Genomic DNA, 143,347 nt, shown 5'->3' with positions numbered 1-143,347 from the left:
CGTCGTCTGATTCAATTTTTGTAGTAGTGCCATAATTGCATGGGAAAGCATTGATTGGCTGGTGGCCCACATTAATTGCATATATCTCTTCGCGAGGACTCCGTAGGTCGGGCATGCATATATATATATATATATATATATATATATATATATATATATTGGTAGCGAAGGCTGATGGCCTTCCTTAATTGAACCATGCATGAGCCATGCATGTATATGTCTTCTGTTGAATGCATTTAAAGGATAATTACATCCCTGCTCCATCTGCTCTTGATTGCAATATATGTAGGGCCCATTGATAATTCACTTGCATGTATCTACGTACTGAAGGATGAGCTTTCCTTGTCAAACACAATTAAAGGTGGTTGACTCCTTCATATATTGTATGTGACTCTAATTGCTCTCTTGCAGATGTATTTGCTATACCCTCGCGAACATTTTAGTTGTATGGGAATCTTCACTATTCGCAGGGCTCACGTTATTGCACACTACTTGGTAATCATTAATTATCAAATATTTGATAATTACTAGTAAATTAAGGAATATCATGATTCGTCCCAAGATTGCTTGGTCTCCAAATAGGTTTTATTTAGCCTCTAAACAATATATTCCGAACTTGTCAAAAATATATGGTCATCGATATTGGCCCGGTTTCTTCAAGTCCCCCTCGTCGGAAAAAAATATTATTTTGGGTTCAAACATTGCCCCCCAGACCTCGAAGTCAAAGTTCCCCGTCTTGACTGAAGAGGTCTTGAGTCAGCACTAGTCTTGTAACAACGTTGCTTTAAAGCCACTTGCATTGGTTCAACTGATAACTTGAAATCACTTGACTGATCCAATTAGGCCCCTTAAATAGGCCATGAAGCTTGAATGCTATAAAGTCATCTTGACGAACAGTGAGGAAATTGATTATCGTAGTGGCATATTGATTAACTAATAATCATATAATAAGCATGACCTGAGCCTTGTGATGTGCTCATATTTTCCTATATTTCTTTGCCTCTTAATCTTAGTATTTATACTTAGTCCTCCTTATTTCGAGTCATTTATGTTTTTATAGTGTTTTTGTAGGTTTGTCTCATAAACAGAAGAAAAGAAGCTAAATTGAGCTAACTAGGATTGAAAGACGCCCAGGTCCCAGAATCTGTCTGTGCAAAACACCCAACTTCACCGAATTACTAGGAGTTACTCAGATCGAATCAGATAATGAGCCTTACATGCATGGAAAGCTACGGATGTCTACTTTCTGTAGAATTTTACGGATCTCAATTTCAATACTTCTGGAGAAAGTTATGATTATTTGAGTGAAGATAGGTCAGACAGGAAATCTGCTCGTGAATTTACAACCATTCGTGGAGAACTCAAGTTCCGTGACACAAGATCATCAATCCTAATGTTTCAAGGAAGTTAATTTAGATGAGGATTAAATGATGGACTTATTCCTACTTCTACAAGAGATATTTCAATGTTTTCCCATTCCAAATGAAGGAATGAATCTAAACCCAAGTTTTATAAGGAAACATGAAGCCAAAGATGAGCAGAAATCTTCCCTATATAAGGGAGCACGAATTTTACATGAGGAGAGGGTCTCGAGAGCACAATGTCGATGCCTATGGAGCAGAGATGACTCATCCATCTTTCCCTTTATTTCTCCTTTCCATTCTTTTTATGTTTTTCCTACGTTTTACTTGATTATCTTTTGTTAAACCTTTTCTAGGGTTAGGATGATGTCCTATCATGATTGTTTATGTACTTTGATGTTTTATTGATGGATTTATAGTTTCTTATGATGAATGCTTAATCACTATTTGAATTTATGCTTTATGTTTAAGTTCTTTGATTGATCACCTTAGGGCTTTGCATATAGTAATTGGAAGACAAATTTGAAGCAGAGATATATGCAGTATAATTTGATTAGTTTCTTATGATTAAATGTGGTAAATTACATTATTACTTGAGAAAAACTAATGGTTTGCTTGATTCCCTTGTTTTTAAAGCGTAATGAGTCTTGCATGTTAAATTTATACCTAAGAATGATAAACTGCATAGTTAGGATATAAGATCTTTACCCGAGAGGGAGAGCATCATACACTTAAGGAAAACTATGGTCTAAAGTACCTAAGAATGACTTATATACGGGAATTATCATCTAACGAAACAAAAGAATCTGTGAATTGCATTGAAACATAAATAAGATTGTTAGTGGTTTATTCCGAAACCCTAGGTTTTATCATCTTTGCTTTTCTACTTATCAACTTACATTTTTCTTTCCTTAATTTTCACATTATTTCTTTATTTGAAAATCTTAAAAACAATATCTTCTTTCTCTTAATTGTTCATTATGTTTCTGTGATTTTGTGTTTGGATTAATTGAGTTAGGGTTTAAATTAATTATCAATCCTCAGTTGGAAGGATCTCGTACTTGCATACTATACTAACGACGATTCGTGCGCTTGCGAGTTTTAATTAAAATTTCACAACACCTTGAGTCACATATGCCTTGCATGAATTATCCCCACTCTTCTTTTACTTGATAATCTGAGGTAGGTTGGCCGCGAGTAACCGCGAGTTTGACCAAGAAAAAAAGCTAGAGGCAGGTTCTCCTTTTTTTTTCATGTAGAAATACATTCATGCACATGACACCACAGTTTGTAGCTAATAGTGGGCCATAACTCTTAATAATTGGCAATAGGTAATTGCTCCTCTAACACATACCATGCATGACTTGAAGAAAGCATGCTGGGAGGGTAAGCTATGGCCACGTGAGTTTGGCCATCAAAGAATGGTGATCATGACTCCATCACATATGCTCATATTTCTAGCAAACATCAATATTATATTGTTTGCACCAATCACATGAATTACCTGCCCTACATGCTGCTCCCCATTTTTGATATCCAACACGCACCATGTTGAATCAAAGGTTGAGGAAATTTGAAAAAGGTGATAGCGGAGATCACAACTCTTTGAAAAAGGTGTAGGGACCCCAGCCTTTAACGTGCTCCCACTCATGCGAAGGACTAAAAAGAAGCTGGAGCTATTGATCGCGACCGAACAGCCTTCGTGGCCCTTAGAAGCTAGCTCTTCAATGTCATCATGTGCTTTCGCATTGCTTGAGTGGTGAAGTATTGATAATTATGCCAAGTATCCTCGCAAATTGCGAGTAATCTGCAGCCTATGTATATAACATGCATAGTGATACATGCATGCATGAATGAATTATAGCTCCAAGCAAGAATAACAATGCATGGCCACTTTTAATGCTGATTGTTGAAACGTGCTCTCCTTCTTAATTATATATCTATGTGAGCAGTGAATGATTAATCACCAGTCTTCGCGAGACCATGTAATAAAAGCCACTTCGCTAGCTCTAAGAGCAGCCCTCTATTTTCGCCACAATTATTGGCAAAAATATTGATTTAACTTTTTTCATTGCTGATACCAAACTAGGCATATTAAATGCCTCTTGTATATGTAGTCAGACCAAAACCAATGGCCTCTAAATACATCAGAAAGTTCAAGCCACTGTTAGGCAAGAACATAATTTTTGCATCATCTGCGATGCACCAACTTGAAACTCTTTTTGTATTTTTATTTTTATATTTTTATTTTATTTTATTTTTTTACTAACTAAAAGAAAGATGCAAACTGAAAATTGACAGAAATTAAAAGCAAAGAAAGAAAGAAGCTAGCAGCGACTAATTTGGCTAACCTCTAGAAGGTCACGGGGGAGGCCACCTATGCTTCACTCCAAGCTCCGATGCATCAAAATTTATGGCACGAAAATTCCTCTTGCGGGAGCTTGTAAGAAAATAACAAAGATACTTCGTGTTGAAAACTTGGAATAAATTTGGCTCGTAGAAGGAGTAATATTGGCCCCCAAGTATCTTTGTTGGTTGGCGAAACATGATCTTCAATTGCAATTTTAGAGATGATGGTGTCCCAAGATCGGCTTTATCGCCAACTACCATGTCATAGAACATGGTGTCTTCAGAATAAGCCACGAATTGGCTTTTGTATTTGACCACTTGTTGGTTTGAATTCTCCATACCAAGAGCTTCAAAGGACTCGAACCCCTCCATATGATTTTTGGAACCAATAATTAAATTGTAATTGTCATCATCGTATTCATCATATATTGGCTCTGCTTCGAGATCATATTTAGAGTTACCAAAATCTGATGAATCGATCTCTTCTTCAAAAATAGGCATATCAAATATTTGTTTGCCTCTATTTTCTTTCCAGGCTTCATTCTGAGACACCTCTATGGACTGTATAGTATCATAAACAAATTCCTTTTGCAAGAAATTTGAATAACTGTAAACAAGAGTTAACTCATATTGATGATACTCGAATTTACAGTCGCAAAGAACAAATTGGCCACTAGAATAATTATTCTGGCCATTCATGCAAGGTGGGTTACAAATGTGTCTCCCACATATATCAAAGCCACCGCTTGGCCTTGAAGCATACATGAAGAACTTCAAGTTGAATTGATTAATAAAGCCACAGATTGGCTTCTCTAGACCACAACTTAATTGATAATTAAATTGGCTATGATTGTGGCCACCTTCACCATGACGTCCAATAGCATGACCAAGGCTAGATTGATGATAGAAAGGTGGGCCATGCCTTAATTGATAATTAAGTGGATAATGCTCTTGTCCCTTTGCATGGTCATGACATCCAGTAGTAGAGTCATAATTAAACTGATCATGAACTTGCTTCTTTTGATTAAAAGGATGATCATGGGCCATATCTTGCCCCCCATGCATCTGATCACTAGCCTCGTATTTGGCTTGATCAGTGGAGAAATCAAGTATTTGTTCAGAGACAATTTTCTTGACAGAAGAACAATCTTGTTGATGGCCTTCTCCATGCACAGCCTCTATGTAAGGCTGTGATTCACCAGTGAGGTCCTTAGATTGATCGCCACCTATAGGCAATTCAGTCTCAGAAACAACCTCTTTGCGAGCGGCTTCTTGATGTTCCAATTCGCCTTGATGCGAACTGACTTGAGTAGCCAAGCTGGAACCTTCCTCGCGCAAGGTCGTGAACTCTGATGAGGTCTGCTTGTGCTGAGTCGCAACGACACTCACCGACTGTTGGTGGTTTTCTTGGGTTGGTTGGGCCATGCCAGCCAACTGCTCCCAGGTCTGCTGCGACTCTTGCCAAAGCTCCCAGGTCTTTTGCTGGGCCTCTATCCTCTTTTGCTGTTCCGTAAGGACCTTGTCAAACTTCGCATAGAATGAAGCAGTGTTCTACTGAAAGATAGCAATTCGCTCCTCCATGCTCGCATTCTCTGGGACAGGAATGCGCACATAGCCTTCTATTGTCACCTCGTCATCTGCAGCAGCAGCATCACCATCAGTTTCATGCGGCTCGTAACTGGAGGCCTTACGCTTTGAGAAGTTTAGGAATTTGCACTTCTTCTTCTTGAGAAAAACAGGCATGACTTCAGGAATTATTTTGGTAAAGATTTTCCTTTGGCATCCCAATGATGGTTGATACAAAAAGAATCTAGTGCAGTCCCACTGGGCGTGCCAAAATGTTTGGCTCCAAAACCAGTATGGGTGCAAACTGTCTCTTTTGAGCGTGTGTGCAGGCGTGCCAGCACCGTGGGGTGCAGTAGCGGAGAATCCCTTGACCTAACTTCTTGATCAAACGATGTGGACGAGGAGAGCACCAACCTCGTCACAAGGTTCTTTTCTCTACCTTCCGGAAAAAGACTTCTTTCCTTATGGGTAAGGGCTTTGGTTGTGATCTCTTCGCATCACCGAATCGATACTCAACGTTATAGGTTGAACAGAGCAATCACTGGGAAGTTTGGAGAAAGCACGGGTTTGCTAAAGCATATCTTTAGCTTCGCTGGGTTGCGAGGGCATTACCCTTGCTTCGCTGGGTTGCAACTAGGTTGCGGGTAGGTTTGCTCCGGAGAGGCTTTGATAATCTGTATGATTAGTTGATTGAAGAGTTGTCCTTTGTTGTATCGCTTTAGCCTCTATATATAGGATGCTCGTAAATTCTCCTTCTTAATAGGAATGAAATACTATATTTTAGGCCACAGTTATTGGCCTTGAATCAAATCAAAACTCTTAATAGTTTTGATATTATCATAGGCAATAATTAATAATTATCCGCCTCAGTCGTAGCTAGAATATAGGCAAGGATTAATTGCGCGCCTCTTGGAAAACAACTTCTAGGCATGCACGTTTTCCGTATATATTAATATATCTTTGCAAGGATTTCAAACTGCTCGCGTGCATGAACCCTTAATTGCATGGGAAAGCATTGATTGGCTGGTGGCCCACCTTAATTGCATATATCTCTTCGCGAGGACCTCGTAGGTCGCGGCATGCATATATATATATATATATTGCTTGCGAAGGCTGATGGCCTTCCTTAATTGAACCATGCATGAGCCATGCATGTATATGTCTTCTGTTGAATGCATTTAAAGGATAATTACATCCCTGCTCCATCTGCTCTTGATTGCAATATATGTGGGGCCCCTTGATAATTCACTTGCATGTATCTACGTACTGAATGATGAGCTTTCCTTGTCAAACACTATTAAAAGTGGTTGACTCCTTCATATATTGCATGTGACTCTAATTGCTCTCTTGCAGATGTATTTGCTATACCCTCACGAACATTTTAGTTGTATGGGAATCTCTACTATTCGCAGGGCTCACGTTATTGCATACTACTTGGTAATCATTAATTATCAAATATTTGATAATTACTAGTAAATCAAGGAATATCATGATTCGTCCCAAGATTGCTTGGTCTCAAAGTAGGCTTTATTTAGCCTCTAAACAATATATTCCGAACTTGTCAAAAATATATAGCTTGGACCACCGATATTGGCCCGGTTTCTTCAAGTCCCCCTCATCGGGAAAAAATGTTATTTTGGGTTCAAACACTAATTACACAATATCACAAAATAAATACCGTAACTCCTATACTAACTACATAAAATTACAGAAGATACACCAAAACCTAATAACTCCCAAGATGCATATCAGGTACGTAATAGTTTGACTCAGAATGAACTTAATTACTATATTCTCTATGGTATAGAAACTCCTAAGATATATATTAGGTAATAGTATGACTCCGAATGAATTTATTACATCAGATTATCTTCTCTTTGGTATAAACCTAATCAAGAAAGGAGAAAGAAAAACCATTGTAAGTGGCCTAGTTGGGTGTGCTCCCCAACCTAGGTTCGAACCCCAAAACTGTCAAAGTGGCCTGGCACTGTGCTGCAATGCACAGTTGGAGCATTTCACATGCACCGAAGTGGTTTATCTTGGGCCTAGGAAGCCTTTGGGCCGCCTACTCTTCTAGCAAAGAAAATCATCCTATGTCTCATGCACCAAGACAAGTGCGTACGAGCCGCCTACTCTTAATTGCAGCAAAACGTGTTATCCTCTGCTGCATGCTTTGAACGTGTTGAAAATTTCGATGCCTCTGTTACAATTAAGTATATCCAAATTTCAGTGGCTAATCAAGTCAAGGTGTGCTTGAATCTTCTACTCGATCGATCGGCATCCTAATCTCTATATAAACACTTGGACTAAACTACTAGCTCCTATCTCAATCTTAATTGAGAGATGATGGTTTGGAATTGGGCAGTAATAATTGCATTGCTTGCTGTTGTTTATATTCTGGAACCATGGAGAAGCAAGAAGAAGAGGTTACCTCCTGGTCCAAGAGGGTTTCCTATTTTCGGAAGCCTCAACTTGTTAAAGGAGTTTCCTCACAAAGACCTACACAGACTGGCTCAAAAGTATGGCGACATCATGCACATGCGATTAGGTCTCGTGTCTGCCATCGTCGTCTCCTCTCCTCAAGCAGCCGAGCTCTTCCTCAAGACCCACGACCTTGTTTTCGCAAGCAGGCCACCTCACGAAGGCGCAAAGCACATCTCTTTCGGGCAGAGGAACTTATCCTTTTCCGAGTATGGCTCTTATTGGCGAGACATGCGCAAGATGTGCACCCTCGAGTTGCTCAGCAACCACAAAATCAATTCTTTCAAGGAAATGAGGAGAGAAGAGGTTATCCTTTTCATAGAGGCCATTAAAGAGGCAGCTGCAACCAGCCACGAACCAGTCGATCTCAGCGCTAAGGTGTCATCTCTTAGTGCAGATATGAGCTGCAGGATGGTGTTTGGAAAGAGGTACGCGGATAAAGAATTTGACGACAAGGGTTTCAAGTCTGTGATTCAACAAGCCATACAATTAGCAGCTGCGCCTAACTTGGGCGATTACATCCCTTGTATTGCTCCACTTGACCTCCAAGGGTTCACTAAGCGCATGAAGGCTATTAACAAGGTGTTTGATGACTTTTTCGAGAAGATTATTGATGAACATCTTCAATCGAGGGATGAGGGAAAGACGAAGGACTTTGTTGATGTAATGCTCAGCTTTATGGGGACTCAAGAATCTGAATACCTAATTGAACGCTCCAATATCAAAGCAATCATTTTTGTAAGTAACTAGCTAGGCATAGACTTGCTTGATGTCCAAGCAGTCATTTTGTTAAATTATTACTTGCGCATAGACTCGCTTTTTCATACTCCACAGAATTTTCACTTTTGCTCCACAGTACCATAGAAATTCTTTGCAGTATTTGACTATTTTCACTCTAGCCATGCCTTTATAATTTTTTGGCAAATCCTATAGTATTTCAGAGTAGGATATACTCTTAATTTTGTCCTTTCAAGATATATTATACTTCGAAATACAATAGAATCCGATTTAACAATGACTAATTATGGGCAGGACATGCTTGTGGGGTCAATGGACACATCAGCAACAACAATTGAGTGGGCCCTCTCTGAACTCATAAAACATCCACAACTAATGAAGAATGTCCGAAAAGAGCTAGAAAATGTGGTGGGAATGGGGAGAATGGTCGAGGAATCAGACTTGGACAAGTTGGAGTACCTGGACATGGTAGTGAAAGAAACCTTGAGGCTACATCCAGTGGGACCTTTGTTGCTTCCCCATGCATCCACTGAAGATTGCACTGTTAACGGCTTCCACATACCCAAAAAATCACGCATTATCATAAACGTGTGGGCAATTGGACGAGACCCCAATGCTTGGACCAATGCAGACGAGTTCATACCCGAAAGGTTTGCAGGGAGCAATATAGACCTGAGGGGAAATCACTTTCAGCTTATTCCATTTGGTTCGGGTCGTAGACGTTGCCCTGGAATTCAATTGGGGCTAGTTGTGGTCAAGCTAGTATTGGCACAACTTCTGCACTGTTTCGATTGGGAGCTTCTGGATGGTTTGTTGCCAACAGAGTTGGACATGACGGAGGAATTTGGTCTAACCGTTTCACGAGCCAAGCATCTGCTGGTTGTTCCTTCTTATCGCCTTCACAAATAAGAACATATCATCGATCATCATAATCATATCAGAATGTTTATGTACTGTTTAATTTCACGTTTCAATAGTTTTTGGACAATTACAAGTTTGATGTTACTATAGCTAATAACTTGTAGGAAGCCTGTGATGGTCAGATTGAATAGATATTACCAATTACTAAAAGCAAAATCTTTGGTACAATACGTTATTTTCAGCATCTACCCAACTTTTAATTACAACATTCCAGATCAAAAAGAAAAAATTACAACATTAGATTTTCAGGAACAAAATTTAGAAATGAAGAGAAGCAAATGAAAGGCTTTCATAAAAATTCTCGTAGAATCGAGAATGAAGTTTTCATTCTGTACATGCCAGATCATGAATTAGTAACTGCATCCAATCTCCAAAAAATCCCAATTGTTTCGAACTTTCTCTTTTTGGAATGGAATTTTTACAGAATCCCCATGAATAGGATCAAACCCTATTCCATGGTATTTACATTGGATTCCTCTTTCTTATTCTTAAATTACCAAGTATACCTAAGTGAGTATATACCTAAATAAGGAGTATATAAGTATATGTTTTAATAATTTTTTTTTTTTTTACTAAATACCTATAAAAAAATTAATAAATTGGGTTTGTGAGAGTTTGTAAAATACATAGGCTTGTGAAAAGTGGGATACCGATAGAAAAAAAGTAGGCACTCAGAACAAGTACATGCTCGAGCATCATTGACTAACTCCTTATCAATTTTGATTCATTTCAATATGAACTGAACAACAATTCAACAGATTCAATTGACTAGAATATAAAGTCGGGAATAAAGGAATATATTGTATTAGTAATAGATTAAATAAAAATTGTATTAGTAATAGATTAAATAAAAGAATTTTTATTTTGAGTTTTAGACATAACCAATTTTAAAATGGAAGATAAAAAATGTAATAACACAGAACAGAGTTGAATTTTGATTGCGAAAGCCTGACGGAGCAATGCCGCGTGGAGGTAGAAGGCCTACGGGTCGTGAACTTCTTTTCCTGGAGAAGATAAGCAATAACGGTTTCATGTTCTATTTCACTCCCCGATGGGGGTTTTTTCACCCTTCCCTCACGGTACTACTTCACTATCGGTCTAATAAATAATAGTGGAATCACTGGCGCAAAGTCAAAAATTCTGACCTAACATCGTTGATGAAACAATCCAAATAAATCCAACTCTAACTTATAAGGGGTCTTATAAGATTTCTAGTATAATCAAAAAAGATTAAGCTCCCAAGCAATGGGAGGAGCATTGGGCTCTGAACGCGTGCTTGTTGAAGAATGAGCAGGCGGCTCATAAGCAGTGGCTTGGTTAAGGGAACCCACCGGAGCCGTAGCGAAAGCGAGTTTTCATACGGCAATTGTCACTACAAAATTCTTGATCAATGGAGGAACAATATCACCGTTTTTGTTCAATAAGATTAAGATACCAAAGTGGGTGATTGACTCATTCCATACTAGAAATAATCATAGGAAATCTTTTGATAACATGGATTCCTATTTCTCAATAATATCCCACGATCAAGACAATTAACTGAATCCCGTGAAACCATTTCATAGAAGTTCATTGATATCTTCTTTTTATAAAGCAAATCGACTTCGATTCTTGAATAATCCACATCACTTATGCTTCTATTGTAACAAAGGATTCCCTTTTTTTGTGGTTCAAAATCAATTGTTCTTTATTATATCTCTAGCTAGCTATTCTCTAAATTACATTCCCCTCATCATAAAAGGCGTATGGAAAAATTGTCTAAAATATTACTAAGAACAATAAGATCTACTATGCCAAATAGAATAGATTGAAGTTGATAAAATCAAAAATACAAACAAAAGGGGTTGGGTCTCTGCTTTCTAGTTTTGTCATGTTCCATTCTTACATGTAATAAAATACATCGAAAGATTTAAAAACTCAATCCCTCTCCTGCTTAATAAAAAAAAAATGTAATAAATTTTCTTTTTCTATTATATTAATTAAATTGGTCAAGTTCGAAGAAAGGAATTTTCATTTTCAAACTCGAATGAGCCTAAGCCTAGTAGTTAATTGATTATAAGGGGTACAACTAGCCTTCTTCTGACAGGTTGAATCTTAAAAGACTACGACATGACAAAGCAAACAAAAAGATAGAAAGGATCCTCCAAAAATGATAGAGAAGAGAAGAAATAGGCTCAGACGCATCCCATGCCTCCATACGACACAATAGCTTCAGCAAAGAGTAGAAGAGCTATCATACTTTGAATCTCAGTGTAGGCAGGTTGCCTTGCTGTTTCTTTGTCTTGAGGCAACGAAGTAGCTGAAACGAGGGGTAGTTTACTTGCCTGGCTCCAATAGTTCTACTAAGCTATCAATAGAAGGTTCTGAAAAAGAGGGTTGTGTAACGAGTGGAACGGGTCTGTCTTACTAGCGTCTTAGCCTTGTCTGCTGTGTGGCAAAGCAAATAATAGATCTTGCCCGATCTTTCATAACCGATATTCAACCTGCGCATAAGAGGCACAAATGCATCCTTATCCAGAGAGAATCCTTGAGGCAAAACTTCCGACGCCAACAAAGAAGACAAATACCTCTACTTAAAGCAAACAGGATACTCCCTCGGTACCATACTTCTAGTGACCTCGACACCTTTCTTCTATCGACTCTGTCATTACCAACCCTTGCCATTTAAAGTAATATGATTTCAACTGCCAAAAGGAAAACAAGAACGCGCTGCACGCGACCTGTGAGCGACTAAGGGTTTCTGTTCTGATCTGGGGCCGCCGTCAAGGTGGTTTCTGTCTGGTTTTCTGGTATTTTCAGGAACAAAATTTAGAAATGAACAACACTAAAGTTTGTTTGAGTTTTGAACAAAAACCATCTTCTTGGATAACCTTTTTTTTTTTTTTTTGAAGGAGGGCCAGAGCAGCTGCTCTAAAACCTTAATTAATAAAACCATAGAATTTTTTTTTTTTTTTTGTGTGTTGGGGGGGGGGGGGACCTAAAGCATGAACCTCATATTACAATAAGTAATATATCCTAACATGCACCAATTAGCAAAGAGTACACGACTATGTACTTTATTTGATTTAACAAAGCGGTGACATAATGGAATTTCAAACACTACTATTATGTTGAGGAACTACTAATAGCGTAGCTTTCCTAGTATGTTGCCACACAAGAATATACCTGATGAAACATCGTTTTATCCTGCCAATAGGAGGTTGCATCCATTAGGAAGAACGAAACACATGTTCTTTGATAACTTCTTTAACTACTAAGAAAAATTACTATCAAGATAAAAATAACTAATACTCATATGCTATATATGTTCTGTTATTAGGAAACCACTACAAATAATTTTTTTTCTTTGAAAAGAAGGTTTTTTAATTCTTTTAATAGAGAACTAGACGATATTATTCTTAGTAGCGATCTTCGTGCGAGATGCCAACTTTCTCCCAATAGAAAGAGGACCACTACACTCGGAATCGCACCATTCGTCCCTCCATTCTTTTATTTATTGAAAATAAAAAGAGAAATACAAGTCGGGAGAGGGAGACAATGATCAAAACCCCTCCTAAAAAAGTGAAACAAAAAGCAACAACTCTAAAGTAAGAAAAAAAAACTAATAAATAAAACACTTACACCTTCAATGAGCAATAATTGCTGTTACATTTTCATATTTTATTATTGAAATTAAATTTGGGTGAATTTATTTTGTGTTTAATTTCAGAATTTATTTATGTGTTTAAATTCAAAATTTATTTTGAATTTTATTTTGTAACTCATGGTGTTTTATTTTGATTTATTTTGGGTTTTAATTCTTGTAATCTATGGCTTTTGGTTACTACCCTATTAATTGTAGGGAGTGTCCTAAGAGCCTATAAATAGCACCATTTGTTGCATGCTCAAACAGATCATTGCTTTTACGTAATACTATTATGAAATACTACCATTCACCCATCAACTTTCTCTCCAAAATCCCCCAAAGTGTCTTGTATGTTTTTTGGCCAAAGAAAGGTGTTTTTATTGTGGAGCTTTGTGTTCCTCCAATTTGTGCAGATTGGTGTGAGCCACACAACTTGTTGTTGGGCTGTTGTATCATGGAGGGGACAAGTCAAGAGATTTATGGTGCATCGGCATTGTTCCGCAGAGGACTTGAATCTCCTTAAAGAGAGCGAGATACCCGCACCTCAGCCTTTTGTCAACGAGTTTCTTATATAGAAATTATAATTGTATTGTAATTTCACCAACAATTTTAAGGAGATTGAGAACGAGGATGGAGAGTGCACAAGAGAAACCGTTTGACAATATGGGAAATCTCTACTTGAGAAAGATGAGTATAATTATTCTTTTTTATCTCTTGACTTATTTCTCATATAATGTCTATGATTATAATGAACTACTCACTATTATTCAAAGAAATATTGAGAAGTTTTGTAGATTAACTTGGAGAGAGTTCCAAAAATCCATGCGTCATAAACAAAAGGAGATGTCCTTGGAGGCCTTGATCACTCGCATCTGCGTTGAGGAGGAAGGAAGATGTCAAGATGTTCTTATGCAATATACAAACAATGACACCTCTAAGGTAAATTTAGTATCCTCCAATAATAATATGTCCAATGGTCATTTTCATAAAAATTCTCTTATGCAGCCAAAGAAGAAAAATATGAAAAAAGTTGGTAAACCTCACCAACAGAATAAAGGTAAATCAAGCTATGTGAATAAGAACCAATATCCTCCTTCAGAAAATAAGCAACAATATACTTGTTGTTATGTTTGTGGCAAAAATGGGCATATTGCTCGAAATTGCAATTATCGAAAACGTGACGCTGTTCCTCAAGCTCACGTCACTGAAGAACCATATGTGGCAATGATAACTAATGTAAATATGGTTCAAAGTGTTGAAGGATGGTGGACATATTGTGGTGCTAATAGGCATATCTGCTATGATAAAGATTGGTACAAGAAATACACTCCTTTTAAGGAGCCCAAAACAGTTATGCTTGGAGATTCACATACTACTCATGTGCTTGGAATTGGTGAGGTGGAACTCAAATTTACTTCTGGTAGGGTGCTAACTTTGAAAGAAGTGTTGCATACACCCTCCATGAGGAAAAATTTGATGTCTAGTTATCTTTTTAATAAGGCTGGTTTTAAACAAACAATGGAATCTGACCAATATGTGATCACCAAAAAAGGTGTATTTGTGGGCAAAGGTTATGCTTGTGATGACATGTTCAAATTGAATGTTGAGAATAATAATAAAACACCTACTTTAGTTTATATGCTCTCTTCTTTGAATTTTTGGCATGCACGTTTATGTCATATAAATAGTAGATATGTAGGAATCATGAGTAGCTTGGGCTTAATTCCTTCAGTGAAAAAGATTTTAAAAAATGTGAGACTTGCAGTAAAGCAAAAATTACTAGAAGGCCTCACAAAAATGTTGAAAGGCATACCGAGCTATTTGAATTAATTCATACAGACTTGTATGTATTTGTGGGAATTTTAACTCGTGGAGGTAACAGGTATTTTATCACTTTTATTGATGATTGTTCTAAATATGCTTATGTCTATTTGTTGAAAAATAAAAGTGATGTTTTTGCCAAATTTAAAGAGTTCCTCCTTGAGGTTGAAAATCAATTTGGTAGAAAAATTAAAAGGCTTCGAAGTGATAGAGGGAGAGAATATGATTCTTCTGAATTCGATTCTTTTGTTCAATCTTTAGGAGTGATTCATGAAGTTACTCCACCTTATTCACCTTCATCTACTGGTGTGGCAGAAAGAAAAAATAGAACTTTGATTGAGTTAACAAATGCCATGTTGATTGATTCAGGTGCTCCCTCTAATATTTGGGGTGAAACAGTTTTAACTGCTTGTTATGTGTTGAATAGAGTGCCACATAAAAATACAAAAATTACACCTTTTGAGGTGTGGAAGGGGCATAAACCAAATTTGGGTTATCTTAGAGTTTGGGGTTGTCTAGCCTTTGTGAGGTTAACTGACCCTAAAAGACCAAAATTGGGTACTAGAGCTACTACTTGTGTTTTCGTTGGATATGCTTTAAATAGTACAGCCTATAGATTTCTTGATGTTGAAAATCATGTTGTGATTGAATCTGGTGATGCAATTTTTCATGAAGAAAAATTTCCTTTTAAATCAAAAAATAGTGGGGGCCAAGAATCTAGAGAAAATATTTTTACCCAACCTAGTTCTTCTTCTTCTAATTTACATATACAAGAAACTTATGAAAATGAACCTAGAAGAAGTAAAAGAGCTAGAGTTGAAAAAGATTTTGGCCCTAACTATTATGTTTATAATGTTGAGGAAAATCCTATTTCTTTGCATGAAGCTTTATCATCACCAGATGTAATTTTCTGGAAAGAGGCTGTGAATGATGAAATGGAGTCTCTAATTTCTAATAATACTTGGAAATTAGTTGATTTACCAACAGAGTTTAAAACCATTGGGTGTAAATGGATCCTTAGAAAAAAACTCAAACCGGATGGAAGGGTAGACAAATATAAAGCTAGACTTGTTGCTAAAGGCTCTAAGCAAAAATCTGATCTAGACTTTTTTGATGCTTTTTCTCCGGTTACAAGGATTACATCCATTAGATTATTGATTGCTATTGCTGCAATTCATGATTTGATTATTCATCAAATTGATGTGAAAACAGCTTTTCTAAATAGTGATTTAGATGAAGAGATCTATATGGACCAACCAGAAGGTTTTATAGAACCTGGACAAGAGCACAAGGTATGTAAGTTATCTAAATCCCTTTATGGTTTAAAGCAGGCTCCTAAACAGTGGCATGAACAATTTGATTCCTACATGATTGAAAATGGTTATAAATCAAATGAGTGTGACAAGTGCATATATTATAAATCTTGGAAAAATTCACATGTTATTATTAGCCTCTATGTGTATGATCTCTTAATTTTTGGCTCAAATTTGCATGTAATTGATGAGACAAAATCTATGCTTAAAAGCAATTTTGATATGAAAGATCTTGGTGAGGCTAATGTTATTTTGGGCATGAAAATAACAAAAACATGTGATGGTATTTTTCTTGATCAGTCACATTATATTGAGAAAATTTTGAAGAAATATGATTATGTTGGCCACAAGCATGTGTCTACTCCTTTTGATTCTAGTGTTCACTTATTTCTTGTTAAAAGTGAAAATGATGTGATTAATCAAAAGGAATATGCTAGCATAATTGGCAGTTTGCGTTATGCAGCTGACTGCAGTAGACCTGATGTTGCATATGCAGTTGGAGTGCTTAGCAGGTTCACAAGTAAACCAGGTAAAGAACATTGGCATGCAATTGATCGTGTTATGAAATATTTGCTTGGTACTGAAAATTATGGATTATTTTATAAAAAAAAATATCCTGCTGTACTTGAAGGCTTTTGTGATCCCGATTGGAATACTTTGTCAGGTGATTCTCTCTCTACCACTGGTTATATTTTTACATTAGGTGGATGTGCTATTTGTAGGAAATCAAAGAAGCAAACAATAATCTCTAATTCAACCATGGAAGCTGAACTTATTGTTGTAGCTTCAACAAGTGAAGAAGCAAATTGGTTGAGAGATTTATTGCATGAAATTCCCTTGTGGGAAAAACCTATACCACCTATATTGATTCATTGTGATAGCACTGCAGCTATTGGTAGAGTAAATAATCGTTATTATAACGGTAAATCCAGACCTATAAGAAGAAAGCACAGTACTGTAAGATCATATTTGAGTGATGGAATTATTAATGTGAATTATGTTAAATCATGTGATAATCTTGCAGATCCTTTAACTAAGGGCTTGGCAAGAGATAAGGTCTGGAGTACATCGAGGGGGATGGGATTGAAGCCCATATCGTCATGAATCATATATGAGGACACCCAACCCGGTGATTAGAGGTCCTAAAAACTGGGTTCAATGGGAAAAACGAATCATAAGGTGGCCGTAAGAAAAATGCACTATATTTTCTTACTCATCCCTATGATGTAAGTGCATTAATCTTGTAATGTATATGAATGTTGAGTTCACTTAAAACTCTTAATAAAATCTGTAGCTCATATGAGTGGGATGTCATAGTTACAAGAGCATCCTTAACGGATTTTACCTATATGAGTGTGAAAGTGGGGCCGCTCTCTATGAGAATTAGGTTTATTCTTGAAATGCACTCATGAAAACTGGGATAAGCACAAGGTCGTAAGGTGCTGGCTAATAAACACTATGCCAAAAAGTTAATCAGACGACAGATAATATCTGTCGTCTGATTGCATGATTTTCTGTCTTCTGAGGCGCTGCCGTCTCTTGTGCAATCAGACGACGTAGAAACTCTGTCGTCTGAGTGCAATCAAACGACAGACATGTTTTTGGTCTTCTGTTGTCTGATTGATTCCTCACATATACATGTGTGTGTTATGAAGATTTCAGACGACATAAATGTGTTGGCAAACGTGAAGACTAACAACAGAGTTCTTTAACTTTTGTAGTTTAATTCCCATTTCAATGACAGTGCTAAGAATTATGTGTTGTTTGTATTGGTTCTCAACTACAGTTTATTGTTATTGTAAACAAATTTCAATTACAATCATCTTTTGTTTTAACTCATAACAAAAGACAGTTATTTGTGGTTAAACTTGCGTTTAAGATACAATTTTATGTTGTCTGAATGTATATAGAACAATAGATTTGTTTTTCTATTCTTTTGTTTTTCTGTTGCTCAAACAACATATTGTTTTTCAAGTTAGTTGTTGCCTTGTATTTCATATGACACATAAGTTTGTTCCTGCCATTCATTGATGTTCTCATTCATTCTGAAAACCCCAAAAGTCATTTCACTCATTAAAAATACATATATTCTGTTATTACAGCCACCAAAATACATTTACAATAGTCATTAATTGTTCCATGAAATCTAACTATTGAAGCTGGATAGCAAATAATTTCAATGTACTCTAGCACTTGGACATTTGTTTTTCCTCCTGTGGCGTGGCCTCCTTAGTCTGCTAGAATGCTAAACTTTTGCTGCTTACCAGTTCTCTCTCTTTATGTATATTTCTGCCTTTTGCCCAATATAGAACACAGCACTTCTGCTGCATTACCAGTTCTCTTATATTCAGCAGGTCTCAAGTGAGGAATCTGCAGATAGCAGAAAGAATAAGACAAAAGGCAGGTATGCCAAATCATAGGGAATACAACTTTGTGTAGAGTTTCTTATGACATGATATTGCTAGACCAAGACATAAATGGTACAACAGCCACAAAATGAAGATCCACCATTGCAGAAATATACATAAAGAGATCTTATAATTAGTAAGTGCTGCATATAATCTTAAATAAGCACAAAGCGAAGCAAATGGAACACAAACTTTGGCCATAAGAGGCTGCGACAAAATGTATCTTAATCTATCAGTGAAGCCCAAGAGCTAGCAGGCACTTTAAGAAGATAACTAGAAGCCAAGAGTCCAGTCAAGATAGAAAGATAAAACTACTGGAGCTAAGAATAGATAGCTACCACTTACTAGGATCATTTGTCAATTGGCTGAGCACTCCAAATTCCAAACTCAAAGTCCCACCACCACCAGCTTTTTACAATCACTTCAATTACTACTTTGCCTTGTGATTACAAAAAGCACTATGCCAAAATGTTAATCTCATACAAGCAAATGCATCTTAAGCACTATGCCTTGCACTTTCATCAATCTGATTGTATGGAGTTAACCTGCAACCCGTACTTTCCAAAACATCCTACAGAAAATGAGTTCGAACAGGGTATGTAAGACCCTAATTTGGAGGGGGGAAAAAGAAAGAAAAACACACTTAGAGAGCAGCAAAAATGAAAGACCAAAAGGGACATTATTACAGTAAATAAAAGAATGGAACATATTAGTATATCATATATCTAAATCTTCTGCTATTCATAAATGGCCGGAAAAATGCTATGAAAGTTTTAACTTACTGGAACATGAATTATCTGTGCCCTGCCAGAAAAGCTCAAAATCTAGGGTTGCACTCATCAGAATCAACCTCAGTTCTAGCCGAAGGAAGGAGGTCCTTGAGAACAAGAAGCAGAAAATCTAGCATCAAATGATTATAGTGAGAAATCACACTTCATCATCCAGAACTAAAGCCTCGATCTAGATCTAGCTAGCACTTAATTACCTTCATTCATTCTGCGTTCATGAATCTCATCCACAATGACATGAGTTATACCTTTCAAATTTCCATCAACTAGCAATCTTCTCAACAAAAATGCTAGTGGTGCAGAAGAGAAGGGATGTATCTCTTCCTTTCATGCCTTCTAAGTCTCTAACCGAACCTTATATCCAACCTAAGAAGGAAACAAAAAGAAAGGAATTGTAAAAAGAAAAGAAAAGCAAGACTTGTAGTTTTATCACAAAGTTGAGGAAAACTCACTGAATCACCCAACTTCTCCCCTCTCTCTGAAGCAAGAGAACACGTTATTGTCTGGAGAACTTCATAAATACTTGTTTTTCTGCCCACAAAGGCCAAGAGTACATGAAACACATACATGAGACATGACATAAATGAAACTCAAGTCTCAACAATTGGTGATTTTTTTTTTTTTTTGGATGAATCAACAATTGGTGACTTATATTTACTATAAGCATTACTTATTTAGAAGAACAGCATTCCAATTATTTCTAACAAATTCCAATGGCCATTGATTTATGTTTAGCTGGCCTCTTGACTACAGAGGATCACTATGCAGAGACAATTATAACACTATTAAGTGATGAAATGCTATTCTAAAATAAGGATTACTCTGTAAGAGCAAAGCATTAATGCACAAAAGATTATTCCTCTTTGGTGTGAACAAAGCAAAGCAGATAGTGGATATCATATATTCCACTCTAAAGGAGAAAGATGAAAAAAGAACAGAAGAAGAAGAAGTGTAAAATGTGAACTATCTAAACTTGAGACCTGTCTTTGACTGTTAATTTCTGGCCAATAAGATAATGGTTTAAGGCGCACAATAAGCACACACACGTGTATATATAATAAATCAAAAAGTAAATTGAGATAACATAAATTGCAAGTAGCAGAGTTAATGAAGCAAATTAAGGTGATAAGTAAAAGGAAACTTCAGTACTCACCTTTGTTTCAAAGATCTACAACTGATTCCAATTTCCAGCTATTAGCTCGACCGCTCCTGATTGATCAACTTCAACATAGAGGAACATAAGTCGTCAGTCAAATGGAGTCAATAAATCTACAATTTTTCGATTAATTTTACATTGTAACTACTAAATTTAATTCCTTGATTTCCTTCATACAGTTCAAACACCAAAAATAGAAGCAAGTACTGGAACAAATTAGTGTCAACTTAGGAACTAGACATAAATACTGCTTGTTCAAATTACTTCTTCCTAACATCCCCCTTATACATATAAAGCCCTCTGTACCCATCACTAGAGAGCCAAATCCCGTAAGGATTCTACAATCCAAAATTGCATGTCCACAGTCTACAATCAAATGAAGTAAATATCTCATTTGCTACTTCCATGAATGAGAAAATACTTAGCGAAGCATACAATACTAAGAGAAGACCTAAATGCATAACCCTGTTCCAGAATTTAAAAAAAAAAAAAGTAAATGGATTTAAGGCTCCCTCAGGATAGTGAGATTTCCAACCAATCTGTCATCCATTAATCTAGATGTCAATATCACAAACAACATGCGAAGACTATCTAAACCAGCTATTCAATCTTAGTTTGCAATCCATTCCAAATAGAAAACCCCAGGTCAAATTTATACAAAAATCCTTCAGTAACTCGAATCTAAATGAAATATAACCTAGAAAATTAAAAACTTTAAAGATTATACCTGATAAAGGTGAGAAAGAGAGTGCCGGTGGTATTTTGGGCAACCAAACAAAAACCTGTAAACACAAATGTCCCAAAACCTAAATCAAAGTGAAACCCAAAAAAAAAAAAAAAAAAAAATTGAACCAAAATCAACATTCAGCCGAATTGTTTATCAAGAAATGAAGAAGTTGAAGAGTAAGAAAACAACAGAATCAAAGGAAACTTTGGATAATCTTACTTGTCTTACTTGAATTACACGAGAAAGAAGATATTTCTATATCAATGCTGACTTTCATCAGTCGCAGAAACACAAAGGAAGACAGATAAAGAGCACTAGAACAAAGCGAACAGTCTGAAAACACTAGCTAAAATTAAATTTGCAGAAACTAATAACTAAGTCACAAAGCTAGGCAGGCTTCCAAACAAACATGAAAATTGAAAAACCCAATAAGGAGTGACAGATGAAAGAGTACTTACGCGTCAATCAACTTCGATGAAGACTTCAAGCCCTCCAAAAATTAATCCCCCAAATTTCTTCTTCTTCTTCAAATTAATCCCCCAAATTTTCGACCTAGGATCTGGTGGACCTTCCTCTAGATCAACTCGTACCTCTACTTCCTTCAACGGGTCCTTCTCAGACGATTGTTAGATGGGCTATCAGGATTTTCTTCAAATGCACCGCCGCTGCTGAAATTAGGGTTTTGTTCAAATGCACCTCCGTTGATGAATCTGAGATTAGGGTTCCGGTAGGGCCGCGGGTGCTCTGTGGTCGATGGCTGGGGGTTCGCTACAGACTTGAGAGATGCCCAGTTTGAGATCAGTTGAGCTGAGAGACTTGAGAGAAAAAGGCACAGAGTTTAAAATCGGGCTTAGACAAAAGGCAAAGGCAATTTGCCTTGGACAAAAACAAAAACAAAAACAAAAATCAAATGAGTGGACTCGCCATATAATCAAACAACACAATTAGTTAAATTAGTGGTCTGATGCTTATCACTTTTTGACTCCACTAGGGTTTTGACCAATTTTTAGAGGGAAATGCCTTAATCGATTGGTGGGAGATTTCTAAAATTTCAATCTAACTCATTCAGACAACAGAATTTTCTTATCACTGTTGTTTGAATAAGTCAAGCTTTTAGGCTTCAGAGGAATGAAATTCTCTATCTTGAGCCAACAACATAAAAATGTTGTTTCAATAAGAGCCTTCAGAGGATTGAAATTATAGGTACATCTCTATCTTCAAGTAACAACATTAAAATGTTGTCTGAATGAGTCAACATGAAAAAACTGTGTTTCAGTGGGCATTCAGACAACAGAAAAACCCATTCAGACAACAGAGTTAGGTTTTTCTGTTGTCTGAAAATTTGAGACGACAGAAAATTGGCTTTCTGTCGTATGATTGACTTATTGGCATAGTGAAAGCTCATATTAACACTTGAATTATTATGTGTGAGCAGTAGTTCTTATTTCCCCTTAAGCAGTTGTAGTTGAAGCTATCTGAGACCACTATCAACTCTGGAGTAAGGATTGCTGTTTCACTAAGTGAAGGTTCAATGCAAAGCACACCTTCATGAAGCATAATGGTTCGTCTTTGGCTAGTAACTTTGGTTTATATTTGTTTTTAAAATATTAAAATGAGTGGGGGAATGTTGTTACATTTTAATATTTTATTATTGAAATTAAATTTGGGTGAATTTATTTTGTGTTTAATTTCTGAATTCATTTATGTGTTTAAATTCAGAATTTATTTTGAATTTTATTTTGTAACTCATGGTGTTTTATTTTGATTTATTTTGGGTTTTAATTCTTGTAACCTATGGCTTTTGGTTACTACCCTATTAATTGTAGGGAGTGTCCTAATAGCCTATAAATAGCATCATTTGTTGCATGCTCAAACAGATCATTGCTTTAATGTAATACTATTACGAAATACTACCATTCACCCATCAACTTTCTCTCCAAAATCCCCTTTCTCTCCAAAATCCCCCAAAGTGTCTTGTGTGTTTTTTGGCCAAAGAAAGGTGTTTTTTTTTTTTTTTTGTGGAGCTTTGGGTTCCTCCAATTTGTGCAGATTGGTGTGAGCCACACAACTTGTTGTTGGGCTGTTGTATCCTGGAGGGGACAAAGTCAAGAGATTTCTGGTGCACCGGCATTGTTCCGTAGAGGGCTTGAATCTCCTTAAAGAGAGCAAGATACTTGCACCTTAGTCTTTTGTCAACGAGTTTCTTATATAGAAATTATAATTTTATTGTAATTTCACCAACAATAATTAACAAAGGTTCTCTCTCTCTCCATGAGAAAACCCTAAAGACCAGCGTTTAGATCTGAGAAATCATCTCATCCAGCGGCGTCGGGACGTATGGGCTGGCCTTTGGCCTCGCCGTCGTCATAGGGTCTGCTGCTGGATGGGTATTGATGGTTATTGCTCTTGTTCCATTAAATAGGGTTTACTCGGGGCTTATGAGAGGCGGTGGTCGTGCTAACAGGTCCCGTGATCGAACCCTGATGACAACGCCACTGATATGACTCGATGGCAGTGTAAGGTGAGAGGGCCTGGATCGGGGTTGGTCTTCTCAGTGGTGGTGTGGGTTAAGGCGGTGTGGCCGGTGAGGTTTGGGTCGTAGGCGATGAGTGCTAGTGGCGGCGCAGGTGGTGGCGACGCGGATTGAAGCGAGGGCAGGTAATGGCGACGCTTGGCGAACGAAGCGAGATGGCTATTACATATGACGGGGACGTGGGCGTAGGAGGACTGGACGGGCACAAGCTGATGGGCCTTGGGTTGACCTTTGTTTTGGTGGGCTTTGAGTTTCTGGGCTGGGGTTCTACCCTAGTCTAATAGCTTCTAATTTTGCGCTAGGGTTTAGGCTCTAGGACCAAACCTGTGTTTTTAGCTTTTTGTCTAATTACAATAAGTTTCTTGTATTAGGAATCTAATGAGTGTAGTTTGGCTTGTCTATTTGCTATGTTTTTTCATAGCTTGTAGGCTCGCTTTTAAGTGAGCGATAAACTCAAATATAGTTGGTCTATCCTATGTACCACTGTGACTCCTCCACGATTCCTTGTTCTGACCGTTGTTATGTGTCAGCAGGTGGGTATGTAATGGCTTTCTTGGCATGCACTATTATCAATGGAATTACCACTCTTTCAAAAAAAAAAATTGTCTAAATGATTAAAATTTAGAAATGGCTATAGTTTTTTACTAAAGGGGGTTGGAGATATTTCTTCTAAAAAAAGTAGTTGAAGCATAAGAGCGTCCTTCTCTAAAACCTAGAGAGAGAAAATAGATATGGAAAAAAAAATAAAAAATAAAAAACAATCCCCTCCCCCTTCTCTCTTGCCCAGATCTTGATCCCTCCGGATCTAGATCGAAGGCTTGAGAGTTGGGGGCGCCCTCTCTCGTTTGGCCGTTCTTTTTCTCAGTTCCCCTGCTCTTAATCTCTTCTCCTTGCTTCTCTCACACCCCCTGTGGTGATTTACACCCATTTTGTGGTGATTTTGCTGGCTTATGTTCAGTTCTAGAGGACCTCATTCCTCCTTTCTTTGCCGATCATCCCAAAACAAGTTTAGATCCAAAAAACTCCATGATTATTTCACCTCACCCATTACCTCACACCAACTCCCCTCCATCTACCAAAGACCTGCTCCATGAAGGATTTCGTGGCTACCTCTTAAAAGTGATTCGAGGAGTATGGATGCTCACGCATGAGTGTTTCAAACACCCTCCCCCCCTAACAAATTCACCATTGGATTTTTTCTTTGTTATTGGCTTCTGTCTCATTTCGGTGGCTTTGTTTCCTTCTCAGTTTAAGTCTCTCTGGTGGAGAAGAGAAAGTTAGTGTATGGTATTGGTTGATTGGATCTGCTTTTTGGGATTTTATTGGCAATGGTTATTCGGTACTCACCCCTTCGATTTGGCACTTCTCGCATCCTCTTGGCTTCTTGCGGTGGTGGCGGCGATTGTGAGGGAGAGCGTGAGCGGCGGCGGCTGTGTTAGTATTGTAGGAGTTGATATTTTATCTAATTTTTGTGGTTACACTCTTTTGCCCTATCCATGTGGATTATGGTTGACCTGTAATTTTTCTTATTTGGTTTATTTGTATTTGGCCACTTTCCATTGACCCATTGGTAATTATTAATGAAGTTTCATTAATCTCCAAAGAAAAAAAAACAAAAAATTGAAAATGCAAAACATGAATGAATAGTCATGACACTAGAGGTGTTAAATTCTGTAAATTTTTGACTAAAGGGTTAGAGATGCCTTAGACCATCTCCAATGGATGTGTCAAATCCACGTGGAGGCTTTTACTGGTAACAAAAGATATATGGAAGCACTCCAACCCATAGGTCTTTTCTAGGGCTGTCACTTGGTTTGGTAGTTACCAAACCGACCGAATACCAACCGATGTTTTGTGTTTGGTAAACTGACTTTTTAGTAATTGAGACCGATAAAACCGAAATCGAAAATTACCGAAAAAATTGATTTGATTTTGGTAAATACCGAATTTACCGATTATCTAAATATTAGCTTTATATACTATAATTTTCAATACACATACATGTATATTAAGAAATAAACATAAAAACTTTCGTAATAATATGAACATTTCTACATATACTACATTAATAATATATACACTTTAAGTAATCTCGTCAAAGATTGTTAAATAATCTAGTTTTATTGAAAATTGTTCAAACTTGATGTCATATGTACAAAATAAAGCTCTAATAAGTAGATGAATACAAAGTTTATAACTATAAAATTGAAAAACCTATTATTGTTTATTCTAATTTATATTACAAAGAATTAGTTGTTTTAAAGTTGGTAATACCGAAAACCGAAATATCGAATTTGGTAAACATGATTAAAAACCGAAACTTTTGGTTGGTAATTGGTAGCTCAATTTTGAAACCGAAAGCTTTGGTTTTGAATTTGGTAATACCTATAACCGATTCGAACCGACCGAGTGACAGCCCTAGTCTTTTCCTACGTGTAAATGACATATGGACTTGGGCTGTCAAATTTGACAGAGTTCTCTTAATCTGTCTTTGTTTTTTAATCATTATTTCTCTCTCTTCCTTCTCTCTCATCTCTTTCTCTCGCTTCTTTACCCACAGAACTCCTTTCTCTTTCCTTCTCCAGTTCTGCATCTTCTCAGGCAATTGACCCACAATAACATCGGCAGGTGTCGACTTGGACGTAGTCCTTCAACGGGATTTTGATTCCAAGCTTTGCGAAGGAGAGACCTACCTCGGAAGGGTGGCCGTTGCCGCCCAATTCCAGATCCACAACAGATGAAGAAACAAAGAGGAGGCTTCGGCTATGGCATCGAGCGTCGTCGACTTTTAACCCTGAAGTTTGGGATTGGACCCAGAAGCAAGAAGGAGACTAAACCTCGAAGAAGGAGAGTGAATGGTTTTCCAATTGTGAATGGTTTTCCAATTATGAATGGGTAGATGGGTGAGACTCGATCTTATTTAGGTGCTTTGGGTAGATGGAATAAGATTTGTTTGGGTGCTTTGGGATTGAAAAGTTATCTCTTGCAATTGTTAGCTTGTTGCCTATCAAAGAAGAAAAAAGGAAACATAATGAAGAAGAAGAAAGAAGATCAGATCGAAGAAGAAAGAAACATAAAGAAGAAGAAGAAAGAAGATCAGATCGAAGAGATAATGAAGAAAAGATAAAAAAAAATAGTTTTCTTTTTGTTATAAAAAATTTCATAAAATAATAAAATAATATTTAAATATAACTAATCCATTGGACTAAAATTTTGTCAAAAATGACCACGACACGTCATCCTTCAAATTTGAATTTGACATAAGATTTTTGACTAACCCGTTAGAGATGCTCTTAGTTGGCAGATGCAAGTGGCGGGATGCTTTGCTTCCTAGAAAAAGGAAATGAATGAATTTGGAACTAAAATCTCTGTATATCTTTTATTTGCTATATGATATATCTACCTTCTGGTCGGTCAAGTTTGGTTTCTGCTTTAATTTGCTTCTTGTTTAGCACCCCAGTTTGCTTCTTGAGGATCAGCCTAGATTGATCAAGTCTTCCCTTGCTCAAATGGGCTTATGGAGATGTGTCCAATAGTCCAAGTTCCACTCCCAGGAACAAAACTTCGCAGGGTCTGTAACAGTGGAAGCCAATGAAGCTCAATTCCTTGGAGGTTAGTAATTTTCTTGAATTTTTGCAGTATCTCATTCTCATGATCGATTTGTATCCTCCAATATTGCATCCATTTTCGTTGGTTTGAATTCCTGTTTTGTTTTTATGTGTTTGCATAAAAGAGAAAGGAGGGGCTGAACAATTCAAAGATGCCATGGGATTTGAATTAATACAGTGATTGTTGCTTTCTTTTTTGAGAAAAATTAATAGGTAAGTCATATTTGCATTGATCTGACTTTGTAGAAATTATTGTTTACCCCCCTCTCAAGTCTCAAATGCACAATTTATAGATTTCTATGCAAATTATTGGCTGATATTACTTTGCTTATGCTGTTAGCGCAGCCAGTTTAAGGTCTTCCCTTGGATATGTTCACTCCCAATTACCATAACTACATATAGTTTACATAGCCATAATAATGAAAATGTTGGGCTAAAAAGCCAGGCTCAGATGGAACGTACCTTCATGTATTTTGATTTTCAATGACTAATATACTATTGGTTGGCTGAGAAATTTGAAGAGGCTAATTTGTTAAGAATCTGACTGCAAGAGTCTCTCTCTGACTGACTAATTTGTTTTCCTTAATTCTAAGAACCTCTATCTCTTTGTGGTGATCTGCTCCTACAAACTCTCTCTCTTTAGTTTGGTTTCTGCGATCTTCTTATTCTTCCTTTCTCGCCTGTTTTCCATAGGTTGTTTTTCTTTTGGTGGAATTCAATGGGGCAAACTGCCTCTGCATCTCTTCCCTCATCAACTAGATCATCCTCAGTTGCCTCTGTATCTCTTCCTCCATCAGGTCCTCAGTGGAAGTATGATGTGTTTTTGAGTTTCAGGGGTGAAGACACTCGTAAGGGTTTTCTATCCCATTTATACCATGAATTGCAATACACAAGGATCAATACATTCAAGGATGACAAAGAGCTTGAAGTAGGAGCGCCTATTTCTCCAAGTCTCCTAAAGGCAATCGAAGAATCAAGGCTCGCTATTGTTGTTCTCTCGCCAAACTATGCTTCTTCTAGTTGGTGTTTGGAGGAACTTAGAAAGATTGCTCAATGCATGATAGACAATAACAGAATTCTTCCACTTTTTTATCATATGGATACCTCTGATGTCCGCAAGCAAAAGGGGAGTTTTGAAGAAGCTTTCATTAAGCATGAAAACTCTTTGCGACACAAAAACAATGTGCAGTATTGGAGAGATGCTTTAGTAAAAGTGGCTAGTTTTTCTGGGTGGCATACACAGAATTATAGGTAAGCATGACCATGAGACTATATGTCTTAGTTACCGAGGGCTATACTTGTGCTTCTCGGTATATTACAAATATACATTATGCTTATTAATTTCAATAATTTGTCCCTTAATTCTTCATTGTAGGACTGAAAGACAACTTGTCGAAGATATTGTGGAATATGTGTGCAATAAAGTCCAACCAATTGAAATTGAGTTTGCAACTTCCACAGTAGAATTTGAAGCATTTGAAGCAACAAGAGAAGCCATGGATAATGAAGACGCTTAGAGATGACAATGTCACTGGCGTTGGGGTCTATGGAATGGGTGGAGTTGGAAAAACAACTTTGGTTGAACATGTCGGTACACAAGCCAAAAAAATGTAGGCTATTTGATCAAGTGATTACGACTGTTGCATCCCAAACCTCTGACACAAGGAAAATTCAAGGCACATTTGCAGATCTACTGGGCTTGAAACTGGAGGAGGAGACGGAATTTGGAAGAGCCTGTAGGTTGAAGGAGAAGATAATGAGAGGAATCAGGATACTCATAATCTTGGATGACGCATGGAAGAGAATTGACTTTTCAAGCATCAGAATTCCGAGCCACAATGAACTTCAAATATGCAATTCCAAAGTCCTACTGACCACCAGAAGATTGGGTGTTTGCTATTCCATGTAGAGCCATGCAAACATTCATCTCAATATCTTATAAGAAGAAGATTCTTGGCGCTTATTTGTGAAGGAAGCAAGGAAGTCTTTTGAAAAGTCAACTGATTTCTGTAACGTAGCAAGTAAGGTCGCTAGAGAATGTGCTGGGTTGCCAGTTTCTTTGATAGCAGTTGCGAGGGCCCTTCGTGATGCAAATTTGGATGAATGGAAAGAAGTTGTTCAATGACTAAAGGCATCTCAACCTTCTGATCCAGAAGATGAGGGGGATGTGTTCAAATGCATAAAGTTCAGTTATGATTACTTGAAATCAGATGATTCCAAATCATGTTTCTTGCTATGTTGCCTATTCCCAGAAGATTATGCTATCCCAATTGAAAACTTGCTGATGTACGAAATTGGAAAAGGACTGTTTCAAGATTCCAATATGCAAGAAGCCAGAGTCACAACACATTTAGTGGTCAAGGCCTTCAAAGATTCTAGCTTGCTATTGGATGCTGATGATGATGGATGTGTAAGGATGCATGATGTCGTTCGGGATGTGGCAATACTAATTTCTTTATCTAAAGACGGCCAACGGTTTTTGGTAAAATCAGGATGTGAATTAAAGAGTTGGCCAATGATTGCTACACACAATGACTATTCTGCAGTCTCACTAATGAAGAATGAAATTGTATGTCCAAACCTTCAAATTTTATTACTACAACAGAATTCTGATTTAAATGAGATTCCATAAACATTTTTCCAAAGTCCAAATGAATTAAAGGTCTTAGATCTTAGCCACACTAGAATATCGTTCGTACCCCAGTCATTTAGTCTCCTAACTAACCTCGAGACTTTGTATTTAGATTGTTACTGGAAAGTAATGTGAAAGCTAAGCATGAAGAAAATGAAAAGAGAGAGAGAAAATATCTGTAACTAATTTCTGGAAAAATCGTTTTGGACTGTATATGATGTTACAACTGGACTAGAGCTATTTATAGCAATAGAAACCTAATCCAATGCACAGACTTATGACACTTGTCACTTATGAATTCTTCTAACAACCCTTCTAACTAACTTTTGCTTAGCTACGTTTTACACTAACAGCCCCCCTCAGCTGGATGGAGGAGAAACCACCATCAAGATATTACAAAGATATACATACTGAGGAGAACACAGGCCTTTGGTAAACAAATCAGCAAGTTGTTCAAGTGTGGAGACAAACTGCAGAGTAATGGAGCCATCTTTGACCTTATCTCTGGTGAAATGAACGTCAACTTCTACATGCTTGAGCTTGGAATGATGCACAGGATTTGAAGCTAAGGCTAAAGCAGAAATATTGTCACAGTGAAGAGTTGGCACACGAGAAAGTGGAAGCTGCAGATCAGTTAGCAAATGCTTAAGCCATTGAAGTTCTAAAGTAGTATCTGCCATACTTCGATATTCTGCCTCTGTAGATGATCGAGAAACAGCATTTTGTTTCTTACTACACCATGAAACAGGAGACTGATTCAATAAAATAATAAAACCAGTTGTAGATCTTCGATCGTTAGGATCTCCGGCCCAATCAGCATCACAGTAGGCTTGCAAACACAATGGTTCATTGTGAGATTGTCGTTTGAAGAGAACTCCATGACTCGATGTACCTTTGACATATCTTAATATCCTTTTAGCATCATTGAAGTGAGCATCAGTGGGAGCATGAAGAAATTGACAGACAATGTTAACACTAAAGGCAATATCTGGTCTAGTAAATGTTAGGTATTGTAGACAACCAACTAGGCTTCGAAAATGAGGAATGTCACAAGAAGAAAGTGGAATGCCACTATCCTTGAGAAGTTTGAGTCCTGATTGCCAAGGTGTGAGATGAGAGTGACATTGATCCATACCAGCTTTATGCAATAAATCTTGGGCATATTTCTGTTAGATAGAAAAATACCATTTGTGCCATACTTAATTTCTAGACCAAGAAAGAAATGCAAATCCCCCAAATCTTTCATGTCAAACTCATGCTGTAAAGCCTTCTTAACCTCAGTAATCATAAGCTCATCATTGCCAGTTAATATAATATCATCAACATACAGTAGAAGGTAAATTTTGGAGGCACCTGAATGTTTAATAAACAAGGATGGATCTGCATGAGAACACTTGAAACCAATGGATGGAAGAAATGAAGTGAATCTGTCATTCCATGCTCGAGGTGCTTGTTTTAGACCATACATGGATTTTTGTAGTTTACAGACATGAGATGGATAAGAGGCATCCTCAAAACCTCCAGGTTGAGACATGTAAACCTCCTCATGTAGCTTACCATGCAAGAAAGCATTCTTAACATCCATCTGATGTAGTTTCCATCCATAGTGTGCAGCTAAACCAAGAATGAGTCTGACAGTTATGTGTCTCACCACAGGAGAGAAGGTTTCTTCATAGTCAACACCATACTCTTGACTAAATCCTCTGGCCACTAAACGTGCTTTATGTCTAGCAATGGTGCCATCAGCATTTCTTTTAATTTTGAAGATCCATTTGCATGACACAAGATTTTTGTCAGGAGGTAGAGGTACTAGTGTCCATGTTTGTTGTTGCATAAGGGCATCATACTCTTCTTGCATAGCTTGTTGCCACTGAGGAATCTTGAGAGCAAGTTTATAACTGACAGGCTTAGTTTGACTTGGATTAGTGGAATATGTAGAGGAAGAAGATACTGCATAAAGAAAGCATTTTTTCTTGGAAATACCTCTTTTCCCCCTTGTGAGCATAGTATGATCATTGTGAACTGCATTGTGTAATCCTTCAATAGGATGAAGAATATTGGCCTCTGAGATCTGAGTTCTAGATCTTGAAGGGCTGTAGTCAAATATGAGAGAGATATTGCCAGCACCAAGTTGAGCATTAACATTTAAGGTGCCATTGTCTTTACCAAAATGAATTACAGTGTGTGTGTTGGGATCAAAGGGAGTAACAACAGGAGATGATGGAGTTGGTGAAGCATTGAATCTGGCAGATGTGCTTGTGAATACTGGAGTCAAAGAATGAGAATCCTGTGGACTTGGAAGAACCCTGTTTGAATTTGTAGGAGATGTTAAGTGTGAAGAGTGATTAGAGAGAGACTGACCTGAATTTGATGGTGTGAGATGACTAGGTGTGGGAGCAGGATACTGTGTTGTGGACTGAGTATGAGTAAAGCAAGGCAAGGGAAGGGAACTGTCACTTGATGTAGACATCCTAGTCTTGTGATGTGAGTTTTTCATAGTTGCAGAATAGGGAAATTGTTCTTCATCAAACATGACATGCCTGGAGATAATATATTTTTTAGTTTGCATGTTGTAACATATGTAGCCCTTATATCATGTAGCAAAACCAAGGAAAACGCACTTTGCAGTCTTAGGTTGAAGCTTATCTGTTTTGTGAGCTAGTAAAGGATAACAGGCACAACCAAAAACTCTGAGAATATCCAAAGATGGCTGAGACTTGTATAGCTTCTCAAACGGTGATCGCATCTTAAGGACTTGTGTTGGCATTCTGTTGATAAGATAGGTACTAAGAGCACAAGCATGGTACCAAAAAGGATTTGGAAGAGAAGCAGTCTGAAGTAAAGTTACTGCAATTTCCCTTATGTGTCTGTTTTTCCTTTCAGAAACACCATTCTGTTCAGGTGTATAAGGACAAGAAATCTGATTAGCAATTCCTTTGCTACTAAGAAAACTCTTGAAAACATTGTTAACATATTCCCCACCACCATCTGTCCTCAAAGTTTTGATAACACTTGAAAATTGAGTTTGAACAAAATTATACAAAGCCTGGAAGCAAGCAAATACTTCATTTTTATTCTTCATTAGAAATATCCAAGTGTACTTAGTACAATCATCAATAAAGAGTACAAAATATCTAAAACCATCAATTGAAGCACAGGGTGAAGGTCCCCATACATCTGAGTGGACAATCTCAAAAGGAACATCACTCTTAGTCTGTGAATATGAAAATGGTAACTTGTGGAATTTGCCTAGAAGACAACTTTCACAGATGGATGATCCTAATTCAGTCTTGAATGAAATATTACATTTATTCAACATACTACTAACTATCTCACTAGATGGATGCCCAAACCTTTGATGCCAAAGAGACTGCTTTATACATTTTCCTAAGAAGGCTGAAGCACAAGAAGCATCAGTTACAGCTGTAGAACTTGTAGAAGTCTTTAGAGATGGCAAATCAAATGGAATGGGATATAGACCTTGTTTACTCAGTCCTTTGTACAGTATCTTGCCCAACACCTTGTCCTGTATCACACACATAAATTCATCAAACCACACAGAGCAGTTATTATCCTTGCACAGTTGATAAATTGATAACAAATGAGCTGCTAATTCAGGTATTAAAAGCACATTCTGCAATTTTAAGAACCCCAGCATAGCTTTACCAATATGTGTTATATTAAGTTTTTTACCATTACCAACTTGAACTGCATCTGCATGAGGATAAGGAGCAACATTGTTGAGCAGTTGAACTTCATTGGTCATGTGATTGGTGGCACCTGTGTCTGCCAGCCAGTACTGAGGAGCAGCTTGGGTTGCAGCAGCCCACATTGCATTTCCAGTCATTATGCCATTTGCTTGAGGTGCCACTGCCTGATTTGCCTGATTTTGAGTTTGATTTTGTTGGTTTGGAAAGCCTATGATGTAGTAGCATCTTTCTGCAGTATGATTGATCCTGCCACAAACTTGACAGCCTCCCAAGTTCTGATTGAAAGTTCCTTGTTGTTGATTCAGGATGTTGGGTAGAGACCTGCAGGTTCTAGCTCCATGACCATTTCTTCCACATATCTGGCATGTGATGGGATTTCTGAAGCCTACATTGTTATTGTGGAAGCCTATATTGTTGTTGTTGAAGCTTGCATTGCCTCTGCCAAGATTATTGAAACCATTATTGCCATTGTGAGCATAGTTGTTCCTGCCACCATTAAATCTTAGAGCTCCCCTTCCAGCAAGAAAGCCAATCATAGGCATATTTGGATCAAACGCAGTGAAGGATGGAAAGCCATATGGCATAGCAGGAATTGGGATGTACTGAGTCTGTGATGAAATTGGTGTGAAGCCAGGAGGAACTGTGGAAACAGATGTGGTCTGCTGAACAGGAGCAGCTGAGGTAGATGCCATATTCTGAACAGGAGCACTTGATGTGCTAGCTGCTGATGTAGAAGCAGGAGCATGTTGAGCAACCATTGCCGACAATGGAACATTTAGACCTGCTTGAACTTCATTCTCTATGTCTATCTCAGCAGCTTTTAGCAAAGTCTTTAACTCTGGCACAGAGCAACTGACAAATTGAGCTCTTATCATTGTTTTAATAGCAGCATACTCAGATGGAAGACCTCTTAGAACTGTGACAACAATATCTTCATCATCAAGAAACACTCCAACAGTCTCTAATGCATCCCTTGCAGCCTTAATTTTGTCAAGATATGCCTCAATGTTATCACTTCCCTTCCTTAGGTTTTGTAGATTGGACTTTAATTGCAGGATATTCTGCCTATTAGGAGCTGCAAACTTATTCCTCAGGTTAATCCATAACTCTTGAGCAGATTTACTGCCAACAGCACATGACATAGCAATAGGACTTAAAGTTTGACCAATCATATTGACAATGCTTTGATCCTGTGTTTTCCAAGCTACATATTTACTTGAGACAGATCTAGTAGAACCATCAGCAGATGTAATATACTGAGCAGGACAGGGTGTGGAGCCATCAACAAATCCATATAGATTTTGACCTCTTAGGAATGATTCAAGTCTAAACAACCAGGTAGGGTAATTGGACTCATCAAGAAGAATATTTGGTAGGTAGACTGTAGTCTGAGTAACAGTAGTGGAAGCCATGAGTAGATCTAGAGATCTAGAGAATATGAGTCTTAATACTTGTAAGAGAAGTAACACAGAATTCTAAGTTGAGCAATCGTCAAGAACCTGAATCTTGTAGTAACAGTAGCTAGAATTTTACCTAGTTCTTCAACTTCTTCAAATTTTTCTCAAAATCTAGAGTTTCTGAGTATGAATCAACAAGTTTTCCAGAAAATATTGCTCTATATGTAAATCCAAGTCTTTGATGATAGTATTAACAACAAAAGCTTAACTATTCGTACTGTTAGATCTGAAAGATTTGATGAACAACTTCACTTATCTTGAAAAATTTGCAGAAACGAAGTGTGAATCAACACTGGAGAAGCATCACAAGGAAGGAACAAAGCTGATGAAGATGAACGAGCTTAAGGTCACCGATCGACCTGAGCTATACTGATACCATGAAAGCTAAGCATGAAGAAGACAAAAAGAGAGAGAGAAAATATCTATAACTAATTTTTGGAAAAATCGTTTTGGACAATATATGATGTTACAGCTGGACTAGAGCTATTTATAGCAACAGAAACCTAATCCAATGCACAGAATTGTGACACTTGTCACTTATCTGGACAACATGATGAATTCTTCTAACAACCCTTCTAACTAACTTTTGCTTAGCTACATTTTACACTAACATAATGGACGTTTCTATTTTCAAAAACCTTAAAAAGCTAGAGATTCTTAGTATGAGATGTTATCCCCTTGAGGAATTGTCGAGAGATATAGGACAATTGACCAATCTAAGGATGCTAGATGTCAGTGCTAGTAGATTTTCGGTTGGACATTTTGTTAGAATTCCATCAAAAGTGATATCAAAGTTGCATAGATTAGAAGAACTGTACATACAATGTAGATTTTTGTACTGGGGGAGTCAAATTGAGGGAGAAGGAGAAGAAACCAATGTTGGCTTTGATGAGGTGACTGGGTTATCATATTTAAACATTTTGAAGGTTTGCATATCTGATGCAAAATGCATCCCTGAAAGTGTTGAGTTCGAACCGAGTTGGGCTCACTTTGATATATGTATCCGCAGACGAAAAGAGCCGGAAGTTTCTGGAAATGCTCCTAATTATTCAAGATCCTTGATTCTTGACACAACCATCAGTACCTTACCAGATTGGTTTATCAATGTAGTGACAAAGCAAACAGAAAAGCTACAATATGAACTTCGCAAGGGGTTTAATGGGTTTAATAACATTCTCGTGGAATATGACTGTGGGAGATTACATGGACTGAAGGTTCTCTCTGTGATTGGTCCCAATGAGAACTTGAAAGAGTTGATGAACTCAATAACATGGGTTCCAAAAGAACCTGTGTTCAAGAACTTGGAAGAGTTGCATCTGGAATACCTGTATGGCTTGAAGGAGCTATCTGTTGATGAATTACCACCCGGATCTCTATTCAATCTGAAGAAACTGAGGATCCGTAATTGTCATAACTTGAAGGTACTGTTGCCTTTGAAACTGTTACAGAGAGTACTGAATCTGGAAGTTCTAGTTTGTGATGGGATGCGTAAAATGGAGTATGTGTTTGGATGTGAAGGGATTGAGACAAAACGATTAAAATTGAGAGTGATGAAATTGTGTAGTGTACTTTCAGTAAGAAGCATATGTAATACCATTTGTTGGAAGCGGTGAACAACAACAAGAAAACTGTTCTTCCGAGATTGAAGAACTTGGTTTTGAGAGATCTACCAAGGTTGTACTGTGGAAATGCTACTGCTGATATTGAGTGTCCTTCATTGGAACGCTTGTACGTGAATGACTGCCCCCATTTGTTATTTTCAACCTCCACTTCCGACTATTTCCAGAGCAGGAACCAAGTCCAACTGACTTCATATTCCGACATGTTTCTTATTACTAGGTATGGTCGCATTGTCTTGAATGAAATTATCGTTGCCTTTTTTATTTTCATTGTCATACGTGATTCCCTTTCTCCTTTTTAAATTTTTTTTTTTCAGTCCGTTTGTAAAATTGTTCACAGGTTTTATATAGACTCCATTTTCTTTTTTTAAAGATGTTTTGGTACGTATAAAGAGCTTCATTTGTGATTCATTTTGCTTTCCCAATCTTTCAGTGCAAATCAGTTTCCCACATTGATCTAGGCCTCATCAAAAAGCCCGCGGATCAAGTGGGCCGATGGAGGCCCGCCGGCCCTGAGGGCTAAAAGCCCGGCCCGGCCCGGCCCGTTAAAAAACCCGCAAAAGCCCGCCTCGGTGGGTAGTGGGCCGGTCCGCAAAAAGTCCCCAAAAACCCGGCCCGTAGGCCTGACCCGCCAAAGGCCCGCTAGGCCCGGCCGGTAAAAGCCCGTAAAATATTTTATATATATATATGTGTGTGTGTGTGTGTGTTTATATATATATGTAGATATGTGTGTGTGTTTATAAATATATATATATAAATATAGACACATATAGATATATATTTGTGTGTGTGTTTATATATATGTGTGTGTGTTATATATATATGTGTGTGTGTGTGTGTGTGTGTGTGTGTGTGTGTGTGTGTGTCGGTGTGTGTTTATAAACATATATATGGAAGGTTGTAGAATCAGTGAGAAAAAATGGCTAGTTGGGTCTTCTGTTACTATTTTCTTCTCCTTGAGCTTGCTATTCTTTTTTGCAATATGTAAAGCTTCCAAATGTATATATACAGAAAAGATATATATGCATTACCGCATAATAAATATATATATATATATATATAGATATGTGTGTGTGTGTTTATATATATATATATATATATATATATATATATCAATGTGTGTGTGTGTGTGTGTGTGTGGAAGTTCTTATACTTCTATATAAAATATGTGCTAATGTGCATATATATATTCTACATATCGGTTGACCAATCCGATTGGATTCGAAAATATGGTGAAATTGGCTAAATTTTTGACCACACTCATAATTTATTGTAATAAATTCATCCAACGGTCGGTTTTTCCATTTTCTTTGAATTGATAGGGGTTGCTCTTTGGAGTGTATGATATATAAATATAGGTTTATAAGAGTAACTACGTTTGACCTAATTGATCGAATTTGAAACGAGAACCAAATTGGCTTGATTTTCTACAACCACCATAAAACATTACAATCTCTCCATCGAGTGGTTGGTTTCTCCGAATTCATTTTCTACTTCATGGTTGCTTTAGAATGAACCTAAACAATTTAAATGCAATGTATAAGTCATACAACTTTAGGAATAAAATTGGTATAGACCAATGTGTTTGTAATTAAAATTAATTTTTTTTATCTTATGTCCACGCACATCCATTGATGGAATATATAAAAATGTGATGTGAAAAAATAAGTACGTTTCGCGGTTGTCACGGCATCGGTTAACCAATGAAACATATAAGTGACTACGGTTGACCAATCCGATCGGATTCGAAAATATGGTGAAATTGGCTAAATTTTTTACCACACTCATAATTTATTGTAATAAACTCATCAAACGGTCGGTTTTTCCATTTTCTTTGAATTGATAGGGGTTGCTCTTTGGAGTGTATGATATATAAATATAGGTTTATAAGAGTAACTACGTTTGATCTAGTTGATCGAATTCGAAACGAGAACCAAATTGACTGGATTTTCTACAACCACCATAAAACATTACAATCTCTCCATCGAGCGGTTGGTTTCTCCGAATTCATTTTCTACTTCATGGTTGCTTTAGAATGAACCTAAACAATTTAAATGCAATGTATAAGTCATACAACTTTAGGAATAAAATTAGTATAGACCAATGTGTTTGTAATTAAAATTAATTTTTTTATCTTATGTCCACACACATCTATTGATGGAATATATACAAACGTGATGTGAAAAAATAAGCACGTTTCGCGGTTGTCACGGCATCGGTCAACCAATAAAACATATAAGTGACTACAGTTGACCAATACAATCGGATTCGAAAATATGGTGAAATTGGCTAAATTTTTTACCGCACTCATAATTTATTGTAATAAACTCATCCAACAGTCGGTTTTTCCATTTTCTTTGAATTGATAGGGGTTGCTCTTTGGAGTGTATGATATATAAATATAGGTTTATAAGAGTAACTACGTTTGACCTAGTTGATCGAATTCAAAACGAGAACCAAATTGGCTGGATTTTCTACAACCACCATAAAACATTACAATCTCTCCATCAAGCGGTTGGTTTCTCCGAATTCATTTTCTACTTCATGGTTGCTTTAGAATGAACCTAAACAATTTAAATGCAATGTATAAGTCATATAACTTTAGGAATAAAATTGGTATAGTCCAATGTGTTTGTAATTAAAATTAATTTTTTTTATCTTATGTCCACGCACATCCATCGATGTAATATATACAAACGTGATGTGAAAAAATAAGCACGTTTCGCGGTTGCCACACCATCGGTCAACCAATAAAACATATAAGTGACTACGGTTAACCAATCTGATCGGATTCGAAAATATGGTGAAATTGGCTAAATTTTTTACCACACTCATAATTTATTGTAATAAACTCATCCAACGGTCGGTTTCTCATTTTCTTTGAATTGCTATATGTAGCTCTTTGGAGTGTATGATGTATAAATATAGATGGGCTAAATACTAGTTACTACCATGTGGTTTATGTTCAAAATCAATTCAGTCCCTAGACTTCTAATTTCATCAAAAACACCCCTGCACTTTCAATTTTGATCTAATAGGTCAAATTCGTTAATATTATGTTATGAGTTCAAGTTATAGTTGGATTATTTGTTAAAAAACTATTTATTTTATAGTAAGACTCACTCCTAAATTGACTATGCAGGCCACCACGACATCACATCATAAAACATAGGTCATATATGAGCCACGTTAACAAGTTAAATAACTTCAATTATTGGAAAACTAACAAATTAGACCTACTATGTCAAAATTGAAAGTGCATGGGTGTTTTTGATGAAATTAGAAGTTCAGGGACTGAATTAATTTTGGACCTAAACTACAGGGTAGTAATCAGCATTTAGCCCAATATAGATTTATAAAAAATTAGTGTTTTTAAAATTTTATTTATCAATAAATTAGTATCTATATATAAATATAGATTTTTTTTGGTACAATATAGTTATATAGATCTGTTATCTTTGGTTGTATTTGATCATTATCCATTGAATTTCCAAAGCTTGATTAAAAAAAAAAAAAACTTGTGTCTTTAAATATTTACTTATAAATAAAGCCCGCAAGGCCCGGCCCAAAAAAGCCCGCAAGGCCCGCTTTATATGGTTGTATTTGATCATTATCCATTGAATTTCCAAAGCTTGATTAAAAAAAAAAACTTGTGTCTTTAAATATTTATTTATAAATAAAGCCCGCAAGGCCCGGCCCAAAAAAGCCCGCAAAGCCAAGCCTGGCCTGGCCCGAAAAAGCCCGCAAGGCCCGCTTTATATGGACGGGCTTGGATCCTTTGATTTTTAATAAAGCCCGGCCCGCAATTATTTAAAAATATAGCAAAGCCCGGCCCAAGCCCGCTATGAATGGGCCGGCCCGGCCCGTTGACGACCCCTACATTGATCAGTACACCAAGCACAAGCATATCAATAAGTAGCCTTTTTTCTTCGTTCTTACATTCTTATTTGTTTGTTGTCATTCATGATGATCAATCATCTCGTCTGTCTTTGATGTAGTGAGAAAAATAAAAAATAAAAAAATTTCTTTCTATTGTAGAGAAACTGAATTTGAGAGGAATTTTCTGTATATTCTCATTGATAATAGGGGCCTCTTTATATAGAGGATTACAATGCATAGAATCTCAATCATACAAGGAAAGTAATTCTACATTGATTAGGATTCTAGATCCTTCTAATTAAATCCTATTACCACTAGGTCAAGTAACCTAGAGTTTGGGCTAAACACAAATTAGGTTTTCCTTGAACACTCCCCCTTGTGTTGCCCAAACGCGATGCTTCTCTCGTTGCCTCGTTAAAAACCTTGCCGAGTAACAAAAACCCAGTGGGACAAAAATAACCTCGGTCGAAGGGGAAAAAGAGCACAACACACCCTTCACGATTCGAGGCGAACATGTAGACATCTCCCCCTGATGTCTGTGCCTCGCCCTGATGACTACGATCATGGGAGTTCAGATAATTGCTGCAAGCCAATTCTTGCCACATGTTTCTCGAACGTGGATTTGAGCAATGACTTAGTAAACAAGTCTACCTCACTGTCCTCAGATCGAACCTAGTTCACTTTGATCTCGAGGAGTGTCTGTTGTTGCTGATTATGCTTGGTGTTGTCGCTTTTGATGTAGCCTTACCTCATTTGTTCAAAACAAGTAGCATTATCCTAAATGCTCGTAGGCTCATCTGTGGTAGACTTTAAACCACAATTGTTCGAACATGCGTAATTATGGATCCAATCCATATACATTCACGAACCACTTCGTGAAGAGCAATGATCTCTGCATTGTTTGAAGATATAGCGACTACGGTCTGTTCTGTAGACCTCCAAGATATCACGGTCTTTTCCCATGGTGAACACTTAACCAGTTTGGGAATGACCATTGTGTGGGTCAGAGAGATACTCAACATCAGCAAAACCTTCCAAAACACATGTCGTTTTGGAATGGGGATAGAGAACGCAGGACAGCGTTGGCGGCGTTTCTGGTGTGTGATGGGTCCGAATCCATCATCTCTTTGTAGGGATAGAACAAGCCCATATCACTCATACATCTCAAGTATCGAAAGATATCTTTTACACCAATCCAATGGCGTTGCGTTGGCGCAGAGCTATATCTAGCTAACAAATTCACAACATATGAGATGTCCGGTCTTGTGCATTAGGATAAGTACAATAATGCACCTATTGTACTAAGTAAGGCACTTCTGCCTCTAGCACATCTTCGTCATCATCCTTTCGACGAAGATGATCCTTTTCAGGATCAAGACTACGGACGATCATGGGGGTGCTCGAAGGCTTGACCTTGTCAAAATGCCTAAGCATCTATCGACACGATGCTCAAGTTCCAAACCGAGCCATAATCGTGTTCTCCCAAAATCCTTCATCTTAAACTACGGATTTCAAGTGTTCAGCGGTTTCCCTTAACTCTTTAAGGGCTTCTAATGAAGATCATGTCCAACATGAACCGCAATAGAATCTGAAACTTGTCATAGAAACACGTGGGCATATCCCTTTCCAATCAAGCAGTCACTTTAGTGAGCGTTTCAACCTCTTTGTAAACGCGCTCCATGGTCTAGAGCCACTTGACTTGGGTAAATGAAGTTCGCCATGAACCTTCATGTATATTCCGTATCTAGATCCCTATAGAGATACGTAGTGACCACATTTGTAAGCTGCATGTTTAGTTATTCGGAAACTACCAAACTGACAGGGTAGTGGAGTGCAATGACATCCATTACGAGAGAATATGTCTCATCGTAGTCGATTCCAGGGCGTTTTGTGAGAAGCCTTGCGCCATAAGGCGAGATTACCATCTCTTTTTCTCATCACACTTTCTAACGAAGACCCATTAGTCAATAGGTTTTATGTCAGGAGGTGTTAGCATCTCTAGCTCGAAAACCTTCCTCTTTGTTAGAGAATCCATCTTAACCTGGATCGCATCTTTCCATTTAGGCCAAAAACTCTCTACGTTGGTATTCATTCATCAACGGAGCGTGGTTCGATATCATCTAACTCAAAAACTCATGCGCAACAAAATACGCAACTACATCATCAATTCTGATGGAGTTCTATCCCACGTCTCATGTACACTAGTGTAAGTTTCATAGAGCTCTATATTCTGAGGAATAGGTTCTAACGTTGAGGCGTCCCCCAACGATAACCATAACCCGGAAGATACTCATGAGACGGATTTTGAGTCTTGATGATCAAAGGATTGGAATGTGCCAAAGTATCATTCGAACCCACGGGCCTCCCACGCATCCTAGCTGGGGCCATGGCCTGTAACTCCAGAGTGCCACTTTCTTTGGCATTGGCGCCATGCCTACCTCCATGTAGGGTGGCGCTACGTCCTCTCGTAGGGACGTCCTTCCTTGCAGGCATGTTTGCAGCATATTTGTGTGATCTCGTCACTTTGACAGGGATCGAGATGAGACATAGTGGGGACAGGCCACGACAATCCCTGTCGTTCCTGCTGAACATCCGTGTTCTTATCTCCCCCTAACGACGGAAAGACTGTCTCATCAAAGTGACAACCCGCAAATCTAGCGGTAAGGAGATCGCCTTGCAAGGGCATTAAGAGGCGGATGATTGTTGGAGTCCCAAATCCAACGTAGTTGCCCATTCGTCTGTAAGGACCTACCATAGAGCGCTGTGGCGGCGCAATTGGCACAAAAATGGCTCACTCAAATGTGCGTAAGTACAAAAGACGTGTACCCAGTCACTAGCTGTAACGCAGAGGTACATTGAGTGGCATTAGGTCGTAGATGAATTAGCATAGCTGCATGCGATATTGCATCACCCCAAGCGGATGTAAGAAGATTGGTGCGCATTACCAATGTTCGGGCTACCATCGTAGTCGTTTCCGTGAGACCAATTGGGTGTGTACATGGGAATATGATGTCCAACATCAAGCCCATTGCAATATCCATCGAAAGTCTTTCGATGTAAACTCTCTAGCATAGTCAAATCCAATTGACTGAATAGGATGATCTGGGGAGTGAGCCCGTTGTCATATGATATGTGCTAGGAGTGTAGCATAAGCAGCATTTCAAGTGGACAATGGCACAACACGTGACCAGCGTGTTTGCGTGTCAACCAACATCATGAGATATTTAAATGTCCGCAAGTTGGTTGAATCAATCCACAAAATCCCTACGGATTCTTTGTAAGAACAGAATGAGTAATGTCATATCCTTTGCATAGGACGGTCTCAGTCCTAATTTCCCTAAGGAACAGGCTTTAGTAAAACGAGTGATAGGCTTTAGAAGCAACCAATGAGAATTTTGGTTAGGCCTAAGCGTCTGAAACGCTATTTTGAAGCAAGTTGGTGATTGCAGCATCACCTAGGGCGCCATCACCATGATGGACGCCATCCATGGAGTCATGGATAGGGACTACGCCAGCCCTAGGCTGGTGGTGGACGGAGGCGGTGCCCTAGGCAGCAGTGTCGGTCACACTTAGTCTAAGAATCAACTTTTGATTCATGCTTCATTTTGCTCGAAAGAAATGATGTCCATGTGAAGTCTTTTGTAGACGGATCATCATATCATGACTAGAATGATCTATCCTGTCGTGACAAAGCCAATATGTGTCTAAATCCAAGAGATCTTCTCTCATAACTTTATTGGATTTAATAGCTCGAATAGTGACATAAAGTCCACTAGAGCGACACAAAAACTTTTCTAAGATGCGCCTTTGTTCACAATCATTAGAGGTAATGCAAAGGAACTCATTTCCGTTCTCTACATGCATTTTCGCATGGAATTCGTTGGCTATTCATAGGGTACGATTTGCCCTAAGAGCGTAAAGAGTTTCTGTGACAACTGTAATCAAGGTGCCATTTGGCAAGTGGAACTTGGGCTATTCCATGTCCTTGAATTAATACTGATGGCCCAGCCATCGTAGTCACAAAGTCATATGCTCAGAATCAAAATGGAGTCATAATGAAAAGAACTCGAAATTTTATTCATAAGCCAACGGAGTACATCATTGTTTCTATGATCAAAGAAAATCTAATCCAATAAAAAGTAATATGGCAATCGCCTACATCTCTTGGAAAATAAAAAGACTTAATCAAAATCGCCAGTTTCTGGGTCTTGATCCTTGTAGTCTTCCACCCTTAGATCTAGATCGCCATCTTGATCTTCTTGTGCCATGTAATTCGCTTCCCTTGCTTCACGATACGTCTTGTATGCGTTTGCAACATTCTGGGGTGCGGTACATGTTTTGGCCCAATGTTCAGTTGATCCACATCGAAAATAAACATCATTATGGTCAGGCTCCCTTGATCGAGGCGCCATTGGGATGCGATTTGGACGACCTATCCTCTTGGTGGCGTTACCACCATGGTCGGAGGCTCCGCCTCTCTCTCTCTTCACACGTTGACCTCCACGGTTCCGTGCACGCCTCTCTCGGCGATTTCCTTCCTCTTTAGGGTGAACATATGGACCAGAATGTCCAGAATTGTCCCTACTCTTAGGGTTTCTCTCCTTGCGGCCTCTATTGGGGGCGTGACTATAGTTAGACTCCGGAATAGGCTTAGTTCCCACGGGTCTAGCATTATAGTTCTTCACAAGAATATTGTCGTGCTTTTCAGCTACGTTCACGGCGCCAATGAGCTCATGAAACCTTGTGATGCGTCCTGCATTTACATCAATCCGATAATTCTTTGAAATCATCAGTGCAGAGACGGGGAAGGTAGAGAGAGTCTTCTCGATCAACATCGTATCAGTTATGGCTTGGCCACAAAACTCCATCAGAGACTTGATACGAAGAGCTTCCGAGTTATAATCAAGCACAGACTTGAAATCACAAAAGCGGAGGCTATGCCATCGCACTTCTAAATCAGGAAGCAGGGAGTCACGAACGTTGCCAAATCGCTGCTCAAGTTCTACCCATAGCTTTCTTGGGTCTTCCTCATTGAGGTATTCATTTTGGAGCGCGTCATTCATGTGCCTTGTCATGAGAATTATGGCTTTAGCTTGTTTAGCTTCAAAAGCAGTAGCTTGCTCAATGGAGAGCACGTTCTGACCAGGCTCTTGGATGGCTCCCAGAAGTCCATCAGCCTTAAGATGTTGGCGCACATCTCGGACCCACCTATGGTATCCTGCGCCAGTTGTTTCTAGTGGAACGAAGTTCAACTTGTTCAGGTTACACATCCTGAAAAACAACACAAGATTAGGGTTAGTTTCGGAGCGAAAAGGCTACCACGAAAAACTATTAAAATTCTTGAGCGTAGTCGCTTCCAAGAAATTAGGGATTTTCTGAGCGTAGTCGCTTCCAAGAAAATCCGATTCCAAGAGGGGTTTTGGATTAGATCGAAACAACGATGTATTTGGTCGATCGTTTTCTTCTCAACAAACTTTAAGTTTGGAGGACTCTACAAGCTCCAAGCTTGGAGTAAGCACGAACCCCCACAGTTCGGCTTTTGGTCTCCCCTATAAAGAAGAAAAGGGGGGTAGAAGAAGGGATGTTGGAAGTCCCCGAGAAAAGAAGAAGAAATTGAAATAAAACTTCAAAATCGGGAACTTTCAGAAAAGTTTACCTTAAAAGATGGTCGGAAAAGTGGTCGCCGGAAGTACTGTAGCTGACCGGAAAAGTCGCCGGAAAGTGACCGGAAGTTGGCCGGAAAAGTCGCCGGAAAAGTGTTGACCGGCCGTTGACCGGGGTGCTGATGTGGCAATTGGAGCTGACGTGGCAGATCAGTTGCTGACGCGGCAGGGCTGACTGGGCGCTTGCTGGACGCTGACGTGGCAAATACCTTGGCGGCTTGGCGGCTAGCGGCTTGGCTTTCACGTGGGCTTCGCTGGGCCTGCTGGCGGGCTTGGGCTGCACAGGTGAGCTCAAGTTTCTTCCCTTTTTTTTTTCTCTTTCTTTCTTTCTGCCGGTTCAGATCTGGTGAACTCAGGTGGCCGGTTCAGTCGAATTTAGGCCTGTTCCGGTGATGAATTTTTGTCTCCGGTGATCTGGGGTCCGACTACAGCTGCTGGTGAAGTTTGGTAGCAGTTGGCTGGGAGGAAAGCATCGAACCGGGCAGAGGGACTTTGGATACTTCCGGTGGCCGGTTCGGATATTTTCCGGCCGGTTCTGGGGGCGAGGCCGCCGGTTCTGGACTCCTGGAGTTGAGATCTTCAAGGTGGGCGGCGGTGGTTTCTGGGATTTGAAGGCTACGAATTTAGGATTTCAGGGTTAGGGCTTCGTGCTGATAACGTATTGTAGAGAAACTGAATTTGAGAGGAATTTTCTGTATATTCTCATTGATAATAGGGGCCTCTTTATATAGAGGATTACAATGCATTGAATCTCAATCATACAAGGAAAGTAATTCTACACTGATTAAGATTCTAGATCCTTCTAATTAAATCCTATTACCACTAGGTCAAGTAACCTAGAGTTTGGGCTAAACACAAATTAGGTTTTCCTTGAACACTTTCTTGGTTATCATTTGGGGGAATACATTTTTTTTTTTTCTGTAATTTTGTAATCAACTAATCGTGGACGATAGATTTGTGAAAAATTAAGGAAATGCTCATGTCAAGGACCAATGTACGTGTATACAGTTGCACATGGTTTAAAAGAAAATCTGAAACAACATCTTGTACACATTAGATCGAGAAGTATACTGTTAACATTAGTGAGAACTTATTAAACTATCGACTTTTTTAACACTTGCTTGATTTCACATCGGCTATTAGATCTATGGAAGACATGTTCCCAATAGAAGATTGGTGAGGAAAGCAGAGGAGGATCTTCAATGCCCACAGAACCTATTAAATCTGTAGTATTTTTGGTACATGAATGCCATTGACATTCAGACATGTAACATTTATATGTTCTTTCTATTTCCACATTAGTTTTGAGTTTGTAGTTTTGCCCCGGATTCTTTTTTTTTTTTTTTAATTAGACAGGAAGCCATGCTTTTGTATTCAATATGTATATGATGAGTTGCTTGAGGTGTTCATCACATAAACTTCCTCTCTCTACTCAGCAGGCTTTCTTTTTTACTCTTCACTTCTTCAGGTTTTGGTAGTTTCAGAGGGTGTTCTTTGTAATTTTGTTTTAATCATTGAAAAAAAAAAATTACGATTCTCTTTGTTGTTAGCATTTTGAAGAGTCGGCTTCAGTAAACTTGTACTAAACAACACGAAGACTTGAAAATTATGTGGCTTGAAGGTTAGCAACTGGAAATATACTCCGACGTCTGCATATCAAGACGTGAAAATTTACCAAAAGAACATTAAAAAAAGAAGAAGATCAAAGTGTGAGGGTCTTTTTGAATTAAACAGCGAGGTTAAAATCAACCCAATAATTTGATTAATGGGAGGACTTTGTATGTGATTCAGATCATATGAAAAACGAATAAGGATTGACAGAAGCATGGTGAGGGAGCTAGAAACATACTGCAGTGAGAGAATTGGATGGTTTTTGGATTTGGGGTTTTTGGAAAATTGGTTTGAATGAGGGTTTGGGAAAATGGTTGAAAGCTAGACTTATGCTTGAAGGCTTAATTTGCTTTAGGTGGTTATGAATTTCTAGGTTTTACTCGATTGTGCTGGATGCCAATTCCAATTCTAAGTTTCCCTTTTTATAGGCTTAATTAGAGAGTGTTGTGGTGACTCAGGGCATTTGGTTTTCTGGATAGAAGGTTTCTTCTTCAACTCATACAAGATTTCTGCCCTAAAATCTAAGAAAGGAAAGTTTACTTGAGAGATGAACTTTTGGGAGAAAGAGAAAGTCATTGCAGCAGTCAACAACAGTTGCAACAGAGGCAGCTGTGGTGACACAAAACTTGGAACGAGGTGGACGAGGAAACTTGAAAATTGTGAGCTCATTGTTTAGGGAAGAAGAGGATATCCCTCTACTGGTCAGAAAGTTTCTTCCTTGCCAACTAGCAGAAGGGATCGATATTTTTCAAAGATTTTGGTTTGAGTTGTGTATCTAGCTACTGCGGGAATAGCTTCTGAATATAAAAAAAGAAGGCTTGGTCTTTCTGTTTCTTTGGGCTTTGAGTTTTAAGAAAAAGATTGGCCCAAATCTCATATTCACAATTTCGCTATTGATTTAGGTCATCGGGCTTGGATCTCGGATCCAAGATCAAGATCACCAACGACGCTAAATCAATAGACAAACATTATGTGTTTCCGTAACCTTCCACACCACAGTAGGGATGGCAAAAATCCCCGTCGGGTGGGGTACCCATAGGGTATTCGACCCTAACGGAGATAAATTTGGGGGAAATCGGGTAACGTGGATGGGGATCCCCAGTATTCGAATTCTAAAATCGGGTACGGGTCGGGGATGGTATTTTGATCCCCATGTCCATGCCCACCCAATAAGAATTATCTGAAATACATATATATATATATATATATATATATTTGATATTATTTATAAATAAATATTTATGTAAACTTCATCTTTTTGTCAATATTTAAATTCTGTTAATAAATATGTTCAAAAAAAAAAAGATTCTTTTAATAAAAGATCTTTATCAACATGTTAATTTTCCTTGTTTGAAATAAGAAATTTATTTTATTTTGATGTTTAATTTTATCTTCATATTTTACAATCCATAATTATTTGTATAAATTTTTATATAATAAATTAGTAATATTGTTAACAGAGATTTGGGCGGGTACGGGGACCTAATCCCCAATGGGGACGAGGACGGGGAATCCCCAATATCTTATTACGGGGATTGGGGAGGGTAAGGGGATGGAGAATGAAGTCGGGTATGGGGATGGTAATTTAATCCCCTTACCCTACCCTCCCCATTGCCATCCCTACACCACACCCAATTCTGCAAGCCCCAAGAGCATAGTTGTAGCTTGAGTCCACATGCGTGGCATGATGGTTCGAGAATTTTTGTTTTTCTAAATATGGTTTGCATATATATTTTCTTATTGGGCTTAAAATGTGTGTAGGGAATGTCTCGTGCTCTTTTGGTTATCAACACAAAGATAGTGACATATACATATCCAACTCAATGTTTTCATGATTAGATTTTTGAACTTTCATAAATAGGGCTCTTCTAGTGAGGGATCTTTTTTTTTGGCCATTTTAAGAGATCGCTCATTAGACCAACTTTTCGATTACATATTTACATCTTAACCGTTCAGTTTTTAGGTATATATGAGTGGATATAGATCATCTCTGCAAATTTTCAGCCAAATTGATAATTATTAAGGCATTTATAACTGCAATTTACAATTATGAACACGAACGGTTCAGGTTAGACAGATTTCGTTTATCAATTGATTTAATCTAGTTCGATACTTTAACGATCATTAGTTTAGCTAAAAATTTACATAAATGATCATACATCAATTTAGCTGGATATGTATCAAATCAATAGACGAACCGAATATCTTTAATTTGAACTGTTCGTATTCATAATTAGTAAATCACGATTATGAATTTTCAACCAAGTTATAGGGAAATTTTTAACAATAGTCCCCGAAAAATGGGCAACTCTGAAGTTCGGTACATTTTCTTTCAAAAACAAATCAAAATGGTATATGATTTTTAAAACCCGACCCACTTTTAGTACATGGCGTCAATGACCCCATTAATCTTATGCAATTATTCATTTTTCAAAGGGTAATTTAGTATTTTCACTTCTCTCTCTCTCTCTCTCTCTCTCTCTCTCTCTGTGGAACTCTGCAGTCTGCACTACTCTCACAAACCCAACTCACTGACCTCACCTTACACACTAGCTTCCAGCTAAACAAAACAAAACACAAAACCCCAAACTAACTTTGTAGTGGGTACTCCCAATCACCTTGAACCCCAAAAGCCAAAATCCATTTCAATCTTCTGAAGCCTATCATCTTGTCTCACTCAATGAGCTAGGTTGTTGTTCTACTTGAATTTGATTATGGGTTTTGTGAATTGGGTGCATGTGCTCTACCTTGGCTGCCAAATTCACCTTCTTCCCTCCATTTCCGCTCACCTACAAGATCCACAACCGGGAAAACTACGGCAAGCTCAGCATTTTAGCCTCGGCCTCCACCTCCACATCGTTTCCTCTCCCTCACGCCGATGACAACTCCCTCGACGTTTTGCTCATTGACAACAAACGCAGCAGCAAGATTATCGCTTTTTATCTCAGAAACCCTTATGCTTGCCTCAACGGCCCCCACACATCCTCCGAAATCTCCTCCCTCCTCAAACAACCAGACTCCGGCAACTCAACAAATAATCCCAGCAAACTCAATTGCATACGTACACATGTCAGAGAAACAAAATTGAACCTAAAAATCTCAAATTACATATCATCCAAAACAATCTTGAGAAATTGAAACTCTAAGAATTGTGGGTATCCAATTTGGGTTTAGGTTTTAGTGGAGAAAATCTTGTTTGAAGAGGCTGCAAATCGATTTGAGTCCACGGTGTGAGGAGAAGAAGAAGAAACAGCCGGGCAAATATTTGGGATCGGGAAAATGGAACTCGAGCGATGATCGGTGACGGAGAATTGAGCATCTCCGAGCATCATCAAAATATGTGACAAATAGAGAACGAGCTGATTCCCTTTTTTTTTTTTTTTTGGTCTTCTTTATCAATCCTTGAAAAGACAGAGTTGCCCTTATAAATTTGACCAACATCACATTGACTAACGATGGATGTAACAGCATGTACATATTTTCGGTCGAGATTACAAGTTCATGTACTATTTTAATTTTTTTGAAGAATAATGTACCGAACTTCATAGTGGTCAGGGACTCCCAAAGTTATATGTATTCTTGCTAAATTATTAACGGATTGACAATTTAGTTTTCGGTGATGATTTCATTAAAGCCCAAAAGGGCACCGCAGCCCGCACGGCCCAGAAGACGGTAGCGTAGAGCCCCAGGATTCCAAGAATGAAAGTTGATTAGGAAGAAGAAAACAAGAAGAAAAGTTTCTTTTCTATATCTACTAATTATCGCCACCACTCATCACTAGTAATCGAAAAAAAACAAGAACAAAAGAAAATAAACACAGAGCCAGTTTCTGTGGTAAAACCCTATTTCATTTTCCCACACAATCAAATTTAATCCTAAGGTATCTCTTCCTTCCTCTCTTTCTGGGAAAAAAAAAAAAAAGTGACCCAATCCATGATTCCTTGCTTGTGATCCTCGCTTTGCCTCCCACCAAAGTTTCTTTGTAAACGCGCGCTCGGTTTTGTGAGGTAAGATTCGAAATCGGAATTTGTATATAAAAGTGAAGAATCCAAATTTGTTGCCTTTGGAATATGTTAATTAGAAAAGCTTGCTCCTTTAGTATCTTAATTTTTATATTAACCATGATCATCGTCAAAATCTTGAGTTTGTGATTGGTTAGTGATTTTGTAACTGGGTTTGTAAAATTTTTGGTACTGATGGTGAAATTCCGTAGAAAGTTGGGTTTCTGTAGATTATGGTAAGACAGATTGAATTAGCATTGTTGAACGAGTTCATGAGTTTCGGACCATGGATTTGTGTAGGTTACTTAATTAAGAAAAGAGGTATTGATCATTGAGTAGTTAGGTTTTGTTATCGGATGTACTAAATGTTGGTTTCTGAAGTGATTGATTCTCTATGTTAGGCGCAATGGCTACTGTGGAAGCTGGTCGGCAACTTTTATATGGGGGGTTTGGTCGCCTCGGCTGTTTTGATCCATGTCTAAGCAATGTAAATGGGGTCATTTCTGTCAAGTCTGGTGTAAATAATACATGGAAGAGGAGTTTCGTGCGTGGTCAGGTACATAAAACTTCAAGAGTTCCACAGGATCGCCGGGGTGTTGGTCCCTTTCAGGATACAAGTGCTGTTTTTCATGGAAAAGGTTGTGCTAGTAGATTGGATTCTATGAGATACAATTGCCAGCGGGTAGAAAGTCTGAGCGGAGGAGCTGCAGAAGATCAGCGCAGGATGTTGTTTGTGGAGGAATCAGATAAAGTGATATCAGTTCCTTCTAATGGTAAACCCAATTCAGATGTTAATGAATTCAAAGTGGATCAAACACTGGACCAGGGAAATGGGGGTTTTGGGTCGAATGGTAAGCCGGCTGCAGCTGCAATAAATAAAAATTCTTCACAGAAGGTTATGAGCAATTTAATTGAGGATGAAGCTTGGACTTTACTAAGAAACTCCATGGTCTATTACTGTAGTAATCCTATTGGAACCATTGCTGCCAATGATCCAAGCTCCCCTAGTACTCTGAACTATGATCAAGTCTTTATTCGTGACTTCATACCTTCTGGGATAGCTTTCCTTTTAAAGGGAGAGTATGATATCGTGCGGAACTTCATTCTTCATACCCTTCAGTTGCAGGTATATCTGAATACCCTATTGACCTTGACAAGCGTGCTTAATTTTAGTTCAGTTTATGTGGAATTGTATTTTAATATTTTGGTCCCATGCAGTAAGTTTCTCGTCCTTTTCTCATAAATTTCTCTCGTCTCACAGATTTCCTTAGAGATTTTTCTATAGTTGGATTTACTTCCTCAAAATAACCAGTACAAAACCATATTACCTATTAATCTATTATGGTATGAAGGACTTCTTCATTACTACAGATTTCTATTACTTGATTCATTTTAGTTTGCATGGTCATGCTAGTACTTTAGCTATAAGTTTAGGTAAATGGATTTTGTGATTCAGGGATGCATTTACTACAATCTATGGAAAGACAGAATTGCATATCAAATCCTGGTATCCCATCGTTATGATAAAACCAAAATTGATGGACCTCTTTGTAGTTCCTTAATAGGTCAAATCAACCTAGTATATAACCGACCTGGGACAGACTACCAATATAGGAATCATACACTCACAGCGTTGAGAAGAAGTTTGATATTTCTACAACAAGCAGGACAATCTTTAAGCAAGGAATGCATAACCCAACATTTCTGGCACCAGCAACCAGTGGGCTGCCATTCAAATCTTGAGAATGGATAGATCTTCTGGTTCAGGCATCTTGACTGGGAGTATTCTGCCTCTCTTTCTTCTTCTCCTTTCAGCCAAGCTAGAAACTTGATGGGCAAGATCTCTTCTTTGAAGCTACATAGGTTCTCAGGATTCCTCTAGGGTTGCTTGCCTCTGCCTGATTACCAGTTGTCGGAAAGCTCATAAGTGTCAAATTTCTGTAGAGATTCTATTCCGAACGATTATAAGTCCAAGTTTATCACAATGGAGATTTATTTTATAATAGAAACTAAATAGCTAGATGTTCCCTTCAAAGCATGACCTATCTTATAGATGCCTGCGTTTGCAATGTGTGGTTTAGTTTGTTTCTGATATTCTAGTGTATGACACTGCTGTGTACAGAGCTGGGAGAAAACCATGGATTGTTATAGTCCTGGTCAAGGACTGATGCCTGCCAGTTTTAAGGTTCGCACTGTTCCGCTCGAAGGTGATGACTATGCAACTGAAGATGTGTTAGATCCTGACTTTGGTGAAGCTGCTATTGGTCGTGTTGCTCCAGTTGACTCTGGTAGGAAGTAGACTATTTCAAATTTTTTTTTTTTTTTTGAAGAATTATAGTATATATCACTTTTATCAAATTTTATGATCCAGAACAATAGGGACATCTCTCTTTCAGAGTTATGGTGGATTATGTTCTGATCTTCTGTTCATAATTTAAAGTTTCAGTTCTATCTCATCAGTTAATGACTAAGACTTCTGCTTTGTGTTCTAGGGTTATGGTGGATTATCTTGTTACGAGCTTATGGAAAATGCTCTGGAGATCTTTCAGTGCAAGAGAGAGTTGATGTGCAAACAGGGATAAAAATGATTTTAAAGCTGTGTCTTGCGGATGGTTTTGATATGTTTCCAACACTACTGGTCACAGATGGTTCTTGCATGATAGATCGTCGGATGGGAATTCATGGTCATCCTTTGGAGATTCAGGCAAGTTATTTCTTTAAATAACTTTTCAGGAGCACCTTTAAAATGGATTCTGTCATCTCCTTGTGTTTATGCAGTTTGATGTTTCACCCCCTCTTTTCTTGCTTATTTCCAATGAATACTGTTAGGTGGCCTTTTATTTATTTATTTATTTACATGTTTGAAATAGTAATCAGAATTTCAGGATATAAGGGGCATTTTCAATTTATAGCACATGAGATGAGAAGTAAGTTTAGTCATGAGAACTATTATAAACATATTCCAGATAATGGGATTGGCAACATCGAAATGGGTCCATTCCCAAGGTGTACATACCAAAAATGGGGGAACAGAAAAACAGTTCCTTTACCCACTCCGAAAGCCCCCATTTCCTCCAAAACAAATGCTGCCTTAGAGTAAGCCCGATTTGCTATACATCCCTACTACAACTTTGATGGTCATTGGCGGTCCTTCCCTTTTTCCTCTCATCTTTTTCTTTTCTCCCAGATTTTTATGAAGTGCATGGAGATTCATAAACTGTCAAACAAGCTGAGGGTTTATAGGCATCTGTGTACTGTCATACATGATATATATATATATGTGTGTGTGTGTGTGTGTGAGGGTTTATAGGCATCTGTGTACTGTCATACATGATATGTGTGTGTGTGTCTATATTTATTCATTTGTCAAGAGAACAGTGACGCTTTTACTTGTAGGCACTGTTCTATTCAGCATTACTTGGTGCACGGGAGATGCTTGCTCCAGAGGATGCATCAGCCGACCTCATGCAAGCGCTTAAAAACCGTCTGGTTGCATTATCCTTTCATATCAGAGAATATTACTGGATTGACATGAGAAAACTGAATGAAATTTACCGATACAAGACAGAGGAATACTCGTATGATGCTGTTAATAAGTTCAATATCTACCCAGATCAGATTCCATCATGGCTCGTGGATTTTATGCCTAGTAAAGGAGGCTATTTGATTGGAAACCTGCAGCCTGCTCACATGGACTTTCGTTTCTTTTCTCTTGGAAACTTGTGGTCTATTGTAAGTAGTCTTGCAACATTGGAACAGTCGCATGCTATATTGGATCTTATTGATGCAAAATGGGAGGAATTGGTGGCAGACATGCCCTTTAAAATATGTTATCCTGCTCTTGAAGGCCGGGAATGGCAAATCATCACAGGCAGTGATCCCAAAAACACGTAATAGGCCTCTACTTTGAGTTTTGAACTTTTCTTTCCCCTGATTCTTAACACTCATCTTTTATTTAATTTTATGTTGCAGTCCCTGGTCTTACCATAATGGAGGTTCTTGGCCAACATTACTTTGGCAGGTTAGAATTTTATTTGCATTCAAATGCTTGGATAATTTCCCCTCTTCCTCTTGATCTTGATTTCCACTTTTGGGTTTATAACTCCAGATAATACCTGCTTTATGCCAGTTTAGCACTTATTATCTCTATTACCTTGAACGTTTTTGTTTTGAGACTGATACCATCACCTTAACATTTGCTATCACTTTAAACTTTGAACTTCATAATTCTAGAACTTTTTTGAACGTTTTCATTGATAATGTGGGAGTCCAGACATCCTATGTTTAGTTCAAGTTAGATGAAGGGTGGTAATCTTCGGAGCATCATGGTATTAACTCAGCTATGTCCCATACTAAAAGTGTAGATTTAACACTATGCTGTACCATACTAACTTTTAGGAAGTTGTAGAGGCTGTTTCATTCTTAACAATGGTCAGGACTAGTGATAAAAGAAGGGGGTGGATATATGATTAAACAAGATTGTGGAATGCAGTTTCAGGGAAATTACTAGTTGCTTGTTTACCAAGAAAAATCACTTGTCATATTTATCTTTTGAAACTATTATTTGCCCCCAACACCTCTATCTCGCTTAAACGAATCAGCCTATCCTCTGTATGACGCGGGGCTCATGCTGTCGTTAGAACGAGGTCACATTGCTGTGTTGCAAGTGAAAGACACATTGCACAAACATAACTTGACTGCCAATGAGTTAAAAAATCTAGTTATAGCATGCCATTACTGGAAGGAGGGTGTCTTCAGTTTGGGTGGGTAATAATGTCAGAGTAGGAATCCCATATTGATGATGAGTAGAACTTACAACGGGTGTGAGGAACATGACCTAACATGCTAGTCTCTTGAAAATTCATGTTTAGTTACCGTAGCATCTAGCAGTGACCAGGTTATGTGTCATTAACACAACTATGGGGCTTGTTTCAGCTCACTGTGGCTTGCATAAAGCTCGACAGACCAGAAATTGCATCAAAAGCTCTCAGGCTGGCTGAGAAACGCATATCTCATGACAAGTGGCCGGAATATTATGACACCAAGCGAGCAAGATTTATTGGAAAACAAGCACAGCTGTATCAAACTTGGACGGTTGCTGGATACCTAGTAGCAAAGCTTCTCCTTGATAACCCAAGTGCAGCAAAGAACATTGTGAATGAAGAAGATTCAGAGCTTGTAAATGCATTTTCTTGCATGATAAGTTCCAACCCAAGAAGGAAGCGTGTTTGGAAGAAACAGATTTTAGTTTGAAGGTAAATAGGGATCTGCCCGGAGAATACTCAGACACTAATTAAATTGACTATGCAGCCATTGAGAATTGAAGCATGGGAGAGAATTCTAAATTAGTTCAATTGCAACAGCTGAGGTTCATTTCGATTGTCACTGAGTTGAAATGTTCCAGTGGCTGAGTAGAAGATGTCAGTGGCTTCATGAGGGGAAAGTCCTCTTTGTGAAGTGGATTGTATATATTGCACTTATGCATTTTTTTGGTCATAATGCAGTACAGAAAACTGGTATTAGACAACACAATACGGACCAAGGCGGAGAAATTCTTGTCATTTTTTACTTCTTTATTTGCATCATCATCCTATTATTCCTATATTTAAGATGCGTGAACTAAGACGTTTGTAATTTGGCATTATTGTTGTATTCATACAGCTTTGAAACTGATGTGCAATTGGAATGATAAATTTCTGTTTGGATTTGAGTTCCCAGTTTATGCCCGTTTAATAAATGAAAATGATCTTATTTATAGTTGGATCATATTGTATGATATTTTTGTTTCTTATAAATGACGACATAAAATCAGTTACAGTAACATTACAAGTATAAGATATAAGTTTGTATGCCAGTATTACAGCCGAACTGGGTCGGAAGCGGAAACACTAATAGGTTTAAATGTTTAGTAGTCAATTTGTTATTCTAGGTTTTACAATAATGTCATTTGAAAACTCAATTTATTTTTGCCAATTTGATACCTTAGATTTTCAAAACTAACCAATTTATTATTGTTCCGTCAAATTAACATGTTTTAATCTGTCTTTTTCTTCGTCCAAACATTAATTAACTTAGAAAAATTAAGGTAGAAAATGATTAATTTTGAAAATTTATGGAACCAAATTGGTTAATTTTGAAAACCTAAGGTATCAAATTGGACAGAGTAGTAGTAAATTGGTTAAAATAGAGTTGCAAATTAGTTAATTTTGAAAATCAAGGATAGCATATTGGCAATTTTGCCAAACTAACATAATAACAATCTACATGAAGAAGAACAACATTGCCATGCCACTTTTTGGATGCGGGTTTTTTTTGGGTTCTTCACACTATTTTCCTAAACAAACTTAATTTCATGAAACAGCAGTAAATTTTACTTGCAAAAGTTGCAATGTCATTTTTGCCTTGACTTCGACCTAACCATTAAATCGATAACAATGACACTTATATCGCCTCGACTGCCACGGCCCAAAGCGAGGCGGCAGAGTATTGCAGCTGCACTGTTGGTTTTGGAAGAGAAAAACATGTTCGTCTCATGATCACACGTGTCTGGACCATAAAGACGACCATCTTTGGCTGGAGCTCTAGCAGCTTCCCCATCTTCAAATGTGAGACATGTTCTAGCTACCCTGCAAGCCATGTCATCTGATATAGCATCCCAAATACCATGATTGGCTAGAATCAAGCATTCATCTTCATTTCCCTCTCGTTCTGTGATGGAAATATTCAGAAGGTAGTGATCCCCTGTTTGCACTGCAATCAAATTTAGCATCACTAAATAGAAGCACTGATTGAGGTCGACTAATCACTCATCAAATGCATAAACAGAAAGTGTGGCATTAGTGATCTCCTGATTGCTGCATTCTCACTTCCATACACAAATGAGGTTAATTAATTTTGGTATTATGAAAGTGAAAATGATAGAGACTTTTTATGGTGACTAAAACATACTCTGATTGCTTTTTCACCCAATCAAATGGTGGAAAACCTTGGAGTATGTCATACTTCGGAATATGATAAATTATTAAATTTTGCAAATGAGAATACCAGGTACAATTAGTTTGCAGAGAAATTATGAAACTGAACCTATTGCACGTTTATGTAACAGAATTTAAGATAGTGGATTAGCTATTACCGATCAACAGATTAGATGATTACCTGTGGAATGAGACATGTTAAGAATTCCATATACACGCATGCCGTTGTGATGGAAAACCCGACCATCTACTGCACGAAGCCTTTCTTGTGCATCTAGTCTTTCAGGCTGCAAAAGTAGGATGTATTGCATTTACCAAGTAGAGATGGCAAATGACTCTACATAACATTCAAATGTCACCATCAATCCTCTATTTCTTCCTTCCTAAAAGAAAGAATAAAGGATTGGAATAGGAAACCAAGTTAACTGATGAGTTGTCAATACCCATGGGTATGCATTTACGCACCACTAAGATCACCCTGACAATTTCACTAGCTTATATGCTTAATGGTATTGAGTTATGATGTATAATTTTTTTTTTCTAATAATAATAAGTGACATCTTCTAGGGGTAGTCACTACAACTAAGATCACACTGAAGATTTCATTAGATTAAATGCTTAATGACCTTGAAATATGATGATCACCCTTTAAGAAAAGGTTAGCTATGTGATGCAATGAAAATTTCAGCAATTGCATCTAATAAAAGGTTAAAATGACCGACTTGGAAGCTGTCATGCTTCTCAGAGTAGCAAATTTTTCTAGAAAAAGTTGACGTTACCTTGGAATTATCAAAGAGTGGTAAAGAACTCCCGGCACGACCAAGGACGGCGCGTGAGGTACCGGAGTTAGCAATGACAATATTCCGAGCTGTTAAGATTGCCACAACAGCCGCAACTGGCGGCGTGAGGATCATGAATCCACACCTGCAATCATCAGTAATGTTCCCACACGTGCAAGTGTGTTGCCTGAGACGGTTCATCCTCTGAAAGCTCCTCTCTAGGGCTGTTCGCACCAGATCATGCCACTTGGCCTCCTCCCCTTCCTGCTGCTCGCTTCCCGTTTCCAAACCCAAGCTCAAGTTCTCACCAAGCCCTGGAGTGCTGCACACGCGCCGCAGCTCCGCCGCCACGCATTGGTGCATCAATTGTTTGCACAGCGTGGACACCTGAATAACATTAATCCATGAATCACAACAAACCCTTCTTACAATTCCCGACTCTTATGTTTTTCTGCTTTTTAAACAAACCAAATTGAGACTTCAGAATTACAGTAAAAAGAGGATGAGAGGCGAGAAGTGATAAGCATGACTTACATGAGGGTCTCCTTGAGCATCAAAGACAGCAAAGAAATGCATAGGCTGTCCACCTAGAAGTTCGAGCCGGCAGAAGTCCTCCTTCACAAATAAGGTATCGTCAATAATGCTCTCCGAACGACGCCTTATAAGTGAAAACTTGCCGAAATCGGGCATTGGATTCCGGTGTTGCGGCATTTCATGAGTGGTCATAGTGTAATTAGTCCGGTATGAACTCAGCTGGCGGTGAAAGTGCTGGCCGCAACAGCACCACCTCGAGCGCCTCATCAGGATTCTTCGATGGCGGCGCTCCCGGCATTGCTCCGGCGTATCTGTGTCACTGTATTCCATCTTGGGTTGGTCGCAATGAGAGAGATGAGGGGCGGAGGAGTAAATATAAGAGAAAACGTACTAGAGTAGCAGGTGGTAGATGGATGAGTTGTTTGGTGACCCGTGGAAGGAGAGAAAGGTATGCATGCGCCATGAATCCACTACGTGGGAGGGAGGCAGAGAGCTAGGTTCTTGCTTTGGGTGTGTAAGTGTAACCGATGGATTCAACTGCATCTCCACGTTTTGTAGGTGTTTCCTTTTTGTCGTTTGATGAGTTTGTTGGCCTGGGTTTGTGTTTCATCCAAGCGTTTTTATTTTTTTTATCACCACCTTTACTCAGCCAGTGAGCTATACCTATCAAAATAGGGAGTCTCTAGTGATGATTTTAAAATAAGAACTAATGAAGACTTTTAAATGATGGGTTAGTGACTTTCATGTTGAGAATTTAAAAGTTAATAACACTAATCCAGCAGTTCATTTGAAAGTTTTTATTTGATCTCTATTACAAGGTCTTTGATCATTAGAAATGTTGTAATTTAGGGTTAAATTTCATTCTAAATACATCCATATTCATTATTGCATAAAAGATATTAATATTCAAACTAATAGCCTATAATGTGGATGAAACCGTCGCTGATAATGACTTGCGCTTTATTGACCAAAAAAAAAAACAACAGATGATGACTTGCACTTTAGAAAGTGTTCTGAACTTCTAACATAAATATTTCCTCTGTACCGCTCAAACTCAGGATCACGTGAGAATGTGTACAGTAGTTGTTTATTACACAATTCACTCATTTTGATGAGTCTCTCATAACAAGTTCTAGCAATCTCATAATGCTTGTAAGTTATAATCAAACATTTCTGCTCACATTGGTTGGTCAACACATCAATGCGTCATTGTTGACAAGCATAATATCATTTTCATGGTTCAGGAGGGACAATGTAACGTTTTCATTGACCATCTTCTTCTTTCTCAACAAAATATTGGCCAATGAGGGTTTTAGAGAAGAATATTGCAAATACCAACATGATTTAGAACCCAAGGAGTTGCCTTGATTGTAATTCAAAATAGGGTTAATTAATGGTTGGTTCTACTAGAGCTAGTCTCTCTTGAGATATGGAAATTGCAATAGTATTATTATATAATTTTACAAATATAAGAATAGAAAGACAGGGTAATATCATATCTTTGTAACATTTTTTGCGTTTCAAGTTAATTCTAACTTCAACATTAAAAGTCAAAACTAAATAATTGATGAAGAAATTTACTGAATTCCATTTTAATGTTGTGCTACATTTTTTTGGCCCTCCGAGAGTTTTACATACAACAGAAATAGTAACTCCAATAATTAAAACTACAATCATGTGATCATTTCAGGTAACTGAAATTGGTTTTTTAATCATCTTGCTAAAATTCAATATACGTAGGCATATGCAATTTGAGGTTTTTGTTAGGCGAGTCGGTTTGAGAGTCTACCAGAGCCGTAAAGGAGAGTCTACACAAAAACCCTACATGTTTCACCTCTGATTCGTGAAACAACACCATTTTCAAAATGTAGATGTCTAACACTTATTCACAGTAAATCGATCCTAAAACGGTGCTAATCCCATATTTTCTAATGAAATTTCACCAAACTAGTCAGTAAACTCTTTCAAGAAACTAAGAGAGTCCATATAGACAGATAACCGAGTAATGATCTTAAAGACGAACTTCTTATTTCTTTGTTACGAGGTTACACTAGGCAACTTAAAAATGATAAAAGCTATATTCTAGGGGCAAGAATGAAAAGTTAAATAACGGAAGAATCTTTTGCAATAAATTGATGAAGCAGTCAGTATAGGAAAGATGGAAGCCGAAGCTACTAATCACTTACAAATGAGAATGTTGATCACATAGAGAACAAAATGCTACTTCACATCGCAAACAAGTAGCTAGCTGCTTTGCATCAATAGTAACAAGCATTATGCACTAATGGACATTTCACTTACCAGCCCAAATCCTGAGAAGGGATCATTAAGAATCCAAAGTATGCTTGTTCTCAGCCAATATGCTGTCCAACAATGATTCACATGCATCTTCAAGTAAATCTAAAACCTGCAACATGATAAGTTGCTTCATTAGTATAAACTACACAAGAACCAGAATTAATAGCATAGGGCCATTAAACTGGTTGAAGTTGGAAATTTTGGGAGGGCTTGGTGACAAAGGCAAAGGTCCTGACCAAAAGAACACAATGTCAAGATTTGTCCAAAAACTCTGTCCATCTCTTCAAAGGTTTCAGAGATAAGACAACAGATCGTTGCAATTCACAGTCTGCAGACACTAAAAGTGGAAAATAATATGTAGTCATCCAGATATAATGACAAAAAAAGTAAAACAAATGGAAATTTTTTTTTTTTTTTTTGGGAAGTGAAAATGAACCTATGAAAAGATTTTTGACCAAATGTTATTTTAAGAGATGATTCCAACGAAAAAAATTATATTCAGCATCATTTGTACAACCTACTTAACAATGCTTGAACTTTTTGAATGCCAATGGGAATAGATATACCGTTCTATTACAGTAAATAATAGCATGATAATGATTGCACTACATTATATGCACGGTCTTAAATTACCTCACATTCATACACACAAGAGAAGAAACGTTTAACAGCGACGACTAAGATGGCTGATATTTACCTTCTCGAAACCTTGAGGTCCACCATAATAAGGATCCGGCACTTCAGTTTCATCGTGTTTCTTACAATAAGAACACATTAACTTGACCTGCATCATCAATAACCATATAAGAATAATCAAAACCATACCAATTCATGTACTGAATACATGCTACAAACCTTTTTATAAGCATCCTCAGGTAGTGGTTCTCTAAATTTCCACCGATTAAATGCCTCCAAAATATCAGCTACAGCCAATATCAACACCCCAAGTTAATCAACTATGCCGAATACAAATACGTATCAAGATTTCTGTATAAAAATCATAAAGGGATGATCCATTTTCAAGACAACTGAACCAAACCAATGTTATAATTCTTGGACTCCCATATATAATAATAATCACACACCTCGGTTTTGCTTGTCCATTGCAAGAATAACATCAAAATCTCGAAAATCAGGCAGCTTGATTGGCCTGGACAAAGATGTTATCTCAATCCCACGCCTTTTAGCCGCTGCCCTCATTCTTGGGTCCGCTTGATTTCCCTTTTTAACCCCAACAAACACAACTACCTTAAACAAACTGACTCCAACAAACATTTACAGCATCAGAAACTAAAACCGCGGTAATAGTCGAATCTAAAGTCATACCTCATGGTAATTAATGGTGCCAGCAGAGTCAATCTTGAACTTGGATTCCAGACCCCTTTTCTTGACCAAGTCCGTGAAGACTCCTTCGGCAGCTGGGCTTCTGCAGATGTTGCCCAAGCACACAAAGAGGACAGAGAAGGGTTTGGTCTCTGCCTCCGTGGAGGGGGCAGAAGCTGCCATTGATGCTTTGCTTGCAGACCCAGATGAGAAAGAGGCGGTCAATTTGAGGGAAGTTGAGTGAAACGTTGGGGTTTGGAGAGATGGGAAGCGTGGAAGAAGAACAAGTATTTGGGGTTTTAGGGAGGGCTGGGTGGAGTGGCAAAGTCGTAAATTTAGGTGGGTTGGCAATCCACTGTGCAATGCCTTCATTTCTCCGGGAAGTGTGGAGATATTGGGTATGTCTTGGAGCTTTAGGTGTGTGACCAGAATTTTATGGAGAAGTGTTTATTTGCTGCAAATTTATTTTTGTTCAAATAAATCTCTATTTGTGTGTCTGGCCCAAACTCTAGGTTACTTGACTTAGTGGTAATAGGGCTTAATTAGAAGAATCTAGATATTCCTATTCAATGTATGATTACATTTCCTTGTATGATTCGGATTCTATGCATTGTAATCCTCTATGTAAGGAGGACCCTATTATCAATGAGAATATACAACAATTTTATCTCAATTCTCGTTTCTCTAAAACACGTTATTAGCACGAAGCCCTAACCCTGAAACCCTAATATTATAGCCTTCAATCTCAGGAGCCCAGTTACCGGCCTCGCTTGCGCTTCCCCCACACCAACGCAGCAGCACTGCTGTCAAAAAAAAAAAAAAAAGCTAGAAGAAGAAGACGCTCAAAGGAAGAAAAAAAAAAAAGAGAGAAAGAAGGAGTAGCCCACGTGCTGGGCAGAAGAAGAATGGGACGCGACCCACTCAAAAGAAGAAAAGAAAAATAGAAGGAAAAAGAAGGGGACACGACCCACGCAGAAGTAGAAAAGAAAAGGAAAAAAAAGGAAGAAGTCAAGCCCAGAGTCAAAAACCCAGAAAAAGTCAAGCCTAGAAGAAGTCAAAGCCGCTAACGTCAGCAACGCCACATAAGCAGCAGGTACCCACTGCCACGTCAGCACTAGTCAACGCCGGTTGACCATTTCTTGTCACTTTTCTGGCGACTTTTTTCCTGTCAAATTTCCGGCGATCTATTTCATGGTAACTTTTACTAAAAGTTCCCGTTTTTGAGTTTTTACTTCAATTTCTTTTCTTTTTCTCGGGGACTTGCAAACTCCCTTCTTCTAACCCCCTTTCTTCATCATAGGGGAGACCTAATTAAGCCGAACTGTGGGGGTTCGTGCTCACTCCAAGTTTAGAGCTTGTTAAGATCTCCAAACTTAGAGTTTATAGAGAATTTACGATCGACCACTTACGTCATTGTTTCAATCTAATCCAATTATTCTTGGAAGCGATTACGTTCAGAAATTCCTAATTTCTTGGAAGCGATTATGCTCAGAAATTCATAATTTCTTGGGAGCAACTACACTCATAAATTTTATATGTTTTCATAGTAGCCTGTTATACTCCGAAACTAACCCTAATTTCTTGTTCTCTTTCATGATGAGTAATCTGAACAAACTGGACTTTGCTTCATTGGGAATAACTGGCTCTGGATATCACAGGTGGGTTCGTGATGTCCGCCAGCATCTCAAGGATGATGGAATCCTGGATACGATTCTCGAGCCTAGCTAGGATGTGCTAACTGTTGAGCAAGCTCTATCTTTGGAATCAAATAGAGTGGTCTTAGAGGCAAATTGCAAAAGCCATCATCCTAATTACTCGTCATATGGATGATTCACTCCAGTATGAGTGTGTGAATGAAAAAGACCCTAGTAGGCTGTGGGTCTCACTCGAAGAAAGATTTGGCAACGTCCGTGACTCCCTGCTTCCTGACCTAGAAGTGAGATGGCATAGCCTCCACTTCTATGATTTCAAGTCAGTTCTTGACTACAACTCGGAAGCACTTCGCATTAAATCCTTCATGGAATTATGTGGTAAAGAGATCACAGATGCGATGTTGATTGAGAAGACTCTCTCTACCTTCCCCGTCTCTGCATTGATGGTTGCTAAAAACTATCAAATCGATGTTACTGCAGGATAGATCACAAGGTTTCATGAGCTTATTGGAGCTATGAATGTCGCTAAAAAGCATGACAACATCCTTGTGAAGAAATATAATTCGAGATCCGAGGAAACAGAGCATATTCCAAAATCCAATTATAGTCGCGCCCTTAAGAGAGGGCACCAAGAGCGAAACCCTAATCTTAGGGATACTTCTGGATGCTCTAGTCCATATAATCACTCTACTTGGGAAGGTAACCGCCAAAATAGGCGAACACGGAACCAAAGAGATCAACGTGGAAAGAGAGAGGGAGGCATCGCCTCTGGCCATGTTGGTGGCGCCACCAACACTAAGAGCCATCTAAATGATGCTTTTAAAGTGCCTCAATCAATGGAGTCTGAGCAAAGAGATATATGTTCTCGATGTGGAGTATCCGGTCATTGGGCACACATTTGTAGAGCTCGTGAAGAAATTGTCACCGCCTACAAAGCATATTGTGAAGCAAAAGAAGCTCACTATGTGGAACAAGAAGATTAAGAAGATGATCTAGAGTGAAGGGTTGAAGACTACAAATTTGGCTGGGATCAATAGATCGCCAATTCTGTTTAAGTCTTTATATTTCCAAGAGATGTAATAGGCAATTGCCATATACTTTGTAGTAAATGTCATTGGTTTAGTTTTTCTTCACATAAGCTCATCCAAAATAAGTATGATGTCTAGGAAGGTTTTGAGATAAGTGGTACTTAAGCGAGCTTCGCTCCACCGACATCTCTCTACTCATCTGGTCATATTTATTTTGTAGTTACCGAAAGAAGTCAAACGACTACCTTTGTTTTGCATTAGCTTGCATTTGGATTAGATTCTCCTAATAGTTAAGAGACAATGATGTACTATGTTGGCTCATGAATAAAATTTTGAGTTCTTTTCATTATGACTCTATTTTGATTCTGAGCATATGACTTTGTCACTATGATGGCAGGGCCATCAGTATTAATACAAGGACATGGAATAGTCCAAGTTCCCCTTACCAAATGGCACATTGATTATTGTCACAAAAACTCTCTACACTCGTAGGGAAAATCGCACCAATGAATAGCCAACGGATTCCATGCGAAAACGCGTGTAGAGAACTGAAATAAGTTTCTTTGCAATACTTCTAACGATTGTGAATAAAGGCGCATCTTAGAGAAGTTTATGTGTCTCTCTAGTGGACTCTATGTCACTATTCTAGATATTAAATCCAATGAAGTTATGAGATAAGATCTCTTGGATTTAGACACATATTGGCTTTGTTACGACAGGATAGGTCATCCTAGGGCTGACAAATTCTTCCGAACCAAACCATACCAACCGCATCCTAGCCGAGCCAAGTGAATTGGTAGCCGAAAACTCGGTAACTGAAGTCTTGGTACGGTACAACCGTACCGACTCCACGTACACGGTACGGTAGTGGTTTTGATTTTCATATATACATGGTATACCGTACTGTACCGAACTTATGTATGATACTCATATTTTTTTTTAATATTTTATTCTTCTCTTCTTTCTGACGTGTCTTCACTCTTCTCTTTCTTCTTTCTTCTTTTTCTTTCTTTTGCCATCTCTTTCTGTCTCTTCTTGTCTTCTTCTTTTTATTTTTTTATTCTTCTCTCTTCTCTTTCTTCTTTTTTATTCTTCTCTCATCTCTTTCTTCTTTCTTCTTTCTTTCCCCGTCTCTTCTGTCTCTCTTCTTCTTCTCTAAAAATTCTCTGTTCTCTTTCTTCTTTTTTATTCTCCTCTCTTCTCTTTCTTCTTTCTTCTTACTTCTTCTTCTTTCTTTCCCCGTCTCTTCTGTCTCTCTTCTTCTTCTTGAAAAATTATCTCTTCTCTTTCTTGTTTTTTATTCTTCTCTCTTCTCTTTCTTCTTTCTTCTTTCTTCTTTCTTCTTACTTCTTACTTCTTCTTCTTTCTTTCCCCGTCTCTTCTGTCTCTCTTCATCTTCTTGAAAAATAGCAACCTGTAAAGTGCTTCTCTCTGCTCTCTTCCTCGAATCTAAATCAAACTCGGCCTTGGATCTCTCTTTTACTTCAAGTAAGTTTCTTTTCTTGCTTATGTTGATTTTCTTTACTGGGAAGAAAAATCTGGTTTTGGGTGTAGTTGGTGTTGAATAAAGTCTGAAACTTTTGTTTGATTTTAGCAGAGGTTGCTTCTTCCTTCACCACAATCACTCTTCCATCACTGTGTGTGATATAGAGACTGGAGAGACCCATAACCATGTGGGTCGAAAAGTTCTCAGAAGGAGAAAACAGAAGAAGAAGGGATCGATGATGTACTGGTGACTAGTTTGTGGCCCAATGTCAAACTTGGTTACAAGCCCAACCGTACCGAACCGACCGATTAAATCGGTATACCGACTTCTCTGTATACCGGATTTTGTGGTCGATAGTGGTATAGTTTTTTGCATACCAGTATAAGTTGGTACGGTACATGGTATCGGCCCGTAAGCTTCGGTACCGAACCGAACCCAGCCCTAGGTCATCCTGGTCATGATATGATGATTCGTCTACTAAAGACTTCACATGGACATCCTTTCTCTCGAGCGAAATGAAGCATGAATCAAAAGTTGATTCTTGGACTAAGTGTGACCGACGCTACTGCCTAGGGCACCGCCTCCATCCATCACTAGCCTAGGGCTGGCGTAGTCCCTATCCATGATGCCATGGTTGGCGTCCATCATGGTGATGACGCCCCAGATGATGTTGCAATTGCCAACTTTGCTTCAAATAGAGTTTCAGACGCTTAGGCCCAACCAAAATCCTTATTGGTTGCTTCTAAAGCCTCTCGCTCGTTTTGCAAGGCTCATTTCTTAGGGACATTAGGATTGAGACCATCCTATGCAAATGATATAAAAATACTCATTCTGTTCTTACATAGAATCCGTAGGGATTCTGTGGACTAGTTCAACCAACTTGCGGACGTTTAAATATCTCATGATGTTGGTTGACACGCAAACACGCTGGTCAAGTGTTGTGCCATTGTCCACTTGTAAATGTTGCTTATACTATACTCCTAGCACATATCATATAACAACAGGTTCACTCCCCGGATCATCCTATTCAGTCAATTGGATTTGACATTGCTAGAAAGTTTACATCGAAGGCTTTCGATGGTTATTGCATTGGGACTAATGTTGGACATTATATTCCCATGAACACACCCAACTGGTCTCACGGAAACGACTACGATGGTAGTTCAGACATTGGTAATGAGCACAATTTTCCTTATATCCGCTTCGGCTGATGCAATATCGCATGCAGCTATGCTAATTCGTCTACGACCCACTGCCACTCAATTTACCTCTGCGTTACAGCTAGTGACTGGGTACAAATATCGTACTTACGCATATTTGAATGTGTCATTTATGTGCCAATTGCGCCGCTACATCGCTCTATAATGGGTCCTTATAGACGAATGGGCAACTCAGTTGGATTTGAGACTCCAACAATCGTCCGCCACTTAATGCCCTTGTATGGCGATCTCCTTATCGCTAGATTTGTGGATGTCACTTTGATGAGACAGTCTTCCTGTTGTTAGGGGAAGATATTAAACACAGCTGTTCAGCAGGAACGACAGGAATTGTCGTGGCATGTCCCCACTATGTCTCATCTCGATCCTTGTTAAAGTGACGAGATCATATAAATATGCTGCAAACATGCCTGCAAGGAAAGACGTCCCTACGAGAGGACGTAGCGCCACCCTACACTGAGGTAGGCATGGTGCCAATGCCAAAGACAGTGGCACTCTGGCGTTATAGGCCATGGCCCCAGCTAGGATGCGTGGGAGGCCCGTGAGTTCGGAGGATACTTTGGCACATTCCAATCCTTTGATCATCGACACTCAAAATCTGTCTCATGAGAATCTTCCGGGTTATGGTTATCGTTGGGGGACGCCTCAACGTCAGAACCTATTCCTGAGAATATAGAGCTCTTTGAAAATGAGACGTGGGATAGAAACTCCATCATAACTGATGATGTAGTTGCGCATTGTGTTGTGCATGAGTTTGTTGAGTCAGATGATATCGAACCACGCTCTGTTAATGAATGAATGTCAATGTAGAGAAATCTGCCCTAAATGGAAATATGCGATCCAGCTTAAGTTGGATTCTCTAACAAAGAGGAAGGTTTTCAAGTCAGTGATGCCAAAACCTCCTAACATAAAACCTATTGACTAATGGGTCTTTGTTAAAAAGCGTGATGAGAAAAATAGATGGCAATCTCTCCTTATGGCGCAAGGCTTTTCACAAAACGCCTTAGAATCGACTACGATGAGACATATTCTCTCGTAATGGATGTCATTGCACTCTACTACCCTATCAGTTTGGTAGTTTCTGAATAACCGATCATGTAACTTACGAATGTGGTCACTACGTATCTCTACGGGGATCTAGATAAGGAATATGCATGAAGGTTCATGGTGGACTTCATTTACCCAAGTCAGGTGGCTCTAGACCACGGAGAGCGTTTGCAATAAGGTTGAAACGCTCACTAAAGTAACTACTTGATTAGGAAGGGATATGCCCCCATGTTTCCATAACAAGTTTCAGATTCTATTACGCGGTTCATGTTGGACATGATCTTCGTAGGAAGCCCTTAAAGAGTTGAGGGAAATTGCTGAACACTTGAAATCTGAATTTGAGATGAAAGATTTTGAGAGAACACGATTATGTCTCGATTTAGAACTTGAGTATCGTGTTGATAGATGCTTAGACATTTTGACAAGGTCAAGCCTTCAAGCACCCCCATGATCGTTCGTAGTCTTGATCCTGAAAAGGGTCCTCTTCGTCTGAAGGATGATGATGAAAATGTGCTAGAGGCAAGAGTGCCTTACATAAGTACAATAGGCGCATTATTGTACCTAACTCAATGCACAAGGCCGGATATCTCATTTGCAATAAACTTGTTAGCTAAGGTATAGCTCTGCGCCAACGCAACGCTATTGGATTGGTGTGAAAGATATCTTTCAGTACTTGAGATGTATGATTGATATGGGCTTGTTCTTTCCCTACAGAGAGACGATGGATTCGGACCCATCACACACTAGGAATGCTGCCAACAGTGGCCTGCGTCCACTATCCCCATCCCAAAACGACATGTGTTTTGAAAGGTTTTACTGATATTGGGTGTCTCTCTGACCCATACATAGGTCATCCCCAAACTGGTTAAGTGTTCACCATAGGTAAAGACCGTGATATCTTGGAGGTCTACAGAACAGACCTTAGTCGCTATATCTTCGAACAATGCATAGATTATTTCTCTTCACGAATTGGTTCGTGAATGTATATGGATTGGATCCATAATTACACATGTTCGAACAATTGTGGTGTTAACGTTAGAGATTGAGCGGGGGTTTCTAGTTAGCATAAAGAATGAGAGAGAGAGAGAGAGAGAGAGAGAGAGAGAGAGAGAGAGATTGACACAAGGTGTATAGTGGTTCGCTTCCCGCCTTAGCGGGAAACTACGTCCACTTTAATGTTTAACCAATGTGTCGAGCCTTGCGGCCTAACAAGATTACAAGAGATGTAATCGGATCCCCTTGAGTTGTGGGAGGGAGTCTCCTTTTATAGGGGAAGGAGGCTCCCTCATTTACATTTTCTTAGATGTGGGACTCAAAGTTACTATTCTAGTCTAGAAAAGCATATTGTGGAGGCAACTTGGCAAGGCCGGAAAGGTGGCTTCCCGGCAACGGATTTGCGACTTCCGGATACCGTAGCGTAGCTTGAACATGGGGCTACAAGATGCAAGTGGCGGTTGGATCCCATGAGGGTGTTGTTTATGCTTGGTGAGGTAGCAAACTAGCCTTGCTAGTAGAGGTATCTACATGTGGTTTGAAGTCTACCACAGATGAGCCTACGAGCATATAGGATAATGCTGCTTCTTTTGAAGCAAGGCTACATCAAAAGCGACAACACCAAGCATAATCAGCAACAACAAACTCTCCTCAAGATCAAAGTGAACTAGGTTCAATATGAGGACAGTGTGGCAAGCTTGCTCATTAAGTCATTGCCTAAATTCCACTTTCGAGAAACATGTTGGTAGCATCGTTTGCGGAAGTTATCCGAACTCCCATGACTATGGTCATCAGGGGGAGATGCAAACATCAGGAGGAGATGTCTACATCTATGGTCTCGAAACGTGAAGGGTGTATTGTGCTCTTTTTCCCCCTTCGACCAAGGTTATTTTTGTCCCACAGGGTTTTTGTTACTCGGCAAAGTTTTTAATGAGGCAACAAGAGGAGCACCACGTTTGGGCGACACCAGGGGAAGTGTTCAAGTAAATCCCTATTTGTGTGAGTGGTAATAGGGCTTAATTAGAAGAATCTAGATATTCCTATTCAATATATGATTACATTTCCTTGTATGATTCAGATTCTATGCATTGTAATCATCTATATAAAGAGGCTCATATTATCAATGAGAATACAAAGCAATTTTAACTCAATTCTCGTTTCTCTAAAACAATTTTCCTATTTTTAGAAGTCGCGGGCAAAATTTATTTTTAGAAGTTTTATATACACATCCCCAATTACTTAATGCACAATTCTTATATTTTTTTTTTCACCAAACTTCCATCTATACCCTTTCTTATTAATAAATAAATAGAAATAAAAATAAAAATAAAGAAGAATCCACAAAAATAAAGTAAGAATCAAATGCTTTATATATCAAAATATTAATTAAACATTTTTTAAAAGGTTAAATTTTCTTCTCGTCTTCGTAATACAATCGACGTCTCTTCAAGATCATACGTGAACGTTAATAGTAGATAAAATAATTGTAGTTAACATAAAGAATTAGCAAGCAACCAAATTAGTTGAAACATACTGAAAGAAGTTATAAAACCAAAAATAAAATTGGGTAATTAGCCATTTGACCTAGCCGTCTCTGCTAGGGTTTCTCGGTGTTCTCAACATCGAAAAATCACCAAAACCTAATCGATCTTTTTCTCTTTTCTTGATGGCAGAAGGTATGAACGGGGTTCACGCTTCCATCATCAACTCGGTTTCAACTTTGGTTTCGTTGGGGGAGGCGGGGGCTGCTGCGTTCCAGGATGGTTTTTGGTACATGGCTGGTAGACTGTTGACCCCAAAAGCCAAACTACTGGGATTTAAAGGCATAATCGCCACTATTTGGTGTATCCGATAGAGGCTAACTATACAAGATGCAGGTGAGAGGTTTGTATTCCAATTTGAAAGTGAAGCTGTGCGTAATAGCATCTTGCATGGGGGTCCTTGGTTCTACCGCAACACTATGCTGGTGGTAGGAGAGTACGATGGTCTCAGCCCAGTGGAGGAGGTGTCGCTGAATATGATGGAAACTTGGGTTGCAGTGAAGGGCCTCCCTTTTGGTTTGAGAAACAAGAATGCGCTCGAGTTGGTGGGGGTGTCCATAGGGAAAATGGTTCGAATAGATCAGAATGTCGCGAAGAGGAAGGAAGAGGAACAGAGGATCAAGGTTGTGTTCGACATCCGGCGTCGTATCCGCACCTGGAAGGTGATCGAATTCTCTCCTATATTGAAACCGGAGCTTTCCTTGATCTTTGAGAAGGTTAAGGGTTTTTGCCGCGACTGTGGGTTGTTCCTCCATGATGCCCTAGGTTGTGACAAGCAGTTGATCAAAGGGAAGGAGGAGGTTCAGGCTATTCCACCGGAGTCTGTTATGGCTGGTTTATCTATTACCTTAGGGTCAGAGGCTAATCACTCACAGTCGATGCATGGTCGGGTTTTGGAGGATGAGAGCTGGACTCAGAGAAGCAATGTCGTTCTGATTGTTATCGAGCAAGGCTCAGAGAAGGAGGAGGTTCAGGTTATTCCACCAGCGTCTGCTATGGCTAGTTTGTCTATTACCTCAAGGTCAGAGGCTAATCGATCACCGTCGATGCATGGTCAGGTTTTAGAGGATGAGAGCTGGACTCAGAGAAGTAATGCCTCTCTAATTGTAATGGAGCAAGGCTCGGGATCTGGTGGCGTTGATGTAGGAGCAAACACTACTGGTAAGGGAGGCCATGCATCATTGAAAGCTTTTGGGCCTTTTGGTTCCAAGTTGATGGGAAATCCCATCGTTTTGGATAATGTCTTGATTGAGATCAAAGCTGCGGGTTGTGTGCAGCTGCCTGGTTTCAGGGGAGAGCTTAATGAGGCTTCATTGGCTTTGGTTCCAGCTTCTGTAGTGTCTCGGAAAGAGGTTGGACCTGTGAAGTTTTCCTCTATGCAGGTGAGGCCAGTGGGGAGGAAACGAAAGGTTGTCACCAAGTTGGATCGGTGTGGGAATAAATACTTGGCTTTTCCTGATTCTACACTTGTGGTTGAAGATAATGTCTCGCTAATTCTATAACACAAAAATGGTAGGATGTTGGTTTCACAGAAGAAGAAGAAGGTAGGGCGCCCTAAGGGGAGCAGGAATAGAGTGAAATCCACTGAGGAACAGGAAAAGAAAACTATACGTAGTATAAATGTCGGGGAAAAGCTTTGAGTTTTGATTCAAACCTTGAAGATTTTGTCCCTGAAATGGTTGGTCAACAGGTGGTTGTGCTGGGGGGGGGGGGGGGGGGGGGGGGGGGGTGGGGTGCATGAGACTACTTATGCATTGGAGTCTAATGAGGTGGAGGAATCGGTGGAATGTGATGGCTCACTTTCTGCCAATATTATTGTTTAATTCAGGTTGGGGTCGCAAAAACCAGTGCCTTAGTTGAATCTTTTTATGTCTGCTTCGAGGTTTCTAGGTTTTTGTTAGAATAAAAGTACTTGAATTTACTAAAAGGTGGGTGTACTCGGGATTTTCTGGGATTTTATTCTTCTAAGGTTTCATGAGATTCTAAGGAACGATTCTTTCTGACGACCCCATAGGGGTGTTTCGTTTTTGTACTGCCTACTAAATTATAATGAAAGGGCTGACCTATTTCCATAAAATATATATATATATATATATATATATATATATTGAAAGAAGTTATAAAGCCATCAAATATATTTAGACATATGAATACATCATGATCAATCACTTTGTTTGCAAAACAACCACCATGGCCATTCTTTACAGATTTTAATATTAACCATGACTATATGGATCATGAAGATATTGACATATATTGAATATTGCATCAAGTTGAAGAACAACAAAGGTAAGAATTAAGAAAGTTAAATTATTCAATCTTTTAGCGATATACCAACCTCAATAATGTGTGAGAGAAGAAAGTTAATTAATAATTACCATATTGATATGTGCCAAAATTAGTTAACAATTACTTTCACAACAAAACAAAAAATTGCAGGTATTAGATACATAGCCGACCTTCTTTTTTTTTTCTTTTTTTTTTAAGTTTTTCTCATTTATTTATTTAATGAGGAGGGGCATAGATGAAAGTTTGATGAAAAAATCAAACAGAAAAATATAGGGGATGTGCATTAAGTAATTGAGGGGGTGTATTTAAAATTTCTCTAATCAAAAATTCAAAATTATTCATTCTATATGTAGTATACTTTTTCAACACTCGTTTGTGAAAGAAAAAAAACAATTAAATCAAAAATTGTATGACATACTTAGAAATCATTCATGCACTATAAAAGTACGTACTCAAGTGGGAGAGGTTCTAATGACGACCATTAAAATGAGGATTAGTTGAAGACTTTTTTGTGAGATCTGCTTTTCGATCACATTTCCTCAAATCAACCGTTAGATGTTTAGATATTCATGTGTAGATCATTTACGCATTTTTTTCAACCAAATTGAAAATCATTAAGGCCTTCATAATCGTGGTTTATCAGTTATGAACATAAACGATTCATGTTTGACAGATTTGGTTCATTAATTGATTTGATCTAGTTTGGTACCTTAATGATTAACAATTTTGAAGAAAATTTTCAGAAATGATCTACTCATACATACATAAAAATCTAACGGTTTATTTGCCGTAGTGTAATAAAAAAGTTACTCTCCCAAACTATTAAAAAAGTCCTCAACTAATCATTAAAGTAGTCTTCATTAGAATGACTTCCGCATTGGAGTTATTATCCATCTCAGGATTTAGGCATCACATTTTTAGCTCATACCAGCTCAAGTTCTAGAAATAGTTGGAGGTCCTCAAAGATCGATATAATTTCAGTTAGCTACAACAGTTATTTACTTTTGAGCTTATAGCCCTTCAGAACAAAATGAAACAAAGGAAAATGCTACTTCAACTCACATTTCTCTCAGCTACCATATTATCAGTATTAATATTAATCATATATCGTAGTCTACAACTATTTTGAGTTACATTTACTTTACACTACAACTCTACAAGCTATATTATCAGTTTGAACAGCCGATGAAGGAGGAGATCAACTTTCTTTCTTATGTGAAAATTTAACTAAAACAGCTCAAAGTCTACATGCTCTACCGTACCCTCCAACTCCTTGCACCCTGTGCTCTCCTGCATCTGTGGAGCAGGAGGTGCACAAATTACACTATCACACAATTTGGGCATCTCTGGTGGTATTGCACACCGAACTAATGCCCAGTTAAGGCCTTCAAAGAAAGGATGCTGCTTAATCTCTGCAGCCCCCTTCACAGATCCTAAACGATTCTCAGGGTCCTTTATTAAGAGGCCTCTGATCAAATCTCGTGCATGAAAACTAACTATAGGGTTGTTTGGGAACTTGAGACTTTTTGAGACAACATTGGCTAATGTGTCCTCATTTCCTGATCCCTTGAAGGGTGTCTTACCATATAGCAGCTCGAACAGAAAGATTCCAAATGTCCACCAATCAACAGCACTTCCATGACCCTCTCCTTTGATGATCTCTGGAGCAAGGTATTCATGGGTTCCAACAAAGGAGTTTGATCGGGCATCTGTTGGCTCCACTACAAGCTGTGGGAGTGGACTGACCTGGGCAGCAAGTTCGGATTTTATTTTCCGAGATTTTGCACCAGCAGATAAAATCCTGGGAGTGAAGCAGGAGCCCTGCCAGGCTGGTTGGAGGCAGAAAGGGTCAATGCAGCTGGATTCGATACATGGGTTTGCCATCTTTTTTCTGCTCTCCACAACTGGAGACGATGATTTGAGTAGCATTGGATTGACTGCACATCTAAGTGACAAATCAAAATCTGTGAGCATAATGTGGCCGTCATCTCGGACCAGGATATTTTCTGGTTTCAAGTCTCGATACACAACACCTTGCATGTGTAAATACTCCATCGCAAGGAGGACTTCAGAGACATAGAACCTGTAGATACGTACAATTTCATGAAATATTGGGAATACAACAATGCTGATGATTATCGATATTGTTTCAATTAATAAATGTAATCAAGCTTTCTTAGCCTACTTTAACAGTTTAGCATTCAAACAAAAGATAACCAACACCAACAAGCAATTAGCTCACAAAAGAACACCAGATCAACCAATACCACCAAACCCTGTCTACATTATAACTGACACGATGAGATTGATTGCAAAGGTTTTAAAAGTTTGTTGACTATATGATAAACAATAAAACAAGGGCAAACAGACACAAAGCCAAAACAAAATTATGTGAACCATGATGTGATAGTGTGTCTGTTAGACTTGAGCGGTAAACAACGCTTTCTCATGTAGGATTTCAGCATAAAAACACTCCTATGGATGCAAGCAATCACCTGCAACCGATGTGCATGATAGCATGCCAAAGAGAATTGATCCTGAATGCATCACTATCAACCTGCCAATGGAAGTAGCTCCAAGCCCACAAATCAATGGAAGGTGAAACTCTTTCCATGTTGATCATTTCATCAAGGTTTACCCAATCAAAAGAAGAATATTGCTACTATTTAATATAAAACTAAGCTAGATCCTCCCCCACATATACAGTATTATAGAGTGTGTTAGTGCACCGGGATTAAGATATATGGTTTTTCCTATGGTTGAATCCGAGATAAAGAACTAACAAGCAAGTATGGGCACACATGCCCAGCAAAAGTTATCTACTAAGAATAACCACATGTTTAGCAATCAGTCGACTGCTCTGCCTTATATTTTAAACTATGCTGATTCCATAATATGGAAACTCAAGGAGAAGCTGGAAGATGAAAGCATTAAGTACAGCACTCAGTATCAAACAACTGTAAAAGTAGTTTTCCAGATATAGAAGAGCATGGGAAGACAACAACATATACAATGCTAGATTATAGTGAAGAATGTATGGATCTGACCACATATATATGCAAAGCAAGAAGGCAAGTAGAATTAACAAAAGCTGGACATCAAGAAAGTAATTGTACCTGGTTGCTTGTTCGCAGAAACTCCTGCCAGGTTGCTTTTGTCGCAGCACATGCAGATCTCCACCAGGACAGTACTCCATAACCAAACAGGAGAGCTTATCTGACACAAAGTGAGCATACAACGTAGGGAGAAAGGGATGATCCAGTATCTCCAGTATCTCTCTTTCTGTTTGGGCCCTAATCATTTTCTTCTTGGTAGCCAAAGACTCATTATCCATTACTTTCACAGCAAATACACAGTTTGTCCCAGTCAGCTCAGCAAGATAAACGGTTCCAATGTCCCCAGAACCAAGCTTCCTGAGCATCTTAAAGTGCCTCAAACCTAAGCTTCCTTGCTGCTTCTGAGCATGATGGATGGCTTCCCATCTCAAGTCTTTTGACATGTGAGGCCTCTTGCCACTTCGACCAGACCCACTTAGAGTGCTCTCCTCACTAGTGCTTGTACTGCTACTGTAATCACCGATGCTACTTTTCGAGCTTTGTGAGAAATCTCCCTTTTCTCTTGATCTTGAATTCTCATCGGCATTTGTCACTATGGATTTGCTCCTGTTACTGTAATTTGACCGGAAATCTGCTTTCCCTTTTCTATCAACAATACTTGAGTTCATTTCTACACTATGATTACTGGAGATCAGAGAACTTTTTGTATTTCCATCCCTTTCATGCTTTGGAGTACCACTGTGCATCTGACCCTCCAATTTACTAGTAGCAGAAACTAAATCATTATCAACTATCTGGTTATCTGATTTGGAACTACTAGAACCAGAACTCAAATCCTGCTTCATATTTTTTGTAACAAAGTTCTTGCTCCTGAAGACCGGCTTGATTAAATGTGAATCACTGCCAGAAGATTTCCTTAACTTACTGCCAGATAGAGAAGAAGCAGAGTGCTGACCCTTGTACGAATTTAGAGTAGTGATTGGAACCTCCACCTGCATGACTTTTTTGCTTGATGAAGTATCTGCATCTTCCAGTTTTCCATCTTCTCCCTTTAATATCTTACTCTGAACTGCTGTTGGCGAAGAAGAAATTTGTTTCTGTGGTGCTAATGTGGTCATCATTGCATCAGCTGAAGTTGTGGCTGGATGAAACTGCGGCTCTGATTGCATGAATCCAGGCATCTGCTGAGAGCTATTTGATGCATCTGGTACTAAGGAGATCTCTACAAAATTCCCTTTACCTTCATTCATTGGGAGGTCAGATCCATTTTCCTCAACTACCACTGCCCTGTACAACCTTTTAATAGTTCCTGCTTCTGAAACCCCAGATGAACGACCTGGCCTCGATAGCCGCTTCATGGCAGCCATCTCTGATGCCTGAGAGATGCATAATCCTCTGAGCGCTTGCTTCAAACTTACAGGCTCTGAAATTCCTATACCTGATACTTTTGATGTACTAGCTCTCATTGGCTTTTTCATAGCACTCTTCCTCAAGGCATCTTTGCTACTTTCATGCCATGGGCCTGAAGCCCTGCCTGAATTTCTAACATCAATGGCCTGAAAAAGCTTGTTAATATCATCCTCTATCGAATACCTATTTCCTGAGTTTGGCACACATTGCTTGCCATCTTTCTCATCCATTTTCAATTGAGAATCTACTTCTTCTCCTGCTTCGACAATCTCACATGTAATGCCTGATGTACTCATATTTGATGGATCAAATGAAATACTACATAAGGTAGTTATATCCTCATACTAACCCACTTCCGAGTAAGCTTTGTGGGGACAGAGAAGCACAGAATTATATCCTCTGAAGTTCACTAGTACCATACTGTATAGCAGACTGAAATGGCCCACTAAGATCCCTTTACTGTTTCCAAAATGAAGCATCCAAAGCCTGCCATGACTGCTGCAGGTCAGTTTATATCCAAGTTATAAACAATTATATTCTCAATGCAGCAGGCGCATTCTATATCTCCACAATATTACAACTGACATAGATATTACCTAAAAACACCAATTTTTATACGATGAAATGTAAACTTGGAAGGACATGGGTATCTTCCATGGATCTGATGGTAAGAAATACAAAATTATCTAAAACAAGCTTTATTCAATTTCTAACAGAAATAGCGAAGGCATCCCAAGTATAAAATCTGAAACAATCAGAGATTGGAATGTCCAACACGTTTGGCCCTTGGTTGGCCAATTACGGCTGAAGCATAAGAAACAAAGGCATTGTTGCCATTTTCTATGCCTTTGGAAACTACGAAGACGAACAAAGTCACTTATTGATGTGCCTTTGTTACCAAGAAACATATAGGAAACAACAACAACCACCACCTACTTTACAAATCCCCAAATTTCTTCCACACACGTAGACAACCTACTTTACCCATGAAGCTTGGTGTAAATCAAAGGTTTTTTCTTTCATACAGATCTTTCGAAACTGACAACAATAACCCAACAAAGACATAAACCCATCAACTCAAATCCCTCCAAAACATCATCCATCCGACCAAGTATTTTATAAACAGAAAATTATACATATAAATGAGTCAATTATCATTATGAGTATCCCACCATTCCATCTAATCCCAAAACACAAAAATATCAACAGGGCTCACAATTCGCATCAGACTCATATAAAAGATTTAAACTTGCAGGTAAAGTTTGAAACTTTAGAAGTAAAAAAACATACCTTGAGCATCAAATGAGCTCCTATCAAGATTTTGAGAAGCTGCAACAGAGGTGTTAATAGATTTGAAGGCAGTTTTCAATTATGGGTTTTGATATTTGATTTGGATGGTATTCAATTAGGGGCGGGTGGGTGGTTGGTTTTGGGGTTTAGGGCACGAGAAAGGAACAGTTGGGGAGTGAATGAGAGAGAGAGAGAGAGAGAGAGAGAGCGGGGGAGGAGGAAGAAATGGAATTCACGAGAAAGGTCAGACAAGTCAAAGAGTAATAACTAGACAGCTTTAGTGTTCTGGTCTCTAAATCTCTAGTCTAGTCTCTCTACTTGTTTCTTACTTTCTCTCTTTTTAAAAAACTATTCAATTTTCAGATGGCGGAAAAGCACGGTTTTCATATGTTTATCAGACCGTCTTCTGTCTTTTCACCAATTTCCCCCTACTGTATAAGGAAATACATTAATATAAAAAAAACAGTTCATATATATTTTTTTTTTCTTTTAACAGAATATTATATACACAATTCACTTCGGAAACATTAATAACTATCCAAGTAATTTTACATATTCTAAATTATAGCACATATAAGAAATAAGAACAAAAAATTGGGTCGGCGGTGGTGGGGAGCTCCTCCTCATCTCCGGTCAGGCCTGCAAGTGCAACTAGGGCGGGCGTTGCGACTAGTGGTGGTTGCACAGGTGGCGGCGACTAGTGGTGGTTGCACAGGTGGCGGCGACTACAGTTTGCTGAAAGTGACTTCTTCTTAGCCCATGGCTACTACAGTTTGCTGAAAGTGACTTCTTCTTAGCCCATGGCTAGGGCTCCTTCCACTCTCATAGGCTAGGGTTTGATATTTTTGGGCCTAGGTTCATCACTTCATTGGTGTAGGATTGGGCTAACATTTTTTTTTTTTTTGGTTAGGTTTCCTTCTCTTTTTGGGAAGGATTTGGTCAGCTCCTAGAGTTGAGGAATGTCGCCAGGGTCTCCTACAATATCTTTGATATTTTATTCCTTCTTAGGTAGTGTAAGGTGTATTGCTGGATGTGTTTCAGTTTGTTAGCTTAAAATGTTGAATTGCTTATGTAATGGCTCTATCTTACAGCTCTTACGAATTGGTCGTTATTTGTAATTTTCCTGAACATCAATATTAGTTGATTATTCCTCTAAATATATATATATATATATATATATATATATAAAATACGAACAAGAGCTCATGGAATTGGTTACAATAAATTTTTGGAACTTAGGATTTATAATAGTTAGCGACATTAAAAAAACAAAATAAGGAAAACTAGAAATTTTATGTAAGTATAGGTACTGGAATTGCATCTGGTTGAATGAAACGACAAAATGATGCAAACCACAACACCTGAGAATGCGACTCCAAATGGCATAAGATACACCTGCATAGTGAGTTAGCAGTTCGCCAACCTTCCAAAAAAAACAAAAACCCTCGTACACAATCCATAAGTAAACTTTGGATTTAAAGATTAGACCAACCAGCAAAATCCTAAGAATAGGGGGGGCCCATAAGCTAAAGCAACCCTACCCGCCACCCAGACAACCACACCACCCATTCTACCATTGCCAAATCGCACCACCTACAAATAGGTAGTGAGACAACCACTATGATAACCACTGCCACCAATACAACCACGACAAGCAGACGCTGCCACCGTTCCTTTTGAATACATGAAGTCTAAACACCAAAAATAAATCAACCACTTTTGTCCTAAACATAGTACGTTAACATTTTTCATACACGTCCTATTTCATTTAATATCTACTACTTTGAGGACTCATGTGATAACTAGAAAAAAAAAAATCATCATTAAGGTAAATAAGATCCTCGTTATAGTAAAGTAGGTTCTTATTTGAGTAATTAAGTCCTAAAAGTGGTAATTATATGTATGTCATATGTTAACATATTATAGAATTTACCACCACGATGAACGCTAGGAATAAAGGCACACTAGGTACGGCAATGAATGACCAAAAGATGACCACATATGCAATTATTGTAAGGTCACTAAAAGAAAATTTTCACTCTAATGTTTGGAAACCCTTTACACCATCAGAAATAGTTGGCTAACAAACATGCACTAATAAACTCAAAACAAAGAGAACAACTCTTAGCCAAATTTGAAAAAAGCTAAGCAAACCAAAAGGAAAGGTTGGGGATGTGGAAAGAAACACAATCTCATACAGTTGTTAAAGGATTGAAATGGCTACATTAGACACCAAAGAAACATGCATCACTAACCAGACATTGTCAAAAATATGTTGTCCTAGGTAGCCATATAATTTTTTTTTTTTTAAACAAACCCCTTGCCCACCACACCCTTACATATGCCAGAGAGAATCAAACTTCCAATTCTGGTGTAGCGATGGTGATGGTGGCGTCGGGAAGAAGAGTGGTGTCGCCGAGGTTTGAGGCTCTGTCTCCAGTTTCAAGACAGAGTGTTAGCGGTACGCTAAGCCTGGAGGTAGCTTCTAAGGACAGCGAGGTAGTAGAAGTGGTGGTTGAGAATGATGAGGTGGTGAAGATGATTGAGCGGTCGACGAATGATGATTGAGCGGTCGACGAATGATCCTAATCTCCCAGCCTCTGCGATAAGGAAGAGGTCAGGTTCGGATCCTCTGTCCTCTCCACATAAGAAGGGAAAGACAAGGGCTCAGGAATCTACTATACCTGCTGTTAATCCATATCATTTGCCTGGTTTGGAAGGAATATTGGAGGGTATTCTTAAACTTGCCATTGTAATGTTTGCTTCACTGGATTCTTTTAGTAAGAGGAAGCTTCAAGTTTCAAATTTGTTTCTCAGGTAGCAAATACTGGGAAGATTTCATGCCCCACTGTTGTGTAGCTGTCTGTGTGGAGAATGAATCGTCCCCTACAGGAAGTTAATTGGGGGCTTTGGGCTATAGCAAGCCTCAAGAAAGAAGACTAAGCCCAAGGTTTTCTCAGTTGCTAAATGTCGAGCTCTGCTCTCTAGACTAGATGAGGAGGCTCGACCTGGACTATAGCTTTTTCAAAGTTGTAATGTTTTATTTGTGTTATTTTAATTCAATAATATTAACGGTTCACTACAAGGGATAGACTTATGGCCCGTAATACCATATTTCTTATTCCTCATAATGCGGTTGCAGTTGTGCTAGAACAATATTATGTGTGGGGGCTCATTTTATCTAGGCCACACCGTAGCGGGTTTCTTTATAGGTCCGAGTTAATAAAGTGTTCTCGTTATTGCTATAAAAAAAAAAAAAAGAAGGGTAAAAAACAATACAACATTAAACTATGATTCATTAAAGTTTTTCAAGTTAATTCTAACTTCAATAATAAAAGTCTATTACGGTGACTAAGTGTCACTGCAGTTATATGTTTGTAACAGTTTTTATGGTTTCATGTTACTTGATTAATTTTACGGTGACATACTGGAAAAATAACTCTATTACAAAAAAACATCATTATAAATAGCACAGTTTTCCCACTATGTTGCCACCGGAATATAAATTCGGTGACACTTAGTTTCATCATCCCACTAGGCGGCTACGACCATTTGGCTAAGTAAGGAATTCACCGCCTACCCAAAGTAAACACATTACTACCACTACAAGGTTGCGACCATTTTCTAGTGTAAGGAACTCGTCGTCTACCTAGAGCAGATAAGCACACAAGGGGTGTAGACTGGGACCAAGCCTACCTTTTTTACCAAATATTGATAGCAACTCATTAACTCAACTACTAACAATTAAATAAATAAATAAGTGTTATAAACTAAAGAATAAGAGAGATAGAATAGAGAAAACAGAATATAGAAGGAGGTAGAAGAGTGTGTTCATTCTCATTAGAAGTAGTGTTTACATCATAAGGATATAACTAATGAGTATTTACAGTGGACAGCCACACACACACACACACATATATAATATTTACAACAATAAGTAAAAACTTCAACATGAAAAACAAACCCTAATGGACCTAGAGTAAAACCCCAGGCCCAGAACAAGCCCACCATCGAATTAAGGCCAGGAAGGTCCAAACCTCAAACCCAGCCTAAAACGATTGTTGCACAGGCGCCACTACTATCTCACTCCAAGGCCGTCATGCCACCATTGTCTTTGAATCCCAACCGTCATCGGACAGACGCCACCGGCCGAGCACTAGCAGATCACACCCCCCAATGACCACCACCCAATCCTTAAGAGCCCAACTTGGAGGTCAAATTAACCCAACACTGTAACTCCCATCGCCGCCTTCTGCTGCGCGATCCGAAGCCAAGTGATACCCAATCTACACTGGCTTTGCAAGCAAATTCGGGTAGATCCAATCACAAACCAATGACCCAGATCGGGTGCGCACCTTAGCCAAACCACTAATCACCACCATTTTTCCTGAAACCAAAACATGTGCAGACACAGCTGTCTGCTGAAACCGAGACAAAGAAACCCTCCCAGCCCCAATCTCCAATTACCTATCCAAGATCTCATCCGACCGCACTCGACTCACGTAGGCGAGGCCATAGGTCAATGCAGGTATGGCCGGGCAACAGGACAAGTGGCTTTCCTCCGTTAGGTTTTCTCCCATAGGCCATAGGCTAAAATGACTTAATTGTTAACCAAAGCTAATTAATAGTGCATTAAATTTGATAAATTTTTTATATAATGTTTTATATACTCTAGCATCCCAACATTTCATTATTCTTACCGAATCATTTCTTTCTTCAACAACACATATTTTTTCTCGCTTCTTTTTATTCTTCCTTTCTTTCTTTTTCTCTCATACCTATGATTTTGATGTGGGAGCTTCTATTCATATCTCTCAAATTGGTACGTTGACCTCCCTATTTTTTGGTAATTTTTCAATCCTATTTTGCCCTTAAGGAAAAAAAAAAGACCAATGAAGACAAGAATGAAAGATAGGAGCAATGGAGTAGATAGATGAAAATGGTTGAAAGTTTTTAGGAAGTTAAGAAGGACGAGGGAGTTGGCAAGGATGGGAGGAACAACGTGATAATGAGTTGAGGAGATAGAGATATGTTGGCATGGTGGTCTTCATTTCACACACCAGCTGCCTAATTTCATTTTTGCGTAAGTTGTCAAAGACCAATTAATTAAATGCACCAATCATCTCTAGAGGACCAACTGACTTATCAGTTATCATCATCTCTAATTCTCTAGTTAAATTTTCAGTTGGTCCCATCAAGTTTCAATCAAACATTTTCATTTCGAACAGCACAGTACAAAACCAGTTTCTTCTTTTCCTGCTTTTTTTTTTTTTTTTCAATAAAAAGAAAGGGAACCAGTTTCTTTTTAGCGGCCATGATAGAGGATTAAAGGTAATAAGGGCCATGCGATCTGTCTTGATGGCAGTAGTTTCAAAGTGGTTATTGAAGGTAGAAAGGCTAGTGCATATTGAAAAAAAAGGTGGTGTAGAAAGAAACACCAATGAGGGATAAAATTGGAAAATTTTGAGAAAAAAATTCAGTAGATGTGCAAATAACAATTTGGGAGTTATGAATAAAAACTCCCTTTTGGTGTGGCTTCTTTCTTCTTAGTTCTTTTTCTCCTTCTAATGTGACTTAATTCACAGCTACCTTTATAATAGACTTTTTTTTTTTGGTCTGATCCTTTATAATAGACTTGGTAAGAGTTCTTTGCATACATTTAATATATATATTCGGTTACGGTGTTGGTCACTATTTGTCACAGAATTCGATTGGAGATTTTATTCCACATTCTTTTTTCTTTTTATTAAAAGAGGATTAAAGGATTTCACTCATACCCCCATATTTTATTCCACATTCATTTGCCTTATCAACAGGTAATTCAAGTTTCTATAATAATCTTTATATTTGACGTCATATTTGACCCTCACTCTCTAATTTTTTTTGTCATACTTTCTACCTTTTAATTAGGTATGTGTTCAATATGTACATATTTGTACAGGCCTTTTCATTAGGTTGGTGATAAGGGATCAACAGTAGCATATTATCTGTCGATGCTTATTAGGGAGAAAACGCGTTGGGTCTAGGAGTTAGCGCAATTGTTTTTCTTTCCTTTCAATTCAACGCTGACCTCGAATCATGAACAAAGGGTTAAATAGCCCTTGCCTCCATATTAAATTGTTTCTATCAGACCAAATAACCCAAAGCATTCCCTTTGTCGACTTTTCTCTCTGCTAGGGTTTTCTCCCTAGCCGAGAATCTGATCGAGAATTATGTTGCGATGGTGGAGGAGGGAGCAGCAGATACTTCTTCATTGTTGGTTGAGGCCGTGACGAGCCTGATGGGGGGCGGAGAGATTATCGAAGTACTTTTCTTCTATATGTGTGGCCGGTTGGTGCTGGAGCGGCCTGCAAGGCTTCTGGTGGTATCGGCGGCGATCTCCGGTGTGAGGAGATTGAAGGATCTGATCTGTGAAGGGGAGAGGGGAGTCTCCCAGTCGCAGGAGAAGACGATCTTTGCTCTTCATGGAGGACTGTGGGTCGATAAGAATCTAGAGGCGTCGGAGTTATAGCCGGGCATTGCTGGGATCGAACTGGTATTGGTGGCAGCCTTACCTCTGTGGGCGGCGTTCGTGGGCTCGGGGTTGAGTTCATTGGCGTTGTCAAGGTTGGCGGCGGCGGCTAGTGATGGTCCGTCGATGGCAGCGAAGGGTGGGTCCTGGTTCATGATTGGTTCGCCGGCGGGGTTGCTGGATGCTGGGCTTAGCAGGGCGATGGTTGGAGTGGCGGCGAGGATTGCAACAGGGGCTGCGATACTGTCTCCGTGTATCTCGACGGGAAACTTTCTTCTGAGAAACCCTAATGGGTCAGAGGATAGTGGGCCTGGGCCTCGGATGGAGTTGGGTCAAGTTAAGGGGTTTGTGGAGCTTGGGCCGGTTGCAGCTGATGCTGGGGTGGAGACTGGGCTAGAGGGGCCTGCATTTTGGGGGTTCGCCTCTCATGACATTGCTTAGGTGTTTGGCGAGGGTTTTAAGCCTGTGTGAGTGTGATCAAGTTTCTATGACATTTCTAGTTTCTTGCTTGTACCACAATTGCGTGATTGGCAAGTGAGGGTTAGTTGAATGATTTTTTCCGCAGGAGGCGAAGCTTTGTCATGCTTGGATATGCTTGCTTAATTGTGAGCTTCCCATTAATGATGTTAATTAGTTTGCTTTAGCTTGAATAGGTTTTACCGGATTTTCTTGTCGGAATTCTTATGTAAGTTTTGTAAGTTATGGCCATTTGGCTGTTGGTTATTGAATAACAATCAACTTCTATTCAAAAAAAAGGTTGGTGATAAGGGCTTCATACGTCTAGGTAAATTAAATACCTACTATATATATATATAAATATATATATATATTTTTTTTTTAAATACCTATTAGATAGATATTCTAGTATGTACATATTTGTACCTTTTCATTAAGTTGATGATATGAACTATGTTTTTTTTCCTACTTCATATGTCTAGGTAGATTAAGTACCTACTATACGGAAAATTCTACAATGTGTTAACTTATGACATGCATATAATTGCCTTAAAAGTGGTAAAATAAGTCCTCAAAATCGTAACATTAGTCCTCAAAGTGGTAACATGAGTCCTTAAAGTGTTAAATTTTCTTAGTTACCACATGAGTCCTCAAAATAGTAATATTAGTCCTCAAAGTGGTAACATGAGTCCTTAAAGTGGTAAATTTTCTTATAGTTTACCGTATGAGTCCTCAAAATAGTAATATTAGTCCTCAAAGTAGTAACACGGGTCTTTAAAGTGGTAAAAATAGTTGATGTATGAGAAATGTTAACATACCATAGCTTTACCCCTACTATACATCTTTAAATATCTATTAGGTAGATATTCAGTTGCAGTCTGTGCATCTTTTCTTGTCCCACCCTATAATGAGGTATGTAATTATTTGGTACGATTGGGTTTAAGATGTTTCTCGGCCTGCGTCTTAGGTATATATTTTTGCTTCATACAAATGCATTTAGTTCTATGATAGTTTTTTTTTTTTTAAGAAAAGTTCTATGACAATTATTTCTTGTTGAAATTCATATATTATATGTATTTGAAACTTGAAATGTAAAATTTTAATTGAGCTACCATTGTGCTTCAATTATTGAATTAGAAATTATTTATCTTATTTGGTTGTAAGGGTAAAATGGATTAATAAAAATACTAAATGGACTGCGATTAACAAAAGAAGATGCGTGGACAATATCTAATTTTATATAGCAAATTGGACATGTATTTAAAAAACTTAGTACTTGGTTTAAAGCCTTTGTACATGTTGCTGTGGTGATATATGGCTATCTGGAAGTGAGCTGTGACTTGTTGGGTATATTATAATTCTAACATTATAAAGGTCATGGTACATGTTTCAATAATTCAGAAATTGCCACAAATTTTATTCTACGAGTAATTCTTCTCCACCCCCGTTCCTTCTCTTCCCAATATCTCCTTAATTTTATTTAAATACAGTAACCGCATATCTTTAACTTTGTTTAATGGATTTTTTTGTTTTTGGAGAAATCATACTAAGAATGGATAATTCTTTAACAATGAAACACAAAGACCTAAATTAACTTTATAGTTTCTTTTCCTTGGACGGTGGAAGCTTTATTATTAATCTTAATAAACCATCATTATGTATGATATTACCCTTCTTTGACTAATTATTCGGTTGGAAATTTTGAATGTGCTAGCAAATGCTGCAAACAAATTAAGCTTGGCTTATATAATGCATGTCTGCCTCGTCATGATTACTAGTGAGGAGGAAATAGATGGGTAAAGAATCCGTGAGAGTAATTCTACAGTACTGGAAAATAAAAAAGCATACAGCTCATAATCAAATGATGCAAATTATGCAATACATCGAATGTAAAATTATGAAACACAGAGCTTGACAATTGTTGGGATCTGCTTTATTAATCTCTAATTTGGCCCTTATGAGCCTCCTCAAAGAACAACAACTCCAGATGAAATTTCTGTTTGTAAACAGTGGTAATCATGCATGCATGTGTTTTGAAAACTATATATGACCGAAGAAAAATATGTAAGAGGCTGGCCGGAAAACGCAGAGATATATTGCACAATGACGCTAGTTATGAATATGATGATGTTATTCGTGTTCTTTGTGTTGGTTGCAGTGCAAGCCGATTAGGAAGAGGCTCTTTCTTCTACTCTTCTATTGTCCCAGTTCATATTGAAAATCTCATATGAGGGAAACAAATTTTTATAAAGTCACAAGATTCACTAGATAGCCAGACGTCAACGCCCTATAAGACCTCAAACACTTCGAATCAAACATCAAATGCTTCCTGAAAATCCTGTCCTGATCGATCGATATTCCTAAAACTCGCGAGTACCCTCCATATATTCCTATATCTCTTCAAACTCCAAAACGTGGGAAAAAGTTCAGTTTGCATGATTTTTCCTAATTTCAACAACATCCAGAAAAATGAAGTTGCATGCATGCGGGATAGAAGGATTGACGACTTATTCCTCTTGCGTATCTGGAGAAAAGTGAACTAATGAAGAGGAAGGGTAGAAGTAAAAAAAAAAAAAAAAAACTATAAGCTCACCTCGGTAAGATAATTGCATGTAGCAATAATGGTGATTAAAGAGGATAGAAAAATGGTGATTAAGGAGGATAGAAAAACGAAAAAACTCACATGATCGTGATTTTAACAGCGGCCAAAGTGAGATAGCGAATCTGGTGTGGCAAAGGGTGTCGAGGTGGTTATGGGGGTTGTCATTCCCGATAACCAAATCAAACTTAGATGCAAGGACTATAGTATCAAATAAAATAGCACCCACTACATATGGACGAAGTGGTATTAGCTCAGTGGTTAGGGCACTCACTATCTATGTACGAAGTCATGGGTTCAAGTCACCATGAAAGTAGGACTGAAACCCTTTGATCATATTTAAAAAAAAAAAAAAAAATAGAATAGCTTCTATAGAAGCATCAGGTTCCACTAAAAAAACTCATTCATAATACCATAAAAATGACAAAAAATCCATCACCCTATGTAGTCCATTAATTCGCAATGAGTCACTAAACCAATTCAGATGACAAAATTAGAATACTCATTGGATCAATTGTAACTTTCAACAAGAACAAAAGGAAAGAAGGAGATGGTTGAACTCTAACCTTGTAGACTGTAGAAAAAAATCACAAAGATCTGAGCAGTATAAGAGGTCTGAGAGGTCTGTGTTGGAAACTTGGAACTTGAAAGGCTCTGCTATAATGGTAACTTGAAACAAACTGATTTGGGATGAAATTTGACCGCCAGGTGTGAGGGCTTTGGTGCAATGGAAAAACAAAATTTCACTTAAAAGGGAATTGAAGAATAATGCCTAATTTTTTAAAATTTCCCCAAATTTTCTAGCGCAGGACATCCCTCTATTTCTTGGTAAGTAATCATTCAATGCATGGAATGGAAAACTATTTCATACCTGGACTCGCCACCAAATGAGAGCTTACGGATGAGGACAAGGAAATTTTTTTTTTTTTTAATGAGGAGTTAGATCATCTCAGAAATTTAAAGCGCAGATAAATACACCCTATGTGAACTTAACAACATTGAAACCCCCATATTATAATATGCAAAACCAAACAAGATAAAGCTAAAATTCTGAACAACTATCATGATAAAACCAGAAATATTGAAAAGAACTAAAATATAATAATGTGTACCATTAGATAAGATGAACTACTGATCTTGATAAAACTAGATAATAGATGTCTAAATGGAGAACAACAACTGCAAGGTCCCACATGAGCATGCACTTCCCTTCCCTTCATTATCTTACCCTGTTGCAAAGTTTGATAAACAAAGCATATCAGTTATTCCTTCAAAAATTGGAAGGGAAGGAGAAAAATGACATGGGGGTTGTCAACAAAATACATATACAAAACATAAAAGCTCTGTAAAGGTGAAGGGGGTTGAAAACTTACCAACAACAGCACCAACCATCTGTTCTGTACCCCAAACTTTAGCCTTAGACCCAGCCTTATTTTGGAACTCCCAGTTGCGAGTAGGATAAAATTTGGCTTTGACTTTGAAGCCGCTATTTCTCTGTTCGAGTTGGAAGCCAAATGTGATGGCGGTTACAAGCAACTTGGAATCTCTCATTCTAGAATAGAGAAAGCAGACTTTTTGACCTCCTAGGTGAACAAACTGGGAGTCTTGAACTTCATCCAGCTGTTGCGGCATCATTAGAGATTGAGAAAGCACCGGTTCATCATAGCCATTTATCAACAGTTGCACTTTGATATTTAAGTAGGGATTATCTTCAAGTTTAAGCACATATTCAGGCGGACGGCAATTGACATCATAGGAAAAGACTACAAACCCTTGTGCCGTTTGAACCCCTAGAGTTACACCCTGAAATTGGAAACTTGAAACTTTCCACTCAACTGGCCAGTTTTCACCCTTGCTGGGAAGGTTGCACTTGTATGAATATTCATGATAGTTTGGATTAGAGACGAAAAGTTGGCTACCTAAAATTGCATAAGAGAAGCTTGAATAGTAACAGTGCCTTCTCAAAGCGCTGTTATCACAACCAACAAACTCCTCCTCCTCATCAATACCACCACCACCAGACTCATCAACAGCAGCGACAGGGTATTCAGCATAAGAAGGAGGGTCCGGCAAACCAATCCATCGACCCTGGGCCCGGTCATACATTTCAAAACAGTTTCTCCATTCACTAGCTGGGATACCGGTGTCAACTCGAGGAGGCGGGTTACGAGCGAGAGCGAACAAATTTCCTTCAACCTCCCATATAAGTGGCCTCACTTTGCCGTCTAAGAAATGAGCTAAATGACCACCTTCAAAAATTTCACGAATCTGATAGGCCAGAATACCTGTACACGGCTCTGGGACAACAAATTCTTTCGAGTACTTGGCTTTAAATCCTCCACCCAAGAATATCATAGAAAGTCCCATACCAAATCCGGCACAATTCCCAATATTATCATTATCGGGAACTTCGAACACGGTTTCAAACTCTAGATCCTCACTAAACAAGAGGGCTTTCAAATTGATACGATAAACAACATACAGTACCTTGCCTCTTCTCCCATAGTAGTCGCCCACGCACAAATATAAGTTTTTGTCTTGGTCATCCCAGTTTGCTTGCTCCTCCCACAGTACTGATTCCGACAGAAACTCTACTGCGGGTGTTGAGGACCCGACGGCCTCAGGGTAATCTTCAGAATACATATGGAGGCGAATTGCTGACCCGCTGGACTCACACAGACGCGCACATAGAATCAAGACCCACAATTAATTTTCAGAAAAAAAATACCCAAATCTTAAAACTGCAAACCCAGCCAGCACCGTCTCCAATAAAACTTTATTTATGGCATTCAGCGAATTAGAGCAGAACCCATTGGATGTCTACAGAAGCTCTGAGTTTTTTATTCTAGAAATTTTCTGGTGTAATGGATGGAGTCTCTGAGTTTTTGCCACTCGAGATCTTAGTTATGCTTCTCGTGTCATTTGTTTCATCTGTTGGCAGCGATAATACTCGACACTAAAACCTCAAGCAAATGTTAGTGCAGTGGAAATGGTGCAGATTTGTTTAGGCATATGGTCTTGTGTTCGAAACTCAGGTGCTTTTTAGTTTTTTTGAGGAAACTATTGCTATTTGAATCATTATTAAAAAAAAAAAAAGGATAGTACTTGGCTGACCAGGTGTGGTTAGCACCTCCAGACCAGGTTTTGGGATGTCCTTCTAAGAAAGTAAGAAGTTTACACGTGTCCCTTCTTCATTTTCTACTTTTATATTTTTTATCTTTCTTCAGTTATCAAGCTTGCCAAATAAAATCCTAAAGCACAGATCTTCCTTCAACATGCCACATTTTCATCTAACGACTTCCTGTCTAAACGGTTACTTTTCAGGGCGGAATCACTGCTGTTCTAAGCTTAAGAAAAATAATTTTTAGCTTGATAAATGGTAAGATAAACAGATAGTTTTGTAGAGACTAAAAACAAACAATATTTTGCGATAATGTACTGGGCTCACACTAAATTTATTTATGCAAACATGAATACAAATTAAAAACCCAGAGCCTCACTCTTGGGTAAACAGCTAAACGCTGTTTATTTATTCATAACTGAGTTCATAAGAACTTACTTGAAATATAAGCACACTGCATCAAGCAAACTCTTACAATGAGGATTGAACACCTTGCTACTATAACACACTGCTACTATGGCTTTCTTACTTTTTGAGAGAAAATGATTATGCTCAATTTTCTGATGCCTTACAAACTAAACTTAAAGCTCATTTTATAAGGAGTGGAACTCAAACTGGAATTCAAAACATAAAAGTGTACAACACAGCTCTATTATTTTATGCTTTTGTGAGTGCTCCAGATGATTGAGGTCGGATGACGAAAAACATATTCCTTTAGGTGAAATGTTTTTCACCTTGTTCTTTTTGAAAAGCAAAAACATCTTTAGGGAAAATGCCAAAGCTACTTTCGGTGCTTTTTACACCTGCTGCTTCACATGTTTTCATCTGTTTCAGAATTGTTGTCAAGGACAAAAGAGCTGTTTTCCATCCTTGCTTTAGTTCCACTTTTTTCCACGTAAGTATCTTCATACATTTTGTAGTGGTTGTCGTTTTCAATTTTCTCGATCCATTGAAAACAAGCTAACGTGGAGTCTATCTCTTTTCTCTTAAGGGATAGGAAAAGGTCACTGCTAATAACATCAGGGTGGTCGTATGCAGTATCTTCATACATTTTGTAGTGGTTGTCGTTTTCAATCTTCTCGATCCATTGAAAACAAGCTAATGTGGAGTCTATCTCTTTTCTCTTAAGGGATAGGAAAAGGTCATTGCTAATAACATCAGGGTGGTCGTATGCAGTAACAATAATTTTTTTCTCTTGCTGCCAGGAATGTATTTTCTGTATCTTCTTCGATGATCTTTTTGATATATTCTAGTGCCATGACTTTCATCCAGGAAATACTAGAGTTTGGTTGGCCATTGTATCCAACACATATAGGGTGAAGATACTTCCCTTGAATGATTCTCACATAATGATGTGGAGAGATATAATCAACTTCCCCATTTGTCTTCTGAATCCATTCTGGTGGAGTAGACCTGAACTTTAATATGAGGATGCAGTCATTTTTTCTAACATTCTTGACCGTGTTGACTATAAGGGGTGGCAGACCCTTGAGATCATCATTTGTTTTGGTCCAGGGATTGTGGACAAAACCATTTTCAACATGTCAAAGCTTGTGTTCTTGAGGATGTTCACTCTGAACATTGACCACATATCTTCCAACATAAGGTCCAGGGACAGTGACATGAGTCAGAATTCTTACTTCCAATAAGATTATGGAAGTTGAACCATTCATATTCTTTAGTGCTATGACAGGAATTCTAGCACTTTCAGGATCTTCAAGATACTGGATTTTTTCATTTTGGACAGCACTCTGCAGTGTATTTTCATAAACTTCTTCAAACTGTGGTCTAGCATTTTCATGGAGTTCTTCAGCTAATGCAAACAGAGCTAGGAACATGATGCCACTGTTTCTTTCCTGAAAGGCAAATAAGAGGTTATCTTAAATTACCTTCTGGTGGTATGCTATCCTCTTGCCAGTTCTGAACACAGGATCAACAAAGGTTTTCAATTCATAATTAAACACATTTATAACTCCAGTTGCAGTTGATTTGCTTTTTGACAAAGCAACAGCCTTCAACGGTCTTGATGAGTCTTTACCGTCTGCCGTTTGAGACGGGCTAGCCAATCCTTTACCCTGGGATTGATCAGTTGTGGCTAGTTCTTTTGGACTTAGCAGAAACCTTTTGAGGATTTTTTCTTTAGGATCCTCAGCAGTTTCATGTTCTTTCCCAGTTCTTCTGTTTCTGGGATTGGGACCTTCGTCGTCATCTCTTCGACTAAACATTGCCATTTCTCTGGTTAGGGCGTTTGGAAGATAGTTCTTGTTTCTTGCAATTAACTCAACATTATAATCATATTGGTTAAGAAATAATTACCAGTTTGCTAATCTTCCTCTATCAGCAGCTTTTTCAAGTTTAAATTTTTTTAAATTCTTTACTCTGGCACAATCGGTGAGTACAGTAAAATGTTTTCCAAGAAAAGGTGGAGAATTTAAAATTGTTTTCTTGACAACCAAAATTTCTTTTTCTCCTATAGGATAATTTTGTTTTGCAGGCACTATGCCAATAAGTCAATCATACAACAGACATCAGACGACAGAAAGCTAATTTTCTGTCGTCCCAAATTTTCAGACAACAAACAAACCTAACTCTGTTGTTTGAGTACCCACCGAAAGACAGTTTTTTCATTTTGAGTAAATGGGTGACATTCAGACGACATTTTAATGTTGTTACCTGAAGATAGAGATGTACATATAATTTCATTCCTCTGAAGGCTCTTATTGAAACAACATTTTTATGTTGTTGGCTCAAGATAGAGAATTTTGTTCCTCTGAAGCCTAAAAACTTGATTTATTCAAACAACAGTTATAAGAAAATTATGTTGTCTAAGTGAGTTGGCTGAAATTTTAGAAATCTCCCTCCCAATCGATTAAGGCATTTCCCTCTAAAAATTGGTCAAAACCCTGGTTGAGTCAAAAAGTGGTAACCATCAGACAACTTAATTGTGTTGTTTGATTATATGAGGGGGTCAACTCATTTAATTTTTTTTTTTTGTCTAAGGCAAAATTGCCTTTTGTGCTAGGCTTAGCCCGACTTCATTCATTCTGTCTAAAACTCTATGCCTTTTGCCTTTTGTCTCTCAAGTCTCTCAGCTCAACTGGTTGAAAACTGGGCATCTCTATCTCAAGTCTCTAGCGAAATCGCGACCACAAAGCACTCACAACCAATTACCTACGCGGTCGTACCGGAACCCTAATCTCAGATTTAGCAGCAGAGGTGCATTTCAAGAAAATCCTAATTTCAGCAGCGGCGGTGCATTTGAAGAAAACCATGATAGGCCATCTAACAATCATCTGAGAAGGACCCGTTGATGGAAGTAGAGGTACGAGTTGATCTAGAGGAAGGTCCAACAGATCCTAGATCGAAAATTTGGGGGATTCATTTGAAGAAGAAGAAGAAGAAGAAGAAGAAATTGGGGCCGAGTTTCCGAATTAGGGCTTGAAGTCGTAATCAAAGTTGATCGACGCGTAAGTACTCTTTTATCTGTCACTCCTTATTCTTTGATTGCCTAATTGGGTTTTTCAATTTTCATTCATGTCTCGTATATTCATGCTTGTTTGGGAGCCTGCCTAGCTTAGTGACTCAGTTATTAGTTTCTGCAATTTTAATTTTAGCTAGTGTTTTCAGACTGTTCACTTTGTTCAAAGGATGGGTTTTTAATTCTATTATGCTTTCTCTGCCACCCATTTCAAATTCAAAGGTTTGGACTTATTTTGGGCGTTCCCTGCTTTGTCGTTTCAACTTGTTTTGTTTGTGAATTCAAAATTCGTCTTAAACTCTAAATAGTGTGGTGTTGAGGTGTGTGATGGTGTTTTTGGGAGTATTAATTAGATCTATGCTTTGTTGTTTGGTGGGTTTTGAAAACTTGATTATGTTTTCTTTTATATTGGGAATGCCTTTCTGGGTTTTTGGTTTTACTTATCCAGAAGTGAGATGAAAGTGAGTTTTATGAATTCTATAGTGTTGTTTTGTAGCTATATGGTACTGCATTGTTGTATGGTTTATGTAAATATTCAAAGTTTTGATTTTTATTTTCTATAAAATGTTGAAGGAGAAATGGCTTTGATGAGAAACCAGAGTGTTCCATGTTTGGGGTTTTAGTAAATTAGAGACTGAAGCTAGTTTTGAGTTCGTGAGTGGATTTCTTTATCTGTCTTCCTTTGTGTTTCTGCAACTATTACCACTTGCATATAACATTATAATTATTAATGACATGGCATGGGTATGTAAATGGTCTCTCAGAACCACTATGTAAGTTCCTTGTCTTCATATATTTGTTATGGCTATTGACCTCTTCTTTTGGTGGGCATATTCACCTGGACATGTTAGCCTTCTTATCTACTCTCATAAATCATAATGTTGTAGATTCATTAATTGCTTGCCACGAGTTCCACTAGTCTTGTGGTTTCTTATAATTAAGGGCCCCTTATATACTGTTTTTGGGTTTGTGTTTTCTGTTTTCTTCTCAAACATAATAGAAAGGTATGGAATGAGAGAGGTATATAAGAAATGAGAGGTGAAGAACACATGAAGAGAAAAAATAAAACTAAAGAAAGAACTCTTATTTTTATATTCATTTTAAACTCATATAAAGGCACTGCATTGTTGTATGGTTTATGAGCCAGGGACAGATCCAACTCTAACCAATCTGTCTCTAAGAGAAGTGTAGGGTCTAAATCCAAGAAGGTTGTGGTAAACCTTAAGTCAGCCTCCGGTAGCAAGCATGGAAGGAGCAAAAAGCCTGATGATGATGACGAGAACGTAACCGGTGGGCTGAAGTTGCTTAAAAGGGGTATGGTGACGATGAATCGCATTACCATGAGACTTATTCGTGGAAGAAGGATGAAAGTCGAGTTTAACGCTCAAGGGGAACCAATTGGGAAGGCAGCTAAAGAGATGCAATCCTACATTGGGCTGTTGGTGAGGACAAAGATCCCAATATCTATACAAGATTGGAGAGAGGTGGATGTTGATGAGAAAGACAAGATTTAGGAAAGTATTCAGGTAAAAGATATGAGTTTTAACTTTCTTTTTGCAGCTATTTTAAATGTGTGTGTTATTTAGGAAGTATTAACCATGTTAGCATTTATGTAGGATGCATTTGTGGTTCCTAAAGAATGGAAGAAATTGGTTATTACATCAGTTGCAAATAAATGGAGAGAGTTCAAAAGCAAATTAACGAAGTTGTACATCATACCATATTTGGAAACCCCTGAACTCTTGCAGTTCCCTCCAGATGACTATCGATCCATTGACCAGGAAGATTGGGATATCTTTGTTGCTGATAGGACTTCACATGCATTTCAGGTATATATGAAATTCTCATAGCTAGCTTATTTAAATTAAGTTGATAATGTTAAGAAGCATTGCTGGTTCTTTTTCTGAAATACATAAGCTGCATATGCTTTGTAGGAACTTCGCCATGCCCAAATATTAAAGAGGAAGGAGAATAAGTACCCTCATCGCATGGCTAGAAAAGGGTATGATAATCTACAGGAAGAACTGGTTAGTATTTCTAAATTGATAATGTCCCATATATTCAAAAGCATTGGGTTTAGCAAAAAGTAACAATGATTTTATATTTTTTCATGTTAGTCTGAAAGCACACCTATTGAAGAACTTGATCGTGCTACAATGTGGATAAAGGCATGGCAAGACAAGACCGGCAGTTTCAATGGGCTAGTGATAGAGAAAGCAGTAGAAAAAATTGTAAGTCCTGCCACTGGATTTGATTTAAATTTTACTGAATTTTCAAATCACAATCTTTGTATCCAATGTTGTATATCTATGTCTATATTAGGAAATTATCTTCAAGAAAAGAGTGTCCGATGGTGAGATTAAAACTTCAGGATCAGATGATGTTCTTACTTTGGCTTTAGGGAGCCCTGAGTATCCTGGCAGGGCACGAGGTGTTGGTAGCTTTGTCAAGCCACATTCATACTTCAATCTACAAAAACGCCGAAAGCAAAGTGTAGAAGAGTCTATGAGGATAAATGTTAAGAAGATATTGGTAGAGGAGAGACAAAGTATCATTGCGGAGGAGAAAGCTAAGTGGGACTTTGAGAGGGAACAACAAATTGAGAGGGAAAGAGCCATGTGGGAGCAGAGGTTGAGGAAGTTAGAATCAAAGGTTGGGGTGGAAGAGGTGCTGGTTGAATCACCGAAACCAGTGACAGCAGTAAATGAACTTGGTTTTGCAATTGGCAGCTGTTCCCGATAAATGGAGCAGGCTTTGAAGGTTTCTGAAACTAAGGCCACTAAAGTTGTGAAGAAGAAGTTGGATTTGGCTAGAGAGGCAGAAAAGCTATCTAAAGACAATGTTATTATTGACAGCAATGCGAGCAAGAAACTGACATCAATTATTCAGGAGAAGGTTAGGACTGTAAGGCTTTTCATGAAGGATTGTCAATTTTGGGAAGAAATTTCGGTAAACAGCTTATTGTTCCCTACTTTACTTGATGATGTCATTACACTTAGCTTTGAGTCTTTCATATATATATATATATATATATATATATTAATGAAGTCTCAACCCTCAACCTGAAATGTGATTGATTAAAAATGATTTTTGGTGAATTAGGTACAGTCAACAAATGTCAAGTCAGAGTTTAAACTCGCAACAGGTTCTGTGGACAACATAGTTGCTTTTGGAACAATTGTTAAAGTTGATGTCGAGGCCACACAGCAGACTATCCATGGTGTATCATTAGGAGAGGAAAATGTACGCGTTTCAGTCACTAAAGTGGTTGTTGCTAATGCTTTGCTGCCATTTCCTATCAAAGATGAGATTGTGAGAGTTGCCGATGTGATTGGTACATGTGTTGCTTGGCCTAGAAGCTTGGTTATACCCCCTGAAGTTGTTGAGAAGGTAATATCTTTTGCTCATTATTTACGATAATTTAGACTTTGTGTTTTAAAGTTGATCATGATGACCTTCACAACATGCCAAGTTATTGTTTACAAAACTAGGAGCAAGGAAATCGTAAAATTGGGAAAAAGAAAAGGAGGGATATGTACGATGATGATTTTGATCATGATGACCTTGACATCCTACCCCCCAAACTGCCATTACCACTAAAGGAGTTGTGCCAATGGGCCAATACATTCTTGAAGAATGGGGTCACCATCCATACCAAGTTGGGCGAGGAAATTTTCGGCCGCCCAAGAAAGGTAGCTATCTTTAGAAGAGATGTGTATGCCATGGCGCACATGAAGGAGATATCTAACAACATCATTGAGATGTATATGAGGTCTATAAACATTATGAATCTGTTAATTTTATGAGGTTATATACTTTCATATTCAATCTTGTAAAGGATTTGAATATTTTTGTCTTATCTTTTTGTAGTTGCCTTTATCAAAAGTTGCAGAAATTTAAGATGCTACACATGATTGCCTTCATAGACCCTGCTCAGACAGGCGCGCTTGGGTGTGGGAATCCAACAGAAATGGCTCGTTCTCTATCAGCTTGTTATGCAAAAGGAAAGTCGGGTCAGATTTTTTTGGTGTCCTATAACTCAGGGTATGAAATCTTCATGTTGTGCCTTTATGTTTATATATATATATATATATATATATATGAAATATGTTGCTTACAGTAGTTTGTTTTGGTACTAAGTAAATCAGTTTGATGTTAGTTGTCATTGAATGTTAACGGCTGTGAACCCCGCTGAAGAAGTTGTGCATTTCATGGATCCATTAAAGAGACGACTCATCACTGGTGAATGAAAAACTATTGTGGACAAGTAAGTAATATTAACCTTCAGTTTCGTAAAAGGTCTAAAATCGTTCTTTTACTAACATTTTTACTGGAAATGTCAAGTGCTTTGATATTTTTTAAGTTCCTCTATTTTCTGAAACTTTATTGTTATCATCATGAATTTGCAGCTCAATCAAAATATACAATGCGTAAAAAACTAAGAAAGGCAGAAAAATAGTTACATGGAAAAATTGTGTGGTATGTTCTGAATTTTACTAAATGCATGTGCAATTCCATTTAACTTAGAAATTGCTTAGTGGTCATTCCACAATTTTTTGGCTGGGTACTTGACATTTTAAAATGTTGTAGGGCATTCCGGAGCAACAAGGTGATAAAACCTGTGGGTTTTGGATTATGTATTACATGAAGGACATAGTGGAGGACAAGAACCAAGAGTGGAGTGCTAAGGTGATATATGTCAATGTATTTCAGTTCTTCAAAATGGCTTACATTCTAACAAATATTAACTTTCACATTTTCTATTGTGCAGTGGGACAGAAAAGGAAGCAACATGTACACACAAGATGATATTGATGAGGTTTGGGCCGAGTGGGCACAATATGTTGCCCAATTTCAAGAAAGCTAGTACCTAACTCTTATATATATATATATATATATATATATATATATGCTTTTGGACATGCATCTATAACCCAGATTAGAAAGCTATAGGTACTAGTTTTTTGCCTTACATGCTCAATATTGTGATACTTGTTGGGTTGCCTTTATTGATCATGTCTTTTGTTTCATGGATGGGTTGTATGAACTGATGCATAGCAGGTTGTGTAATATACTGAATGATTTGCCAGTTTGATGAAATGGCATTTTCTAGATTTCTAGATTACCTAATGAACAGTACGGAATGTTTTTTCAGATTTGATTTGATTCATTTCAGTACTTTCCAGATTACCAAATGAACAGTAATTGTGTCGTCTCAACTACCATCTAACAACTCACTCAAAGCCAAAAGTGTGTTGTTGGATCAAATGGAAAACAATAGCAATGTGAAACTTCTACTGTTGTTTACCAACTTAGACGACAGAAAGTTGTAGTTTCAATATCACCATGTAGACAGATATATGAGAAATTATGTTGTCCATTCAATTAAACAACAACAAGACTAACACAATTTCTATGATCTTAGTAGCCTAATATCAACACAATCATAGGGTTCTAATTGATATCACACGACAAATAATTGTCGTTCAGAGGTACATACAACCACAAATAATATGGTACTAATTGACATCAGTGATATCAGACGACAAATACTTGTCATTCAAAGATACATACAATAACAAATAATATGGTTCTAATTGATATCAGACAACAAATAATTGTCATTCAAATAAATATAGAGCCACAAATGACTATGTACTTATAATGTTAATACAACAGACAAATGTAATCTTAAATGAACAACGACTTCATGTACCTGTTATTTTTAATAGACATAGACAACAGAATAGTTGTATTATTTATTATTTGATACTCATTCAGACAACATAAAAGCGAATCATAAATGTAGCTACAACAACAAGTAACTGATATTTCTTATATTTTCATACTGCAGTTACATGTAATTGAAACGTACTTAATACCACAATTATCTGTAGTTGATAACCATTACAGACAACAAAAAAGTTGTCAACACTTAATATTCAGTTCATTCATACCACAGAAATATCATGAATACTGTCTTTGAAATGGCTATTAAACAATAGAAGATAAAGATTGTTGATGTCTGTTTTTATATAAGGTAACACATTTCTGTCGTCTAAAATCTTCATAACACACACCTATACATGTGAGGAATCAATCAGACAACATAAGACCAAAAACATGTCTGTCGTCTGAGTGCAATCAGATGATTTTATCTGTCGTCTGATTGCACAAGAGACGGCAGCGCCTCAGACGACAGAGATGATCTGTCGTCTGATTAACGTTTTGGCATAGTCAGGGTTGAACTTGCTGCTACATAATTTACAGATCTTTTCAATATTAGTTCCAGGCGTTTTTGCCAGAACAACATCAGACCAGTAATTATCACTAGCATCTATTTGGAGAATGATTTCATCATTTTCCTCTGGTTGTTGGAGAGGAGGGAGATTTTTGCAGAGAGCTTTTATCTGCTTCACGATTTTTTCATCATCTTCTGTAAGGTTCTATTTTCTTTTGGAACTTGTTTTAGGAGATAACATTGCTGTTAGTCCTGATATTTTGGGAATAAAATCCCTTCCATATTTGATGACTCCTAAGAATCTCTCTAGACTCTTAGCATCAGGAATCCTGTCTGGGAATTTCTAGATTTTTTCAAGGATATAGGGTTGGAGTTTTATTACTCCATTCTTGATGTTTATTCCAAGGAAATCAACTTCATCCAGAATAAAGAAGATTTTCTTTTCTCCCAAGATGATTTCGTGTTGAACTATCAGCTTTACAACCTCATAGAGGTGTTTCATGTGTTCTTCTCTGTTTTTGGAGAAGATAAGAATGTCATCAATATAGACGACACAGAATTCAACATGTTTGAAGATGTCATCCATCTTTCTTTGGAAGATTGAAGGGGCATGTGTTATGCCAAAGGGCATTACTAACCATTCGTAATGACCTTGTGGCATTCCAAATGCAGTGACAGGAACACTATTTGGATGCATCTTGACTTGCCAAAAACCTGACTTTGCATCGAATTTTGAAAAGACTTTAGCTCCTCTGAGTTGGTTGATCAGTACTCGCACTTGAGCGATTTGATAATCCTCTTTAACGGTCTTTTTATTGACATCTCTGTAGTCAATTACCATTCTAGCTTTTCCTCTGAGATTTTCTGCATGATTTCTCAATTAGAAAGCTGGGCATGATAAGGACTAGTGGATGGTTGAATTAATCTCTTGCTTAGGAGAACTTCTATATATTTTCTGAATTATTTTTGATCTTCCTCTTTGTACTGAGGAATAGCTTTGACATGACAGATAGTGTTCATATCATGTAATCTCAATTCACAGACCACTGGGTCTTTTTCCCAAAATTTCTGAGGGTTGATATCCATATTCTGTTCAAGCATTTTCTTGATTTTATTAAGAGTAGGAATTTTCTGAGACTCAAGCTTATTCTGGAAGTGCTTAAGGTTATGCTCATGGATGAAACTAGCTTCTTCATCTTCGCTAGTTGTCTCTTCTTCTTCTTCTTCGTCTTCAGAAGAATTTTCGATAAGCAACTCTTGTTGTTGCTTGATTTGAAGCACAGGTTCAAATTTGGGCTTGTAGGAATGATCACCACTATTCTGGTGCGATCTCTGATACTGAGTAGTAAAGTGTGGACCTACTATACTTTTTGCTTGAGTAAGTCGGTCTGCCCAGAACACCCTGTCTCCTTTTCTGAAGCCTATCACTTATTCATCTTGAATGAATCTTTGTTGGAGAATGAAATCATTTGCCAACAAGAAATCTCATTCTTGGCCTTCTGATTGCCAAAGGGTATTGATAACAAATGTTCCTCCACTAATGGTGATGTGAACATCTCTAGCTACCTTGTTCATAGTTAAGTGGCTTCCATCAAATTGGACACCATGAGCTATTCTTTTCTTATTTTCTATCCAGAGTTCTTCTGGAATTGCAAATCTCTTTGCAACTGTGAATCCTGATCCATTATCTACGAATGCATGTAGATGATATTTTCTGTGATCAGGGAATTTTAATCCAATCTCTATGTAGTTGCTGTATCTACTAGTAGAGATGATTTTCGAATGTTGAAGCTCTTTTTCTTGAGCTTGTTCTTGTGGTATGAATGGTTTACATTCTTCTGGGACATTTTCTAGTGGTTTTCTATATTTTCATCAATTTTTTCTTCCTTTATTTTTGAGGAAGAGGGTTCCACAGTTTCTTGGAACAACGTTTCTATTTCTATCTCTTTTTGTTTAGAGAAATATTCTTCATATTCTTGTTCTACCAATTGGCTAACAAGGCCATTCTTGGTTTTTCTTCTTGCTTTAGCTATGAAGCATTCTTTGTGATAAGTCTTTTTTGACTCTTCACAAAACATAGGAAGTCCATTCTTTTCATGACATAGGCAGTAGTCACAAACAAATGTACCAGGGTTCACCTGATAGGAAGACATTATTGCTTCTGTCTTACTTTCTTCCCAGTTTTTGACTTTCAGAACATTCATCTGTCTAGATTCCAAGTATTATTCTTTGATCATAATCTATTTCAAAATCAGATGATTCTTCTTCTTCAGACCAGGCAGAGTAAACTGACTTGTCATCTTCTTCTTCATCAGAATAGGCTATTTCGTAGCCTTTCATATTTGCTGTTTCTACTATAGGCTCATACTCTTCGAATAGAGCTTTAGTAGATCTTTTACCCTTTTCTGGGCATTCATTGGCATAGTGCCCTTCAGCTTTACATAACCAACATTTGCAAGCTTTCTTGCATGGTTGTTTATTCTAATGGTTGGATTGATGATTTTTCTTTTTCTTGAAGAATTTCTTTTTGGGATCTTCATCATGTTGTTTCTTGAAATTAGAACTTTTCTTAAATTTCCAATCTTTTTTCTTATTACTCTTTCTGAATCTTTTCGAGTAATATTTTTCTTTTCTTTTTCTGTGGAACTTGGATTCATGACATCCCTAGTTGGTTGGCATATCCAGTCTTCCATAACAGAAATTTTCAACTCCTTTGAGTTGTTTCTTGGCTATTTTGGCTCTAAGATTTGCTTTACATTGCTCTTTCAGTAATTGCCTGATTCTGTCAGCAATTCCTCCGATTGAAAATTTTTCAATTGGCTTTTCAGCTATACTTTCTCTCACAGCTGTTCTCCATGGTTCAGGGAGTTTTCTGTGTAACAGGTTGACTAGATCAGTATTCTCTAGTTCACCTATCGTGCAGTAGTATTCTTGAAATTCATTCAAGTATTCTTCAAAATATCTCATGTCACAGATTTTGAGAGCATAGATATTTGATTTGGCCGTTTCTTTAGCCTTTCCACTCATATTTGAGAGATCTCCACAGAATTGATCGTACATGGGTACTGCAAAATCATACGGAGATTTTGAACTTTTTATTTCTTCTAGTTAGTCTCTTCCTCTAGTAGTCTCCTTGAAAGACAAATAGTACTTTTTGGCTACCCCAGTGAGAGTAGTTTCATAGTACACCTGAAGATCTGGTGCTTCAAATTTCCCAAGGGTGAGAGCAGAGGCCATCATCAGGCTATCTACCCATTGGTCAATAGCTTTTCTTTTATCTAGAGGTTTGTTTAGATTTAGCCATATGCCACAGTTTGTAATTGGCACTCTAGGCATATTGTCTTCTGGGACAAATTTTTGAGAATTTCTTTCTTCTTTTCTACCCGTAGGGGCTTTCTATATAGGGAATTTCAGCTTTCCCTTTTCTCTAATGATGAAAGTTTTGGAATTGGAGCTTTCTCTGTCTTCCATTTCTATATCTTGATAAGGAAGGACTTTTCTTTCCTTTCCTGTTTTGAAGTTTTTCATTTCTTCGATTAATTTTTCTAATCGTTCAAGATTTTCGCATGATTCTGCTTCATCATAGAGTTCATAGAGCTTTTCTTCTCTAAGCATATTGACTGGTCTATTTAGATCAGCTTCTAATTCTTCTTCAGTAATTTGATCTGTTGATTCTTCAACAGAGAATTTGGTACCACTAACACTAGCCTCTCTAGTGCTGTAGCTTCTTTTGAGAAGATTTTTGTTTATCCTGACATTTTCAGGACAGACGTCACTTTTTTAGTGATCGTCGAATTTGAGACTGAAATCTCCAGTCTTTCTACTTTCTTATATTGCCGCTTTGGCATTTTCTGGTAGTTTCTTTGGACCAGATAATTTCCATTCAATAGGAAAAGTTACTTCATTCCAAGTAACCTTATGAATCTGTTGTGAATGGTTCTTCTGATTGGTGAGGAATCCAGTAGTAAAGACCTGGGCTATTAGATATCCTTGTCTTAGGTTCCACTGTGGTACTCATCAGTTTATAGTATATTATGTATACTATTGCAAGTTCTTGCATATCCTTTTTCATTGATATGCTATCTGTCTTGACTCTCAGTCTTAGACAGTGAGCTGCATGCATCTTTCAAGCTTGTTGAGAAATTTGGGAAACAGTTGAAATATGCCTCTTGATTGCATAGAGATGCTTCAAGTGTTCCCAACAGACTAGCTTGAAAATCTGTTAGTCTATTGTCTTGTAAGACACATAGAACTAAACAGTTTATGCCTTCTCGGGCAAGAAGTTTTATGCCAAGTTGGACTGCTCCAATGTGCATAAATTGATAATTCTTTGCTCTTGCTCTGGCAACTTCTTCATGAGTGATCATCAAGAGATTTGTTTCTCCTGTTGTAGAAGGGGTTGTAAATTCCAATAATTTGAAATGATGGCTATCCAACAGTTCAAACTTTCCCCTTTTATAGATTTGTTTAAAATCTAATTTTGGAATTGCGGAGTTTTTTACATCCTGTTCAATTTTATTGTATTCAAATTCTTCAGCATTTAGGAGTTGTACTCCTTTCTTTTTCCCAAAGATGCTCATCATCTTGACATCTCTTGCTACCAAGTGCTTTGGTTTTTCATACTTGATACTAGTCAGACTAGTAGAAGGTTCTGGAAAAATCATGCTTGGCATAGGATTCGATCTTCTCAGGTTTCTCTAATGGTTTGAATCCATTACCTTTCTTTGATTTTACTGGAGGCTTTTTCTTATCTTTCAGTATATTTTTCATAGAATCCAGCATTTCTCGCTGTTCATTGATTTTTCTGCCAACACTTGTTAGCTGCTCTTCTTCCCTTTTAGGAAGTTCTTTGATATAATCTATTTTGTGCTCCAATTTTTTTAATTGGGCGATTATATCTGGTACTTTTCTAGATGATCTTGACATCTAGATACTTCTTGTATCAGGTTATGATATTTCTCATCAGAAGACTTTAGTAGAGAATTCAACTTCTCTAATAGTAATTCAGACATTGTCCCCATTGGGATTCCCCTTTTGAGCTCTTTGCAAGCTCTGATACCAATGATGTGCGGATCTAACCAATGCTCAAATAATCAAGAGGTTTTTGTTCCTCTCGAAGAATATATTCAAGATCTCCGATTGATTTTTCAGCTTTGTAAATTCTTTTATGGACTAAAAAGATAATATCCCAATAATCGGGGGTTTCTCTTTTAAGCCTTGACCTATAATCTTTTTCTCAGCTTCTCTTTTTCCTCAGCTAACTCTTTTCTTGTATTTTTGCAGATAGCAATCAATTCTAATTTGCCTATGATCGAAATTATGAATAGTGAAAACTAACTGTTTACCTTCGAGTATTGAGGATAGATTTATAATTGAAACACGTTATAATAAACAAACTCAAATATGGCCCACTACGTTTCCTTAATAACTGTAAGTAATATAGATCTGCAATAGAGCATGAGAATTTTGGTAAAGGAAGAGACAAAAAAGGGTACCCTACGTGTAAAGCATTGATTGGTTACTAGGGAATTATGGGCAGCCCACGCTGACCAGGGCTGGTTAACGAAGTTTTTTCCAAAAAAAAAAAGAAAAAAAGAAAAGGACATCTAATTTGGATGAATGTGATCAGTTCTCTCCACACTTACTGTTGGAATCTATCTCTCTCACACCTACAATAACTGTCCAGAACTATATTGAAGTAAAGAAGAAAGATGTAGATGAGAAAATTTCAGAAAGATAAAAAGGATGATCAGAGAGCAGACCATGTAGCTCTTCTAGTTTTCTATTTTGATCTTCTTAAACGATTACACAGATGCTTGAGCTTATATCCCAAGACTTGAAGTGCTGCTAGAACAATCTAAAACCACACAAGGCTAGATGTTTCTCAGCCATAAAACACGTAAACTATGGTCAAAGAAATATAAAATACAAAACTTTGACCATGCCATTTGACTTAACTAGGAAGACATTAATTTTAACACTCCTTCTTAATGTCTTGTTGCTGAACTCCCAGTAAACCTCTCAGATAAGTGAACCTTTCTTTTGACAAAGCTTTGGTGAAGATGTCTGCCATTTGATCTTCAGATTTGCAATATACAACTTCAATCTTCTTGTCTTCAACAGCAGACCTAATGAAGTGATACTTTCTTGCAATATGCTTGGTCCTATTGTGAAAAACATGATTCTTTGTCATAGCTATTGCAGATTGGTTGACACACAAGAGAGGAGTTGCTTCAGATTGCATTTCACCAAAGTCTTCCAAAATTCTTCTCAGCCAAATTGCTTGAGAAGTAGCTTCAGCTGCAGATACATATTCTGCTTCAGTTGTGGATAAAGCAACAGAGTGTTGGAACCCCATGAAAACACTCCAGAACCTATTGTAAAGGCATAACCTGATGTGCTTTTCGAATCATTAAGACTCCCACTCCAGTCACTATCACAAAAACCAAATAACTTCCGTTTAATGTTCTTTCGATACATCATTCCAAAATCAATTGACCCTTGAATATATCTCAACACTCTCTTGGCAGTCCCAAGATGTATTTGAGTAGGATTATGCATGAGCCTAGACAAAAGACTTGCTGCATACATGACATCAGGTCTTGTTGCAGTCAAATAAAGGAGGCTTCCAACCAAGCTTCTGTACACACTTGTGTCAACAGGTTTGCTTCCATCATCCTTCGAAAGTTTTTCATTCACAATAAGAGGTATAGCAACAGATTTGCACCCTCCCATTCCAAATTTCTCAAGAATGGATTTAGCATATTTCTTTTGGGAAACAAAGATACCATTTTCAGATTGAGAGACACCAATTCCCAGAAAATAATGCAATAAACCCAAGTCACTCATCTCATATTTTTTCATCATCTCATTTTTGAAATGTAGAACCATTTCCTCATAACTTCCAGTAAACACTAAGTCATCAACATAGATTGAGACAATGAGAATTTCAGTGTTACCTTTAGTTTTGATGTACAAGTTTGGCTCATTTTCGCTTCTTTGAAAGCCATCTTTGATGAAATGAGAATCAATCTCTCCGTACCATGCACGATGAGCTTGCTTCAAGCCATACAAGGCTTTCTTCAACTTATAAACTTTTATCATTCTCAATGACAAAGCCTTGAGGTTGTTCAACATATACTTCCTCATTCAACACTCCATTCAAGAAGGCTGACTTGACATCCAATTGGTATAAATACCAATTTTTCTGAGCTGCTAATGCAATTAGAGCCCTGATTGTATCCAAACGTGCAATCGGCGCATAAGTCTCATGGAAATCGATCAACACTGGTTGTTGAGAATACCCTTTCACCACAAGTCTAGCCTTGTTTCTTTGAATGGAACCGTCTACGTTCAGCTTTGTCTTGTAGAGCCATTTCACACCAATGACAATTTTGTCACTTGGTATGTTCACCAAATCCCATGTTGAATTTTTTTCAATCACAGAAATTTCTTCCTTCATTGCTTTCTTCTATGCCACATCTTTTATTGGTTCTTCATAAGTTTTTGGTTCAGTAACACAGAAGTTACAGCTAGCATACACATCACAGAGACTTCTCATCCTTATTGGAGTTGAGCTAGGAGTTGAAGCTTGTGATTGTGGAGATTGAGGACTAGTTGGTTGAGGATAGTGAACAGGAGATTGGAAATAACCAGCTTCTTCTTCAAACACTTCTCCTTCATTATCCTCACCCACTTGAAGTGTCGAAATCTGGACATATTTGCTTTTCCAGTCCCATAAAGCTTTTTCGTTGAAGATTACATCTCTTGAGATAACTATCCTCTCCTTCTTCAAGTTGTAAAGCCTGTAGCCTTTAGTTTGATCGCTATACCCCATAAATTAAAGATGCATTTCTCACTATTTTCTTCAAGCTTGTGTCTCAGCTCTTCTGCTACAAGAACGAAGCAAACTGACCCAAACACTCTTAAGTGGTTGACAGAAGGTTTTCTTCTACTCCAACATTCAAAAGGTGTCAAATCCTTCACTACCTTAGTGGGACAGCGATTCAGCAAATACACAGCAATATTGACTGCTTCTCCCCAGAAAACATAAGGTAAACCTTTTTCATGTAACATGGACTTTGCCATTTCGATAATAGTCCTGTTCTTCCTCTCAGCTACTCCGTTTTGCTGCGGGGTATAAGCTGTTGTAAGTTGTCTCTCAAGTCCCAAATCATTGTAGAACTTGTCGAACTCCTTTGAGTTGTACTCACCACCTCTATCACTTCTCAAGGTCTTAATTAGAAAGTCACTTTGTCTTTCTACCATCATTTGAAACTTTTTAAACATAGAGAATACATCTAATTTTTGTCTCAAGAAGTAACACCATGTCATTCTAGAAAAATCATCGATGAAAGTCAAGAAATATTTGTTACCTCCATGTGTAGCAGTATTTATTAGTCCACAAACATCTGAATGTATGAGCTCAAGTGGCTTTGAGGTTCTCCAAGCTTTCTCCTTTGGAAAAGAGTCTCGATGTTGCTTGCCAACTACACACCCTTCACAGATTTCACTAGCTTCTTGAATAATTGGTAAGCCATGCACCATATCCTTCTCTTTAAGATGCTTCAAGCTCTGAAAGTTCAAGTGTCTCAGCCTTCTATGCCATAGCCAAGCATTATTCAGAACATCTACCTTCCATGAAACATCTACATTCTTTGGAGCAGATGCTGGTAATTTAAGGTGATAGGAAAGATTCTGTTTCCTTCCATTTTCACCTTAGCAATTTGTTGAGTCCTATCTCTTTTCCCATAAATAGCACAAGAATTATCTCCAAAATCCACATAGTAGCCATGCTCTATAAGCTGACCCACACTCAACAAATTCTCAGCCAAATTAGGGACAATCATCACTTCCTTGATATACATTCTACCCTTCTTTGTTTCCACCACAAGTGTACCTCTACCTTGAGATTGAGCTAGATTACCATCAACCATCCTCACTCTTGGAGTCACCGAAGTATCTATGTCAATAAATAGAGATTTTTTTGCTGTCATATGATTGCTACATGCACTGTCAATAAACCAAACTTGATCATTATTTTGTACAGTTGCTGCATGACAAGCAAAGAAAAGGTTGTGATCACTTTGGACTTCTTCAGTATAATTTGCTTGCTGATTTCCTTTGTAATTGTAGTCCTTTTGAACATGCCCAAATCTCTCAAAGTTGGAACACTTTGGCTTGCGTTTATGCCAACAGATTCCCCTATGAAATTTTCCACAAATCTTGCACTTTATGAAATGAGGTTGTGGTGTAGACACTTCTGGAACAAGCTTCTTCTCAAAGGTACTTTTGCCTTTATTTTTCTATTTGTACTCTTCCAGTTCTTCTCAACTTTAGGCTTGTTTTGCTGAGAACTTGACTCAGCCTTCCACTTTCCTTTGGAGTTGACATTCAAGGATTGAAATGCTGTTTCAACAGACTGCTCAACATGAATTTCTAATCGCTGATCAAATGCTTTAATTAACCCTTTGAGTTCTTCGATAGTTAGAGAATCTAAGTCTTTAGTTTCCTCAATAACATTAACAATCGTATCATATTTTTTAGACAAACTAAGGAGCAATTTCTCCACCATTCTGTGATCAGAAATTTTTTCACCATATGTCTTCATTTGATTAATGACATCAGTAAGTCTAGTGAGATAATCATTCAACAACTCATCATCTTTCATCCTAGCATACTCAAAGTCTTTTCTAAGATGCTGCAATTTAACTGCTCTTACCTTTGTAGTTCCCCTGTACTCTTTCTCCTAAACATCCCAAGCATCCTTGGCTTTTATCTCATTGGAAACCCTTGGGAAGATCTCATCTGACAGACCCATTTGAATGATATAGAGAGCTCTGGCATCCTTCTTGATGTTGCTTTCTAGTAGTATGTTCTCTGCATCTGTCAAAGTCTTCTCAGGATCAGGATCTTGGAATCCTACTTCAACAAATTTCCAAAGACCATGAGAGATGAAGAGTGTCCTCATCTTAACCCTCAAATAGTCATAGTTTTCACCATATAAGACTGGAACTGACAAGTTTTTCTCACTAGAGTCGTTTGACATTGATTTCTGATTCTAGGGAATTTTTTTTTTCTTGATTCACAATCTCCCAAAACTATATTGATCTAATACAGCTCTGATACCATGTTGGAATCTATCTCTCTCACACCTACAATAACTCTCCAGAACTATATTGAAGTAAAGAAGAAAGATGTAGATGAGAAAATTTCAGAAAGATAAAAAGGATGAACAGAGAGCAGACCATGTAGCTCTTCTAGTTTTCTATTCTGATCTTCTTAAATGATTACACAGATGCTTGGGCTTATATCCCAAGACTTGAAGTGTTGCTGGAACAATCTAAAACCACACAAGGCTAGATGTTTCTCAGCCACAAAACACATAAACTATGGTCAAAGAAATATAAAATACAAAACTCTGACCATGCCATTTGACTTAACTAGGAAGACATTAATTCTAACACTTACGCATAACTATAATAAGTGGTGTTTCCAAATTTCTTTTACACTAAATACATTTCGAGAGGGTCAGATTAGCTCAGTTCTTTGGTTTTATATCACAATGTAGAATGCAGGCTCAGCACTCCTCGTGAAGGTATGTGATCCCCTTTACAGTGCCAAGGCCAATCTTGAATCGATTCTCCCAACTTCAGAATTTTCCTGACTGCTCAAGGAAATCATCAAGGGACCCGTTTTTCATGAACTCATATACTAAAAGCTTATGAAGGTCCTCAAGGCAGAAACCAGTCAGCCTCCCTAGATTCAAATGATGGGTGCTACTAACTGTTGAAAACTCTATCCTAAACGGCTTTTCTCCTTGCTCAATCCCTCAAGTTGCTTTACTGCAAGTCTGCAACAACAGTTCTATTAGCAAGAATTCCCTTATAAACAGCTCCAAATCCTCTAGCTTAGCTCCAAGCTTCTCCTCTAATCGCTTGGTAGAGCACTAGAATTTTTTATACGAAAATTGGACTGAACTGATAATGCACCAAAGCTTGGACAGTCCTAGCAAAACCACACCACAGACCACCCTCCAATGCCATCAAACCCAAAAAGGAAGCAAAAACTACAAGAACCACCATCCAAGCCCCCATCTTCTAACTCTTTTTCTTGCCAGCACCATCCAATGAAAAAGGTGGATTTAGAATCACCGGTCCACAAACCTTGATATTTGAACTGCTAGTCAAATTTGGACTGTGATACCCACTGAGATAACTTGGTGTCTTGGAGTAACATAGACCTGTGCCATCAGACAAAGATGTTAAAGCATCACAAGGATTATTAACAAAAAGTTTAACCTACATGCTGATATACCCACAAAGAAAATTTGTGAAATGTGAATCTGTCTCAAGAGGGTATGTTAAGAAGGGAGTATGATCCAAATCTAACATAGTCACACTCTGAGGACAATCCTCAATCTCCATTTTTCTCTTACACCCTTGCCTGCTATCTTTGGGATTACATGGTTCAACATTAAGAGAAGGGCAGCCACATATGGGATTGGAATCATTATAACTGCAAATTCCCACGTTCCCACAGTAACCAAATACCTGACACGGGTTAGAAACCGCTGCCCATCTATCAATTATAGTCCCTCTACCTTTAGTAGAGCTATAAATCCTCATATTCCCATCAGTTTCTAGCTTCAAGAACCTCAAAATATCACCACCCTCAACATAATCATTACCTTTAGTTGTGTCCTTTCCCTTTCAATATATGAAGCAGTTTTTCCTCCAAGCTTATCTGAATTCCTTTTGAAGCTTCGGCAGACAAGGATAGGACTTGACCAGAAGCTAAAACATCCTTGATTATCCTTCTCGATTTTCTTGTGTCAACAACTTTAAAATACTTGGTAGGATACTCCTGATCACCATTGAGAAATGGACTTCCTTTACCATATATGGCCCTTTATTGTAAGACTTCATTTCTGAAAGGCTTCCAATTTCTTCTTCCTAATTTCAATCATCTAGTGTACAAGAGTAGAAAAGTTCCACTATTTGTAGAGGGTACAAAATGGAATTCTCATCAAAGAAAATGAAGGTACCTCCATAGCTAGCCCCTTTCGCAACATCCGCAATAGGGAGACCTTGGTTATTCTGGAGACCAGCTTACAGAGAAGCAAGTGCCAGAGTTCGAAAATTATCAAAATAGAAAACCTTGTTAGTTAGATGTACCTGCTGAAAACTAGGGCTTGAAAGAAACGAGAAGGAAGAAGAAGTAGCAGAGGAAGAGAGATGAAGACGATGCTATTATTTCTTTTTGATTAGGCTTGAGATAATGCTCAGCTAATTACATCCATACATTTATATAGAAGGGACTGTAGCTAATTGTAACTAATATTTGAACTAATTTCCTATTAAGCTCAGCCAACTTTTCTAACATGCTAAACAATCTCAACACTACACGTGGACTCATCTGAGATAGCCTTGACTTGATCATTGACCTTGACTTCATCATTTACCTGTTGATTCCTACCTCCCCCCTCAACCTTATGTTGGGAACCAACCATAAGGTTGCCACACAGATACGTGAACTAAGGAGAATCCAGACCTTCAGTAAGAATTTCAGCAAGGTGTTGAAGTGATTACACTTGAAGAGACCTAGTCTTTTATGCCACAGAGATGGAGATATCTTGGAACCAAAGAAAAAAAAACTGTAGGTGAAGCTATATAAGGATTGAAAAGATGTTTGGAAGTGGATCGGAAAATGGCATGGGATGAAGGTGATTGTCACTGAGACCTAGGAACAGCACCCTTCCAGTCACCTTGTCCTGCACCATTGCCAATATTGACTTGGTCACCATTAGAATAAGTAGTCACATTGTTGAGCTGAAAAATATCTGATGTCAAGTGTGAAGAGGCTCCAGAATCAGTGATCCAGACTTCATGTGTGGGAGTAGTAGGAGTGTGTTGGATAGAAGCTGTCATGGCTGTCTGTTAACCTTGAAGGCTAGCAAATGACTGTCTCTGGTTGCAATCAGCTGCAGAATGACCAGTGAGACCACATAGTTGGCACTCAAGAACAAAAGAAGAAGAGCTAGAGCCTTGGACCTTTCCAAGATGCCAATAAGTTTGAGCAGAATGTCCTGCCTTGTCACAGATCTGACAGATGATTCTAGGCCTAAAACCACCATTGTACCCATTGTAGCCACCATTATAGCCATTGTTAAAAGCAACAAATCCATTATATCCACTTTGACATCCAGTTCCAACAGGTGTAGGCAAAAGACCTTTAGACTCGGAGGACTCAGATAGAAATTGATTCTTGGCAACCATAGCATTCATAGAACCCAAAGAAAGTGACTGTAACTTTGACTCACATTCAATTTTAGATTCAGCAGCAAGAAGCAAGGATCTAAGCTCAGGCATAAAAATCGGAGCATGCTTGGCCTTAATCATCATTCTCACAGTACTAAACTCAGATGGTAACCCCTTAAGTATGAGTATCATAATATCTTCATCTGTAATCTTAACACCTATAGCTGAAAGCTGATCCCTAGCATTCTTGACCCTAAGTAGATACTTGTCAACACTATCTGAACCTTTCACAATAGATTGCAAATTGGATTTCAATTAGAGCACATTAGATCTAGACACAGTTGCATATCTATCTTTCAGAGTAGTCCATACCTCCAAGGCCGAGTTGCAGCCAACAACATGAGAAAGGGCTTTAGGGGATAGAGTGGCAGTAATCAAAGAGATGAGATTGCAATCTTGTTCAAGCCATTCTTCAAGATCCTCAAGCGGATTTGGTGTGAGATGACCATCATCAGAAATGGAGAACTGAGAAGGGCAATAGTGAGAGCCATCCACAAACTTGAGGAGACCATGGCCACGAAGCAGAGAATTCATTTGAAAGTGCCATGTAGGGTAGTTGTTGTCATCGAGCTTCACAGATATTATACTAGATAGAGTAGCAAGAAGAGAAATCGCTGTAGCCACCATTGTTGCAGAAAGAAAGCTTGAATCTTGAAGATGAAATTGGAGGGATCGAAGAAGAAAAGATTGAGAGATCGAAGAAGAAGATTTGAAGAATCAGAAAAGAAATTCCATTGCTCTTGAATTTTGAGGAAGAACACTTGAATCTTGAAGAAACCGGAGAGATCGAAGAAGAAAGGACTGAGGGATCGAGGAGGAAAGGATTGGAGTAATTGCAGAGATGCTAGAAGAGAAATTCCATGGCTCTTGATACCATGCTGAAAACTAGGGCTTGAAAGAAACGAGAAGGAAGAAGAAGAAGTAGCAGAGGAAGAGAGATGAAGACGATGCTATTATTTCTTTTTTATTAGGCTTGAGATAATGCTTAGCTAATTACATCCATACATTTATATAGAAGGGATTGTAGCTAATTGTAACTAATTGAACTAATTTCCTGTTAAGCACAGCTAACTTTTCTAACATGCTAAACAATCTCAACACTACACGTGGACTCATTTGAGATAGCCTTGACTTGATCATTGACCTTGACTTCATCGTTTACCTGTTGATACCTACAAAGTTACCCTGAGCGAAATCTTAACAGCAGCAGCAATAAGTATATAACATGATTTTTAAATTAGTGGTCTTAATGTTGCACTGATACAGAGACCCTTTGGTCAAATCTCACTATCTGTCACTTAGTTTCAGATTTAGTTCTCTGGGCTCACATGTGAGCGTCAATGGAGCCTATACAAGTGTAGGAGTGCTGTGAAGGAAGGGAACGAACAAATAAGGTTCCATTTATTATATACATGTACACATCAAGAGAAGCAGTTGCAGGTGCAGAAGGCCTGAAAGGGAAGCATATAACAGGCTCAATGGCTCATTTAGATTTCTTCTCCCTTGTTTTGGGTATGCTAATGCCATTAAATAAAAAATTTCAATGTCATTGTGTTGGTGAAACCCAAAATAAATCAAAATAAAATATCATGAGTTACAAATAAAATTCAAAATAAATTCAGAATTTAAACACACAAATAAATTCATAATTTAAACACAAAATAAATTCACATAAATTTAATTTCAATAATAAATAAAAGATTAAAATGTTACAACACATTTTTTTTTTTAGTTGAAAAGGTCACACTTTTATAAAATTCAGCAAGCAGTACAAGAACGACTTGCCCATAGGGCCGTCAGAAGAAGCCATTATATAGAGCTCACTCCACTAGCACACCCACCTTTTAGTATTAAGCACAGATCGACAAAGAAAAATTAGAGCTCCGAAGAAGAGTAAAAAAGACAACAGAGTCCCAATCATTCTTTGCGATCTTTCTTGCTCAAGCCAAGAAAAATACAGACTCATCCTCTTTTTCGACAAAAAGAGAAAGGCCCACTACTAAATTAAAAAATAAAAATATAGACTAGACAGGAACCCTGAGCCCAGCAAAAATTGACCATATCCAAGGCCCAATTTCCGCAAACCCTAAAGGAAAAGATAGCTCCTGTGTTGCCGCCACCACCTCCATGTGGGCCCAAAACCTAGCACTGCCGCTGCCGCTGCCCTCTTGGAAACCCCCGCCTTCGCTATGGAAGCTACCGCTCTCATGGAAACCACTGCTAGCGTCGAAGAGATCGCCGCCACACAAGACAGACTGCACAATCGGATCGGAATTCGAGCTCAGGACAACCGACAAGCAAGACCGATCCACCATTACCACCATCGGAGCTATGTAATCCCAGACAAACCAACCCGGATAAGCAACGCGATAACCACCAAAGGTCCAAGCACCGCTGAATTTCGCAGGCCAAACACCGATATCCATTCGTCCCACATCACTAACACTCCGATCCAATCTCAGATAGACACCACCATCACTAGAGCCAGCACCGACGATGAGAAAAATTAGGTAGAAGCCCAGGAGCAAGGAGCCCTGACATGTAATCCCGCCGGCAACACCAAGAAGTAAACTATAGAAGGGTGGACAAACACCATTCGCAGTCAGAAACACAAGACCGCCACCACCCGAAAATAGTCGCCGTCAAGAAACCTTCCTTACGGGAGTCAGAGAAGAGAGCATCGTAGGTATCTCTTACACATATGTTTAGTTAACTTGTTACAACACATTGTACATATTATCTTTTGGAAAACACATAAAACAATATTTCTCATTAGTCATAAAAGACAACAAAAAATTTGGCCATTCTGGTAAGCAAAAGGAAGCTCACCTTTGCACCATCAACTGATGAGCGATTAGAAGAAACACTCTCAAGATTCTTAATTTGCAACTCTAGACCAGATAAATTGAATTCCCATCAGCTTTTGGTTTTCTTGTACAAGATTATTCCTGGATTGCTCCAATTCCAACACCTGCCATGCTTTGGCTTTAATTTCCATATCAGATATAAGGAGAACAGACAGACTCAATACAAACCTATGTTCCAGGATATAAGAGAAGCAAAGCAATACACAAATTCCTCTTTACTCTATAAAGTAGCATGTAGAAATCTGGTAGTCAAAAACCCATTTAATTTGAAGTGACCAAAATAGTAAATTATTTGGACCATTCAATCTACATACCAGTGCTCGTAGTCTAGCAATATTATCTGTCTGAGTTGTTAGCATTTCTTTAAACGAATCCTGCAAGAAATACATGCTCAGGGAAAAAGAAGTCTCTGAAATGAAATGTAAAGGAGAAATATACATAAAATTTAAGTATCAAATCAATCATGTTATTTTCAAATTATTTGTTTCTTTTTAAAAGGGGAAAATTTCACAAATTGTCACTTAACTATGACTCATTCGACACTTTGGTCACTGAATTTTCAAATATATCACTTTGGTCACTTAACTATTACATTGTCAATCACTTAAGTCACTTTATTAATTTTTTTCATTAAAAAAAATTATAAAAAATACTCTTTGGCGTAATAGTTGAGTGGCCAAAGTGATATATTTGAAACTTCAGTGACCAAAATGTCGGATGAGTCATAGTTGAGTGACCATTTGTGGAATTCTCCCTTTTAAAAGTCCAATCTACTACCATCCTTTATTCTCAAATTATTTGTTTCTTTTTACAATAACAAGAAGAAAATTTCTCGTACTTTTCAGGTGTTGATAATAAAGAAATACAATTATGGCTCAACTGAATTCCTAATTTTAATGCATTATAATTATCAATACCAAACGAAAAGAAAAATACACAGTAATTACCTCCTTTAGAGTCCAGGTTATCTCTATCACTCTGTAGATGTTTAATCTTTTCGTGTAAGCTTGCCTGTGCAACAATTTAAAGTGAGCTTGGCAGAAGCAAAATAGGAATGAAGGGCATCAAGGGAGGCCAGACTATCATTAGTTATGGGATTACACAATAAAAAAGGGGGAAGAGGAGAAAGGATAACCTCTTTAGATTCCAAAGTAGACGAATTGACTACTAATCGACTGATTTTCTCCTCCAACCCAACCTGTAAGTAACACACCTTAGCACCAAATCCACTGGTTTGCAATTTTGTTTAGGGTTGCACAAAAATCTAGAGCAACCATAATTACAAGCATGCTTGTGAGAAAAGTCACATCTTCTCATAAGTGGATACAATTAAGTTTCTCATCCCCCAAACCTGAAATTCCACTTGTACTAAAAAAAAAAAAAAAACCAACCTCTTATTTCACTTTTACAGGTTTGTACTAACAAAGGCACTGTTATATATACAAGCAAATAAGCAATAGATGCCCTAAACTTTCTCTCCCTAGGCATTTAGAATTGCACCCCCTTTTTCCTTTTTGAGTTCCCAGCTATTAACAATTCACCTTCAGTGTAAACTAAGGAGTTTTAGGGTCTCCAAATACAGTGTTAGTATAAACTTTATGGTTGTTTTGACGAAAATAAGAACTGCCATGGATAACTTCACTAGAGGATGGTAAAAGTAGGAACCTAGTTTATAAAGTTGCAGGACTTGAACATCATCATAGTTGACAGGAGTTCTTCTACCAGAGTCATTAGAGCCCACAGAAGGTGATTTGATGAATCTTGATGAGCCAGCAATCCGGCATGATCATCTATCAACTTTAGAGAACTATTCAGTCCAGAAGAGGAAAATTCATGCTTAAATGACAAACAACAGCCTAATCAAAGAAGATCACTATAGATAAATGAAGGTTGCTTGCTAATCACAAGACAGAGTTTCCAAGTACCATACATGGTGGTAGCGTCATGAAAGCAACCAAGAGAAAATTGATATTGTAAAAGTCACCAGCTCATTCGACACTCACAGACGATATTGAACTTAGAACTTAACCTTCAACTCCACTAACACAATCAAAATGATTAACCGGATGATAGTTATAAGAATTAAGAAGTTGAGTAGGTGATTGCATTCTTGGAGGAACTAAGTGACTGCACATATATACAAGTAAATCTGAATGGTTGTTGGAACAAGAAAGTTAAAGCAGAAGTGCAAAATTAAGAAGGCTAAAACTCAGATCTTGATTCAGAAGTATATTTCATGATAAGTTTAACAAGAAGTTGAAAAAGTAAATTCCTGTTTTATTGTAACTCGTGGTAATTGCATATATGATCACAAGAAGGTAGAAACTACATAATATAAACGAACAGATCGACCAAAGAAAATGCAAAGTTAAAGTTGATACACTGGGCCAAATCAAAGATTGAAGTCATAATACAGTTTTATATTCACAGTTATAAGCATAGTTGAACAGTATGTAAAATAAATAAACAAAATAAAAACCTAATATATTCCTATGATTCAATAATACTACACAGTAGAAAGGACGTACCTGACTACTTTCAAGGAACACATGCATTGAGTGGAATTTCTTATATTTACATCTCTTGACACAAAGGGATGGGATCTGGTCCCACGCGTGTCTTGGAATTTGGCTACCTTGGCCGTAACTCTAGTTCCAGAATTAAGAGAAACAACAAATGATGTGACTGCAGATGGCCATTGATGTACAGGGACATCATTATTTTCCAACAAGGGTCTCTGCCCACCATTCCAACTCGGAAGAGATTCAGTGGACCTCGCAGAAAACAATAGCTACCGATATAAGTTATGACATTTACCAATCACGAAAAAGAGCCAATATGATTCTCTTACAAGCCAAAACCAGTTGCTTTTCTGCAATCACATTTTGAAAGAACTTCTACTGCTTTTCCCTTAAATTTGCATTCACGGCCGAGTCTACTCTCCTTGCCAATTCTTCAGCTGCTCCAATAGTGTTGGACGGTCTATACCCTAGTAGTTCAATCTTTGGTTCGTAGTGTAAGTCCAGCAGTCGACACATAAAAATCTGTTATAGTTTCTGAGCCAACTGGTATTCCTTTGTTCATCAGCTGCTTCAAATCGTCCTCAGGAAGATTAAAATTTTTCATAGCCTATATATGAATTGGTAGCACATAAATATTTGGCAGTAAATACATTTTAATTCTACAACAAAGAGAATATACACAGAAACTGTGATGAAAGTTACATACAGCCTTCAGTGGTCCAGAAAAAGATGGGTGAGACAGGTCCAACTCTGCATTGATGAGTTCTTCGTTCACCTTAAGTGAGGAACAAAAAAAGATCAGAAATATATCCTAGTGCAGAAAGTGTATTCTCTTTTTGGCTTGTATCTAATTTTGACCTCAAAGAATATTAGCAAGCAACCTTCATTTATTGCAAAGTTATATACTGTACGTGCTGCATACCTGAAGCTTTGAGCCTTTGATATTCCCTGAAGTGTGCTTTTGTAGGCAAGAAGAGAATGCCCTAATCCTAAATCCATGTTCCTCAAAACAGATAAGTCGATCAAGTCTCGCTGTAAGTACACAAACATAGTAAAGATATCATTTCCAAGAACAGTCAAAGAAACCATATTTCCCAACAAATCATAACCGTTATATATAACAAATTGCAATATGGAAGTAAGTTGGCAGATACATACCTTTGGAGTGCTATTCTTGCAACTTATAAAACAATAAGGACTTGCAGGGAACAGAAACAACTTGAAAGGATGACTGAAGTTCTTTTTAGCTGCAAACGTGAAATAGGCAACTTCATGCTCGGGTGATAAAGATTGGCATTAGCCACACTAAGATTGCCTTTGCTATTTTCAAAATCAATAGGGTTTATTTTCTGAGGCATTGTTGATGAACCAACCTGACCGTCCTTATTTATCTGAGCAAATTTTTAGCACAAAATAGTCATTTTGATCTCTTGTTTAAAAGGAAAACAATGTTTTCAATGCCACATTATCAAGACTCTCACCTGCTTAAAGTAACATAGGGATTAAAATTCAATCCAAGAGATGCTACAAACTCTTAAGCAACTTGGGGCCAATTAATATTAGGATATGCAACAAGATGAGTGTTGTAATTTCCAACAGCACCAGAAAATTTCCCCATTATCGCCACCGAAGAGATCTCTTTCCTTTCTCTCCTTAATCTCACTGCAAAAGTTTCCCCCACAGTTGTGGTGCATCAGGCTACAAAATGATAAGGATTCAAATAAATGCATTAGGAGGTATAAATGCAAGTCCAAGAAAATTATGACAACAAAGCATGGTTGATTTGCAAAAGGTAACTCTATGAAAAGGTCAAAGAGTAAGTGAACAAGCAACAAAAATGAAATCCTGGTTTCCTAAACCAAGGATAAAGGAATTTATTCAGTACATGCAAGAAGCAAGTTTTCACCTGGCCATGAGTACAAGACCCCCTAGGAATATGAGCATTGTCCTTAGCCATGTTACACAGTGCCTGAATCAAATCATCCATGAAATGGATTACGACATTGTTCATGGCTCCTTCTAGCATTAATGCATGGGCAAGATTGTTGATATCCTCAGATGTGCAAGCAAAATGGAAAAATTCAAGCACCTTCAAAAAGAAAATAGAGGATAAATATTCAAAACAAAAAGCTATAAATTTGAATGATGTAAATTACAAGGAACATTTTGTTTCGCATTTATAGAACTCAATAAAGCGATTTTCAACCTTAGCTATTTCTTCCTGCAAACTCGCATCTCTGTTTGAAGAAGTACTCCACCACTTTCACATCATGGTTGGTCTCTTTCTCAATCTTCTTTATTTCAAGTGCATCACTTATGCTAAATCCACCAATCAGTTCTTGTAAATATGACTGACCATTTTCACTAAAGCTAGGTAGGTCTTTGACTTGAGGAATTTGTGAAAGCCATAACAGCCATTTCAAAAATCTAAGCCATAACAGACATTTCAGGAATCAGTTCTTGTAATGTTTCTGTGATGCAACCATTAGAGGGGTGCCACTGTGAGTCTGGGTCAAGAGTGGTCGTCGTTTTCCTGTTTGTATTTTGACGCTCTTGAAGGGACTGGGTTTGGTTTGGGGACTGTGGTGCTCGAATAGAAAGGAACGAGGGGATTTGGTTTCCACTACACTGAATTTGTGGTTTTACTGGGTTTAGCGAGAGTGAGCATTGCAGGTCTGGAACTTTTCTTCTGGTATTTTTTTTTGTTCGTTTTTGTGTTCTTTGGTGTGTAATTGATATGGGTTTTTACGTTTTAGGGGTTTGGTTTATCTTTGGCTTTGGAATTCCAGTTATTGATCGGAAAGGTTGCAAGGTATGCTTTTGACCTGCACCAATTTTAAAGTTTTGGTTAGATGGTGGTTCATTTGATTCGTTGGATTTGCTTTGTGATTTTTGAAGGATTAGTTCAAGAATTTACTTTGTGATTGTTGATTACGTTGTTTGGTATTGATTGGTGTTAATTTTCTAAGAATCTATTGAATTTGGTTGATATAGTTATCATGCAGAGAAGTATTTGAATCGATTGAATACTAAGATAAAATCACCAGTACCTGATCAGACACGTCCATCGTCATATGGTTTATACCAATTGTCTCCCCTGCCTTGCTGAAAACAGCTTTCATATATATAAAAACGTCTTTGTCCCAAATAATTCAGTCTTGAATGTACGTAATCTCCCTTTTCGCCAGTATCCCTTTTTCCAAAACCTCTCTCTTGAAGTCTTGAGATTCCTTAACTCCAGCCCCACTAAAAATCTCGACGTCTGTTCTCCCTATAATGTCCTGGCAAAAGAAAAGAAGAGAACTTAAGGCGGTCTGGTCTACTGTGACACTTAAATGTCATTGTTACTTGAATAAACATGTGCTGCAGGAAAATGCAATGATTTTGGTAATTCTGATCCATGATTATTGTCCGTTTAAGTTTTGATCAAGAGTATTTGGTTAAAGTGGAAGTAGTAGCTTCTAGCATTATGGATGAAAATTGGCTGCATCTGAATTCCTCTCTTCTGATCTGATCCCATGCATATAAGCATTAGCTTTCATTTCTTTCTTAGTTTGCACAAGAGAAAACTGAGAATTGATAAGTCACTCCTCATTTTTAGAAATGCAGTTATAATGAGGGAAATCTGATGATCATCCCCGTTAATGATCAAATATCAATAACTGGTGTTAAGCAAAATTTTTATCTTCTTGCTTTATAAACCAGAGTTTCTTTGTTGACGGAACTAGATCAATTGAAAGGTACTGAATTTGGCTATTGATAAGTCATATTTATATCTTTGTTGTAATCGCAAACTATAGGAGGAACTCAACTTCAATTCAGTTATGTTTTCCTTACTTCATTTTTTGCAAATTTCAATTCTATTTTATATTAATGGGCAGCAACATGGTTAGTGAACAATAAAAATCATTAATTAGTCTCTATATTTGCTTGGACATGCGCATATTTCCTTTCTTTCTACTTAGACATGTAAGTCTTCCCTTTTCTTTATTCTCTTTTCTTTTCTTTTTCTTTTTCTTTTGTTGGAAGTTAATTGATGAAAAGACATGATTCATTCCAGAGCCAAGTTCTGAATTTTTTTAATTCTTCAGTCCATGGCCTTCCTAAGAAGTTTTTGAACTGATAGTACCATACCATTCAGCATTTTTTGTGCAGGAATTGATCTTTCTATTGATTTTCTTTGATTGTTAGCTTGGTATTTTGTGGTTTTAGCGTTTAATTGGTTTTGATTAAATCAATAATTTGTGAATGAATTTTGTATTCATTGTTTCAGGTTTGATGCAAAATAAAGTTGGAAACATGGAAGCCAAAGAAACTGCAGACCGAAAAAAGAAAGTGCAGAGCGGCAGGAATGTCGTATAGATTGAAATTCCCGTTAAAGAGCAAGAGCAAGAGCAAGAGAAAGAAGAATGTGGATGAAGAAGACAAGGCGGAAAAAGGAAGAAAAGAGACTATTCAGTGCTCTCTCTTGGTGGCTGCAGGGAAGCGATTGATGAGCAGTTTGCGCCAGGAAAAGAAAGCCTTCATTCCCGACGATCATCGCTCTCTATACCTCTGCTTCGGTGACTACGAAGACGGCAGCAAGGTCTCCTACACCATTCTATCACTCAGCTTGCGCCAACTGTTTTCTGCTTCATCTTCTCCACGGCAATTACAGTTGGTTACTAGGTTATCCGGCGATGGTCTTCCCCGTTATATGAGTTGCGGCATTTGGGGCTCCAAAATTCTTCTCTGGGGTGGCGCAAAACCGGGTTATTTCCATAATCCGACACGAGGGCAGCCTGTTACTGGGTGTTTCATGCATCACCAAGTCATAAAGATCTACTGTTTTGAGACTACGGAAGATAAGTATATAAAATACCTCGGGAGTGGCATCACGAGGGCAACCGGTTACTGGGTGTTTCATGCATCACCAAGTCAGAAAGATCTACTGTTTTGCCACTCCCGAAGAAGATGTTGAATGGGAACATCCAGCCCTGGCTGGTGGAGGTGGACAACAAAGTATACGCTATTGGTAAATCATTATCCTCCTTTGAGATGTTTGATGGCAATGATTGGTGTGAACTGGCACCACCTCCAATCAGAAAATATTTCTGTTATCCCTTTACACACTCCGACCCGGCTTGTCAGTTCGATATATACTATGTAGTTGCAGGCACAAATATATTTGTTTCTGATGGTGGTTTAAGCTTCCGCTTTGACACAGCTGACCCCAACCAAGGCTGGATAAAACTAATGTGGGTCGATCAATTCTGTTTTAAGGGCACATGTTTGGTTGTGAATGATGGTAAGCAATTTGTGCTTTTCACATTCCAACCCTCCGGTGGTCAGCACATATCAGTGCATCTGATTTCATATGACTTCAATAGCATCACACAAGACTACAGTCAAGTGCAGCTACCTTCGTACTTAATGGAATGCAAGGGTGATCGTCTTGGTGATTTTTCATTACCCAATTACCAGCTGGTACACCTAGGAGATAAGGCCGTCTGCCTTCTTATGTCTGAACTTCGCCCCAGTGGAGTGGATGAGAGCGAGAAGATGATTAGGTCTGTTGAATTTGCCACATTCACATTCAAAGTCAAAGACAATGCTAAGTCCTTGAAAATCAGATTTCTACCTCATACTCCAAAGCTCATATAGGATGATGACAATGATGATGATATGGACGTGGCTTCTAGGGCTGGACAGATGCTTGGTGCCTTCTTGCTGTAAGCAACCTACGGTCCTTCCTTTTCGCTGCTTACAGATTCTTTATTATTATCTCTCTTTTGCTTGCATTTGATGGTTTTATTAGCTTGATTGTGTCTCACTTTTCTCAATGATGTGCCTCTAAACCTGTAGATTGCATTTATAATTTAAGAGCACACTTGATGTACACATATGGAGTTCAGTTTATTGGATAGATTTTGTGTAATCGGTTGAGAATCCCAACATAAAAACTCCTCATTACGACAAACAATTCTATCAAATACAACCATGGTAGAAGAGCTCACATTTAACTTCATCTAGACTATTAAAGGATGATATTAAATAATGTTATGCCTTCTACGGGCATCGTAGTTTAGTCCTTCTCCAATACAATGCAGTAGCGGTTTGGTCAGAACCATAGGTTAATATTCTAATAGAATCATGAGCCTAATAAGCCTCAACAGTCATTTGTAGTTTTATCGTTTGGATCTCCTTTATCAATGGTGAACTCTTTGCTATTTATACACCTCTTTATTTTTTGAGAATAATAGTCAACCATTTTATTAATAATAAACATAAGAAAAATTACAACTTGAAGATGTAGAAACTACATCAAAATATAAAATAATAAGGGAAATACTAGATGCAATAAAACATCAGAAATAAAACCTAACAAAGGTACGAAGGGATGCAATTAAGCATTTGATGGCACATAGGACAGAGTTCGGGTTATGTAAAACGGTTCCAATAGTATGGCCGACCATACTTCCACGCATATAAATACGTCGAATAGAGGGTAACCTTCTATCAAGGTAACTGTTGGTAGTGTGACCGACCTTGCCTACTCCACCCAATAAAATGCACTAAATAGAGAGCAATCTTCTACCTAAGTAACCAAAGAAGCAATTCCAGCATGTAGATAAATTTAGGGCCCAAAAAAAGTCTCCCGGATCCCAAATGCGAACCCGAATAGCTTCAGGCTCATTCACCAGCTGCAAAACCCCAAGAAGGAAGGCCCAGCCCAAAGTCCTACTTGAGAAAACCAACAGAGTAGATGCCCAGCCAACCCTAGCAAAGCCCCATCATGAGTAGCCCAAACAACAAGGGCCCAGGTCCATAGTTGGGCACCCAAAATCTCTCTAGGCACCCAGACCTGCCTTGTCCTCGACTCCAGTCTTTGAGCCTCCAGTCCTCACCTGAGGAACCCCGTCCCAGATTTGTTCGCACGACTCAAGACGTCGCTGCCTGCCCCATCAGTCTTGTGGCGGTGTCCGCGGCGGACCGAAGATTTTCTATAGCAAACCCAACCCCCACTGGTCAGATCTGTGGCATAGCAATTGCCGAATCCAATCGCCGACTCCGACTGCCGATATGTCATCTTCCCATCACTCGTGATCATGATCCAGCAACGGCCCGCTGTATGCTGACCATCACCGGACCAGATCTAACCAATAAACCCACTTTCAGATGTGCCCTACTCGGTCGGAGACGGTTCACATCTGGTGCTGTTCCAACCCAACAAAGCGGGACAACCCCTTCTTCTCCCCACCAACCACGATTAGATAGAGTCTGGAACCAGAAAGGCATCGCAGGGAAGCATGCTTGCCGCGACTGGGAAGCACACATGGAGGAAGCCGTGTGCCAAGGTAACGACGCCGAGAGCGGTGCCGGAAAGTTACTCCATCGATGATGGAGGAAGGTACAGAGAGGCCAAGAGCGGCGCTCTCCTAAACCTAGCAGAGCGCAAGGTATTTTCATTTTGGTATTCTGTCAACTCAGATATCAACTTTGAGAACTCAGATACCAAACAATCTGCTATTTATACACCTCTAAATAAGCCTGTAAGTTTTAATATTGGAATTTCTTGCCTATTTCAAGTTTGGCTCTTGGATGAATGAATATGCTTTAGCAAATTGGAAAACTAGCCAACTATTTGCTCCTTTCCTTTTTTGCTTAAATTTTGTTTTATTTTGGTGAACAAGAATTGCAAAGGATGTAATCAAGATCTGTCATTTATTTGCAACAGGGAAAATTCTCAAGTGAACAAGGAGGACCTTGCAGTAGAATATTAGAGTGCAGAAGGAAGATATATGTCACAATGATGATGGTATGAACCAATTGCATAATGGATGCAAAGTTTTTTGTATTCTCAGACATGGATAGTTAGATGACATAAATGATTTGTTGTCGTCAGTATATATATAAGCACAAGATGAAGTGTCTTACTGTGGCTTTTAGGGTCTAAGAACTATCTATACTAATTTTTTTTTTTTAAATGCATTTTCTTTTCTTTTGGTGGGCAAATATGGCAAAGGATTTAGTCAAGGTTTGTTATTTATTTGCAACATGAAAAACTCTCAAGTGAAGATCAGTCGTAACTCACAAGAGCAGGACCTTGCAGTAGAATAACTATTGGAGTGCACAAGGAAAACTGTTTCTGTGAGAACTAAAACTTGTAGTATCTCCTATCTAATGGAACTAAAACTTGCATTTTCCTGCAGCACATGTTTAGGTACTTTCTAACTTCTTGCACTCCATCATCTGGTGCATTATCAGTATGTCCTTTTTATATCTACAATTGTATGCATTTGGTTTGTGTTTCCAATTCAATAAATGATTTGTGAGAATTTTACATTTTTGTCAAAAGAAGAGGAAAAAAAAAGAGGAGGCTGGTTAAGGGTAAAAATGTAATTACAAAAGCAAGATTTAGAAGTAGAGTTATAAAGGAACTTTAGCTGTCGTTTTTCAATTGTATTAGAGAACTCAGTTTTGCAATAGTCATGCTTCTCCTTCTTCAATTTCTCTCAGATTTTGATTATTGTTGAATTCTATCATGGTATCAAGAGCTCAGGTCGATCTGTGACCTAGTCTTTGTGAAGAAAAATCATCAAGAATCAAGTTTCTCCTCACTTTTACTACAATTTGTTCAAGCTAGCAGACTGTTCGTTCAATTCTGGCTCAAGATTCAGATAAGTTCATCATCGATTTGGAAGATTTTTGTTAAAGTTTTAGCTATTGTTCATATTATCGAAGCTTTGGATTTCAATTTTGAGTATATGATTACTGGAAGTTATAGTTGAAGATACAAGATTCTCATAAATCTCTGCAACTTTTAGCATTTGATACTTCGAAACCCTAGAATTTTGGGGATTTTAGTTCAGATGTTCTCTTCGTTATGAATCGAGGTTTATTCTAGAATTCGGTTGTTGATTAATGAAAATTGGTGAAAGGACGAAGTTTATTTTGATGTATCATCAAGAAAACTGATGAAGTGTTGATGTGATTGTTCATGTCAAGAAAGAATAATTCAAGTTTGGGTGCCGTTGCTGGTTGTTAAGCCAGATATAGATATTGAATGTGCAAAAGATTGTTACTTAAAGTTGCTGATCATTGAAGATGGTATTAAGTCTCTTGGGTTGCAGCAGAATCAGACTGGTATTCACTTTGGTCTCGGTACTGATTCTTTCTAGAATGCCTATCAATAGTGTTATCTACACTTTGGATTATTAGATTGTCACAAGGATTGTTGGGATACAGAATTCTGCATTGATATTCCTTTGACATCATTGTTTACTCTGGTCTACAATCTACAATTTAGCTTGATCAGAATTATTTGGGAATCAGAAAGAAAGTTGAAAAAGAACTGAACTGTGAAGATTTGTGAGTCTCTTTCTGGTTCTTTTACACTTTTCTGTTACCTTGCATCATGGACAACAGTGCTGTGTTACAAAATTGTCTATTGTCCAATTTCTACAATCTAATTAAAGTTCAACTAGATGACACTAATTACGTTACTTGGAGATTTATGCTAGACTCTATGTTGGTAGGATGTGATCTTATGGGATATATTGATGGAACTATTCCTTGTCCTCCACAATACAAAGTCAGAGAAGAGGGTAGTCTTACCTTAGAGCTTACACAAGAGTATAAGACTTGGAGGAAGAATGACTCTGCTTTAATGGCATTAGTCGCTGGTACTTTGTCTCCTAATGCTCTTTCTTTTATTGTTGGGAGCAAAACCTCAAAAGAAGTTTGGTTTTCACTTTATGAGAGATATGCTAAACTTTCAAAGTTCAAAGCTTTCGAGCTCCAAACCTCATTGCAGAAATTTCAGAAAGGTAAAGATAGTATTGACAAGTATATGGAACATTTTAAAACTGTTCGGGACCAACTGTCTGCTGCTGGAATTCTGATCCCTGATGAAGATATAGTGTTTCTAATCCTAAATGGATTGCCTGTTGACTTTGCAACCATAAAGACTATCATCAGAGCTCGAGAGACGCCAATATCTCTAAGCGAGCTTCGCACATTATTATTGGATGTTAAGTCTGATATTGTTCAAGAATCAAGATCATTTCCTCTTGCTCCCGTGACTGCAGTTATTGTCAATCCTGAGAACCATACAAGATCTGATGCAGGGCAGTGTTTCAAATATTCTCCTGGTACTTATCTTGCTACTTAAGTTTCTCCAATTACTCAGTTTACTTGTGTACCTCAACAGACTGTCATGCCTAATAGTACCAACTGTGTTATTGCATCTGTTTATGGGCTACCCCTTATGTCAAGTAATGATCATATGATGACATCCATTCCCAATGCATCTATTGGTTCCATTTTTTATCCTCTTGGTTCACATGCATCTGTTGGCTCCATTGTTTATCCTCCTGATTCAAATGTTGTTCCAACAAGTGAAGTTCTTTACAAAATGGTACACATCCTTCTCCTCAAGTTGCTCAACAAGGTAGGTATTTTAACTCCACTGTTGGTGCTTGCAAGTGTTTTGACCAAAGAAGAAGAGCTAGAGTTTGTTATCAGAATAGTGGGCAGAATTATTTCAGAAATCACAACTATGATTATTCTCATGATAGGACTTCTAGCTTATATGATAACTCATGTAGTTTGGGGAATAAGAACTTTGGAGGTCTCAATGGTTATGGTTTCTCAAATGGGATTAGTAGTACTCCTGAAGCCTGTCAAATTTGCAATAACAAGTGTCACACTGCTCTAGTGTGCTCCCAGAGATCATCTCCTAGGAAAATTATTACCTCTGGATCTTATATGCAGTGTCAGATTTGCTTCAAGAGGGGTCACAGTGCAGCAGAGTGTTTTCATCGGCATCACTATGATTTCCAATCACCATCTTCTGCACAATTTCAAGCTAAGGCTACTTATGTCTCTTCTCAAAGATTTTGATTATTGTTGAATTCTATCAGTATTATCATGCTTATCATCTCTTTTTTACTAGCATTGAATATGAAGATTACAGTGTGATAACTTCATAGTTTACATGAAGGAAAATACTTCAGTACATTAATGTACCGATACATCAAATAGACTAGGTTCAATATAGAGGTAGACTGATCGGTACAAGGGTAGACTAACTCCATGCATGTCTACCCATGTACTAAGCTAGTCTACCTCTGTATTGAATTAGTCTACTTGATGTATCGGTACATTAATGTACTGTAGACGATCCCATTCTCAACTCGCCTTAAGACCAACTAGGCATAAGGCTTTGAACCTAGTCAAAGAAAAAGTTACAAAGGAAAGACAACAAAGATGACCGTTTAACATATGCAAAGCTCTTGTATGTGCAACCAGAAAACTGGTACTACTAGAATGAGCCCCTGCGCTATGCTGTGGGACTTGTCATTGTTAACAATTTTGTATGTAAAACTCTGTTAATGATGTGAATAATTGAGAGAAGTATAATTACATATGCATGGTTAATGAAATTATTCAATTGTTAAGAAATGAAAGGCCATTTCAAGTATCACATCATATTTTAGTGAACACAGGTATCACATTTAGTTGTTCACTGCTAGTAGCAATGCAGTTCTCAAGTGTGTCGTATATTCCCATTGCCATTTGTTTTGTTTATTATGAAGTATCGTTGCTTGGTTGATAGGTAGTTTCTCAACCCGCAGCAAATGATTGTGATTTGTATATACAGTTTCAACTGGATTTGAAAATATTGTAGTTCATTCCTCTTTGCTTCAGCAATCGACAAAATTGATATCTTATTCTCCATCTCGTCATACAATGTTCTAAAAAACGCTAGACGCTAGTCGGGCGGTGATCCAGGGACTAGCGCCTAGGGGCCTAGGCGGTTTTTATTTTTAAATTTTTTTAATTATTTTTATGATATATAATTATATAAATAAATATTTTTAAAGTCTAACAATTAATTACAAGTTTAAAATTAGTCAAAATATAGTATAAGATTAAGAATTTAGCAATCACACGTTTGTTATCCTTTCATTGATATTGAGTTTGTTATATCATCAGTGCACTCTTTTGGTAGGTGTGTTATATCAGTACACGTTAGTGCAATTTAGCTAAATGTGTATGATTGCTACACGTCTGCTTGCTACACGTCTGCCAAACTGCAAGTACACACAAACATATGCTTCTATAATATTAGCAAATGAAAAGTCCTTTGCTGGGTTCCAATTTCTCTCCGTCTCCTCTCTTCCTTCGCCCGACTGCACTCTCCCGCTTTCTCCTACACCCAAGCGGCCTCACTGAAATCGAACCAAGAGCAAGGCAGCAAGAGCAATTTGTACATTATTAGAACCAAGAGCAAGGCAGCAACTTACCCGAGCTTGAAGATTTCCGAATCAAACCAAGACTCCAAGAGCAAGACCAGTGAAAACCCAGAAATCCATGACAGAGTGAGAGAAAGATCGATTTTGGCGTTAACTGAAAACCCAGAACAGATCAATTGAAAACATTAAACCCAGACATTCAACTTACCAATTCAAACATTTCAACCCAGAAATTGAACCCAGAAATTCATGAGATAGAGAGTCAGTCAGTCAGAGATAGAGGTCGTGCGGCCTTGCCGGAGAGAGGGAGAGAGGTCGTGCCGGGGAGAGAGAGAAGAGAGACGGCGGCAGTGAGTTTAGGTTTCGACTTGGATTGTTTGAGACTTTGAGTTTTATTTTCGATGTTTTATTAATCGCACAGTGCCTAATCGTACAGCGCCCAGCACCCAGGACGACCCTCCTAGGCCGCCTAGGCTCCGCCTAGCCAGACTAGGAGGCCGATTTTCAGCCCGGCGCCCAGCTCGATTGATTAGCCTAAAATCTGAACGGTATGGAGGCGCCCAAAGCCTAGGCGCCGCCTAGGCGGCCGCCCAGACTGATTTTTAGAACCTTGTCGTCATAACATAGCACCATTTTCACGTTACTTTTCGATTTCATTTTAAATGGTACCTAAGGCCACCTTCGATCACTATTCCGGCCAAAAAAGCCAAATCTAAAAAAACAAAAAACAAAAAAACAAGTTCAAGACAAGTCTATTACCAAAAAATCATCACTATATATGATCGTAACCCTCGAAATCATAAAAAATCATCACTATGATTGCCTCCCATGCCGTTTTTAGTTGGAATAGTGATCGGAGGTGGCTCTACGTACCATTTAAAATGAAATCGAAAAGTTCGGGTACTGATTGTGATCAAAATTAAAGTTCAGGTACCATCGATAAGATTGAGGTATAGTTCAGGTACCATTTATGATAATAACCCAGGAGTTTAATTTGTTCAAGTGAGACAATCTGAACCAACACAAAAAGGCAAGTATTATCATCAAAAATGAAAACACCAGAACACTAATCTTCATAACAGGACTCGGGAAGCCTACTGCAATTTGCTGAAACCAATCCAATTTGCTGGTTATATGACAATTTTATCTAGCAAAGTAATATCTGTAAACAGAACAATAACAAAGACATCAGAATTTGACTACAGAAGAGATGAAAAAAAATTACTGCGTGAGGGGTTTTGTTTTTGTCAGTGTATCTCCTATAATGTTCAATACTTCCGTTCTACTTCAGAGCCATTCAATATCCCCAAGCACACATTGCCATGTTGCTGAAAATAAGACTTCGTTAGATATGATTTCCAGGTGTTTTCTTCTCTCCACTACTAAGAAGGGGATAATAAGAAAAAAAAATTAGGCTGCTTACTGAAACTATGAGATAAGATTTGTGTCCTGAAATTTTACTTTGTTTTATTTTGTTTGCTTATATGGTCATGGAGGAACAGGTAAGACTTTTCTATGGCATGCAATAATTAGTTCTGATGCATGAGTTAGCTTTTACTTAGTAGAGGATAGACTAAGCAACAGTAAAAGCTATACCATGAATCTAATATATTGTCAGATATCTGATATCAAAGTATAGGGGCGACAACTAACTAAAAGTGGAATAAAAACCTAGCTCATAAAAAGCAAAGAAAATTTGAAGTACCAGCCCTGACGTAAGTTGCAAGACCATAGTCTGCCAATTATATTGGAGATGAGAAGGCTTTTGTCCAAAGCCTTCAACTCTCATCCCATTTTCATGACGGTATAAAACTACCCGAATCAGATGCCTAAAGAGAACCCTTGCATCAGATTCAGAGAATTGCCCATGCTAATTCTCTAATTGGTGGAAAGCTCCCCTCAATCATCTCTCTTTATCTATTCTCATTATGGCCTGTGAAATCAATTGCATATACATAAACTTGGTTCAGATCCTGTTGCAGCTTCCCTTGCTCAACTAAGCTCTTATACTGCATTAATGGCCCTGAAAGCACAAATATCAGAATTCAAAAATCACAACTGAATTGATAATTTAGAAAGCAGTAGCACACGATACTCGATTGTCAAAGAGATAAAATCTGTTGTATATAAGACGCTAAACATTTTTTTTTTCCGAACAGCAAACCCCAATAGATGCAAACAGAAGAACCATCAAGTGTGTTCCTGCCCATAAATATATGCATTGCTTGCAGCTCAATTTTGCTGCCCAGATCATTGATTAGTTTCTATGAACCATACAACTCTTTTTCCAAGTACCAAGATCTCTCTCATCAAATTATAACTATAACTTAATTATGCTGCCCGGATTAACCATCAGTTTCTGTATGATTCCATCTGCTTAGCCTGAAATATGATAGAAAGCAAAAAAATTGATTTACAAAAAATAGTCACAGGGAAGTTGAACTAATTGAATTAAAGCCTAAATGACAGTTGAGAAATCATTGCACAATACATCATGAAAGGTCAAGAAAACATAGCAAAAATAATAAAAGAAAATGGCTAATGGTTCTGCCACCGGAACTCTCACACAATGAGCTCCAAGAGTTCTTCAGAAGATTTTTGTAGCACGTAAGGTTCCTTAAAGTCTCAAACAATGTAACTATATATGCCATTTGATAATATGGCTTTGAACAGGAAGTGAAGAAATCTCAACATCTAGCCACTGCTTCTCCTGTAAATAGAAAATAAAAAGTCAGAGACTTGAAATTTTTACAACTATTAAGGTACGCTGCTCAATGCCTATTAATTTGAAGGTGAATAAATACCTTCTTAGAGAGGCCCAGTATTTTTCTCTTGTTAGAAGAGTGTTCAACAGATCAAATTCATTCTCGTAATCGGACACTGGGAATTTGTAAAAGTTGATGTTCCCCAGTACTTGAGTACTACCAAATCATACACTCCTGCTGAGGATTCATCTTCACCATAAGCCCTTGTAAATTCATTGTGTTAGTTGATTTAAGATATGTATATCTGACAATTAAGTGGTTATGAATTTATGATTGTGTTAGCTGATTTAAGATATGTCTGTCTGACAATTAAGTGGTTATGAGTAGCTAGAAATTAAGTACTTACCCAGATAAATTTTCTTTCCCTTCTTCCTTTCTGTTGGATGCCAAGACCTTTTGTCCCATAAATGAGCTTCATATCTCCCTGTCCATCTATGCCTGCATATAATTTCGGACCATTAGACTTCTTCAACATTTAAACTTACCCAAAGAGGAAAGAGAAAAAAAAAGAAACAAATCAGTATCAAGTTCTTCAACATCCAATTTTACTAAAATTTCATATCAAACTGACCTTGTGCCGAAAGGACCTTTGGGATGGTCGATTTCCATGATATTCTTTCCCTGAGAAAGTTGAAAAATGTAAATCAGTAAAACCAGTATATTATTGATTCATAAAAATACTCCTTTAGCTTCTGAACTTGCATCATCGGAAAGGAAATATTACTCGTAATTTAAAACTCAGCTGAGCTACAATAACAACTAACGAAATAAAAGCAAGATTCTACATTCACTCACAATCTCAACTTATCCAACATTTTCCATTCCAACAAACACAACATATCAAATGAATTTCTAAGGGTTATTATCTCAAATGGTACCTGAACTATACCTCAATCTTATCGATGGTACCTGAACTTCAATTTTGATCACAACCAGTACCCGAACTTTTCGATTTCATTTTAAATGGTACCTAGAGCCACCTCCGGTCAATATTTTGACTAAAAACGGCATGTGAGGCGATCATAGTGATGATTTCAAGGGTTGCGATCATATATAGTGATGATTTTTTTGGAAATAGACTTGCCTTGAACTTGATTTATTATTATTATTTTGTTTAGATTTGGTTTTTTTTGGTCAGGATAGTGACCGAAGGTGGCCTTAGGTACTATTTAAAATGAAGTCGAAAAGTTCGGGTACTGGTTGTGATCAAAATTGAAGTTCAGGTACCATCGATAAAATAGAGGATAAGTTCAGGTACCATTTGTGATAATAACCCAATTTCTAAATAGCATAAACACAAAGTTGGAAGAATACATAAATGAAATTCAGAAAACAGAAATGTCACCTCAACTTCAGCTGCACGCTCCTAGCTCGTGGCCGGTGGCAATGGCCATTATCTCCTCAACCTTCTTCTTCACAGCAGTGTCCACTACAAAAAATCCACACAAAAAACTCAAATCAGGAAATTTTCAAGATCAGAGATGGAATTAGGGATTTGAAGAGGTGTCTTAATCCATTGAAGGAGCCACACTTACGTAGGCCATGAGCACAATCAAGAACTGAGATAATTATCTTCTAGATTCCTTTTCTCACCTCAAATAAAACAAATCAATAGCATACCTACAGAATACATATAAACATATTAGCATCGATGTTAAACAATACAAATCTTGTTAAACCATTAATTATGGCCAACTCTTGAGATGCATCACATTTCACAATTAATTTCTTGAATTTAGGTTTGAGATCCAAAAACCCCTGGAGCAATTGAACCCCAAAGAAACAAAACAATAAAAAAATTTCAAATTCCAATTCCAGGGTTCTCTGAATACGTCCTAGAAAGCACATAAATAATATCACATACAATTTCAATCTAAAGGGCATGGAGCCATTACATCTGTACAAATTCTATCCCTATGATGGAATTTAAATTCCAAGGTTTTTGCAGCAGGTATAATAGAAGAATACAGAAAAGCAAAATAGTACAAATTTTCTAAGCATTTTCAATAAGCTGCGGTCTAGTCTGGCTTACTCGCACATCCATCTCTGGAAAAGCTTATTCCTTTGGTTGTTCACTGATGTCCACATGCTGTCCTTCTGCATATTCTCAGCTTCCTCCATTAAAATCCTCCACTGCATTCTCTTCTCCCAATTCATAAGGCTTGCCTGCAAAAGTTGAAGATAAAGATTCTAGCTTTCAATCCTCAAACTTTAAAATTAGGCTCAATTGAAAAACTCTTATATGATATTCCTCTATATCTTTCTCATACAACTCTAATCTCCCGAGCAAGTATTCCAATTGAGAAGCCACGGCTACTTGATTCGGATCATGTTGCAGCTTCCCCTGCTCAACTAAGCTCTTATACTCAACCTCCCTGTTTGGGCTATAAATAGTCATATGTTGAAGGATGTCGACATAATGTGTGTCTTCACAAACTTGGGTTTAGAGTTGTAATAGGAGAAGGTTCTAGGTATTCAATGTATTCGGATTCTATTACATTTTGTGTACTTTTTAACTCCCTATATAAAGGGCTCCTATTATCAATAATAAACACACAATTGCAATTCTCTACAACACGTTATCAGCACGAGCCCTAACCCTAGCTTAAAAGAAAAAAAACCCTAAACCTGCCGCAAGCCTCTTTGCTGTCCCTGCAGCTAACGAACCTAGCACCCAACCTTGAAGCCTCTGCAGCCTTGCAACCTACCTTGCACGTTCGCTGCCTTGCTGCTGCCCCGCGTATCAAACGCACTGCTGCCTTCCTGCGCTCCTACTGCACACCCAGCTCACCTGTGCGCTTGCCAGCCCGCCAAGAAACACGCCCGCGCTCCTGCTGCCCCGCAAGCCACTACAACCCTGCGTTCCAACCCTCTGACACGACCAGGATTGCAAACCGACTGCAATCCTAGCTTAGGATCAAACAGCCACTGCAATCCTATCTTAGGATCGAACAGCCACCGCAATCCTAACTTAGGATTGAAGTAGCATCTGCAATCTTTTCACGGTTTCAAGCCCCGCAGCCTCCTGCCGCAAGCACTGCAGCCCACTGCCTCAAGTTACAATCCCAGATTAGGATTGAAGCAGCTTTTGCAATCCCGACCCAGGATCGATAGCACGTATGCAATCCTTTCACGGTTTCAAGCCCCGCAGCCTCCTGCCGCAAGCACTGCAGCCCACTGCCGCAAGTTACAATCCCAGATTAGGATCGAACGGCCATTGCAATCCTAGCTTAGGATTGAAGCAACATCTGCAATCCTTAACACGCCTGCTCCAACACGCGCATGTTCGTAAGCCCCGAATCATCAAGTAAGCTTTGTGATTAAAGTTGCTGCTTTCTTGTCTTTTAAATTCCTTTATTTGCTGCAGGATTTGTATAATATGAACATGGGTTCGATTATTTAATAAGCGGAATTGTGGGGATTCACGCTAAACGAACTAAAAGCGTTCGTAATCAATGAACTAAGAGTGTTCATAATATTCGGACTAAGAGCGTCCGCAAGCATCAAATTGTGACCATATTAACATCAATATTTCGGTCTAATCCAATTATTCTTGGAAATTGATTTCTTGGTAGCATAGCTCGAAAGTAAAATCCTCAAATGGTACCCGAATTATCACGAAATGCACTTTTTAGTACCTATAAATTTTTAGAGAGTCTAGTGGTACCTGCACAATTCCTCCTTTAGCCCCTATGGTACCTCCGTCCATTATTCCGTTAAAAAGGCCTACGTGGCGGCCATGTGAGACTCATGTGAGTAAAATAACAAGGGTAAAATAGTATTTTCATTCATATCTAGAATTATAGTATTATAATATATTGAAGGTCTATAATTAAAAAGTAATTTGACATATAAAAAATAAAAATAATACCCAATCCGTTCTTCCCTATTCTCGGGTTACCTGGGGTAATTAATTTAAGTATTTTGTTTGTGTTTAGTTATTTTTTATAAAAATTAATATATATTTATTTGGTCAACTAATGAGATAATTTTTTCTCAAACAATTAATAGAATTAACCAATGGAAGTAGTAAGTAAATGGTAAATGTAGATATTCACTAATTAAATTCAATTCTAGCTCTTTTTTTTTTTTTTTTAACCAAGTTTAATTTAGTTTTATAAAAAATTTGTAAAAAAAATAGGATTTTTACGATTTTATCCCTACTTTAACGAAATAATTGACGGAAGTACTAAAAGGGTTAACGGAGAGATACTACAGGTACTACTAGACTCCCTGAAAATTTGTAGGTACCAAAAAGTGCATTTCGTAATGATTCGGGTACCATTTGAGGATTTTACCCATCTTATTATTATTAGTTTTCGTGGAAGTTTAGCTCCGAAACTAATTCGTTCTTGTTTTACCCTTTTTCAGGATGTCAAACTCGAACATATTTGATTTTGTTCCATTGGATTATGCAGGCAAAAAATACCTAACGTGGGATCAAGATGTTGAGCTCCACCTTATTGCCCGTGACTTATTGCATACAATCCAAGAGCTTTGTCCTATAGAAACAGCTCCAGACCCTCAAACTGAGAAAGATATTTCCAGGGCACTTGCCTTCATGAAACGTCACATGGATAGTGACATCCAGTTTGAGTTCATAAATGAGGATAGCGCTATAAAGCTTTGGCAAGCGCTTCGTGAACGATATGGCAATGATTCGTGACTCCATCCTTCTGAATTTAGAAGCAGAATGGAATGATCTTCGCTTCTCTGACTTTGATACAGTCATACAATTTTATTCGGAAGCCCTCCGCATCAGAGCAATGATGCACTTCTGTGGCAAGACGATCACAGAAGAACAATTGATTGAGAAAACCCTTAATACCTTCCCTGTCTATGCTATAAGGTCCTGTGATTTATTTCGGACTCATATAAATGCAAGATGGATCACAAGTTTTCAACAGCTTATTGAAGCTATGAACAAAGAAATTGATAGACCTCAAGATGGCCATCAAGAGCATCGTCCCATGGCTAGAGAAAGTCGCCATCGACGTCATGATCCATATGATCGAAATGCTCATGAAGGTAGTCGCCAAAGGCGACAATCACGCCACCATAGGAGCCGTGACTTTGAGGGAAGAAGGGTTGGAAACCATAGAGCCAACGTTGGCCATGGTCATAATTTTCCAACGCCTCTGGTCCTAGGGACCATGCACATTGTGCCAATGCGCCTCAATCAAGGGAGAATCCTCTTCATGGTGTCTATTTCTGATATGGAATGTCTGATCAATGGACCTGAATTTTCAATGTACCTAAGAAGGTAGCCGCATCATGGTGATCAAGACATCAAGTTCAAAAAGACTTTAAATCTGGCGATGAAGACAAAATGCCGCAGATTTTTATTTCAAATAGTCTTTTATTTTTCCAAGAATTATGTAATGGCAATTATGCCTTAATCAATAAATGACAATTTTGTATTAACTCTTTCTCAAGTGGCGCATCCAATGAAGTATGATGTCTAGGAAAGTGATTGAGATTAGTGGTACTTAAGAGAGCCTAGCTCCACTGACATCTCTATCTACTTCCCTGGTCATATTTGATTGGAGTTACCAAACGGATTGAGTGACTACAATTTGTCTAAGTTTGATTTTTATTTTGGATTAGACTTTGGTTAAGAAACTTTGATGTAATTATTGGCTATTAATAAAGTGTCGATTCTTTTACTTAATGTCTTGGACATACCTTAATTCAAACTTTATTTGAAAGATATAAAAGCCAATGGTTTTCATGTGGAAACACATTGTGAGAATGGACAAGAGTTCCTTTGCATCACCTTTAATGACTACGGACATAATCGAGTATTAGAGAAACTTATGTGTCGCTCTAGTGGGTTGTATGCAACCACTATTCGAGTCATTGAATCCAACCATGTCATGAGAGATGGTTTATGGGATTCTGACACATATAGGCTTTGGCATGACCGTTTGGGACACCCAGGTCGTGACATGATGATCCGTGTATTAAAGACTTCACATGGACATCCATTTTTCAGAACGAAAAGAAGTAAGAACCAAGAATTGGTTCGAGGAGCTGCACATGCTCCTCATGGCTCCATGATTGTGCAAGACTGGCCACACATGTCCAGCACCGCCTACCCCCTGCGGCCAATACATGGCATTGACGCCATGTATGGAGACTTGGCTCCTCTCTCTATTTCTCAAAGTAAATTGTGACATTCTGGCTCAACCAAAACCTTCATTGGTTGATTATAAGGCCAATCTTTCGTTCTGTAAAGCCTGTTTTTTAAGGATCACGACCATCCTATGCAAAGGACACTAAAAGAATAATTTCACTTACAAAGAATCCAAGGGGATTCTGTGGATCGACTCAACCAACTTGCGG

The 143,347-nt window shown here is 38.1% G+C and overlaps 8 protein-coding genes, 2 long non-coding RNA genes and 1 pseudogene across 19 annotated transcripts; 5 read left to right on the top strand and 6 right to left on the bottom strand.

Annotated features, from left to right (window-relative positions):
- Nucleotides 1-7,613: 7,613 nt before the first annotated feature.
- LOC112164512 (cytochrome P450 71AU50) lies at nt 7,614-9,518 on the top strand. The gene is made up of 2 exons (XM_024300723.2): nt 7,614-8,495; nt 8,790-9,518. The coding sequence occupies exons 1-2, from the start codon at nt 7,620-7,622 to the stop codon at nt 9,402-9,404; spliced, it is 1,491 nt and encodes a 496-aa protein (XP_024156491.1). The 5' UTR covers nt 7,614-7,619; the 3' UTR covers nt 9,405-9,518.
- An 8,680-nt stretch (nt 9,519-18,198) lies between these two features.
- LOC112164518 lies at nt 18,199-22,314 on the bottom strand. 6 transcript variants are annotated; one of them, XR_002922355.2, is made up of 8 exons: nt 21,713-22,314; nt 21,255-21,309; nt 20,525-20,592; nt 19,824-19,902; nt 19,569-19,737; nt 19,366-19,460; nt 18,929-19,190; nt 18,199-18,545 (listed from the first exon to the last, which is right to left on the bottom strand). It is a non-coding gene; the product is annotated as an uncharacterized LOC112164518 (long non-coding RNA). The 6 variants fall into 6 exon arrangements; XR_002922354.2 differs by having other exon boundaries at nt 19,366-19,483; nt 21,713-22,308; XR_002922357.2 differs by having other exon boundaries at nt 18,929-19,154; nt 19,366-19,483; nt 19,620-19,737; nt 21,713-22,305.
- Nucleotides 22,315-27,191: 4,877 nt separating this feature from the next.
- On the top strand, nt 27,192-29,398 carry LOC112164516 (TMV resistance protein N-like). The gene is made up of 3 exons (XM_024300728.1): nt 27,192-27,399; nt 28,089-28,646; nt 28,771-29,398. Exons 2-3 carry the CDS (start codon nt 28,114-28,116, stop codon nt 28,910-28,912), a joined length of 675 nt encoding a protein of 224 aa, XP_024156496.1. The 5' UTR covers nt 27,192-27,399; nt 28,089-28,113; the 3' UTR covers nt 28,913-29,398.
- Nucleotides 29,399-51,738: 22,340 nt separating this feature from the next.
- LOC112164511 (alkaline/neutral invertase E, chloroplastic) lies at nt 51,739-57,689 on the top strand. The gene is made up of 7 exons (XM_040506253.1): nt 51,739-51,973; nt 52,369-53,093; nt 54,090-54,255; nt 54,460-54,671; nt 55,364-55,857; nt 55,940-55,988; nt 56,903-57,689. Exons 2-7 carry the CDS (start codon nt 52,374-52,376, stop codon nt 57,218-57,220), a joined length of 1,959 nt encoding a protein of 652 aa, XP_040362187.1. The 5' UTR covers nt 51,739-51,973; nt 52,369-52,373; the 3' UTR covers nt 57,221-57,689.
- Nucleotides 57,690-58,192: 503 nt separating this feature from the next.
- Nucleotides 58,193-61,405, bottom strand: LOC112164513 (probable protein phosphatase 2C 75). 3 transcript variants are annotated; one of them, XM_040506254.1, is made up of 5 exons: nt 60,646-61,405; nt 60,255-60,573; nt 59,721-60,107; nt 59,123-59,228; nt 58,193-58,708 (listed from the first exon to the last, which is right to left on the bottom strand). In XM_040506254.1, the coding sequence occupies exons 1-5, from the start codon at nt 60,795-60,797 to the stop codon at nt 58,359-58,361; spliced, it is 1,314 nt and encodes a 437-aa protein (XP_040362188.1). In that variant the 5' UTR covers nt 60,798-61,405; the 3' UTR covers nt 58,193-58,358. The 3 variants fall into 3 exon arrangements, with proteins under 3 accessions (XP_040362188.1, XP_024156494.1, XP_024156493.1); XM_024300726.2 differs by having other exon boundaries at nt 58,193-58,717; nt 60,255-60,565; XM_024300725.2 differs by having other exon boundaries at nt 58,193-58,717; nt 60,255-61,405.
- A 956-nt stretch (nt 61,406-62,361) lies between these two features.
- Nucleotides 62,362-64,311, bottom strand: LOC112164515 (putative low molecular weight protein-tyrosine-phosphatase slr0328). The gene is made up of 5 exons (XM_024300727.2): nt 63,879-64,311; nt 63,638-63,773; nt 63,408-63,475; nt 63,250-63,336; nt 62,362-62,661 (listed from the first exon to the last, which is right to left on the bottom strand). Exons 1-5 carry the CDS (start codon nt 64,245-64,247, stop codon nt 62,581-62,583), a joined length of 741 nt encoding a protein of 246 aa, XP_024156495.1. The 5' UTR covers nt 64,248-64,311; the 3' UTR covers nt 62,362-62,580.
- Nucleotides 64,312-76,191: 11,880 nt separating this feature from the next.
- On the bottom strand, nt 76,192-81,202 carry LOC112165211 (serine/threonine-protein kinase D6PK). 3 transcript variants are annotated; one of them, XM_024301662.2, is made up of 3 exons: nt 80,885-81,202; nt 78,245-80,092; nt 76,192-77,211 (listed from the first exon to the last, which is right to left on the bottom strand). In XM_024301662.2, exons 2-3 carry the CDS (start codon nt 79,888-79,890, stop codon nt 76,356-76,358), a joined length of 2,502 nt encoding a protein of 833 aa, XP_024157430.1. In that variant the 5' UTR covers nt 79,891-80,092; nt 80,885-81,202; the 3' UTR covers nt 76,192-76,355. The 3 variants fall into 3 exon arrangements, with proteins under 3 accessions (XP_024157430.1, XP_024157429.1, XP_024157431.1); XM_024301661.2 differs by having other exon boundaries at nt 78,245-80,089; XM_024301663.2 differs by having other exon boundaries at nt 78,245-80,080.
- Nucleotides 81,203-91,514: 10,312 nt separating this feature from the next.
- On the bottom strand, nt 91,515-93,596 carry LOC112165854. Its single transcript, XM_024302553.2, has 2 exons — nt 91,824-93,596; nt 91,515-91,679 (listed from the first exon to the last, which is right to left on the bottom strand). Exons 1-2 carry the CDS (start codon nt 93,091-93,093, stop codon nt 91,675-91,677), a joined length of 1,275 nt encoding a protein of 424 aa, XP_024158321.1. The 5' UTR covers nt 93,094-93,596; the 3' UTR covers nt 91,515-91,674.
- A 6,052-nt stretch (nt 93,597-99,648) lies between these two features.
- On the top strand, nt 99,649-100,469 carry LOC121049204. Its single transcript, XM_040505854.1, has 2 exons — nt 99,649-99,998; nt 100,152-100,469. Exons 1-2 carry the CDS (start codon nt 99,792-99,794, stop codon nt 100,467-100,469), a joined length of 525 nt encoding a protein of 174 aa, XP_040361788.1. The 5' UTR covers nt 99,649-99,791.
- Nucleotides 100,470-100,521: 52 nt separating this feature from the next.
- On the top strand, nt 100,522-101,528 carry LOC121049086. The gene is made up of 4 exons (XR_005799292.1): nt 100,522-100,821; nt 100,920-101,093; nt 101,209-101,316; nt 101,459-101,528. It is a non-coding gene; the product is annotated as an uncharacterized LOC121049086 (long non-coding RNA).
- Nucleotides 101,529-122,650: 21,122 nt separating this feature from the next.
- On the bottom strand, nt 122,651-125,066 carry LOC112203794 (annotated as a pseudogene).
- Between the last annotated feature and the right edge of the window lie 18,281 nt (nt 125,067-143,347).

The sequence above is a fragment of the Rosa chinensis genome, chromosome 5 (genome assembly GCF_002994745.2).
Source record: "Rosa chinensis cultivar Old Blush chromosome 5, RchiOBHm-V2, whole genome shotgun sequence".
Taxonomy (NCBI): domain Eukaryota; kingdom Viridiplantae; phylum Streptophyta; class Magnoliopsida; order Rosales; family Rosaceae; genus Rosa; species Rosa chinensis.
Note: the sequence above shows the minus strand (reverse complement) of the source record. Positions and strands in the feature narration are given on the sequence as shown.

What these genes read in the sequence shown, in the direction of transcription:
- LOC112164516 (XM_024300728.1), top strand. Translation starts at nt 28,114, where the DNA reads ATGGGGCAAACTGCCTCTGCATCTCTTCCCTCATCAACTAGATCATCC. An exon ending in TGGCATACACAGAATTATAG is followed by an intron (nt 28,647 to 28,770) that starts GTAAGCATGACC and finishes TCTTCATTGTAG; the next exon opens with GACTGAAAGACAACTTGTCG.
- LOC112164512 (XM_024300723.2), top strand. Translation starts at nt 7,620, where the DNA reads ATGATGGTTTGGAATTGGGCAGTAATAATTGCATTGCTTGCTGTTGTT. An exon ending in ATATCAAAGCAATCATTTTT is followed by an intron (nt 8,496 to 8,789) that starts GTAAGTAACTAG and finishes AATTATGGGCAG; the next exon opens with GACATGCTTGTGGGGTCAAT.
- LOC112165854 (XM_024302553.2), bottom strand. Translation starts at nt 93,093, where the DNA reads ATGTATTCTGAAGATTACCCTGAGGCCGTCGGGTCCTCAACACCCGCA.
- LOC112165211 (XM_024301662.2), bottom strand. Translation starts at nt 79,890, where the DNA reads ATGAGTACATCAGGCATTACATGTGAGATTGTCGAAGCAGGAGAAGAA. An exon ending in TTCTGCGAACAAGCAACCAG is followed by an intron (nt 77,212 to 78,244) that starts GTACAATTACTT and finishes ACGTATCTACAG; the next exon opens with GTTCTATGTCTCTGAAGTCC.
- LOC112164513 (XM_040506254.1), bottom strand. Translation starts at nt 60,797, where the DNA reads ATGCAGTTGAATCCATCGGTTACACTTACACACCCAAAGCAAGAACCT. An exon ending in ATCTACCACCTGCTACTCTA is followed by an intron (nt 60,574 to 60,645) that starts GTACGTTTTCTC and finishes GATGGAATACAG; the next exon opens with TGACACAGATACGCCGGAGC. An exon ending in CACTCTTTGATAATTCCAAG is followed by an intron (nt 59,229 to 59,720) that starts GTAACGTCAACT and finishes CTACTTTTGCAG; the next exon opens with CCTGAAAGACTAGATGCACA.
- LOC112164515 (XM_024300727.2), bottom strand. Translation starts at nt 64,247, where the DNA reads ATGAAGGCATTGCACAGTGGATTGCCAACCCACCTAAATTTACGACTT. An exon ending in GCACCATTAATTACCATGAG is followed by an intron (nt 63,774 to 63,878) that starts GTATGACTTTAG and finishes GGGGTTAAAAAG; the next exon opens with GGAAATCAAGCGGACCCAAG. An exon ending in GACCTCAAGGTTTCGAGAAG is followed by an intron (nt 62,662 to 63,249) that starts GTAAATATCAGC and finishes ATCATGTTGCAG; the next exon opens with GTTTTAGATTTACTTGAAGA.
- LOC112164511 (XM_040506253.1), top strand. Translation starts at nt 52,374, where the DNA reads ATGGCTACTGTGGAAGCTGGTCGGCAACTTTTATATGGGGGGTTTGGT. An exon ending in TGTTGCTCCAGTTGACTCTG is followed by an intron (nt 54,256 to 54,459) that starts GTAGGAAGTAGA and finishes TTTGTGTTCTAG; the next exon opens with GGTTATGGTGGATTATCTTG. An exon ending in GGCCAACATTACTTTGGCAG is followed by an intron (nt 55,989 to 56,902) that starts GTTAGAATTTTA and finishes GGCTTGTTTCAG; the next exon opens with CTCACTGTGGCTTGCATAAA.
- LOC121049204 (XM_040505854.1), top strand. Translation starts at nt 99,792, where the DNA reads ATGGAGCAGGCTTTGAAGGTTTCTGAAACTAAGGCCACTAAAGTTGTG. An exon ending in AATTTTGGGAAGAAATTTCG is followed by an intron (nt 99,999 to 100,151) that starts GTAAACAGCTTA and finishes TTGGTGAATTAG; the next exon opens with GTACAGTCAACAAATGTCAA.